We start from the raw sequence: 106,393 nt of genomic DNA, 5'->3' as shown, positions 1-106,393 counted from the left end.
CAGTCTGTTCTCACCACTATGTCCTGTAGCTTCGATGCTATTTATATCTTTAACTGTCAAAGTTTGTCTTTAACCCGTCTGCTCCGTTAAACCTTTTTTTATGTAGGTTGATCGAAATGCATACTCCTGCAACATCATTCCATCTCAGCAATCTACTGGTAGGGTTCTTGGCTTTCCATCAATAAGTCAGTGCTTTGTGTCCGTCTTTAGTATAAACTCTATGCCTAGGGAAAGTGTCTATAGTTCTCGATATCTTTTAATACGGCCAAGAGCTCTAAGTCTGTGTTAGAGTAATTCTTATGTGCTTTCTCTAATCTTTTGCTGAATGCACTTACTAAGTGATCTTCCCATAATTTCCAATCTGTGAGAGGATTGCGCCTATTTTCTGCTCCGACGCATCCGTAGTCAAAATATACGGTTTCTTGAGATCAATCTTATTGTATTGTCTCTTCTGTGAGCAGTCTCTTTAGATGTTCGAATGCCTGTTTCGCTTTTTTACCGAGAGAAATACTCTTAACACTTCGTTTTGACTCTCCTTTAAACAGTTCCTATAAAGGGGTTGCATCGCTTACAAGTTGTGATGAACTCTCTACAGTAATTTATGAGGAAAAAACGACCGTAGTTGAGGAATATTCGTCGGCTCCGTATACTCCTTATGCTTTGACCTTCTCTGGGTCTGGTTTGATCGTCTTGTTTTTACTATATTCCCTAGAATTTTAATTTCTTCCTGTTATGGCGAATCCTGCTGCCTTTAGGCTATTCAATACGATTATAAGTGTTTATGGTGTTCCTAATGATTATCAGAATAGATAATAATGTAATCCAAGTATGGTACGACGAATTTTCTGTTTTCTTTCACAAAGATATTATCATAGTTCCCTGAAAAGTAGCTGGGGCATTACATAGCACAAACGGCATTCTGTAATATTCAAGTCCTTTTTTCAAGCTGAATGCTGTCTTCTTTTGTCTACTTCTTCAAGGGATATTTGATAATATCCTGACGTAGCATCTAATGTCAAAAAGATAGACGCGTCAGCTAGATCGTCCAGAATTGGCAAATATGTGGAAGAGGTATTTATCTTTTACTGCTATCTTGTTGAGCTCTCTGTAATCTAGACAGAGCTGATCGACCCATCAGGTTCTGTTACTGGAACAACTCTACTGTTCCGGGGCTCTTACATTTCTTAATACCCCCAGCTCCATGTTATTCTTGATCTATTGTGTGTTTTCCTCTTCATTTTTGCAAGGGATTTTCCGCTTTTTTAAAATTGCCTTCGCTACTGTTGTCTCGATTTGATTCTTCGCCATGTTACAAAGTGTAAGCTCTGAAATTTTAGTTTTGAGCAAGTTCGTGGTATTTCTCTTTGAAGAGATGGAATTGACTTTGTTAATCAGGGGGAGGCTCCTTTAACAGTATCGGCAATTTAGTGATCAGTTGTTCAAGTAATATGGGGTTCGTCCGTATCGTCATCTCCTAAGATTATAAGTCCGGTGCTCGTTCTGTGACGGTCGGGCCGAAAGTAATTAAAGCGTCTCCTGCCCTAAAATTTTTATCTATACATCTTTCTGTAATCATTAGTGGTGTCCCTGAGGCTGCTCGTATGATCGTTGAAGATCTTGTCAATCTGATATTTGTCCCTTCGAGGACTCTTGCAGGTATCAGGAGGACAATGGCTCCGGTATCGATTAATGCTCGATGTCGTTTACGATTTAATTCTACTTTTATGTAGCAGGGGTTAGTGGAACAGATGTTAATCTTGTAGTTTTCTATGGTGTAGGTATACTTCCCTTCTTCGCCGGTACGACCTTCAAAGCCCTGTTATCTGGAATCTCGTCCGTCTTAGTCTGCTTACTTTTTATAGGGAATGTTATCAAGCAACTTCCTTTGTGCGCCTCAGGAATTCACTCCAATCTTGGCATTGACTAGCAAATTCACAAATAATTGATTTGAGGCCTGAAAGTGATTTCTTGATTATTATGTGGCTGACTGCTTGGTACTCCGTTGTTTGTTACTCTATAAGAGTGTTTTCTTTATTGCAGAAGTCTATGAAAGTCTCTAGGTTACCAAGTTTTTACGTTTTAACAAACTCGTCTAGAGTGACCAGAGTTTTCTGTGAACTGTAAAATCTAAATTTCAGACTAATAGTAACCACTGCCAGATCAAGTTCGGACGCTTATTCAAATGCCATGGCTATCCATGAACGGGCCGGTCCCCGTAGACCCGGGCATACAAGTCTAGCGGTCTGAACTTCTTTCAGTCCCATAACACTAGCCGCAAACGTTCTGTCACGCAAACATGTATTTATTATCACTTCAATTTTCTACTGAAGCAGCCAACAGTTTTTATCGCTGTTGCCATGTCTAATGCTTTATTATTCTAAATTGCACAGGGGTGAATATATATAATATTTATAGGCGGATACGACACCATATATTTGCAATTTTTCTTAAAATACCATGTGATCATATAAAACAGTTTTAAGAAGTAAAAAATTATCGTTTTCTTGAATTATTTTATAATTTATGGATTCTAAAATATTCAACTAAAAACATATATATGTTTTACTTAAGATTGATATGTTCTCGATTTGAATAGAAATATATTAATATGAATATTTTGATCATTTTTATTTTTTGTTGGATTACTTTTTTTTTTTTAATCTCAAAGAAAATTAACAAATAATAAATTCTCTTAAATTAAAAAAATCATTTCATAGGGTTAAATAGATTTTTTTTGTCTTTCGTAATAGTGAAATATTTTTAAATGTGGACTATGATTTGTTAAATATCTGATTTTAATCTTACATTTTTTTACTACTTCTTTAACTTCTTGACCAATTTGGTCAATTTTGTTTATTTTTTTTACAAAATTTGTGACTTTGCTTTTAATTTTTAATTTTTGTTTGTAAGCTCGTAAATTCATTTATTGGGATATTTTTAATTAAGAACAAATCCTTATGTTGTAATTATGAATTTTTATGTTTTTTTTCAGATAATTTATCGTTTCTATTAGAATGTGCTTATATATATGTTATATATTCTTATATTTTAAAAACCCTATTTGAAGAATAAATACATGGGGGCGATACCGAATTGTGAGCTAACAAGTGTTGGCTGAATCAAGAGGCCAGAAGGTTATTAGAAGAGTTTAAGAGGATTGTTTATGGACTAATATTGTCTGATTATGATTTTGAGAAGAATGTAAAGAAGGAGTTTTTTGATCTTGAAACTGATGAGTTGAAAGAATTTATGGTTAAGAATATTAAGATTGGAGATCATTGGAAAGTTATGGAAACCAAATTAGAGGAATTGGTTAAAGTACAGGAGGAAAAGGGTATGAGATTACGGATGATTGAGGAGGTCACAAAGATGGTGGCAGAGGAGATTAGAAATATTAGTAGAGAGGAAAGAATATTTGAAAAGAGAACAATGAGATGTTATAATTGTTCAAGAATGGGACATAATAGTCAGATGTGTTATAATAGATATAGAAATGTTAAGAATAAAGACGAATGAGAGAGTATTAAAGAAGAAGGTAGCAGTAGCTGTGATGAAAGGACTTATAGGAACACATGGGATGCTAAAAGACAAAAGAAACAAGAATGGAAGACAAAAAATAAAAGATGTTATGATGAGGTAGGAAAGAACGGTCTAACATTAGAAGACATGAGAAAGAGGTTTAGGAACGTTGTAGACAACGATGAAGAGAAAATAAGATATTGTAAAATTGAAAAATGCAGAATCAGAACTGAAGAAGGTAAGAAAGTTGTAAGGAAAGGTCAGCAGGTGCCACAAGCGCATAAAGAAGAGCTGAGAAAATATATTCAAAGGTTAGAGACAAGGAATGTCATAAGAAGATCGACGTCGGAATGGAGAAATCCGATTAAAGCTTTAGTTAAGCCAGATGGAAGTATAAGACTGGTTAGCAATCTCATGGCATTAAATGATTTAGTGGAGAAAGACCCTTATGACTTAGTGAACATTAGGGATATCATAAGGAACACGCAAGGATCGAAGTTTTTCAGTGTTATAGACCTTAAGGAGGCTTTTTATGGAATCGAAATAAAAGAGCAAGACAAGGATAAGACTGCATTTAAGTATGATAAGATAGTATATGAGTGGAATTGAATGGTCATGGGGGTTATAAACTCGCCTCAGATCATGCAGAGAATTATGAATAAGATTTAAGATACACATTTGGGTGGTAAAATAGAAGTATACATGGATGATATAGTGATTCATGCAACGACTAGAAAAGAACATGATAAATTTTTGTAGAAGCGATGAAATTGTTAGAATGGAATAATATGCGGATAAATTCAAAGAAAAATCAGTATTGCCAAAAGGAAGTCAAGTTATTGGGAGTTACACTAAACGGGGATGATATGATGCCGTTTAAAATCAAGAAAAACGAAGCACTAGAGTTTCCAACACTGCAGAATGTGTCTGATATAAGAAGTTTCTTAAACTGAAGGAAAGGTTTCAATTATTTATTAAGAATTATGCGGAGAAGACATTATATATGACTGAAAGTTTTAAAGGTAATATTAAAGTATGGAATTGTACTGATGATTTGAAAGAGTATGAAAATATAAAGGAAACGTTATGAAGTATGATAAAGTTGAAAATTGTAAACTAAGACATTGAATTTTTAACGAACTGACGCAAGCAATATAGGAATGGGCGCAGTACTCATCCAGAAGAATGATAAAAAAGAGTGAGTGCCAGTACAATGGGCATCGAAGCAATTCACCCCGACGGAAACTAGATTTGGTATAAGTGAAAAGGAAATGTATGCCATATATTAAGAATAATGAAATTTGAGTATGAGTTAAGAGGACGAAAATTTTAAGTAGAAACTGATCACAAAGCATTGGCGGAAATAAGAAGAAAGCCGTTTTTAATAACTATAGAATTAATCGAAGGATTGAAAAGATCCAAGAATTTGACTTTGAAATAGATTACAGGAAACCAGAACATATGGTCGTGGCGGATGCTTTGAGTAGGATACACGAGGAGGTTGATCCAAGAAAAGAAGCGATAAAAAAAGAAGTGAGCGTCAAATTGAAGGTAAATGGTTGAAGCACGTCAAGACAATAGACGGTAAAGAATACTGGAAATTTGATTCGGGAAGGAAAGCATTGATTCCTAAAATAGAAGAAAGAGATGAGATTATGAGACGTTATCATTAAGAGCATGGGCACAGAGGTCTAGGAAGCATGTATTATGCCATGAAGTTTGATTATTATTCGCCAGGAATAAAAGAAGATATGGTGAAAATGATAAAAAGATGCGAGGAGTGTCAAATTTACAATAGGAAAAAGTCTGCAGGATGTGATTTTGTTGCTACAAGCAGGTTTAAGAAAAAGTAGCGTTAATTTTAATTGATTTTAGAGATAAGAGCAAATATGTATTAGTTGAGATAGATTACCATACGAGGATAGCGTGGGGATGTGTATTATACGAAAAGAAGAGATCCTCTGTGGTTCAGTTTTTTGAGAACTTATGTAGAAATGGCAGGAGGCCGAAGGAAATAATAACGGATAATGGGAAGGAATTTGATAATGTTGACTTTAAGGATTTGTGTAGAAAATTGGATATTACCCATAATAAGGTGAGTGTCGAGTCTCATAGAAGCAATGGTAGAGTTGAAAGAGTTATAGGAACGCTTAGAGAGCTAATATTGAAAATGATTAAAGAGACGGCGAGTTTTGAAGACATAATGATGGAAAGCTTTAAAATGTATAATAATAGTTACCATGAATGTATAAGAAGTACTTCCAATGAAGCGGTAAAAGACAATACGGGAAAAGCGATGATATTAAATGGATTAGAAGGAGACTACAGTAAAAGATTTGTTAGAATATATAGAGAGCGTTTATTGAAGGACAACGAGTAAGGATAGCTAAGAAAGAAAACATCAAAGGATGTAATAAATATGAAAAGGGAAGGTTTTTAGACGAAGGTATTATAATGGTGATATGCCCTGGAGACTCGTATGTTGTGAAGCTATCTAATAAGCGATATGTTAAAAAGAGACATTATGACTTGAAAAAATTGCTTAAGGTCAATGGTGATGTAGGAGACTAACCGTCTTGGAGGGGGAATGTTGTATATTCTAATATTTTTGATCCCCAATTATGATAAATAAATACATATAATAAATACAAATAATTTAAATTTTCGGAGGTGAGGTACCACAGTACCCCACATTTGAGGGTGTTTACTTTATTTTTTCGAACCCCAAAAACGAAGTGCAAAAAAAGGAGGAGCAGGAAGGGGACAAAAATTACTAGGTCTTTATGATAGTAAAAATACATAATTAAATAATAAAATGACTTAAAATTGAATTTCAAACCAAATTTAGTAACTAAATATATGATATAAAAAAAAATTAAGATTTATACAAATTTATTTACTTAATCCTAGTTTTTATTTAATAGCCCTTAAAAATGACAGATCTCTATAAGGATGTCGAGAAAATAATGGAAAAAATGATTCTGAGAACATTAGAAGGCAGATTTTGTCCAGTATGCCTTGGAAATGTACATCGACGTATGGAAATACAAAATCAAATGCGTTGTACCACAAGAGCATGTCGAAAAGAATATATAATAACGAAAAAGAAGCCTTTTTTTAATGCTAAATTGTCTTGGTTAAAAATATGCCAGGTTATATATTTATTGTTTGAAAATACAACATTCAGAATGATAAAAAACCTACTTAATATCCACAAAAAAACAATCTATAGAATTATCAGAAAAAGTAGTAAACATATAACTGGCAATAAAAAAATAGGAGGTCCAGGTATAATTGTAGAGATTAATGAATCTAAATTCGGAAAGAGAAAATACAACAAAGGCCACAAAGTTGACGGTGTGTGGGTAATTAGGATGGTGGAAAGAACAGCCGAAAGAAGTCTAGTGCTTCTAAAAGTAAAAAACAGAAAAGCCGAAACTCTTGAAAGATTAATAAAAAAATATGTAAGTCCCGGAAGTATTATATTTACCGACTGTTGGAAAGGTTATATAAATTTAAATCAATTTGGGTTGTATGAACACTATACTGTTAATTATTCTCTTGGTTTTATAAATCCAGAGAATGGTGTTCATACTAACACGATTGAAGGGACTTGGGCGGGTGTTAAAAGAGTGATTCCTGCCAGACATCGGACTGAAAAGGATATAAATCGTTATCTTAATTTATTTACTTTTAAAAGAAATAATCCTATAAATACGTTCGAAATGTTATTAAAAAAGGCATTTTCTTAATACATCTTATTTTAAAATATAATTCTGTACATAAATATATATTTATTTGTTATTTTTAATGTCGTAAGTGCTTAGTAATTTTTGTCCCCTTCCTGCTCCTCCTTTTTTTGCACTTCGTTTTTGGGGTTCGAAAAAATAAAGTAAACATTCAAATGTGGGGTACTGTGGTATCTTTCACCCAAATTTTCTTATAAATTAAGTTACTATAATTCGGGTATCCAAAGAAATCTTAAGTCATCTTATTTATAAACTCTGGCAATTGTTTCGTTTATAATTCAGTAGCATACCTACATTGTGTAAAAGCAGTTTTCAAGTACATTATTACAACATTTTATCGGTACATGACCGTTTGTAACTCGCTTTGGATAAATGAACCCGCTTTGAAAATTCAAAAAAGAGAAAAATAAAAAAAATTATAAAAAAAGAGACTTAACAATTTATTTTAATAATGAAATAAGCGGATTTATCCGTTGATTTTGGGGGATTTGAGAAGCCAGCAAAATTGTAAAAGGTACTCACGGTATTCGTCCTGGCTTAATTCATATCTGGATCGAATATTTTTTTAAAAAAAATGAGCTAAAACCAACTAAATTATTTAGGATTGTGTCTCAAAATCGCTAGGGTTTACAGCACCGATGAAGTGATTCACAGTCCTGTGCTATATCTCTTTGCTTGTTTAATTTAGCCTCAAATGCTACTCATTGATTAGTGATCATAAAAGAAACAGTTTATACATTATCTTGTATTACCTCAAGAAAATTGCAGTACTATTACTAGTTACAAAAACGAGCAAGGCGCACGCCGATTCAGTATCAAATGTTTCCAACGAAAACCTTTTTTTTTTCCATGTTCAAATTCATTTTATCACTAAAAGGGTATCTGTCTAAAAAAACATTGTTTTTGCCAAATTTGCCATTTTTAGGGGAGTCCTGAAAATTTTCAGAGCGAATTCATTTCCCAATGCGGGGTTCAAACGGTCATGTACTTTTTAATCGAATTTAATACAATTTACAAAACGCAAACTATTAGTTTTTAGTGATTCTTTAACCCCATTTTATTTTCTAAAAAATGATTGATTTTATTCTCATATTCGGATTTTTTTTTCTTATTTTAGTAGAACACAAAAGATGCTAGAATTAGAATTTTAAATGCCTTTTGTTGCGTGCTTCATTTCATAAATTTTTTGATGAGATTTTTATCTTGGTCTTGAGGATCAAATGTATCTAATACAATTAAGTCTAATTCAATTTGTTAGTTATAGTCTTTACATAAATACGCTTTCCTCGTTTCTTTCTTTAAATAATTCAAATCATTTAACTCACTATTTATGCCACAAATATTTTTTTATTTGAAATTGAAATCGCTATTAGTTCTAATTTTCAAAAGCTTCGCATTTGGATTGTTATTAGATTTCATTATGGTCTGCATCTAACATATCATGGAAGGTGTTACAAATGTGTCATTATCGAATTTGAAGAAATTATGTATCTTATGTATTCATTAAAGTTCAAATTAATACAATACACAAAATTTTTTTATTAAAAACATGTTATGAGTGAAAAAATTATCATTTATTTATTAGAAAAATTAATTGCAAAAAAAAGTTGTATTGATAAAGGGTCTTCTTCTAAAATGTTCAACTTCATTATAAGCCTAGTGACATATAAAAATTGATTTTTTTCCTTGCAAGTAAGAGGTAGGGCGAAACCTTACGTAGGAACCAGAGGGATTTGGGTGTGATCCTCATCTATCGGGAACTTTGAGAATCTTACTCAATAAAACTCCCTCCGTACAACTTGCCGGTGCAGCAAGTTCCTTGTATTCATTGGACTTTGGCTTTAGGAGATCACTCCCCATTTATGCCTCAAATCGCGTTTAGAGTGACCTCACAGCGGATATACTTAACGAGCATGGTTATATATAATCCGAGGAGAAACATCATCGTACTGACTCAAAGGTCACTATAATCATCTGTATTGCACACACAGCTCATTACACGACACATCACCAGCTCTGTGTTTTATTGGGCTGCGTTGACCACCATTCTTCCACTAGTTTCTGAAGCGTGTTACAGAATTTGTAGGATAGGAACCACAAGACCTTCTAAGCCCTACTTCGTCTAGTCTCTTAGTTAGCTCTAGGATCCCACTCTAGAGTGCTTATCCATGGGCTCCAATTAGGCCATACTTATTAGATACCTTTATGTATCATTTAGTCCCCTCAAAAGGGATACTGTTTTTTTCGCCTTGTGGTGCGTTTTTACATTAGATGCATGTTCTTTTGTAGCTGGACACACAAATTTCATTAGTTCTACTTAATCAATATCGTAGACATTTATAACATCCAAGTTTTTCATTCTGCATTCAAAGTAAAAACAATATTGATCCCACTGTTAAACGAGCCCAGTAATTGCTCAATGTAAGCATTACCATCAACCAATGGGCTAATCTTTTCATGATTTTTATCCTAATCTTTTGTGTCTTAGCAGCACATGTTTGTTCGTACAAAAAAATTTCTAAACCACAAGTCGATAATCAGACAATTAAGATATTTGTAAAGCCCACAAATGTCAATAAAGACGATTTTTTTGACTTGATCAAGTTATTAAACATTTTTTAAAGTCTTGTTGAAACAATAATTTTATTACTAGAAAATAACGACAAATTAAATTTGAAAAAATTTATATCTTCGATACAAGAATTATTAAAGAATATAATGATGAAGATGTAGATTATGAGAGTAGATTTCTAATTTATTTCTTGTATAGAATAGGAATCAATTTTATTAAAAAAATTACTATTCTAAAGACTGTCTGTGATGATATGATTAAGTCTTCAAAACAGAAAGGGTTTTGAGGAAAAAGATACAAGAAGATGTTTCAATGTGTCAAAATGGTGTAGTGTGTCTTATAATTGCATTTAATGAGAAATATAAAAAAACAAATGCCCTAATGTTTGGACTTAAAAAGATTCCTAAGAGTATTTTAATATTAGACAATATTAAAATTGTATCAGAAGATCTGAAAGAGAGAATTAGACATCTTCTACCTAATACAGTAGTAGATTATGAAGAACAAGATAGAAATTATGACCTTGTGTTTCTTTTAGATTATATTTTCAGATTTAATCTGAAATATTACAAGCCAATAAGCAACGCAGAAATTATCTTCAAGAGGGAATGTTTAGACATGAAGATAGTGACGGAAGGACTGGCGCATTTTAGTAATTGTGAGATAAGAAACGGGGTGTAAAAGACAATAAACATTTATATTTAAAATATGGAGACAAGTATAAATTTTGAAAATCAAATTTTTTAAAGAAAAATAGCTTTGTATTTCAAAATTTGATCATTTTCTTTTATTTTTTTTATAGAAGTTCACAAAATAGCTTATTGAAAAAATTCTATTTATGAAAAATCATCAAATATATTTAGTAAATATTGATCATTGAATCAACAAAATTTCAAATAATGCGCTTCTTGCTTTTCATTGAAAATTGGGGCAAGCAAAAAATGTTTAATATCTCATGAGAGAATGTAGGAGTTTTTAAATATGAGTTGAGGGTTCAAACTTTTGCATTTTATTGTAAATTAATAATCTCTTACTATATTATATTATTTTAAAATTTTACATAATATGATATTCATTCTAGAGAAAACTTTTAAGGAAACAATTTTTTTATTTTGGAAGAAAAATAAACACAAAAATCTGGCCAAATTTCATTACAAATTGGATTCAAATAATTTATAATTTTTAATATACTAAAAACCAACTTCAGAAAACGACATATTAAAGTAATGTTATATAAATTGAAGCCAAATAAAATACTTAAAAAAATTATAATATAATATTATAAGTTTATTGGAAACTTTTGGGTTATTGATTAATACAACCAGTTTATCAAACATACAAATTAATTCCTTTATTGTTACACTCTGTCTTTTTTGGCGCTGTAAAGTCAGGAAAATACGAAAAACAAGTTTTTTGTGTCAAAAAGCCTCATTGATGTTCTAATATTGAAATAATATCTTAATGATTGATTTAGTCTAAAAAATATACTAATGATTGGATATGTTAACAACATAATTTAACGAAATGCATTTTCAATTTTCTGTTAAGTACTATACTTCACTTGAAAAAATTTAAATTCTATTTCAATATTTAAAAATGGAAAAGAGTTTTAATTGCTAAGTAGACTTAATACATAATTCACTTTGTTAATGTTTTTATTTTGAAAATTAATTCAATAAATCGAGAAAAAGTGTTTTATTTGCCATAAATATACAAACAAAATAAAACTTATGTGCAAACATGCAATATATCATTAATAAACTTAATGTTTTAAATAACAAGGTGTATTTAGAACATATAAATAATAGAAACACACTTATATATTATTTGTAGCTTAATTAATGCTATAGATTATTTTCATCATTATTTCTAAGTGTCTGTAATAAGTTCATTTAATTATTTGAATAGTAGATTTCATCCTTAAATTTAAAAAATTATGTAACTTTATTCTATATACACATTATATTCATCATTATTATCATAGATTTATTAGTCTATGTTATAATTCTATCAAAATAAAAACATGACTAAATATCTTTCTGTACCTTTTTCTTGTTACTATGAGCGTATTTTAGGTAAATTACTTTTAATATTCATACAAAAAAAATTCGTGGTCATTTGATTAATTTGCAATAGTCTTATATTATAAAAATTGTATTACAGTTAAAGTAAAATTTTGAATAAAAATACTTTATTATTAATGAATAACCTTGGTGATTATTAATTAATCATTTTTGCTAACTTTAAAAATTTTTAGTAAAGTTGTGAAAAGGTCTCTATGTTAGTGTTCCAAACTAAAAACCAACAAACTCAAACATTTTAACGAACAAACTGTTTATTGTAAACAAATCTGAAAATATGAATTAGCTAAAAATATTTTTTTTTACTTTTTAATTAATTTTTATAAAAAAATTATTGTGTTCATTAAACAAATAAACAATAGAAAAAAACTATAAAAGAAAAATTTTTACTAAGGGTTTAACAAAATGAAGATTGCTCTCTTTATCCTTAGTGTCGTAAGGGCATTCCTCCCTATACTCATAGAAGGAGATGGATGCGACGATCCGTATGAGATATGTAGGAAAAGCTCGGGCATCGGAGTAGTAGCAAATGCGAAGAATGTAGTATTTCTCATGAACATACTGAAAGAAGCAAAAGTCGAGTCTGCATTTGTGTATGGATGGGAGAATAATAAGAAGTTGATGGTTTTAACTTGGAATGGTACATTGTCACCGTACATTAAAAATAGGAATACAAGTAGGTATGCATTCTGTATTGCAGCTTGTCCATGTAAACCAAGGACAGTGCAAGAAAAAACTCATATTGTTATTCCGTCAGCAGAAATTTGCACGAAGCCTGCGCCAATTCATAATACACCAGCCATTACACATCAGTCCGGAGTAACACAAAATCAGCATGTTCAGATACCTGCACAATATGTACCGAAGCCATGTTGTCAATCAAATAATGCACCAACACAATGTAACGAATCGATTTATGGACCAATTCAACACAATCAATCGCATAAAGCTACTTCTCCGTGTTGTGAAACGAATTTTCCTTCTCCGTGTTGTGAAGTAAACGTTCCTACTTCGTGCTGTGAAGCAAATTATCTACCATCACCATGTTATGAATCAAATTACAATAATTCAAATTGTCATAAGTACGCTTATCCAACACATCAACACGAAAAATACAAATGTTGCGATACAAACATTCTTTCATATCTCAAAGAAAAAGTGCTTTGTGAAAGACCGCGTTCTTATCACTGTAACAAGAGATATGATAACCACAATATTCCAAGATGTTTCTTACCATGTGAATCTTCAAGTTCAGAAGATTGTCGATACGTCTGTAACGAATCTAGCAGTCAAGAACATGAATATTTGCATGTAAAATGTAAACCAATTGCGAATCAAAAATGTGAATATGAAAAATGTTATGATAATTACGGTTATCCATATGGATTAAGTAAAAGCAACTCATCTAATTCAAAAGTCTATGAGATCTCGTTCATTGATGAAAATTCATTTAAATTAGTAGAAATAGACAAATTGTATTGCAAGATCGAGACTACATATTCTCTTCATGAAGATGATGAATATAGACCAAATCGTATTCCTGAATTGTTATATCATCCATTAAAATTGTATGATATACAATGCGAATTGAATGCGACATATAATCAAAATGTATGTCTGTATATTACAGACTGTAACGAATTACTAGTGATTATCAGCAAGAAGATCTATCATGTCATATTAGAACATAGTAAGTCCAGGGTTGACTTAGAAAGTGTATCTGAAGAAGAATACGAAGAACTAGTAGAAAGAGGGTTATACAAAGTATCCTTTAGGGATTAATAAACAATTAGTGTGAAATCTATTGTATATTTTTACGTTTAAAATTGAAGAATTTGTGTAATAATATGTTAATTTCAAAACTTATAGTTGTTTTGCGTTTTATTTATTAAGGAACATTATGAATCACTAAAAATTCTGCGAAAAAAATTATTCGTGTATAAACTTTCTTGTGTGTTGTCCTCAAACAAATTAATAAATAAATCTTATGTTATCGATAATCTATCTTTATGAATTTTATATATTTTGGCAATTTTTGATGCTAATTTGTATATTATTTGCAAATAGTATAAAAAATAAGAATATAGTATAAATATTTTTTAATCAGATTTTTTACTACCAAAATACATTCAGTATTATATTTTATTAATAACATTTGTTAATTTGTTATATTTGGTAGTTTATATGTTTTTGATGTAATTTTTAATTTATCAATGCTTCTCTTAAAAATTTTGAAATCTAGCTAAAACAAATATTTTAGAAAAAAACAAACAAAACTAGAAGATTTAAGGTGATATATTTTTTCTCATTATCTTGCTTTGCATTTTATTTTTTAATAACTTGTATTGTATAGTTTATTAAAGAAACTAACATAAAATCTGCTTTTAAATATCTAATTTGATATCATTGTACTATTAATAATATTTATATTATCGAAATACATTTTTACTCTCTACAAAAAAATATTAGAGCTCCTCATACTTAGAAGCACATTCGCTCGAAATAGATATTATTTTAAACTTTCAGAATTAAAGACTATATTGTGTTAATAACAATAAGAACATAGTTTTTATTCTAAAAAAATATAAATTGTAACAGATTTTTATTAAATATGACTTTGCTTTTTAGTAAATATATAAGTTGTAATTTTCATAAATAAAAAAATAATCAAACTTTTAAGATTTTTTTCACTATTCTCTCAAGATGCAGTTTTGTTCGAAGTGTGCGATACAGATATGCTTGAAATCAAAGCTAAATCAAGAAGAAAAAAAAAATAATTCAATTACTACTATATTTGGAAACTTTTGCTGAAACTAATATTTGAATATTATTTAGAAAATTTCGTATGTTATCGCGTGAGATTATATGTTGCTGTTTTTTCTTAAATTATTATTGTGCTTGGCTTAAATAGCCAAATTGATGTCTATATTCAATCCAAAATACATGTATATTTTTAAAGTCAGCAAAAGAAAGTAGTGTGGAATTACTAAGAAAGTAGATTCAGACGAATACAATTATGTCAAAACAATAGTAGCTATAGAATTAATTTACAACATGTTCCCTGTTATTTCTTGTATGAACTAATTTTAGAACAAAAGATACAAATTAAAATTTATATACAAACAATTTAATACTTTAAGATAAACAATGTCTAATTCATAATTTTTAAAAAGGCGTTAAAGATTTATAACTGTTCATGCGATAAATCTTGCAGATTAGCATGTTCATGTTTTTACAAAATATCTGTTTAGAAGAATATTTTATCCAATATAATAATTTATATAATTACAAGAGGTATTTTATTTACATTAATTATACAAATAATGTCAAAAAATCTATAATGACTTTATTATTTAAAATATGACGTCATACAAACAAAACAATAATAAAATGTAAGTATCATTTCTATAATACTATAATAGGAATATTTTATAATTTTACTCTACTAATTAGATGTAATTATATATATATTATAAATAATATTAAGTGTTGTCTTTGTAATAAATTACAGACTAATACAAAAATATAATTGTTCACAGATTTAATATATGAGATAAAAGCATTTTTAATTGTAGAAGTCTTAAAACAAAACTATGTAAAATAAAAGTAATTAATTAAAATCATGCAATTTGTATGCATTGATTAATCGTTAATGAAATAATATAAATATATTTAGAAAATCTAAAATTTTGTTGTTTTTATACAACAACCCCATGTTTTCAATTTACGTATTAATTTTAGAAATTAGTTTTATTACTTCGTCAACCTTTTGTTTGAACACTTCTAGTTGTTTATATGCATCTTATATATATGAATCTAATAAACAGACGCCTGACTTGATATTTAATAGAACTACTGAGAATTTCTTAGAATTAGAATGCATAAAACAAAATTTAAATTTGCTAGGACCAGATGAACTCAGTTTACTTTTTAATGTTATAGATGAACATTTAATCGACAAAAATGATAATCTATATTGTCTCATTGTTGAATTAAGCAAATCTTCAGACGTTTATTGCGAGATAAAAAAAATACAAAATGAATTAAGATACCTACCTACCGCTATGAGAGGTAGACTATCTATATGTCCTAAAGATTTTCACATTATTTCTTCAAATAGAAAGAGAATACAATGCAAAAGTAATAACTTGAAATATTCCACAAAAAAATGTACGAAAATTTTAAAAACCGAATTAAATTGCTTAAATTTATCAAGGAACAAATTAGAATTCTATGTATTTGTTTTTGAATTTGTTGAAAGATGCGTTGATCTGATCACAATGAACACATTTAAATGTCAAGTTAAGTTACATTATCAATATTTACTTGATTATTATAGGATATATTCGAACTATATTAAAATGTTAATAAGTGAGGTTTCATTGCCTAAAATCTTAAATTATGCTGGAAAATGTTTAGTCGAAGAATCAAATATAAATTTTATTCTGTTGTGTAAAATTAGAGATGAGTTGATGTCATTAGATAGAATAATATCAAATTTTTATATAAATTTAGATAATTATTTATCGCACATGGAAATAATTTCAAATTTGATAATAGAAAATATTCAAAAAAATTAAATATAATTTACTAATCTAATATAACCTTGTTTTATTAACGTTGCAATTTTCTTTAAAAAATATTATAGTTTGACAAATATTTATACGAATTATAAGAAATTTGCAATAAAATTACATTGTGCCTATAAAAACCAGGTTCATGATTCACAATGAAGATTAATGTAAAAACTTTAATTTTTTTTATAACAACAATCTTCTTTTAACTCTCGCTCCAAATTTTAAAAAAATTTATAGAAGAAACCTTTTTAATTTTAGTATTATTTTCGAAAATTTATTTTTATATTTTGAGATATTCAACACATCGTAAAATTTAAAAACCAAAATAATGTAATTATTAGATATGTAAATACATGCAACAATAAAATTATTACAAATCGATTTCTTTATACAAAAATTACTGAACTTATGCCCTTTTGTTCTTAGATTGATGCGTATAATTAATTACAAAAAAAAATTTTATGTATTTCGAATTAATACGTCCTTTCATAAATCTACAATTATCATTTTTTTAAAAAATCCCGTATATCGAATACTCTATATTGAGAAAAAACACAGTATACAATATTATATACTATATAAAACTTAGAGTTGCTTTAGGATAAATTATAAATTGACTTTAGTCGCCATGGTCGAAGTAAACCAAGTTTCATATTGTATACCTACTTATAAATATGGCTGTAAATTGACAATATAGGTATTTTTAAGTATTTAGAATGTAATTATATAACAAACGTCATATAATATATAAGGGCAGAAAAATTGAAACCATTTGCAAATTCCAGCAAATTCGAGACTTTATACCATAAAAAACTTTAGTTTACATCTAATTATTTTTAATAGGTCAAATTTAATTAGTATAAAAAAAACATTATCAATCCTAAATACTAATTTACTTAATATTAGACTTAAAAACTAGAGCACCTCTTTGTTCAATAAAAGTCCTATATTTTTTTCTGACGCAAATTAATTAGACTTATGGTAATTTTTTCATGTCAGAATAAAATTTCAAAATTTATTTTGACTATACTTAATTATATTTTTTGTCGAGAGTCCATTGCACAAATTCCAGAAGAAACTCCGAGAACTGTCAAAGAGACTGTAAGCGTATCTTGTAAAAAATAATTATTTCTTGAGTTATAATATTATAACCAAATAAGGTATTGAATATTTCCTGTCAAACTCCGATTTTAATTTATATTATAATAAGGTTAAATTGGATGATTATAATCAATTTTATTTTTTCGACGAAGAAACAAAATAAAGCATCAAAATTGACTTTATCCTTTAATTCCTGTTCTAAGCGATAAATTTAAGTTTTAAAAGTTATTTAACAATCTTATCGATGAGCTTTCTAATGTATATTATATTTTCTGAGATTTATTTATAAATTATACTGCATTGTTTAATGTATAATCTCAAAAATTCTATATAATTTTTCATTTAACTTGACTTGACTTAATTTTTTTTAATTAAAACTATCTTAAATTCCTTTAAATTTGTTTGGAATATACCCATAAAATGCGTATGGCTTCTTTGATGTTTTTTCTAACTCTACTAAATGCAAGTAAGAAAAGGTTTCGAGGAACAGTAAAAAAAGATTTAAGTAGGTTAAAAGATGATTTTCATATAATGTTATTCAATCTATGTAACAGAAAGGGTTCAGTTTACGTGGTTGGTAATGAATATTATAGGAAGCGCGATGTCTTTCCAATGGCACTTATAATATATTGGTTACTTCATGATAATATAGAATCTCCAATAATATATAATAAAGGGACGAAAGAAGAAATAATTCAAGATAAGGAATTTTTGTCTCCATTGAGTTTTATAGATTCAATGATGGGACAAGATGAAGAATCTATTATATGTAAGGAACCAAAACATAAATTTGAATATGTGTTAGGAAAAGCTTTCAAAAAATTTTTTCGAAACCTCGTTTGCTACTATTTTCTTATTCATAAATTTGATATAGAAAATGTAGAACCTGTATTGTCTCGTTTTTTAGATCTAAAAATAGATCAAAAAAGGAACAATGCTATTACGAAAATTTTAAATTTCGATGATTATTTCTTAATTTGTGATAATATATGGAATGATGGATATAAAATTAATGCAACTGAACTTTCTACTGTTAATGCTTTCGCCATAAATAGACAGAGTGATTTCTTTCTTCCTTTAAATTCCACCCATAGGAATCCCTTGCTGCATAATTAATGCGATTAAATGATTATTTTATTATGTTTTTTAATTTTTTTTCATGAATAACATCAAATATTTAGTTGAATTCATAAATGTTGTTTTTTAAAAAACGAATTTTTCTAAATTGCTTATTAAGGCAAGAAATTGATATAGAACTATAGTTGCCATGACCTATAGACAATTTTTTTAATTAAATTTATGTATATTCATAAAAACAAAATAATTCAAACTTTTTAATATAAAGTCAATATTAAAGATAAGAATACGATTATCACCCCAATTACTGAAAAAAAAAATATTTTTTTGTTTACTGATTTTCCAAAAAGACTTACAACTATTAAACATAAAAATATAATTAGACAAGCCCCAGATAATCCGATAGTAAAATAATTGACGTCTTTAATAGGCATAAGAATGGCGGCTTGTGCTGTTGGATTATCGGTGCTCGATACTAGATTTTCTGTAGAAATCCCATTTTTTTCAATTCCCAATATTTCTTTTATTTTATTAAAATTTAGTGTACAATTTCCAGGTACAATAAAATTTTTAGACATACAAAATTTTTCATTTTTACATTCATCTCTTAGTTCATATGCATTACAAATAAGATCAGGCGCATAAGTTAATGTTCTACAACATGCAATAACAGAGTCATTTAACTCTTTAGTCGCTCTTTCAATGTTAAATCCGAATTTATATAATTTTAATGTACCATCGTAAGGCCTTAATGCTTGACGATCACAACTATCAAGGTATGACACGTCAGTATTGACATTTTCAAGATCGAAGATAACGCAAGAAGGATCGTATTTTAAATTTGATATGTTTTTATCAATACAAACCTGATCACATTGGCAGGCTCTTTTAATTAAATATGCACTACATTTTGGAAATTCTCTAATAGATTTAGAATCTAAAGTTTTATCGTCGAATCGAGACTTACAATATATTTCAAATGACAAACGGGTTTGTTGTAACTTTGGAGCAATGAGATCAATATATTTATCTTTAATTTTATGACCACCATTATATAAAACATTGTTAAAATTAAAAATGTTCTTAAAAATTTCATTATCGTTTTTCCAAACATCATCATTACTATTTACATCTAAATCTTCTACAGATTCTTGACTTTTGTAAACGTCGCTTTTAAATTTTAGAAAAGGCAAAATTTTAGTGAACAATTGCTCTGTTGGCTTCATTTATAGGGTTTCTATTTTTTAATTTAGAGTTAAGAAATTTATAAAAAAGCATTTTTGAACGAGCTGCTTATTATGTAATTTATTGTTTTTTATCAAAAAAGCGATGTACAGTTACAGCACAAATTAATTTATCAAAAAAACATTTTTTATACGTTGTTTATTTTGATTTTAATCGAAAATACCGAATAAAATGCTATTGAATATAAATATACGATTAATTGCATATTTATATTTAGCATAAAACCTTTAACTGTATTGTGTGGGGCTTGTAAAATTATATACAATCATCATGAATAAAATTATATTCGAAAAAGCAAGTTCAATGTTATAAATCATCTAAATTTTGCTTTTAAAACTATTGTATTGTAAAAAAAATATCAATAAGTTTTGCATGGTAATAATTATAGACCAAAAAAACAAACTAAAATTTTTTTATTACAAATTTTACAAGTAAACTACACTAGATAAACAAGATAGTACTATAAATCCAAAAATCATATACATTATACCTCTTAAATAGTACATAATAAATTTTAAACATAAAACCAAAGTACAAAATTTTGAATAGACATACAACATAGATGGAAATTATCACTGTGTTTAATTTTGAGCCAGAAAGATCATATATTAAAAAAAATCATTCAATTTATTAATTCTATAATTATTCTTTGCCCAATCTCAACATTTAATAAAATAAAATATGTTTCCAAATAACTTTAGTTTTTTTTTGTCTATGTCCTGAATCTAACACATTATTGCAAGCCGAAAAATGGAAATATCATATCTGTCGTAAATTTCATCAGGTATAAGATCACAATAAACGAACGTACAAGATAAACGATTGTTTTCTCGCCTTAAATGTTATCAACCCGCCTTAAATAACTTGAAAATTTTCTTTATGGTCAAGAGTTATTATTTTAATTTAACAAAAAATAGTTTTTAAGTTATTACAATCATTTTTGCATAATGTTTTAATACTTTAAAAATTGAAAATTTTTAACCTTGTTATATATATATATATATATATATATATTGAAGTTCAATTTTCTGTGGACAAGAGGGACAATGTCCCGATTGTGGATCTCATAGGAAGACCGTGGATCATTTAGCTACTAAGTGTGATCGAATGTTGGGTTTGATTAAATGAAAAGACACAACGAGGTAGTTGAAAGCATTCATCTCTTACTATGTATTAAATATGGGCTTAAGAAGACAAAAAAAATACGTGGACACTCAGTACAAGAATATAGAAAATGATCGTTCATTAATAAGAGTAGAAAAAAGAATATCCACTAATATAAAGGTGACCCATAATATGCCTGATATTCTTGTGTTTTACAAGAAGAAGAAAGAAATTTTAATAGTTGAAGTTGGTATAACCAACCAAATCAACATACTATAGTTGAAAATGAAAAACTAAGAAAATATGACCTTCTTAGAAATGAACTGGGACTAATACATAAATCCCGGACAAGAATATTTTTCTTATGTAATGACATGGGATGGAGTGATGACTAAATATCACAGAAAGTACATCTTGGAGCCGGAAAACAACCCGTACCTTACAGAATATATCTAGTTATTGTGTTCGAAAGGACTCTAGAGTCCATTTTTTAACAACGACGAGGATACGATCAGGAGGATGCAGGAGAAGAAGAAGTGGGAAGAGCTGTAAGCGCACTAGCAAATATGGCGACTGTTGAAGAAATGGTGTCGGCAAATGGTAATAAAGTTGGAAAACATTAATAAATCCACAGAAACCAAAGTCTGTGAAGAGCTGAATCATATGAGCGATACCGGGGAAAGCTGTGCTATAACTATCTAATCTTAATGATAAATTAACTCAATAAATCTTTTATGTTGAAGTTCAAATATAAACTTTAGGCCTTGTTTTCTAGAAAAGGTAAAGACTCAAAGTTAATAACATGTCTTACGTCTCTCGATTTAATAGGAATTATTGGATGGCACAAACATTAAAAACTATGAATAGCATTAGGCTTCAAGAAATATAATTGCTTGCTCTGAAAATCAAATGCTGATTAAATTTCGATAAGCATCATTTAAATCTATATCTTAATTGTTGTAACATCTAAATGATAATATTTGTCATCATGATTCGGTTTAAAGTCATTAAAATGTGTATAATTCTATCATATATGAATTTGTGACCTATTTAAGAACTCTTTTATAGACATTGAATGTATTATTTGCTATTTTAATGTCTTTTAAAATATTTGTTATAATTATGATCGTTTGTATTTTGAGTAAAAATTTCAATCCAACTATAGCGACTATACTAACAGTGTCTAAACCTCATTTTTTATCTAAAATATTCAGTATCAATTTTGTCAACTCTCGTTTATACGAATCGCCAATGTAATTCATCAATGCTGGGCCAGTGATGTGGAACTGTAAAGACACATATGTGAGATATTATCACTATAAGAATTTGCAGTATGTACTCTACTGTCTCCTAAAATTCTTATATGTGTATCGTTAATACTATATCTTGAAACATGATAGCCGATAAGGATATTAAAACAACCATTTTCGTAAAGAAAAAGCTGTATGAAGATGGCAACTTTCAATTCGTAGCCATTCACATGTAAATTATAATGTAAAAAGAATTAGGAAAATTGGATAAATTATGTTCTTAAGTTCTTCTAATATTAATCTTAGTCTAAATCCCATTCACAAGAAATAGTGAAATTGAACTTTTCTTTTTAGATTTTTTTATTTAAACAAAACAATATTAAACATTAAGACTAAAAATACAATGAATTATGATTTTTTTGTTGTTGTAAAAGACCGTTATATTCATTATATTATTTTTCAACATTTAGTTTTTCTTATAAAGCATTTGATTGTGTACTAGAAGTTCAATAAAAACAGAGAAATTCTGCATAATTTAACTGCTTTACGAATTTGCATAAAACATTTAAAAAATATTTTTTAGAGTCAATTTCTCTTTCAAATATCGTCTATAAAAGCTTTCCATGAAAGTAATAAAAAGATAAATGGTGAAAAAAACAACTTACTGATTATTTTTTACAAGATACACCCACTACCTCTTTTCACGATTCCTAGATGTCTTTTTGAAATTCACATATTGGGCTTTTGTGTACCACTTCCTATATAAGTATTTTTCCCATATTGATTACATAGTTAAGCTTTCTAAAGTCATTTTAATATGAAAGTAATGGTTACTAGAAAAATAGCTCCCTTTCAAAAAAATTAATTATATATTTATAAACAACTAAACATTTGTGAAAGTAAAGCAAAGGCACGAGGAAAGTAATATTTAAATCTAATTTGAAAAAATCTCTTACGCTATAAAAATTCTCCTAAAAATTTAGCGATACGATCATGATTTAATCCACTTCTTTTTCTATAATCGTGTTTTAAGTGGGGCCAGAAATTTTTAATGTGATTTGTACGTCCATCTTCGTTGTTTTTAAATCATTTGCATTGGTTTACTATTTCAGGCTGAGGCTCAAATTAGCTACGGCTTTAAGCATGATGAATATCCATCAGTAACAATAATAGTTCCAGAAAGCCAATGTTTTTTTTTAACTCTTATATTAAAGTTTCATATTTCAGTTGTAATTAGTGTTACAAAAAAATTGGAGTCATCTCTTTTTATAACTCCTTTAAGTATCCATGGTATATAGAGGTATCGTAGTGTAAACGATAGAATATCAATCACTAAGACATTACATATAATGGTTTCATCGATTTGAACTCTTATACTTTCTAAACTATCTTTTCTATTACCGAATGAGATTACCTTTAATATCTATTGATATATTTTTAAAATTAATATTTATGACTCGGCTATTTGCAAAAATTAATAGCTTGATAGTTCGTAAGAAAAGACCTATTATTATTCTCACCTTAAATCTTTTCTATTCTATAATAATATATTATAATTCGCACTTTTTTAAGAACAATTCTTTGTATTTTTTTTTACGATACATCTGTACTCTCCACCAATGAAGTCAGAATCTCTAGCAATAGACATGTTTTCCAGGCAAAACTTTGAATCACATTGAATGGTAGGATTTAAAGCACTCGGACTACGAAAAGTTTACTTGCGAGTTCATTATCTTGAAATATAATTCCAAGGACCATGTTCACACACATAAAAAATTCTTGATATTATAAAGGGTAAAAAATGTGAAAGAAAGGGGACCATAGCTTTGACAATTGCCTCCCCTACAAAAAATATATCTAAAAAAGTCAAAAAAGTGATGTTTTTTTTGATACGCTTTGTAAAAGGCTAAGGGCGATTTTCCTAGTAGCCCCAATCTATAAAAGTGTAACACGATTTTAATTAAATTTAATACTAAACAAATATAATATAAGATAATATAGTAGAATACAGATTATTTAAATTAATGCGATGAAGCTAAATTGTTTATGTTTTTATAAATCTTCCAAAATATCTGTAATTTACTAAAACATTGTACATTGGTATAAATACGACTAGAAATACTGAATAATACGAATGAAAATTTAATAAAATGTCCAAGTGTATAATTGGAAGATGCTAAATGTACAAGTTTAAGCAAGAACATTGTAAAATTTCTTTATTTTTTATTGCATAATTTTTAAAAATATTTTGCCTCTTTTTCTAACCTCGTTAAGTTTACTGAGTATTATTGATGATTTAAACTGGTTATTATATTTATAATATATTTTGAGTTTGATTGATTTCCCTATTTAGATTAGATGTGTTATTCAGTAACTGCTTCAAAATCAAAAAAAAAACATTTTATCAAGAAAAATTTAAAATTGAGATGAAAGCAATATGAAAAAAAAATAGTATAAATTTGTAAAATGAAATGTTTAGAATCAAAAAATATACTTAAAGAGTGTTTAGTTAAAAAACAAGTTTACACAGTAAAATATATATTTTTTTAGATTTTTTTGAACTGTATTTTCAAAATATAAACTTTAAAATGTAGAAAAGAATAATAAAAAAACAAAACCAAAAAACTTAAATGAAAAGTGGGATGTTTTAGATTATAAAAATATTATATTCTATGTTGAAGTCTTTATTTTCTATAAATAAAACTCTTTGCCTGTTAATCCCTTCAACACTCTATATATATTTTTTTATAATTTTTTCGGAATTATTACTTTTTTATAATTCATTCTAGCACGTGAAAATTGGTTTGCTTCTATTAAATAAAACATAAATCAAGAGATTTGTAAAATAAAACAACTTTCCACTATATTATTGAAAGGATTTTGCTTCTTTTTTGCACCTCATTTTATCCTTTTGAAATCTCTTAACGAAGTATATAGTCCTTTTATTTACAAAGTAACAATAAATGTAACTTGATAGTTCAATTTGTTTTTTATAGTGTAAATACTCTATGCTAACACATTTTTTCAATAATTACTCAAGAAAACATTGTTAAAAATATACTCAGATCGTTTTAAGTATTTTATTAACTCGAGGTGCCCTTTAGCCAATGGTAAAGATAAAGCTTTCAGATACATTACGAATGCTGATCCCTTTGATACCGTATAATTTCATATTTCTTTGATGCAGTTGACCTCCTATATGATGAAAATATTCTCGAAAATCATTAATTTGATCCAATAAAACTTGTGTGCATCTAGTCATAGGGAGGACAAACATATTTTGAAATGCATTATGCACTAAAAACTTATATTACTTAGAAACTTATCGATACATAAAAGTATTGCTGTATACTTCCAGATTAAACACCATGTCCTTTTCATTTTGGTCGTGATTAAAAGTTAAATAAGAGACCTTACTAAGTAGAGCAATATAAAGTCTTGTAAGCAAAATCATACGAGACTATAACCATGGTGATCCAAATTGTTAGTAGTAAAGGGATCAGCACAGACCAATAAAATACCGGCTGAACAGTGGCAGTGTAAGTTGTTGTGTGTGAAATAAGACGATGAAACACATCTTTGGGTATGACGTAGATGTCTCTCCTCGGGTTATAAATTCTATGCCTGTTTATTGTATTCGTCGTGAATACACTTTGGACGCGATTGAAGGAATAGATGAAAATTAATTCTAACGAAGCCAAAGTCAAATTATTATGACGGAGATAGTTAATCCTACGTTTTTTAAGAATGAATTTAATCGATAAAGATTACACTGTATCAGTTAAATAGAAATCGAAAACAAAACCTCCTTATCCATATGTAGCGGTTCTACCAATCTCACGCAAAGAAAAAAAACAAAACACGACTTATATTGCTCTAATTCTTACGTATCTTAGTTGGCTCAGAAATCCCATATAAAAATGAACCAACTTGTGCTTGAACAGGTTGTACCCAGAATTAATTGCAGTGTAATTTTCCTTTAAAAATTATATTCTATACGGCCTTAAGTGTGTTCTCCTACTAAATGCTTATTCCCTTTTTGCTGTATACAAACAAGTTTAATTGTCAAATTAATAATCACAGTTCTTATTTTTATTATATATTTTGTTCTAACTGCATCATAGAATATAAGCACCTTAGATTATGAAGGTATTTTATTCTACACGCAAAAAAGACGAGCTTTGTCATTGGTCATACGACTACTGCCCCAATATAAATTTTTTCCTGAGCGACTTTAACTCTCTCATTCGGTCTAAAGATGCAACCCCATCTATTTTTTTGTTAACTGCATCAACAATAGGCCATAAAAAATGTATATTTTTTATATAGATATATAATTATATTCAAGATACTAAAGTTATCTTTAATTCAATTTAATCAGTATAAAACAAAATAAAATTTTTTTATTTTATAGATTTTTTAAAAAACAAAATTTCCTTAGTAAGATATCATAAAATTTATTATGAAAGATCTAAATCCTTCGCGATTGATACGAATAATTTGTGGATAGTGTAATCTATTTAGCCTTTAACACAGGAAGAATATAAGAAGGTTATTAGTTATGCAATAACCAAGGAGGCATGGCTATATAATGGTAAGTAAAAAGTAAGAAGAAAGCAGAATGTCATTAATTGCATGTTTGAAGACTTAAAAATGTATTAAAATAAAAAAAAATCATTATCATATATTTATTTTTGCAATGATTATCATTTCGAAACAATATAATCGAAAAGTTTGACGTTACCTCATCTTTTTTTCCCTCTAATAAAAAACATCAACAAAGCCTCAAATCTTGTTATTTTACAAATCTAAACATTTTTTTTCAGGGAGGGGGCAAGAAAATGAAGTAAAGGTATTTTTGACTATTTGATAATTTATGATAGTCTCCTTTTGATTTATCATTAAAACTTAAAATAGGAATTTTTTAACCTTTTAATGTTGAATCTTAAGAAGACTATCTGAAAATGAACTATCTGTGGAAATTTATGCTTTAGAAATAATGAATCAGCGTTTAATTTTTTTAGTTGAAGATCTTCTAAATCGATCGATTGCTTGCAGACATTGTTCGATAATAAAACAGGTTGTTCTTTGAACATCATTAAATGTCTCGGTTACATTGACGATAAAGTTTTTTGTTGTATAAATAAAATGTTTAGTTCAAAGAGCTTCTTAAACATTTCTTAAGCGACAATAAATACGCGTTATATTTTACAAATTCTTAAGCAATCAATTGCGAAGTATTTAATTATGCTACTTACCAAGCAATAGATCTTTGCAAAATATGTGAAAAATCATATTTCAAAATCAAGGATACAATGATGGAAGTCTTTGCTCCTAAAATTGATGCTAGATATGAAATTGACGAAATTTCTGTTTGAGTACAATTTGATAAAACCGCCATATGCAACGAGGTCATTAATCTATTCATTCTTCACTTTAGATTATATGTATGGATATCATTAGATTATAAGCGGCATTATAGAGTAATTGGAGATAATTTGTAAAAAATTGCTTCTTAATCGACAATCTACTAACACTTGGGATCTTTTAGACGCAGAGTAGAACAAGGCTCTATAATTATTAAGGGCTATCTACCTTGTTCTTAGCCTCTAGAAATTTCGAAAGCAAACACTACATACTAAATAACTCGCTTTCGTGTATAAATCCAGAAGAAGACCACACAAATAATATAGAGAATTTGTGGTTCCATTTGAAGAAGATCAGATCGAGCTTGAGCTTAGCAGACACAAAATTAATTTATTTCTTTAAGAATTTGCATAGAAAACAAAAAGAAATATAAATCATTCAAATTATGATGATCCTAATCTACTTTTTTTTAAAATTATAGAACTTTGTAGATCAGATTAAATCATAAATTCTTGCGTTAAAATATTTTTTCTAAGGGGGAGAAAGCAAGAAAATGAATTAGTGCTAAAACATCAGCGTGTAAGAACTAGAAAAAAAATTATGAGGATCTTAAAAGGGATAATACTAACCTTCAAAAACAAAAATATCGAGGAGTAATCAGATCAAAATTTGGTATTGTATGTTGTAAAAGATACATTTGGGGCCTTTTTAGCCTGTAAATATTTTTTTTAAAAAAACACCCTTTTTGGCAAGTCAAAACGGCAAAAAAGAAGAGCAAATAAGTAAAAATATTTGTAATTAAATCGCCTTAAAGTTTCTTGTATCCATAAATCTCATTAATAAGGCAGTAATCAGGAGATTTCTGTGTTTTCTTGAAATTTTATTTTTTACTCCACTTCATTTTCCTTCAATAGTGACAGTATGACAGCTATTGAAATGTTTACAACTTCAAGTGAATAATACCAGTTTTATGCTTAACAAAAAAGTCTTTTAATTTGGTGTAAGACTTAAGCAGTCACTATGTATTATTAATTCACAGTAAACAAAATTTTTAATTAATTCTTCTAGAGTAAAAGTTTTTTTTACTATCGACTGAAATCATTATTTTCTTTAAGTGGTTCTTTCAAACATCTCAAACCCCCCAGACACCATCGACTATAAGTCCTCTTTTTGTTGTTTAACTTTTCCAAAATTGCTTTCGTCCATTTTGGCTATTTTTTCAGTTCCTTCTATTTTAATAGTTAAATTATAAACTTTGTTTTCCCATTTAAAATTGGGTTTTTAATTATATTTGTAAACAATTATGACCAGTACGCAGCAATGCATTAATGGCGGCCTGTTTATCTTTACAAGACCATAGTTTATAGCTAAAAAAATATCTTAAATACTGATTTTTTGGAATGGAACGGAAAAATTTCAATAATAACACTTTGATTCTACAAGTTTTTTCAACACGTATAGCTACAAATTATTTTTTGCTGTTGTGTTACAATCAGCGTCGCATTTTAGACACTTTAAGTCTTATTTTTTATTGTTGTATAAATGTTCATGGGCCCCTCCTCTCGACTTTTCATCTTTGGGACAAAAAAAATGACAAATTTGACTAATTACTCCTTTTGACGACTGTGGTTAATGCCAATTGTATGGAATTATACATACTATAAACATAAAAAAATGAATATATTAAAATTGTACCTTTTGATTTACCTTCTTAAGGACTATAAATAAAGAACCTGAATAGTACATTTTTATAAGTACTTTAATGACCAGATGCTGTATTGAATAATTTAAAAAAACTTGAATTAAGATAGCCTAAACTATAGATTTAACCAGTCTTTTTTTTCCAATAAAAAACATCACGTTGTAATCCATTAAGAAAATTTATGAATAAAATTTTTAAAAATGTTAGTTCCCTTAAAATAAATAAAAAAGTACAAAAGCAGTGAAATGTGTATAGTTTAACAATTTAAACGATGAATAATTTTGGAAAATAAATCAATTTTGCGAATTTTTTTAATATTTTGAAAATAAAATTTTTTTTTTGTTAAAGATTTCCTTAAGAGAGAGCCCTGACTTGGAGACGAATGATTATAATCGTGTATTTTTATTAATAACAACGTAAATATAAAAACTTTTTGAGGATTATGTTGTATAAATCTAACTGGTTGAAAAAACGAAAAGAGTTGATATTTTTTTGCTGTGTGCGAGTTTGTCGGCATTTATAAATAAAATTTTTTATTTTTCTTATCTCTATATCCAAAAATTTACTTTTCAAAAATCATGTGCATATATAAAATAGTTTTTTGAAGACAAAAAAATTATTGTACACGGTGTATTATTTTAAATTTATAAATTTTAAAATTATACAATTAAAGCATATAGATGTTACACTTAAAATTAGATTATCCTCATTCGAATATAAATATACCTATATGAGTATTTATATTGTATATTGGGACGTTTATTTTATAAAATTTACTCAATAAATTAACAAATAAAAAATTTTATTAAATATTTATAAAAAAAATCATTTTAATAGGTTGAGTAGTTTTTTATTCTTTAATATTGGTGAAAATATTTTTAATAAAAGATTATGGATTGTTATAAGATAACACAAAAGATGCTAATAAATCACTGAAAGAAGCGCTTTACAATATAAATAAAATAAGGCAACCATACAAAATTGTCTGAAGCTAGGGAAATGATTTAGTAAGCATCAAGGACTCTTCTGCTGGCTTGTTAAAATAAACAATCAGACTAGATCTGAAGCAATTTACGGCTTCCTAGAAGATAGAAATATGTTCTGTAAACAAGAGGAACATTATCCTCATTGTGGCTCTCATAAGAAAACCGTAGATCATTTAGTTACTATGTGTGTTCGTATATTCGATTTTGATTATATTAAAAGACACAACGAGGTAGTTAGATCATTCATTTCTTACTATGTATTAAATATGGATTTAATAAGTAAAAGAAAATACGTGGACATTAAGTATAAGAGATCATGCAAATGATCTTGCGGAAATAGAATAGATACGAGAATATACAATAATATAAAGTTAACCATAATAAGTCTGATATTCTTATGTTTTACAAAAAGGAAAGAAATTTAATAATTGAAGTTGGTATAACCAACAAGGTTCGTCTGACTATAGTCAAGAATGAAAAACTAAGATAATATGGCCTTTTTGCGTATATATGGGACTAATACACAAATCCCGAACAAGAATAGTCCATATGTAATGACATGTGAGGTATGGTGACCAAAATATCATTAAAAGTACATCTAAGAGCTCTAAATTCCATCCTATCTTGAACATACATCCAGTATTTTGTGCTATAGAAGACTTTGAATCCATCTCTTTGTTACGACGACAAGTATACAAAAGAGAATGCAGAAAGGAAGAATTAGCTAGAGCTGTAGGCACACTAGCAAATATGGCGACTGTTAAAAATGTGGTGTTGGCAAAGAGGAATGAAGCTGATGTTTAGAGTTTAAAACGAAAATAATTTCAAAGATACTATAGTTTCTAGAGGGGTTTCACGAGCGATACCGGGAAAGCTATGCTATAATTATTTATGAGCAATGATTAATTAACTCAATAAATCATTTTATTTATAGATATACAAATTTTATATTCAATGTTGTAATACGGAAACATAAAATGAATATACGTCAATCAGAGCTAAAAATATAGTTCCGACTATATCATAAAACAAAAGTTTTGTTCGTAATGCTTGGATTTTGGAATAAGATAACATATGTTTATTTGCTGATAACATACAATTTCAAAAAGACGCAAATATTTCTTGGCGTAATTGAAGTTATTTATATTTTAAGTGAGCTTTATACTATAAGAAGTAGAACCTAGATTTAGCGAGCAATGAAGTAACATCTTGAAGGACAAAAACTTAGAACGTAGATTTTAGCACATTGATATATGATTTAATCGTTTATTTGGTTTACATAATATACTATCACAAGAAAATTTGATAAATATTAATAAAATTAACATTGACGTCAAACTTATTTTAAAAAATAAAAAATCTGAACTACTAATTAAAAAAAATATTGCTTTTATAGTTAAGTAAAACAATAATTTTACTGGTTTTTATGCTTGATTTAGTATATGTGTTAGCTTAAATTTAATTCTATGGTTTTTTTATACTGCGGATGATAAGGGAGATATTCATGAAAAGTATTAAAAATAAATATTATGAGCATATTGCTAATAATAAAGCAAAACTTATATTACCTATAAAAATAAAAAACAATTATATAAGTTTGCCTCATATGTTAAGAATACAGAGTAATTTTACATTCACATGATACATAAGACAAAAGTATTATAATTTTTGGATATCCTTGTTGTTTTTTTGAAAAAATAAGTTCAACTCTTAGTATAAAGCTTATTGACATTTTGTTGACACATATCTCTTATTATTTATCGGTCCTTTCTTATTTTTTACAAATAAATAAAGACATAAATAAAATTTTGTGTTAAAGGGCCATTGTTTTGTCAAATCATAATATTAAACATACAAATGTATTAAATTTTAAAAATCACCACTTTATTCCGCAAAAACTGTCGCTACATGCAGACACTATTCAAAAAATGTTATGTCATATGGACATTTGAATCGTGTAGTTATAAAAAGTCAACGTATGCTTTTATGTAAAAAACAAAACTTTTAAAGTTTGGTATTATCTCTTGAGCCCCGGGTTATAAGAAAAGTTGGAAAAAAATTCGTAGAAATAACAGTAGATGTATTAATAAGAAAGACATAAACCCGAGATAATATGTACAGAATTAAAAAAATAACAACATATAAATAATTATACTAAATCTTTGTTTCTGTCTATGAAAAATTTTAAGTATAGATATTGTTGAAAAATTGTGTAAGTAGAACGATTTAAAGATAAACTTAAATCAACTCATAAAAGTACAATAAAAAATATTTCTTACATACTTTTTATATTAATATAGTCTTTAAGCCCTTGTGAGGTAAAAGTAAACTCATTTTTGAATGAAGTTAGCGTAAATCTGATCAAAGACTCGCAGACAAAACTTTAAAGACTACGCTGAATTTCATGAAAGGGAAAGAAGAATTAGAAGATTATTCTAGCGAAACACAAAAATCAAAAAAATTCTAAAAAATGTACTAAAGAATGAAAATCATAAGTGAAAGTTTTTTTTATATTTTAAAAAAAAATCATATCTTTCGTATCACTCGTCATAATATTTACCGAGGCAAAAGATGATAGCCATTGTATTTGTAATTAAATTTGCTTAAAATTTTGTTAAAGCTGTTATATGATTCATGTCTGCAGTTTTTTCTATAGTGTAAAGCGATTTAGTAAAAAAATATAGATTTCTTTGTAAATATTTCTTTGTCTTTTTTAGAAAAATACTGAGGTTATAATTTTTCAGTTATAAATCAATTTATTACATTTAAGCAGAAAAAACAAAAAAGAAAATAAACATAAAATTAAAAAGTAATCCTTGCATTTTAGTCACACATAGCCCGAATTTTTATTCAGCATAATATTTATTTGTTGCTATCTACATAAGATCCATATATTTGTTAGTTAAATTGATGATTATCCAAATTATGCTTGACTTAAACTTTTTGTATAATTTTTCAACAGATATTATTCAAAAAAAATCAAGATCTTTTTGGAAAATATTTTTTATTTACCCATAAATGTTTTTAATATTAGATTTTATGTGTTGTGCTCAATTAAATAACGAGAGTACTATAAAGATCTTCTTTTCGAAAACTAATTCAAAAATTTAATAACTACGTCCACTTCTCAATGTATTGTGGAATATAGATCACACGATGAAATTCTGTCGGATGATGCATATATAAAATATCTAGAGAATGAATCTTTCAGTAATTAGTATTATGACAAAAATATGATTAATGATTTTTAAATGGTAATATTATAGCCTAGATGATTTATTTGATGAAATGTGTGCACTAGATTTAGGTACGCACTGTAAGCAGCCTGATGATATTGACAAAAAATACAGTATTTAAGCCAGTCGTCAGAAACAAATATAGAAACAGTTTTCTCACAGAACGTAAATATAAATACGACTTTTGAACTACAACTATCAAATTCTGGTATTTCTTATGATTTTTCGGATTTAAGAAAATCAATATCTGAATTTTGAAATAAAATTAAATAATTTATTGAAAAAAAGAGAAAAGAAATTTTCCAGATAAAAAATATTCACAAAAAGAAAACATGTTAGCACTGAACATTTAAAGAAATGTGCTAATACAATTTTAACTATTTTAAGAAAAGACAAATTTTTAATTTTGAGGCAACTATTACCTAAAATTAAAAAAAAATCTAAAAAGTAGGGACCCCTCGGTATTTGTGATTTAATATTTGATTTTTTTAAAATTATTGAATTTTATTTAATATTTGATTTGAAATTTAATGTATTATATCACAATAAAATATTAAACATTTATAGAATAGACATTGATAATTATAATATGAAACTATTTTCTATATATAAAGAAATACCAAAACTCGAGACATTAGAACATATAAGAGAAAGGTTTTGATCATATGAATTCCTCAGTTATTTTATATGTAATTAGTTGAATCAACCCTTTTTACGTTGGGAAAAAGTATGTTAAAGTTGTCAAAAAAATTCGAACAAATTTTAAAGTTGTATTTAGAGGCCAATCAGATTTGTAATGATCAAAAACAGATTATTCAGAATTTTTTGAAAGATGCTCAATATTGTTCAATCATTAAAGCAAGTTATATACATGAAAAAAACATAATATTTTTAGATCATTGTTTACGTCTTTTTATAGATCATAATAAATAAGTTATAATTGCGTATACTTTCTTCAATAACAAATTTATAAAATAAAAAATTATATTTTTGCGAGTAAAAACTTATGATTTTTAAATATTAAATTAACATCAAAACTGCTCTCTTTCAGAGTTCAATACTAGAAAATAAGACAAAATAAGAGATGAAACAATAGCGCAAACTATTATTTATAGTTTGTAGCAATAAAACCAGTAAACCAAGGTTTAGTAATTTTTCAAAGCAAAATTCATGATTTTTATTTTGATGTTAGGTATTGTATGTTCTTTGTATCATTAATATACCAAAAGACTATATCTAAGGCTTTAATAATCGTATAAAGCACAATAAATATTCAAATTTGTATCAAGATTATTTATGGGCTTATATAATTTTTAAAAACAAATTATTTTAAATGATAAACAATATTAAGTCTAAACAACAATTGAACATAAACAAAGCAAGAAACTATGTTTAAAAATAAATATTAAAATTGCCCCCGTTTAACATGTTTCCAATCTATTTAAACATCAATTCTTTCTGGTTTAGTTTTTTTATAAATCTATATTGGAATATTTTTATATGAGTGATTTTAGCTTGCGATTACTTTTTATTTTTTTTATAATGTTTGAAATAAAAATGTGTATACTCATATGTATGCTATTTTATCGCTTTTATAAAAATTAACATGCAATAATCATCAAAAGGCTTTAATATATATTAAAATTTTCTATAGTTGGTTTTGGAAATGTCGACATTTTTATAATTTTCTTTATATCATATTTAGATTAATTAGTTTTTAATAGAAACCGTAATGGAACTAAATATGATTAGTTGTTGGAAAAAAATCAGATACATTAGACAATATGTACTTAAAAAATTCCGAAGCATACATACATATATAATAATTGTAAAGTAGTATTGATACTATATTCCTTTGACTAAATTTTGCCACTATGCTTAACTTTTATTTATTTGCTCCATCATTATATAAATAAATAAGGATATGATGTTTTTTATCTACAAAATGCTTAAAAAGATCATATAACTACAAAATTAATATTAAATCACAACTTTTTCATAAACAGAATTAAGATTTTTAAAAAGGTGTTTATAAGTAATAAAAATCAAATTATATTTGAGAATGAAATTTTATATTACTTCTTGTAAAGCAGAATAATGTACATGCTGAATGTATACCTGCTAATTTTAAAAACATATAAGAAACTATACTCAGAATAGCATATAAACTGAATTTAGCCGCAATGTTTATTTTTGATTCTAGCGCATGGTATGACACATTGATTTAAAATACATATACTCGATTCTTATTAGTGGCTGAAAATTCATATTAACCATGTAGCTATAAGATATTATTAAAACGACTTAATTAGCTGCTTGATAAGAAATAATTTAAGTTTTTAATATTTAATTTCAAAAAACTTTCAAAGAGATTAAATTTTTTCTTTAATAGCAGTACATTATTATCTAAAACACATTGTTATTGTATTAGTACTTTCAATATTTTAATAGACCGAAATGCACGGTTGCTTTACACTCGACATTGAGCATTGCATTATCATCTCATGTTCAAATAAAACAACCCCATTAAAAAAAAATGAAATAATAAAAAAAATGATTCCTTGAAGTACTTTACATGAAGATGTTAAAATTTTAACAATATATAAAATATATGAAATTGATTAATATAAGCATCATAAAACCAAGATATTTTTGTATTATATATCGAAAATTTAGCACAAAATCCTTGTGATATATAAAAATTTAGAATTGTCGTAAAGAAAAAAAAATAAAATAAGAATAATAAACCAAAAAAGATCTTGCTTTGAAATTATTAGTTCTTATTTTAACTAAATAAAGCAAAAATTCAATCTATATTATAAAAGTATACATGATCTACTTTTGTATATTAGTCCATTATTTGTAAGATGTATAGAAGAATATTTGTATAGATCCTAATTACACTTAGAATTATTTTTAAAATGGGTTCAAAGCTTTCTTTTTGTAAAAGCTAATTTTATTGAATAGTTTCTGCTTAGATGCTTCAAGTTGAGACAAAAACTAGTTTGGATAATGTAAATTCTTTGAGTCAGGACATTACAATGCCAAATTCTAGAGATTATGGAATGGCGAAGCAAATGAAACTGTTAAATTTTTGAACTAATAAAGAGACACGGAATCCCGAATAATATGAAAAGATAAAACTACGTAATGTTTACAATATGAAGCTTCGGCATTTATGCTTTTTATTGCACTACGAACATAAATTTAAACTTGAATTAGATATAAGAAATTTAGGAAAGGAAAACGGCCGATTATAGACCAAATTTGTTCTCGAATATTAAAGTAAGCTGCAGATATTGTCAGAAATGTATTTGTAAAGGAGTTGGCTCATGTTTGATCAATAGGCGCTACATAAAATTTAGTATTCTTAAATATTTATAATATCAAGAGATAAAATATAGAATGTAATAAAAAATTGAAAGGTATATGAACTCGGGGATATAATCGTGCATGGAAATTTGTAAATACACGTTATGTAATAAAGAAAAAAATACTATAAACAAATATCCAATCAACTTAACAAATGCACGTTTGTAAAATAATATATACAGTATTTAGCATCCTTTGAAAATTATGAATGAAGATTGTCAAAGACACATTTAGCTTATAAAAAACAGTACGCAAATGTAAAATCAACGTGACAATTTTTTAACTAATAATAATTTTTTTTTTGAATATTTAAATGAAAAAATAAAACATGAATATGTATGTAGAAATAGCCCTTTATTTAGTCAATGAAAAATTTTTTCCCAGATTTCTATAAAGGTTATGATTGCCTTAAAATGAGAATAACAGATAATAACGGATTTTATATGTTCATATATTTTAGATATGAACAATCATGATTGGTACTTTTAGTTCAATATAATACAAATAAATGAAAAGTTTACAAGATACACAGACATATAGAGCATCAAACACAAGAACAAAAGATTGAATTTTTTGAAAAATGTGACTGGAATATAAATTTAAGAGAGGCGCTTATTCTAACATGTTATTATTTAGTTATGGGCAATGAATTGAATCATTATTCATATAATGAGACACTATATTACCATTTATTTGTTGTAAAAAAAGAGGAGAATTAAGTAATATCATGGCATCTCGTAAAGGAATATTTTACTTGCAAATTCTATATAATTCTAGAATAATAAATCGTATTAAAATATAGGTTTGTAAACGTAGTATTTTACAATCCTTCATATAAAGCTATAAGATAAAGATTGCATAAGAAGATGCGATACGGAATGAAATAAATCTAGATTGTATCTTAAAGTTACAATATAAAACCATGATTGGTGATTATCTATGCATTTATTGGACAAAACTAACGTCACCTTTGACCAAGTGTATTTAATGCATATAATGTGTGTTTTGCTGTAGTTACTTATGATACGATTGCTAAACCTTGAATAAGGCCCAATTTTGCAATAATGTGATCTGGATTGTATCTAAATTTTTAAAGTAATTTTAAAAACATATTCATATATACATCAGAAATTATAAAATGTTTTTTTATTTCTTCTAAGATGTACCAGCGTAAACAATTAAGACATATTTGTAACATGACAGAATGAAGTATCTCAGTAGAATACAATTATACAAACATCGCCACTTTATTATGAAAATGAATGTGCAATAAATATACAATGCAATCTTTAATTTTAATTAAGCCAAGTATGTCTAAAAAATAGCACTTTTAGATAGAAAATACAATAAATTTGAATTGTTGCTATAATTAAAGTTTAAAATTTTCTTGAAAATAAATTAAGATTTTTCAACATGTACTTGAAACTCTGTAACAATAATAGCTTTTCATCAACTTGATCTGTGATTGATATTATCTATAATGTATTTAAATACATTATTTAGAGGTCAACAATTAATGATACTTCCTGATTAATATTTCATGACTACGATAATAAATTAATGAACAAAATCTCTATAATTGTGTTAACATTTATAATTTAATTTTGAGTGTTGATTAATAGTATATAACTATCCAATTTAGAATCTACGTTGAATGATACAGATTTCGTTGATGAGTTCTTCGATTTGTGTAGATAGAGCTTGAAACATTATAAGACTTGATGTCACAATACAATAATAATTGCCTAAATATAATGTAAAGAAAACATTAAAAATATTCATGTGTATTGAATGATACAAAAGAAGGGAAATGTTTGCTAAAGCGATAAGTTCCAGACGACTCAAAATTATCCATTTGAAAACTAAATGATTTTTTTACATGTAAAGCACTAATAAATCATCTAGAGTATGTGAGAAGACATGAAATTTAATATTATAAAAAACAATTGTAATTTACTCTAAAATTTCTAAGATTTTCACCAGATTATTCCCTTCAAGTTTATACGGAATTGAGTACATATTAAATCTAGACTTTTTTATTAATTATAAACAAATACAATATAAAGAAACTTGAAATTTAATTTCATGTCCGGCTTTACACTAGTGGCTCTAAAATTTTGCATATTAAGTTTTATATACCCTTTTTGTCGACCTAGTGTATATTTTCATTGTAAAACTTTTTTTTTCTGTTGAGGTTATCAGATATGTTCATAAAATCTATAATTTAGCTTTTTAATTATATGTCGCTTTATATGGTGGAAAAAATCCCATATACTCAGAGTGTTACAATAAGAAATAAAGACTATTAAATGTGTCAAAATTTTAGATAAAATCATAAATATATTACTGTTTAGATTAATAGATACACAACCCATAAATAGACGTATTACTACATACATTAGTAGTTTTATTAATTTATAACTAATTATAACACAATAATTATGTGTATTCATCTCCGTTTAGATGTTTTTTATTGTAGTGGTTGATATTTCATTAGCCCATTTTTAGGGGCTTAAAATTTATAGTTTTTTAGATTAATTGATAACTGATTGATATATTTGACACGTTTCCTTATACTACAAAAAGACCTCTTTTTCCAATATTATTGATTTTGCAGTTGTAATTTATCTATAATCAATATATAGATATGTTGATTATAGATGCAAGTTCAATTATATCCATATGAATGTTTCTTTTTATAATATTGTTTTTTCCCCTCTATTATGTTTTTCTTCTTTTTTCTCATATCGTGCTCTCAAGATTCTGAAGTTTCCTTCGATCTCCCGCTAGATACGCCTGATCATGAGAAGCAGCAGATTATTAACAAGCTTTTTCATAAGTTAAGTGTCGAGAATGATAAAAAATATATTTTAAATATTAATTCATCAGAATAAACCTCTTAAAAAATTAAATATTAAGACTAAATATTATATTTAGATATGTATTATATATTATAATATTTATGTTTATTATATACATATAGACGCATATATGTTTCTTTTCTTTTTATTTCGCTTCTGTTTTTTTTGTTTACATGCCCCCATCTTTTTGTTTGTTCAGAGTCAAGAATGAGTTGTCTTCTCTCGTCCTCCTGGACGATACTTCATACTCTGTTTCTTATGTTCCTCTACACATTATTTATACTATTAATATGTCTCGTGGTGTCTATAAAGACAAGTCTATAAGTTTTTCTATCTCTTTCCCTTTTGAGTATCCTTTTGTCTCCCCCAAGATTACATGCCTTTCTAAGATCTTCCATCCGTCTATTGACGAGGAAGGGAATACATGCCTGGAGATGTTGAGGCTCAATTGGCGGTGTACTTATGGGATTCAGAATCTGTTTATTAATTTGTACACAATATTAATAGATTTAGAATGCGAGATCCCCTTGAATGAGAAGGCGAGTAAAATGATGAGAGAAGATTATGATTTATTTCTTAAGCGAGCACAAGAATAGAAAAGATATATTAATGTTTTAATTTGTATTACATTTTTATTTTATTTGTTAAATTATTGTTCTTCGGCATGTTGGACATGTTCTCTGTCTAGAAATCCATGGGATGATGCACTTGGAGTGGAAAAAGTGCGCGCATTTTAAACTTATAATCTTAGAATTATAAGTAAAAGGCCCATAGCAGACCAGACATGTGGTGTCTTTTGTGTCTGTTTTTATTGTGTCTTTATAAAATGTGCTTTTATATTTCCTTATATTTTCTATACTAATATTCTCTATTTCTATATTTGGATTTATCTCATTAATTATTTCTATCTCGTCACTCTCTGGGAACTTAGAAATGTTTGTAATTTCAATTTCATTATAAAAAGGCAGTTCTGATTCAAAATTAACATCAATATAATCTTGATCATAATATTCATTACCGTAATAATCATCAATATAATAATCATTACTGTAATAATTATTTATATATTCTCTATAACTATTCATATAATCTTCAATAAAATCAAAATTATCATGATTATTATCATGATTATTTTCAAAATATTCTTCGTCTATAAAGAAGTCTTCTTCATTGAAGTCACTTGATAAATCCATAATAAGGACAAGAAAATAAATAAAAATATATAAAATGTAATAGTTCAACAAAATGAAGATGAAACTCTTCATTTTGGAAATTATTCATTTTTCATTTGTATGATAAATTTTTCCAAAATATTTTGAAAGGGAAAAAAAAATATTCTAAATTTAATATAGAACATAAATTAATTAATATCATAGTATTATGTTATAATATTATAATTTATGGTATGCATAAATTTAATTAATATCATAATATTATGTTATAATATTAGAATTTATTTTATAATTTATGGTATGCATAAATTTTCATAAATAAAATTTTGAAAAACAAACAAATTCATAGATAATTTGTTTGTATGAACAAACAAAGTATTTATTATAAAATATGAAATATTTTATAATTGATCTTCAATAAATTAAAATTACTTTTAAATTTAAAAATATATATATCTTCTAATTCTCCTTTTTTTTCTATATTTTTTTTAATTTAAAAAATCTTTAGCCCTCTTTAATAAATGAATTCTGAAAATTACGACGAAAATGAAAACTATACCAATAGTAACATGGGAAATTATAATTTAGAAAATTATAATACTGATAATTATATTACTAATAGAAATATTAATAATAGAAATATTATTAGTAATAATTATATTACTAATAATACTGATAATTATATCAATAATATTGAAAACTATTCTAATACTAATGGAATAAATAAAAATGAAAATTATATTAATAATATTATTAATAATAATAAAAACTTTAGAGATGATCCATTTTTGATTAAACATAGAAAAAGAACCACTAAGAAACAATTAGAAATTTTAGAAAAGAACTTCGAAATTTGTATAAGACCAGATGCGAAAATGAGGAAGAAACTGGGAGATCAGCTTAATATGACACCTAGAGCTGTACAAATATGGTTTCAGAATAGAAGAGCCAAAATCAAGAAATTAAATGGAGACAATAAGTCTAAAAAGAAGAAATCCAAATCTAAGAAAAGTAATAAAGAAACCACTTCTTATTACAGTGAACAATACACTACTAATAATCAATATGATACATATGATACATATAATAATAATCAGTACGATACATACGATATTAGTGCATATGATAGGCAATATAGTGGAATATACGGGGAATATGAGAATATAAACCAGGAATATTCTTATGATATCAGTAAGATGCCTTATGAAGGGACATATTACCAATCAATGTACGGTATAAATAAAGGATATGATATGAACCAATATGAATCTAGTGATTATTATCAAAATGAAAGATATAAATCAGAAATGTATGGCAGTATGACAAATCCTTATTATTACACTAGTACGACTTATAATTACACTGACGAAGCAGAAAACGGAGAAGATTATTATTATAAAATGCAACCTAATACGGGGTATTATTATTGTGAAGAGAAAAATAAAGAAAAAAGAGAAGACTATGTGGATAGACGAGAGGAATGAAATAGTAAAAAAATTTATTAAATTAAAAATATTTTAATTTAAGACAAATATATATATTATAAATTGTAAAATATATATATTATAAACTGTAAAATATATATATTATAAAATGTAAAATAATATTATTGTAATACAATATTCTAAGAATTGGCAATTATAAAAATTTAATTTAATTTAAATATTATTGATTAAATATTTATTAAAAAATTTATTGATAAATTAAAAAGTCGACAACGACAGAATTTGAACCTGTGCAGGATTAACCTATCAGTTTTCTAGACTGACGCCTTAACCACTCGGCCACATTGCCTTAAAATATATATATTATATAATAATACTATATATTTAATATTGAACATTTATATTCTCATTTTTAATAAAAATTTGATATATTTACTAAACATCAAAAATATTGATTTTGAAATTTTATTTAATTTACATACTAAATAAATATATTAAAAAATAATTTAATTAATAAAGAAAGACTTGTATACGTAGAATTTAAAAAAGAATTATAAGTCAAAGTCACATAAAAAAATATATAGAACTAATATGATTAAGTAAGAGACCTTTTTTGTAATTCTAAAAAAGGGTATTTGACATATTTAAAGAGACAGATTTATTCTAAGACAGTTTAATATGAAAGATATTATAAATTGGGGGAAATTAACTCGCGTTTAAAATGAGATTATAAAATTAGTGAAAATTGGATACAAATTTAACCGGAGGTAACAATAAACTGTGTTAATAGGAAATCAAAAATAAGTAAACGTCCATAAGTTGTACTACAAAAAACAAGTGTAATAGAAAGACAAATATAATATAATAGCATTTTTATAATGATAGACAATATTTAATAAGAAAAAAAATTGCTTTAAGCATATTATTCTAGTAAATAAATTCTTATTTATTAAACAACTATCTCAATAAACACATCAAGAAAAAAACATTTAACATGGTGTCAACATTAAAAATTTTAAGAATTTTACGGCATTCAAAAAAAAGACTTAATTTTAAAAAGCATTACAGTAAACTCTGCAGAATATTTGACGAGAAAAATTTTTACTATTTTATCTAAAAGGTTTGTAGTACTTCATACTCTATTAGTCGTAAGCCGAAAACATTACAATCTAAAATTTATGGTTGTATAAAGAGAAAACTTGCTGTGACGCTCTAAATTAAGATGAATTGTAATACACCTTAACAACAGCTACGGGAGATATTTTTGGATAAATTTTTTTTTGATAATACAAGTGTCGCTACAAACAGCTGGACAATATAAAACATTAATAGACGATTTATTCGAGCAGAAGTCATCTCAGGGATCTCTTTATTATAAACTACGCCTGATTTGCATAACAGAAACATACGAGTACAGCTACTTTCATATTAAAAAATTTCAATGGACAAAAGATACACCACACCAATTAAGCAAGACTGAAAATAATACAAATAAAAGATGATACCGTAAGTATTTTAGAGAAAATGCTGAAAAAACAAGAAAGTATCTTTACTACTGCCTATTTTCTACAACAAAGTAATGTCAGTTCTTTTATCAAACTAATTATAAGATCTATACGTTTTGAAGAAATAAAACATATTGTCCATACTATATCTGATTTGTCTTTTATTAGGCGGAATAGGGACACATTTTTCATCAGAGAACAGAACATATAAAACTATTCTGTGTACAAAGAATCAAAGCGATTAAACTAATTTATTGTAGAAAGGTCTCTATTACATAAGAAAATAATTATATCTGATCACTTTTATGTCAGCGAATTGTTGCTTAAAAAACAAAAAATATCTTTTGAGCTGTTTAAAAAAATTGATCACACGTCGAATATTTAATAAACATGTAAAAAGTCGCATAAAAGAATACTGCGAGAATTCATTGTTTATTTGTGATAAGTATGTAGCCCCTTTGTTCTTATACGCTTCAAATAAGAATTTAATGCATTTCGTCGTATTCTATATGGTAACAGTATTGCTTAACTTCGAAATCTATAAGTTAGTCTGCTTATTGTAAAACCAATTTAATATTTTGTTACTTCATCTAGATTATTGTTACTATAAAGATGTAATAAAAATTTCAGTTTATTCTATAATATCGAGAGCATGTCTTATACATTAGAGGGAATACATTCAATCACTTTATTTTATAATACTAATTTTCTAAAACGACTCTCGAGGTAGAGTCTATTTTAAGTACTAAGGGCCTATCACAAAGGGGCTCAGTACGTTTTAATCCCCTAAATCCCTGAGTCCCATATTATTTATCATTAAAATATTCAATAAATTGAATTATTTATGAAACAATACAATTTGTATGCGCATTCATTGTTAAATATTAATCATATAAACTACAGAACAAAATTAAAATATTTTAAATGAGTTAATGTATAAACTTTTTCCGAAGCCGCTAAATTTCTTGGATAATACTACATTTAAGCTTAAAAGACAATTTTAAAATAGTTAATTACATGCTAGAATTCACAAATATATCTTAATATCTAGTAAAAATTATCTAAGACTGACCAGTCCACTTCTTTCGAATGTAAAACTTAATTTACTGAATCGAAAAGTAGAATTATTTACTATGTCACCTGCTTAAGTTTGTTTGGTATAGAGACTACAACGACAAAAACTAACTTTAGAAAAACTCTCTGCTTCGGCAAGAAAATTGTTGATATAATTTTTATCTAACATGCTCTGTTAATATCGCTTATAATAGTGAAACATAAATTTTTTAACATATTAATTATTGCTATATAATATTGCTTAGCCCGATTCAAGGCGTAAAGAAAAAAGACAGCTATTCTAGAAAAAGAAATTTGAGAAAAACAAAGAGAGAATTGCAAGAACTAAAGAGAAATTAATAATTATTATTAAAGAGGACAATATACTGTTCTAAATTAGTCCTTATTAAATGCACTAGGATCAAACAGGACGGCACGATTTATGATAGACATAATTTGATCGGACACATACGAAATCTATTTCTACAATATTAAAGACTTACTTTTTTGCGATTCGTTTACATCACGAGCAGGGGATCATAGACCTCTAATTTTTATAAACCGACATGGACATATAATATTATTTGTTGGTATCTTTCTAACTAAACCCCATTGAAAAAACTTTCCTATTTAATTATTAATACCAACAACGATATGTTTAACGAATTTTACAAATAACTACTCTGGATAAAAACACAATGGCTTTATATGAAACAAGTCAATATGATAAAATATTTTAGAACATGATATCTGGTTTCAAATAACACTTTAGAACATAGCCAGAGGTATAAGACGGTTCTAGCAACAAAATTACTATGAAACGAAAATTTTGAATTATGAAAGAGGAGTAGAGGTGTCATTTGATGCAAATTTTTATTTCATTTTTAAACAGAGAATATATTAACATTAAAATGATGGTATTACAATGGATTGTAAATAAATTTAGCAATATGATTATAATTGTTACAATACACATGTATAACACGGCTTAAAAATAAAAACATAAAACAAGTAAGAAATTAAAATTTTCACTTCAGCATAAGTGTTATACTTCTAATATAAACATTGACGTGTGGTTTAAAATCATATGAGTCATTAAATCATTTTTGCCAATAACTCAAATTTACATGCACATATTCGTTCTAATTTTTTATCGTTGATAACCTATAATATTAATTTGAATAAATAAACCGTACCATCCATCACACAATTTCAATTTATTTGTGCATATTATATTTTTTAACATTATATATTAAAAAATAATTATTTTATACCCAATGAATTTGATATATTTGCTTAGTATGTTTATAAAAAAAACAATAGGTACAAAACAATCTGTTTTAAACACATCAGAAGATTTGCCCACTACCAAACAAAGTGAAAATATTACTGCTTTTTCTGATGACCAACTAGTGCAAAAGATTAACGAAAAGGGAAAAACACAAGATGAAAAAATTGAACTGGAAAGAAAAGCCTGCTCAGAACTTATTGAAAATGAAAAGAAAATTTTTGAACAAGAACTCATTGATGAACGCAAAGAACACAAAAAAAATATAAAATCTGAATGGGAAGAGTTTGAAATGGTACGCAAAGCTTTGGAATCTTGTGATAAAAACAATAAAGAAGAATATAGTGAACTTCGTGCATTTTTTGCGCTTGCTTTGAATAAATGGCATTATTTTTATAGAGAAGAAGTGAAAAGGTCGAAAGAAAAGGAAATATTATTGAAAAAGATGTTAGAAGCGAAAGTTTCAAATATTATGAAAGAAAGTGATAACCGTATTAGAAATATAAGAAATCAAGAGACTGAATAAAAAGTGATTATTTAATTTTTTTTCGAAAATACATACAATAAAAAAAATTAGTGTATGTTTAATCTTCAAAACTAAGTGTTTGTAAGTATTTAGAAATTGCCATAAACTTTATAAGTTTCGGTATATTAATAGAAAAAAAAATTGTTTAAGTTGTTTTGTGCAGGGAAGATAACACTTACAGGTAAAATTGTATCTACTGTAAACAATATTTTTTATTTTTCAAAATATTAGATGTATATTGTAAGTTGTGCGTTTATCTTTTAAATTTGGGCCTATAAATTTTTAGAAATTAGATTTTATTCCTTTAATTGTATGTAAAACGACAGAAAAGACACGTTGTCTTTTGTGCAAGGTATAAATATACTTAAAGAAAAAAAAATGTCTGTATTTAGCATAAAATCAATACATAGTTTGTCTAAGTGGCCACAGGATGTAAAATAGACTTGTAATGGCATTTTAACGTCGTATAACTAGGCATCTTAATCATCTCTTCCAACTTCTTTGAAGTGTTCATATTAGCAAATATATATAAAAGAATTAGTTCAAAATATATAATTGTAAAAACTCGGAGGATTAGTACAGGCGCTTAAGAAAAATCAATAGCTTAATGTACTTTCTTCTAGAATTATTTAATTTTAAAGTACGTATAACGAAATTGGAATAACTAGTCAAACATCCACAAAGATATAACAATAAAAAGCGGGAAGTACGATTCCCCGCATAATACATTATAATTTTTCATAAAATGTTCCTTTATTTAAGAATATTGAACGAACCGATCAAATTTTACAACAAATGTGTTAAACGATATATAGTTACTAAATCGACCAATGCACCTTACTGAGTACCATAAGATAGTTTTAAAGTATCTTCTTTTGCTTAAACAATGACGCAAAAAAATGATGAAAATCTAAAACATCGTAGATGTAATATAAGGTAATGTATTCTACGGTTGTCACGGGGGTTCGTTAATGACATCTGAAAAGATTTTTAGATCCAAATGCATCATTTTATTATTTTATACACTGATTTTATATTACTGAGAATTTTTTATTATAATGGTACATCGTATTGTAACAGTGTTAATCTCAGAAAACACTTAAAGATTATAAAAATTTCAATATTTGCTTGTTATATAAAGACGCTAATAAATAATTCTGCTGGTTAAATAATGCTAAAACATAAAATTTTATAAATATAAAAAGAAACGATATGGAGTGAATCAGTGCAACTATAAATTAAGTCTTTTTGTTTTGTACTTTAGATATTATTCTAAGAATATAAATAAAAAAGGAACTTATAACTTAGAATTTAATTTATAAATTAATAAATTAATAACTTTGTTATATGAAGATAGCTCTTATATGAAAATTTTCTTATTCTTTTACTTAAAATCTATATAGAATAAAAATTAGAACATAATCAAATAGGATTTTTATTAACTATATATCTAATCAAAATTAGTAGAAATATTAACACAACTTGAACGTATTGCTAGATAATCTAATAAAAATTTTGGTATCTATATATTTTTGATATAAACAATGACGTATCTGTTTATCGATAAAATGAATCAATAAAATAAAAAACATTCTAATCTGAATTTTTAATAAAACTTTTAATATATAACAAAAAAATGAAGTACCTTATGTAATTACTATCGATGTTATAAAAATACTGGTTTAGATAAATACTATCTGAATGACTTATTGATTGCTTGAAGTTGATTTTTAACTTTTAAAAAATTATTAATAAAAAACAACTATTTTATACCCAATGAAAATATTATATCTGGTGAGTATTTTTGTACAAAAAAACAAAAACTGCTCAACACCTTGTATTAAATGAACTTGATAAGTTACTAATGAAAAGGAAATTGAGAAGCCAGACACTGAGCTTTCTGATGAAGAAAGAGTGAAAAAGATTAAAGATGAAAGAAAAACACGAGATATTAAACTTGCAATTGAAAGAAAAAATTGCTACGAATCTGTAAAAGCCGAAAGACAAAACTTCGAAAAAGAGTTATCCAAAGAAAACGATGAATATAAAAAACGCATCAATACTGAATCGGAAAAAATTGAAGTGGCCCGCGGGGCTTTAGAATCTTGTAATAAAACAAAAAAAGAAGAATACTATGAACTCCATGCTCTTTTTGAAATTGCTTTGGATAAATGGCATGTTTTTTATATATCAGAAGTAAGACGGTCTGTTGAAAAAGAAAAGTTATTGAAAAGGATTTTTGAAGAAAACGTTTTAAAGATTGAAAAAGATAGTGAAACCCGGATAAAAATTATTATGAAATTAAGTGAAGAAGAGATATTGAAGATTGAGGATTCTCTAGAAATGAGTTATGAAAATTTCTGCAAATTATACAAGTTTGTATAATAAAAATAATATTAGGTTTAGAAAATATAAGTTATTAATGTTTTTTTAGTTAAAAAGAAAATCATATTAGAAGAGGGATTAACAGAAAACTTATACTTATTAGTTTTTGGCCTTATGAGCTGTATAGCCGTTTTATATTATAGTTTTATGGCATCATAATGTAATACTTTTCATTTTTTATTCTTTAATTTATTCAACTGTAACAAACACTTAAAAATTTATAAAAGAAATCTTCGCAAAATAATTTTTCTATTTAAAAGAAATTTTAACTAAAGGGGTTGTCAGTAGAAGATACGACAGGTTTTTTTGTAAAATCCTTTTATATTTTTATAAAAACAATAACTTTCAACATTCTTCATTCCATAACAATTTGAACATATTTATTCTTTAGTTAAAAAGTCTAGTTGAATGTTTTTTAATCAGATTAACTCATTCTACAGTTAACTTTTTTTTTTCGGTGTTGCCTCAAACAATAACTATTGTATAAATTTTACACAGTCATGATCTCAAGATCCAATTTTTTTTATTGCTTAAAAACTTAGATCGTTTCTCTGGTTTGATTATGGCTATTATGATAATTTTACTATTACATTATCTTTGTCATCACGTAAATGATAATTTAAGTCTTTGGTAAATTAGGCCTAATTTTACTTTACATTTTTAAGACTATTTATATTATGTTATAGTTTCGTCTTCTATACTAAAAACAATTTACAAGATTTGTAAACCACCCTTTTCTTAAATTTGTTGTTGATTTATCAACTATACAATTTAAAATGAGACTTCATCTTATATATAACATTTTTTGTTTTATGATACTTCTTTAGACGGTTTCTTACGTTTGTAAAGTTTTTTTAAGGGCTTTATTATATTTGATTTATATAAAGGTCCGGCGTTGAACTACCAATCTATAAAAGATAATCTGGATTTACATTTAATTTACAGGCTAATTATTTTTTATATTTTTTTATCAGTTTTTTCAGTAAGCAGAAGGAGATAATGTTAATTATTATATACATAATATTGATGCTATATACTAATATTTGTTTTAGGAACTATTTGTTTTTTTGATTTTTTTATAGCATATCAAATATATCAAAAATTTTCTATTTGTAATAATATAATGATTTTTCAGCATGGGTAAATTATAAATCATTATAGTGCATATAATTATTTATACTCTTACTATTATGTTATTATCAGATGACTAAAATAACTGTCATTTTCATTGCATAATGTTACATATGCATCTTTTGGTGGTTTCATATTTTTTATTTTCGTCAAATATGTTCATATATTTTCGTTTGAGAATATGTACAATAGAATTTTGGTCGTTAGATAGAATGATAGTGCATCATTTATAGGAGTCAAATATATTTTGTTGCATTTGTTTCATAATGTTCTTTGGTGTTTATAATTTATATTTTGATTACTAGTAAATATCTACAATAAAAGAATCAAGAAATAGTTACACCAATCAGTGTATAATTCTTCAACATTAATATAAATGAAACTCTATATTTTATGAATACTTATAAAATAAAGTGTTAAATGGGCAAATAAATAAAAGCTCTACATAATAAATGAAAATAAATATTTTAGAAACAGTTTAATAACTAAAAAATATGAAATTGAATGATACACACCAGGCTCTACTACATTATTTTTATATCTACTAGTTCGTTTAAGAATTTTTATTTTTAATTCTTTATTTTTTTTGATTTGCCATAATGCAGAGTATATGAAAGTTTTACGTTGATAAAAAAGTATAGAGTCATATTAAAGAACCCTGTTTTGATTATACTAAATTGTTGGTTCAAATATTTATGTACGTTTCTTCTTAAGTTATATTATTGCTGAAAAACTTGATTTTGCTGATCTTGTTCCTGATCTGTTATATATCATTCGAATTTTTTTTATTGTACTAAAGTTTTTATAGATAGTAATCACATCCTATGTTTGTTCTTATTATTTAAATATTTATAGTTTACCTCTAATTTTTATGAACAGAGATCTTGAAAAAAATGGTGGGGAATATGGGGAATGAGCCCATGATTTCTTATTTGCCAAGCATATGAGAACGGAAATACCCAATATCCTTTGATTTAAGAAGATTAAAAGAGCTTAAGAATAAGTACAGCATATAATAAAAGAATTTCTTAGCATCTTATGGGGACTTGAACATTTCAAATATTTTGTGTATGGAACACCTGTGGATGTAATTATTGATCACAAAGTCTTAGAGATTATTAATAAGGAAGATATTGCATGCTAACGAATTTAAAGATGATGCGATAGGTTAAGCGTCTTTGAAGTTAGCATCAAATATAAAAAAGGAAATGAGATGATAAACGTGGATTGTCTATGTAGAAAACGAACATATATTCGGAAAAGGAGATTGAGAAGAGTAGGTCTTTAGAAGTAAATTACGTGGAAATTAGAAAAGTGAACAAAAAAAAATTTATAAGGAAGATTTATGAAGAATGTCTACAAAGAGATGAAAAGACGATTATACATAACTAGTTTCACAGGTACTAATTAAAAAAATATGAGTAAAATAAAAAAAAGAGATTTCAAATGTGTTATAGTTATATGTAAACAATATAATTCTCAAAAGAAAAAAAATTTGTTTTTGTAACAGCCCAAGAAGTAGGAGAAAAAGTAGCCATAGACATAATAGGACCCGTATAAAATCGATATACAATATCTGGGATCAATTACTTCACAAGAAAAGGTTTTGCCAAGATAATATATGGTAGACAATATAGTAATGTTCTTAATTTCGTGAAAGAACTACATAAAGAATTAATAATCCAAATTCTAATTTTAGATCAGTCTAGATTAAATCTGAGCAATAAAATCAAAGACTTTGCCAGAGAACAGATAATTTATACTGCATTATGCCTCCCCGTTCCTTATCAATCAAATGGACGGGTTAAAAAATTTAACAGAACGTTGGAAGACTTGATATAAAAAAAAGAAAAAGACAGCCTGTTATCAATAAAGGTACTAAAGCGGCAAAGGTAAGTAATGAGTATATCACACTGGTATAGATATGACCACAGAAGAAGCGCAAAAAAAGAAAATCATCGAAAGTTGAGGAATTCAATTAAAGAAAAAAAACAAATTCAATGAGGAAAACTCTAACAAATAAATAGAAAACATTTAAAAAAGATACTATTGTTACAATTAAAAAGTAAATAGGGCCGACTAAAGAACAGCCCAGATTAAAAGCTAGAAAAGTAATTGTTAGTAAAGCAGGTGATAATTCATATGATATTATTATGAGAAATAAGATTAATAAAAGACATGTCTCACAATTTAAATTAATTATAGACGAGCTTTCTTCTTAACCAGTGCGATGTTATTAATATTTTAAAATTATATTTTACCCCCGCTTTTTATGAACAGAGATTTTATAATTGAAAAAGTGGAAATGATTTAAATTTTCCGTGTCTTGTTTCAGTCGATAACGTTATTTACGCTCAATAAAAAAAATAATTACTTATATTATGGCATAAATTTTTTATTTATAGATGCTTATAGCTAATTGGACAGATGCATTGGGGTTATACAAAAAATTTTCTATATATACTAAGAGCATCGTTTATTTTTGAATATATAGTTTGCATCTCCTTAATGATTTTACGTAACCAAAAAATCTTTACGCTGCATGAAAAAATATAAGCATCGAAACACGAGGCGATTTTTTCAATTAAATAAAATATTAAAAACAAAATAATGTTTATAATTCATATATTTCGATTTAAATCGTGTATTCAAGTTATAAAGCCTCGAGTTTTGTATCTACTATATGCGTCTTCTTATTGGCTTTTAGCTAGACGAGGTAAGAAAAGATGTTCATATATACAATTCTGTAACTTTCTGGCCCAGTTATGGATAAGGTTCAACTCGGACCATAAAATGGGCACTGATGATGTAATGCTGTAGAAAAGCTTATGCATAAAGTACTTAGCTCTATACTTCTGTTTTAAAAGGATATATACTTTAATCATTATAATGTGTTCGAACAGTAGTGTCTCTGTAAAAAACCTAAAACGAATATTCTTAGCAATGGTTTATACATAATACAGGCTTTCTGGACTTCCAAACCAAACTAAGAAGTTAATATAAAAATTAAACTCACAATTAGTTGCATAAAAATCAGATTCCGAAGTTGTAAGAAACCCAGACTTTTTTCCCATGTAGGAAAAATATTTTATAAAATGTTTATAATGTTTTTAATGCCTTTGAATAGGTCTTTATCTATAATAAGGTTTTTAAATTGCAACACAACACAAGATTTTAGGGTAAAAAAGATGGGCCATTATTAATATTCTATATATACTTTTTATTATTTGACTAATTTTGAATAGCTTGATTTAGTATATATAATATGCGCTTCACTAATTAGTATTTTGCATACTACTGCCTTATTCAAAATATACAACAACTGAAAGATCAAATTAATAATTGTTAATATCATATAAATGATACATCAATTAACAAATTAGCAATTTGGGACACAAAAAAAATATTTTGTAAGTGTTCTATATCTTCTTTAAACAAAATTTTAAAAAGCTATTTGATATTTACAAAAGACATAAACCTTGTTATAAAAGCAAGATGACGCATAATGTGGTATCAATGAAAGACAAAATAAAAAATTAATTTTTCTTTTTATTAAAAGGTTTGTTTAGTTTTTCTAGGTTAAAAAAAAATACTGAAATGTACATGAAATTTATATCAATTTAATTCAACAAACCAAACTGTAGTTTTTAAATTCGTCGCAGCTTTAATTTTTATCTAAGACGGACATTTACTATCTCATTTTCCATAATTTATACTTCCTTCGTATATTAAATTAAAAGGTATGAATATTTTCAGAAATGAATCTATTTTATTATCTAAGTATGATTGCATCAAACGTTTTCATTGAGTGTGATTTTACATGTAAACAGGACTCGTAATTATATATACAATACAAAACATACAATCGAATCATAAAACTAAGCACGCATATTAAAAATAACTGTATCTTAAAATCAATTATCATTTCGAAAAGAAATTTTCTTTTTATAAATGAAATAGAACACGATACAAGAAGAGTATGATCTTTTTGTAAAAATTCGCCCGAATATAATTAGGTTATGATCATCGTCGAACAGGTTTTATATTTATTAAAAGTATTCGAGAAGATTATAAATATGGATAATAAAGTTTTCTTGTTAAAATTATAAAGGCCACAAATGTATTATCAATTATTACTTAACAATCTATAAAAAAATTTCGGACTACATAGGCCAGATTATATTGGACATAATCGTTTTATGAGTCATGTAAGCATTTATTTTTAACATCATATAAGTGTAATGCGAGAGGTTTGCAAAAAGTGTATGTTTGTTGAAAGCTCATTTATCTTCATACGGAAATGAATGTTAGTATGAATAGATAAATTATCTATAAAGAACTTATCATCGACCCAATTGATATGAGGTATCATTTCGATAGAAACGATGGCCATAGTTGGTTAATACAGTGATAAATCTCGTTTACGTATATGCATTTAATCAATTTTGACATTTTTCAAAACTTAATAAGCGCGCTAACTAAAAATGTATTTATCTGATATGGATACTAAATAAACCCATATAACAATTCTAAACAGTTGAAAAATATCATTTATTACTCGTTCTGCATAAAAAAGAAAACTTTACTTATTTATGGCATACATAGACATCCTCGGATTGAGTTCAATAGATGAAGTACAAAAAACCAGTATTCGATACTTACAAAATTAACTTACATGAATTTGGCATTTATATATTGATAAATATAATTGTTAGTTTGAGGTTAAATTTATTAAATATATATTTTCAACTTCCTACACCTACCACTTGGCTTTCAAGATAAAATGCATTTTTTAAGGTAATTGAGCATGAGCTGCACTCTATTCTTTCGCATCTTACTATCACTGCTTGTATTGGTCTATACGGTACGTCTTTCCCTGTTAAAATACTCAAAGTCTATGGGCATATGGGTTTTCTTTACACATGTCTCCCCAATAATGAAACCGATTTTTATCCGCCTATCTCATTTTTCAAAGACAACACAGTTTCTTTTTGATTTCTTCTTTTTTAAATCTCTCTAGATTTTACACACTAGGAATTCAGCTATCTTGCCACGATAGCTTAAATGTTAATGGTGGAATGTACTACTCCATACATCTGCACATCTCTTATGCTAGATCTTATTACAGTCAATACTGTTTCTTAATAGCTCTTCATTGCACCTTAACATCTTCACCTATTCCGGTCCCTCGACTAGTGCAAGCCATCACCTTCTCTCCTGTTAGACAACCAACCATCTCCATTCTAATCTATGCTGCATTTTTTGTTTATATCTTATGCCTCGACGGAACTTACATCCTCTTCTTTTTGTTTTTTGTTTGGGTTCAGTGTTTTTATTCTCCATCATTTTAAAGATAATTGTAAGTGCAGGTTTAAATTTATTAAATATATATTTTCAACATATACAAAGTGAGGATTGTCACACGATAGCCTTCTTGAATTCTTGAAAGTAAAACAAACTTCTAAACTAAAAACACTCGGCGTTCAAATCTCAATCAGAGCCAATCGGCGGCGTAAACAAATACGTCATCGTCGACAAACAAATGACGAACGAGAAAATGAATGTTTTCACCTAAAATGCCATAATATGAAAAAAACTTTAGAGAACAGTTTTCCCTCCTATTCTTGACAACTTTGACATTAATTAAAAATTCAACATAAAAGAGCGAATTTTCAGCCATTCGTCGAGTTATGAGAAAAGCCAAAACCAATAAAAAGTTTAGTAAAAACTAATATTAAGACACACCTAGAGCCAGAGAGGCAGCCCGTGCCACAAGGATTATTCGTTGGTGTTTTTTTTTTAAAAAATGTGTTGTGCGTTCTATATCTGAAAATTTTATTTTGGTTAAATGTTATTTAACACTTGTATAATCAGAAACGTTGGTTAGAATAAAACAAAATAGATTTACCGAAAAACATTAGTTTGACAATTGTACAAGAAAATATATCTATGGTAGATCGAAATAATAACAAAAAGCGTTAATGCTACTAAAAAAAACCTTATGGGGATAATTTTTTTTGAGAATTTTTTCACAAAAGTATATATTAATTTCTTTCATCAACCTGAATAAGTGAAAATTTCGTCTTTGAACGAAAATTCAAAGCTTGAAAGTTATTAAAAAAAAAACTGTGCTTTTGAATTTGAAATAAAAATATCAAACTGTTTTATTCCACAGTTTTTCATAATTTTTATATAAATTACATTTTATCAAAAATCTCACAAAAATACCGCAGTATTTAATTTCTCAATTCTTTTTAGCAGATAAATCTTTATTGAAAGAAATAAAAAGACCTCTTTAATTTTTTTGAATCCAATCAAATGTTTGACAAGTTTTTGTTAAATAACTGTAATTGATATATTTAACATGCAATAATATCATGAAATTACAACTTTTTTGTTTTTAGACCTACTTAATATTTATATTTATCTTATAAAATATTAATATAAGGCTATACAAAAAGAGAACCTCCAAATTGGGTGTTTGAGATATATTAGGCATAAAATTGATTTTGATAAATAGAACGCTTTTTATTACTAATACAATATTTTTGAAATTGTATCAACTTCTTAACTCATTGAGGAAGGGTCAATTTTTGTAAACTTCGTTCTGGCCCTTGCTACTCATTTGTTTAATAGAATAAATTTGTATTTGAAAAAATATACATATTACTTGCGATAAACCAAATTAAAGTTTTTTTATTCTTAAATAGCTTTTTTTCCTGACATAGTCGTCGACCCCAGATATTGCTGTACTAAAGTTATGAAATTAACAAATAATTGTTCTATTAGTTAAATTTAAATTACGAAAAAAAGCAAAAGAAATATAAATGCAAATTGGGAGACGCTAACCTAAAAAAGTAAATTTTGAACATTTGTAAATAAGGAGACCATTATTAAGAATGTAAAGATGAAAAAAATAATTCTGAAATTTTAAGACAGTTCTTAAATAACTTTATGTGGAAATACAATACAAACAAAATCATATTTTAGTTCAATAATTGTAATTAACTACAAAGTAAATGTTTGAGTCAATAAAATTACAATAAAAAACGTAAAAAGATAAAATTTACGCTTTATATCACAAATACGATAGTTTTATAAATTAAAATCACTTTTTGATAAAAAATAATTTTTTATGCACTTCTTGTGCAAACAACCCATTCGAATATTTTACATATTTTGTTCATGGACAAGAATTTACAACATAAGTTTGTCATACGTTAAAAATAACCGTAAAAACAGAGTAATCTGTCAAACAAACAAATTCTATTATTAATTATAAATTCAGCTTTATATTTTTCAATTTATTAATTTATTTTAAATAATAGTAAAATGGGTATAATAATAGATCAATATTGAACTTAGTGTATTAGTTGATTTGTGTTTTATACATTATTTCAAACAACAAAAATAGACTAAAAAAAATTATTTTAAGATAAGTTATAATTGGAATCTAATAATTGACATCGTAATTTGATTATCTGTAAGTAAAAATAATTTCTATCATCTGTTAAAAATGTTTACACTCTTTTAGGTCTAAAATGATATAATAATTAATCTTATAAATGTAAAAACTAATGATCTATTTTATTTTAGTTCATAAGTGTGAGTCTGATGTTAGGAACTTTACTTAACCATATCATAAACAATGTTAACACTACGCAGATAGAAAGACTAGCTGGAATAATATATAAAAAAGAATTAAGTCTTAAATTAAAAGAAACCAAAGACAGAGCAAACTTGGGGTCTTTCCCGTATTCATTGGGTATTAAATATCCAAAGTATGCAGATTTATTTCTGGTTCTCAGTATTGGAGAGTCTTCTACATAAGTTTCTCTGTTTTTCGATTCATAGCCTTTCATTAGTTCAATAAACTTGAAAAAAATGTCTGATTTTGTATTTCTACGGATAATTCGCATTCTAGTCATTAAGTAAACGTCTAAACAATAATTTGGGAAAAGCAATAGAAATTCCAATAAATAAGGTAATTTGCCCCAGATACGATCCATAGAATCCTTATACCAATTAATTACTAATGTATGCATATTCCATATTCCATATTCCAAGTGTATTACATAAGATCATCAAATTTGATATCTTTTTGCCTAAAGGAATCGAAGATAGCAATAAATTCACTGAGATAGTTAAAAATAATGATAGTATTATAATAAGGTATAACAAATACATAATTTCTTTTGGATAACCAGAATTAAAATCAATAATAAACATAAGTAAATATCCAATTGTAATTAAAATGTAGGAACACAAAAACTTCTGTGAAAAGTTATACAAATAATATGTCATTGCAGAATATTTTTTAGTGAACAATTCCATTTTCAAAATAACTTCATCTTGCATGTTTATACTAAAATATGTAGTCCATAAAGCAATTTGAAACATAAACTCATTTGTAAACAATGCGTACGATAAGGCAAACTTTTCGGAAAAATCTAAATTTGCTTTTCTCAGAAGTTCAAAAACATTAACTATTTTTTCAGGTTTATTCATAAATTTTCTTAAAATAATCCGTACATAAGACAAAAAACTTAGTAAAAAAAATAAAATAAAATTCTTCAATCTATCCGGACTTTTCAGCATTAATTTAAAATTATGTTTTACCAATATTAGAGCATGTCTAAAGTTTATATCAAAAAAAAACATTTTTTTGTTATTACATACTTTGGGTTCTGGCAATTGATTTTTTACTGCATTTCTATAAACGATGTCCTTAACAACACTTTCATGTTTTCTTGCAAATTCAGATTCTTCGGGATCTGAATGTAAAATGAAAAGCACTTCTGAATGTGACATGTTTGATGGTGGAATAATATTATTTGATTCTAAGAATCTATTAATTTCATTAGCTGGTCCAGAATAAAACATTCCACCTCTAGTCAAAAATAATAAATCATCGAATAAACTGAACATACCATCTCCTGGTTGATGCACTGTCATTATAACTATTTTATTATTATCAACTGCATATTTTTTTAGACTCTCAACAATTTTCAATGCACTATGAGAATCAAGACCAGTTGTTGGTTCATCTAATATTAAAATCTCAGGATTGTTTGCCATTGTAATAGCTATCATGGCTCTTTTCCTTTCACCACCAGACAAGGTTTTTATCGGAGCATCTTTTTTGTTAGAAATGCATGCGCTTTCAATAGCTTCGTTTGCTATCTTAACATTTTCCTTATAGGTATTCGAATTAAATGAGAGGTTGTACATAATTGATTCATAAGTGGTCAAATCAGGATAATATATATCATCCTGAGGAAGAAATGCTATCTGTTTAACCCAATTTTTCTCATCTCTTTCTTGTTCGTTGTAGGTTATTTTCCCTGATGTCTTACAGTCAGCTGGTAAATTCCCTATAAGCAATTCAAACAAATGTGTTTTACCACAACCACTGGCTCCCATAACCGCAGTAAGTTTCCCAGATTCTATTGAAGCAGATAATCCATTGATTATAGTAGCGTACTTAGTATGAATTTTTTCATCTTTATTTTTCACTTCATGAATAAGATTTTCATATTTTAAAATGTTTTTGACTGATTTCATGCCCCAAAAATAAATTTTTATTTTGTATATTAAAAAGGAGTTTTTAAATGATATATTGAAACTCATCATAATTAAGGATTATCAGGTAACAAAATTGTCAGGCTACTTTTGATATATAAATTTTATTTGTTAATTTCCTCTCGTTAGTTATAGAAAGTGTTCATTTTAAAGCATTTTAATGTTGTTTTTAATTGTAGAAACTAAATTTGTTCTTTATATTAATAAATCGATTTTTTTCAAATTGATAATGCAAAAAATTTAATACACCTAGGTCAAAATTTTTAGTCTTTGTGCATTGTTTAAACATCGTCTTATATACTTTTGATCTAGCTCCCTTATAAAAAAATAATGCCAAAAATCATATTTTAAATATAAAATTCTAGTGGTTTTAGCCAAGATAAACTTGTTGCCATATATCCATATGATATTTTTGAAAATGGATTTTGTGTCCTTTACTCCTATTACGATAATATATTGTCTACCAACCCTCCTTTTAAATCACTTATAACACACGACGTAACAACAAAATTCCAATAATATTTTTCTACTAAGTTTATCTATTTTTAAACTTAAAAACATAAAAGTAAGTTTATAGTAGAATTCAATTACATTATTATAAACCTTTTGACAATCTATATAAAAAACGATAAACACAAATTTTTTAAAATTACGTATGATTTGAAAGTCAGTATTAACTTTGATTTTTTCCAGATAATTTTGAAGAATCCTCAAAAAGTATTATTTTTTTTTCATCGACCATAATATTTTCTTATAATCTTATTTCTATTATCCATAAACCCATAAGACATTGCCACAGTTCTTTATGGTTTTCTAATTTTCTAAATATTACGTAGAGTGTTGAGAGATGCCGAATATATTAGTAGTTTGTTTAAAAAACCACTATAACGTCTTATATATATATATATACCTAATAAAAGCTTCTGTCCGTGATTCAATATCAGGGAATTAATATATTGCGATCAGTTTTATATTATAGTATCTTGCATTCAAATAAAAAGAATCAAAAATACTGCTTTTTTATATATAAAACAATGGTTTAAAGTATTTACTTCAATTGGCAAACTTACACATTTAGTACACATAAATTTATCTCTGTAGTTAATTTACTTTTATAATGCAATTTGAATATTTGAAATGGATTGCTGTTACATATAACTAATAAAAACTTTAATTATACCATCTCACTTGCTATAATACTTAGAGTAAATTTCCAAGAGTATTTTGTCAATGTAATATATAGAAATAAAATAGATCACGGAAAATTTTACGCTCTTCAATAAATAATTGCGTCAATATAATAAGTTTCTAGACAAAAAAGAATCTTTTTGTGGTAAAAATCGCTATGATTCTATTTTGTAATTTGGTAACAAATACCACAAACCAAAAAGGAACGGAATTTTTTTAGCATAAGACACAAATGATTTATTATGAAAAAAGTCTACAATGCATTTCTTAATATTATAAGAGTCTTAAATGTTTACTCTAGCCAATAAACTATTATTTTAAAAGCTTCTTTTTTGAAAAGTCGAAGCGGAAAAAAGGAATGAATAAAACATCTTCAAATTTTATATCTACGTAAATCTTTTAAAAAAAAGTTTTTAAGGTCTTTGTTTTGGAGCGATCCTGGAGTTTTTTATTCTAACTAACACTTTCCCTCAAAAATATTAACACATAAATTTGTTGATTTTTTAACAAACTCTTAGATTATATAATAGTTTTACGCGTAAGAAAATAGCTTTTATAATAACAAAAAAATTTAAATTAGTTACTATAAAACTCGATTCCATGTAGTATAAAATTTTTTCTAATAATTTCTATAAACTATTTGATTTTCTATTGTCTATAGTGTAGGAAGTGCTACACATGTCAAATATATCGTGTCATTGTTTTGATATATTTGACGCTGTGCTTTTTTAAATATTTTATAATAATTAAACCCATGTTTTCATCCCAAAAATTTGGCGACAACGTCAGGAACTTTCTCATTTTTAGAAATGAAGAGAAGGATGATATACTGCAGTTCTTGGAGGACTTGCAGGATGTGGGGAGGCTGATGGAACACAGTGAGAGTAAACTTACACTTTTGCTCAGAATATCGATAAAGGAAGAGGCGTGGGATTGGTTAATAGCGCAGCCAATTGGTATTTCACTGGAAAGATTGAAATTTCTGTTTCGAGAAAGATTTGTTGGTCCCATGGCGATGAAAGTGAGTATAGATAAACTGTCCGCCCTTCAATATCATGGCGGATCGGCCATCAACTATCTAGACAAGATGGCTGGATTGGCGCGCAGGGATAATGTTCCGGAAGGCGTATTGATCTCCTTTGTGCTAAAAGGAATTCTAAACCAATTAGCAAATTCGATATTAATAAACAAGAAGACATGTTATCTTGAAGTACTTATATAGTCCTCCAGGAATGTTATGGAAGTGGATGATACACGTTATACTGAAATTTCGCATGGAGGTTATGTGGATGTAAAAGCGATTAGCTACAATAACGACTATAGAAAGAATTGGACTTCCAAAAGGAAGAAGGAAAATAGATGTTTTATTTGCGGAAAGAAAGGCCATATAGTAGCACGATGTAAATTTAATAGCTACTGTAGAGATATTAGCAAAGTCAAAAAAAGTCAAGAGTAAGATGAAAATAAAAGGGTGGATGTAGATGAATTTATTTATAATTACCCTTTTGCAAAGTTTAAGGATACTAGGACTACGCTCAAAGAAGCGTCACTAAATGATTCGGAAATATAATTTAAAGTGCTCATAGATACTGGTGCTGATATAAATCTAATAAGACCTTAGCTTTTGCTAAATAAAACCGTTGTTAATCGTTCTAAGCAACAACTTAGGCACCCAATGAATCGAAAATAAGGACCATTGAAGAAACATTAATTAAAATAAAAATTAACGGAATGATATTTGAAGATAAATTTATTATTACTAGGGATATCAACTCCCTGCATTATAGAACAAGGGTTACTCGACATGTATAAGATAAATTTAAAATTTGGAAATAACAAAATGGAAATTAGATCGGGACTTTTGGCAAAGGGAAAGCCAAAGGATATCATAAAATTATCACAAAGGATGATAACTCAATACTATCTAGGTTGTATAAGTAATGGAAGCAAAAGAGGATATTGCGTCTTAAATAGTGAAAAAATATCTGAAACGTGGAATAATTAGATCTAGTGTAAGCTTATAAAGAAGCAACAAAAATTATAGTCCCAAAAATAATGGAGACCACAGATTATGTGTGGATTATCGAAGGTTAATTGATGCGATGATTAGAGACGCATATCCAACGCCTCGAGTAGAAGAATTCATAAATGCATTAGAAGGTGCTACGTTCTTTACAAAATTGAACGCTGAATCGGGATATCATCAAATTGATATGGTGCCATGTAATATAGAAAAAACAGTCTTCGCCTGTAGAGAAGGGTTATTTGAATTTACTAAAATGACATTTGGACTTGAAATGGTCCAGCTACATTTCAGCGGGTGATGAATAACATATTGAGGGAATTTTTGTTTAAGTTTGTGGTAGTATGTATGGATGATATATTAATTTATAGTAAAACACAAGAAGATCACAAGAGAGATGTTAAAATGGTATTAGAAAAGCTCAAGTCGTAGGGCTTAAACTTAATAAGGAGAAATGCAAATTTAATAAGACCGAATTAAAAATTTTAGCTCTTGTTCTAGCAAAAGAGGGAATAAGTGTGGACGAAGAAAGAGTTAGGAGCATTCAACAGTTACCAATTCCTAAAAGTAAGAAGAAATTACAATCTTTGTTGGGGCTGTATAATTATTGTGGCGCGCGAGCGTTGACCCCTAGGATTTCCAGCTTGTGCAAGCATTGATCCTCAATGAAACTTCAATCCCGCCAGGCATTGACCCCTCCTTTAAAAAGCCCTGTCTAAGTTAAATCTTTTTTAAAAAAATAAACGCATTAAACTGGATTCGAACCCGCGGCCCACGTGAAAAAATCAAGCAAGCATACCACTCGACCATGGCATACTAAATTAAAAAAAATAAAAAATACAAAAATACTTACATAATGACAATTGATAAATAAAAAGATTTTTTTTATCCTCTTAAAAATGATTCTTCCTCTTAGAAATGCTAGTGAATACAGTAATTTAAAATTAGTTTTACTAGGCAGGGACAATGACGTTGTTTTAGAAAAGCAACAAAAAAACGGTTGAAACAAAAAGCTGGTAATTACCTTCTTATAGATGGGGCGCTATATTTAAGGGACGAGGCTAATGAGAACCACCTCAAGGTTTTTCATAGTGAACAGCTTGAGGCCATCTAAGTGGAATGTAGAGCCTTCCATCAGCTTCATCACAGGGGCGTTAACCGATTCGAAGCATCATGCAATAAGGTTTTTTTAAAAATTCCTAGGGACATTATAAGAAAAATCGTTTCCGAATGCATCACATGTGGACAATCACAACCGTTAAAAAATTTAGAGCGGCAAGTACATATTACGGCCTCTAAACCGGTGGAACGATTTATGATCGATTTAATCGATATGACACGCTATAAAAGGTTTAACGATGGTATTGTTGGATTTTAACAATAATATATGTGTATTCTAAGTTTGCCTGGGCCTTTCCATTGAAAAGTAAAGCGGGTGACGAGGTTACTAAAAAAAATTAAATTTTTATTTTACAATATGACAGGTCCACCCAAGATCCTTCAAAGCGATAATAGAAAGTAATTCTGCAATTCCCATATAAGGAAACTTTGTTCAGACTTTTTTATTGTTCAAAAACATAGTAGGCCCGTCACCCACAATCAAACGGGCAAATAGAATGGTTTAATCAAACTTTAACGCGAACAATACAAAAACATGTATTTAAATAAAGTTTGTTAGCAGTTGACAATTCTAAAACTGAAGAAGAAAAGGAATGGCTGAAACATCTAAATAAAGTAGCTTACAACTACAATTTGGCCAAACATAGTGCGACAAAGCAGGTTCCTTTTAATTTATTCTTAAAAATACCAGGATTTAATTCTGTTTATACGCAAGATGAGAACGAGTCTTCAGATGATAGCTTAAAAGAATTTGAGTTTATACTAGAGACAGTAAATAAAAGAGATTTGTCGAATAGTGTTTTTAAAGAACAAACTGAAACTGGTTCAGTTGATATAAATTACCTTGCAAGAGTGGATCGTCATTCATTGGTTCATATCTCAAAATATACTTTTAAAATTGGACAAAGTCGCTGTAGGTAAAGATTTTGATAATAATATCAAAACAAAAAAAACTAAAACTATCTTCATTTTTTTCTAAAGAAGTTAAGATTATAGAAATTCTCTCAAACAACAGAGTGAAATGTGAAACTGAAGAAGGAACTCAAATTTTCCCTATGTCAAGGCTTAAAAAACTATAATTAAAATTCAATTTTAAAATTTTTTTGTGTTCTTTTTATTTCTTATTTTTTTTACGTTTTTTAGGGGGTCAACGCTCGCGCGCCACAATAAATATCGTTTAGTATTTTCTTTTTATTTTTTATATGATGTTTTTAGGATATATTCAAACATATCAATTTTAACCTTGGTATTTTTATTTGCTTATCATTTTAATTATAAGAATATTTGTTCGGTCAAAGTATCAAAAAAAAATTTGAATTAAGATTTGGATAGAATCAGTTTAATATATAGGTTTATGCATAAAATACAGCTCTTCCGAAATTATGGAACTAATTATGTTCAACACATTATGTAAATGTGTTTATAATAATTCTTATGGCTAAAAGATATTAAAATTCTTATATGTTATCATTGATAGGACATGATTATAGGACAATATTATCGTTTCATTGTTTTGATGTGATTTACATTAAAATATCCTTTAAATAGATAAACTTATGCTTTTTTTTTTTTAAATAAGATGTTTCTATACTATTTAATCTGTCATTTTGTGTTTGTCATTCAAAACAACTCCATTTCTCTTTAAAATTTCCTTTGAATTCGTTTAAATTACAAAGTATTAATTTTTATTGTATTTTGCTGTTGGTATTTTTTATAGATTTGCTCTTATTGTTCAAATTTATTGATTAAACTTGTCGGACAGAAATGTACCATATTTCATTACTTGATTTTTAGTCTTATTTTCACATCCAAGAGGTTGTAAATGTTCGCAAAAATCGTTATAACGTCTTAAGTCTTAATTATAATTTTATTCTTCAGATTAACAAGAGTACTTTTTTGTTGATGTTAATATTAGCATGTTTTAGAGCTTGTTTATAGTTTTTATCGTGAAAAGATAATTTTAATTTTTTTCGGCCATATCGTTTTTTATGTAAAAAAGTGAGGTCGGCCTTGCATAAAAAGTTTTTTAATACACCTTTTCAACCTTATTTATAAATAACAAATTTTGTCAAATGGTTGGCAGACTTGTCGAACTTAAATTAAAATGTTGATTAGATATAAAAATAGAAATTTAGCAATATTGAAAAATGAGTATGTCTTTGTGTTTGAATTTTAAGAATTGTCTTCTGAATTGGAAGCCGTTTTTTCCTAAAATTTTTGTTTTTTATAAAAAACAATCAAATCAGAAATAAATTTCGTAGGACCTAGGTTTACTACGGGTTCTTTTCTTGTTGAAGTAAAATAAACTTATAAAAGATTTATTTAAAAATTTAGATACATATTTATTAAAAAATACTTTTATGCTTCGTATCATAATATAAAAAATTTATTTTACTAAAAAAATTATTTGAGGAATAATAAAGAACAAATCCGATCTAGTTTTTAATTTCAAAGTTCATATATTGAAGGAAAAGATATTTAAGATAATAAGAAAAGATATTAATATTATTTGACATGTATTAATACTTTTCTATTTATGAAATAAAATCTAAAGTCATATTATATGTTGGGTTTAAACCCAAATGAATTAAGTACTAACATGGCGAACACAAAAGGAGTGGGACGACAAGTGAGACTCGTGGCAGCGAGCCAGAACCTAAAAAAGGGCCAAAAGAATAGGAGTGATGACTAGAATGGAGGAAGAAGTGGAAGGAAAGTCTTTGAAGCAGGGATTCTGACAAGCAAGTATCGAACTGCAGGATCTGTTAAGAAAATAAAAAATGGGAATGAAATTATATAGAAAATCGGAAATATAGTTTAAGAAGAAGATGAGAAAGAATAAATAGGGAAGAAAAGAGTTAAAGAGTCAGTTGGGGGAATGTTAAAAGATCTAATAAATGAAATTAATAGATAACAGGCCATGATGTTAGCAGCTCCGGATAATCATTGTTATAAAAGAAGCGAATAAAAGTAGTATTTTGTATGTGGTAAGATGAGATATGAAGCAAAAAGTTGTATGTATCGAAATGAAATTGTAAAATAAATATGAAACACCGAAATTATAAATAAGAGTAAATTTCGTTTGGATGTTAAAGAAAAACTGTCACAAAAGCGGGTCAGTATTGTATTAAAATTAAGGGTTGAAGAAAAACAAGTGTTTGAAAAAGTTCTACGGGATAAATAAAGACTATATTTCCAGGAATTGCATAGACAGAAAGGATATGAGGAGCAATTTTAATATAACAAAAAAAAAGAAGTTTTATTATGTTAGTAAGATGAATGAACATGTGTTAAAGAGTGTGAAAGATCAAATATAATTTGGAAAGAGAAAATTAGAGCTTACATTTAGAATTAAAGTTGAATAATTTGCAGGTTTTTAAAACCATCGGAGGCAAAGATAATATTTACTAAGGTAAAATGTTTTACAAGAACATCTAAAAGTGCAAAAGATGTAAGAAAATGTCAAATGATTCCTTAAAGTGCTTTATCAGAAGAATAAATATGGATGTGGATGCCTACAATGTGCCTCGAAAAAATCGACACAATAATAGAAGATATGCAATAATGGAAAAGGAGATGTTAGCGGTTGTATGGCGCATAGAAAAGTTTTCATACGAATTGAGAGGAAGGAAATTCTCAAATGACAGACCATAAAGCCGCAGACGAAATCAGGAACAACCCTTCTTAAATATTAACAAAGAAAACAAATAAATTGAAAGTGTGGTATTACAAATACCACAAATTAATTATTTAAAATTAATCAAATTACCCTTTTTGGAAAATAGACCATTCGACCGGTCCATTCCAAAAATCAAATATTTATTTCTTTTTTGCCCTGACCCCTACCGGATGAATAAAAAGAATAACGAACAATTCCCTTGGAACGCAAGACCAAGGAAGGGCTCTAAAGCCAGGGACCAGACTCCCAATGCAGATGCCCAACAAGGCTATAAAACCAATAATAAAACTATTAATTTTTTAGAACATTATTTATCCAGAGGTAGCTCCTCTGGATTACGTCAGAAAGGATCCAGGAGTATGTTTCCAACGTAAGTTAAAAGAAGAATTAATGTCAAATGCGGATGCTTTTAGTAGACAATATCAAGATAACGAAGATAAAAATGAATTTATAATTAAAGAACAAGCTACGCCATAAATGAAAGGGAAAATTGAAAAACATACAGTGATCAGAGATAATAAGGAGTATTTGGAATTTGATAATTGGTTACAAATGGAAATTCAAAAAATGCAAGAGAGATCAAAATTGTAAAGGAATAAATTATGGGTTTAACGACAGGGGGTTAAAAGGAACATTTTATAAGCTAAAGAAATATTATTATTGTCGGCGCAACAGGCGAGCCCGGACCTTCCCTATTTTTACGTACTGAATCCGGGCACAGACCGTAAAGTGGGGAAATGTTTTTACTCTCATATCCCCAAGAATCTAAATTTAACAGAATTGAATAAATTTCATTTGGATTAACAATTTTTGAGCTATAAACTTTTTTGTTTTTTAGATGATTTTTTTCAAAATATTCTACCCTTATGTTATGTCTAGAGCCTCTTGACAGTAGGTCAAAAAACTTCCAAGACCCACATGAGGCAATATGTTGGCTAGGGGATGAAAATCTACTAAAAACACCCATAGAATGTATGTACTTTCCTGGTATAATGGCATTAACTCCGGATGATTTGTACATAGACTGCCACCTTTTTAAGTATAGGAAAAGACAGGATGTGGAACATCAATGGGAGTTTTTGATTAAACTTCATTTTTTAGTCCTCGAATATCTATAAATAATTATTTGTATATTCTGTATTTATTTACTGAAACGCAGTCTACACAGAACTTAAACAAAAATTCCCGTATGACAGCTTTCAGTGTCTTCAAGGCTTAAAAAAATATATACGAAGCATTGAAAATAAAACAACAAGCACTAAAAAATAAAACAACAAGCACTAAAAAAATAGAAGTTGAAGAAGTGACACAAAACGATGAAAAGGTTATAGTAAAAGGGAAATTTGTCAATCCACCATCGGAAAGATATGGCACAGTTAAAAACAGCACACGGTTGATTGGTACAATAGACGAGCGATTGTTAGAATGGAGAATCGAGATAGTGCCTAACTTCACTATCCAGACGATGATTCGGTGTTTTCAAAAAATATAAAAAAAGATACTATTTGTAAAACTAATAGGCACAAATCCTACCCCGAAGCGGTTGAATCCATCAACTCTAATCATCGCGTTTAGTCCACGATGACGGTTTTAAAAAAAGCATCAGAGATCACAAACTCAATAAAGGGAGTCTGGTCACGTCTTAAATGTGATATAATAGCTAGAAAAGAAATCAAAGAAAGACCGACCAAATTTTTTGGAGGAATTTAAATGGAGAAGAAGATGTGCAATATAAAAAAAGATAAAAAGTTGCAGAGACTTTTTCATTGAAATTATCAATTTTTTTTAATTAAAATTAAATGCTTTTATTTTTATTATTTTTCGTTCTCTCTAAGAGTCCCCCTTTATAGAGAAAAAAGTCCGGGCTCAGACCGTTGCGCCTTATTGTCGGCCTGAAATAAAATATCAAGTGAAATGATAAATTAGAGCATGTATGGTGATTATGATGGGCAATAGAAAGAACGAAAGTGGTTTTAAAATCTTACATCGAGTTATAAAGTCGAGAAACTCGTTATTGATTTCATGGAGATTGGCGAACCTATTAAAGTGATTTTGATATAAATTGACTACTTTACTCGGTATTGGTATGTTAGTGATATAAAGATAAAAGTACAAAGATGATTATTGGTAAAATGGAGTATTGGTTTAATACTAGATCTTCATTAATAGATTATAAGCGATAATTTCAAGGTTTTTTTGTGAAGACTTTGAAAATTGTTATTTGATAACCCAGATTTAACATAAGAAGGTTAGTGTGAAGCTCGTAGATGAACGGCCAGTTGAAGGGGCGATAAGAACGATGTGGGAAAGCGTGTTATAGCAGGGGGGAGGACGATGGGGCTGAAGTTAATATTAAGATGTTGATATATTATAGGACGTATCATAATAGACTTCAGTGTACACCTACAGGGCTGTTAACGAAAGGAAAAAATATATTGTAAAGTTGAAAACTAAGTGATGAAGACTATGGAGGTAAATTTATAAAAAGTGCGAAAGAAAAGTTTACAGAAGGTCAGCCAGTAGAATACGAAAAGAGAAGGTTTTGGCAATGTTAGTAAACAGGATAGTAGTATATTCGAAAGAGAAGACTTTATTAAAGAAATTTCTGAAAATGATCTATTGTTAATAGCGGTCAAGGAGGAAAATTATTTCGAAAAGACATTATGATCTCAAAGAAATTAAGAATGCAAGACTAACCATTTTGAGGAGGAGATGTTAGGTTTGGAATCATTGTGTATATTAGTACTTGAATTAAATAGCAAATAATTTGTGGTATTTGTAATACCACAAATTATTTGTTTGTAAAACCTTCTTTACTAGCGGTATAATATGTCTTTATTTATCATAATGGGGGATAGAAATTATACAAATATATCACATCCCCCCTCAAGACGGTTAGTCTCATCTAATTTTCACATCTACCCCAAGCATACCCTTCAGATCATAATGTCTCTTCTTCACAAGCCTACCATTACTAAGTTTTACAATATAAGAATCCTTTCCACACTTTTCAACAATTTTTCCTGTATCCAAAAATCTTCCTTTTTCATACTTATTAACACCTGCCAAATTTTCTCGTTTAGCTATTCTTACCAATTGACCTTTACTAAATTTTTCGATCTTTCCCTTTCCAAACCTATTACAATATTTCCTTATAGGGCTATTTTCAAGCATTACGTCTCCAGTTAAATCTTAGTCGCTTCTAATGGTGTACATTTTATTCCCGTATGATAGCTCTGATTATATATATCGATACTTTTATACACTTTACCTTCAAAAGTTTTCGCATCCGACTTTAAAATACTTTCTCTCAAAGTTCCTATAACACGCTCTACTCTTCCGTTACTTCTATGCGCTTCTATACTTACTTGTCGGTGTATTATATCGAGATCTCTACAAAATTTCCTAAATTCCACGTTAATAAACTCTTTCCCGTTATCTGTAATAATTTCTTCTGGTTTCTTCCCTTGCTCACATAATCTTTTCAAAAATCCAACAACATTATTACTTGACTTGTTATTTATAACTACTCCCCATACTCTACGTGTAAAATAATCGATAGCAACTAAAACATATTTCTTCTCATTTCTAAAGTCTATCAAATCTAATGCAACCTTCTCTAAGTATCTCGACGTATCTACAAATTCACAACCACCCATATTTTTCCTGTTATATATCTGACATTTCTGACACTGTTTTATAACCTCGTTTACTTCTTTCTTTACTCCTGGCCAATAGTATTCTTCTCTCATTGCATAATAAACACTTGTCATGCATCTGTGGCCTACTTTTTCATGATATTCTTGGATTAATTGTCTCCTTATATTCTCAGGTGGTATTTCAACTTTACGTCCTGAGTCAAATTGCCAATATTGCTTTCCATTCTCGGAAGAAACATGTGCTTTCCATTTACCTTCTGTTTGCTTGATTGTTCGCTTTTTTTTTTCATTTCTTTAATATCCTCTTCCATATTTATTCGACTCAACGCATCTGCTACCACCATCTCATCAGGTTTTTTATATTCAACGATAAAATCATATTCCTGTATCTTCTCGATTAAACGATTTATTCTGTTATTATTGAAAAACGGTTTATTTCTTATCTCCACCAGTGCTTTGTGATCCGTTTCTATCTTGAATTTCCTACCTCTTAACTCGTATTTAAATTTATCAATTCCCCAATATATCGCAAGCATTTCCTTTTCTGATATTCCATATCTTATTTCGGTAGGTGTTAGCTTTTTAGATGCCCATTGTATAGCAACCCATTCCCCATTCTCATTCTTCTGAAGTAACACCGCACCCAATCTCAAATTGCTAGCGTCTGTTCTTAGTATGAACTCCTTATTATAGTCCGGTAATCTTAGTCTTCCCATATTTCTTAACACATTTTTCATTTTAGTAAATTCCTCTTTCATCTCTTCCGTAAATTTCCACGAATTGCCATTTTTCTTCAAACTATCTGTCATTTTCAACGTCAGCCCGGCATAATCTTTTATAAATGGTCTGAACCATCCAGTCAATCCTAGAAACCTCCTCAATTCCGTCAAAGTTTTTGGATCCGGATACTCCAAGGCTTCATTTTTCTTTATTTCGTCGGCCGTCATGTCTATTCCATTCAGCGTCACACCTAATAATTTTACTTCCGCTTGTCTAAACTGTATTTTCCCAATATTTAATTTCATTTTATTTTCTTAATTCTTTCTATAACCTCTATTACTAATTCATCGTGTTTACGTTTATTGTTGGCATGTATTACTATATCGTCCATGTATACCTCAACACCATTTCCCCGCAAATCTTCAAAAATCATATTCATCGTTCTCTGTAGTATCTGTGGGGAATTTTTGTATCCCATCACCATACTATTCCATTCGTAAACTTTTTTATTAAATTCAAACGCCGTCTTATGTTTATCTTTTTCTTCAATTTCAAAATGGTAAAATGCTTCTTTGCAATCAACAACAGTAAATATTATCGACCCTTGCGTAGCTCTTATTATTTCTCTCATATTCGTTAGCTCATACGGGTTTTTCTCGACTAAATCATTCAACCCTATAAAATTACTAACTACTCTTACTTCACCACTTGGTTTAAGTATCGCTCTTATTGGGTTTCGCCATTCTGAAGACGATCTTCTTATAATTTTTCTATTTTCTAAATCATTAATATATTCCTCAGTCTGTTTGATCAAAGCCTGTGGGATCGTCTGTCTCTTTCTGACTATCTTCTTACCCTCTGGAGTATCTATCTTACACTTCTCTAATGTACAATAACTTATAACCTCATCTCCTTGTTTAAAAACTTCTTCATATTCCGCTTTGAGATCTTCCAACGTAAATGCCTTCTTCAGTAATCTTCTTTTCGTCTCTTTATTGTTCGCATATATTCTTTCTTTATGTCTTCTATCACTATTATTACATTCCTTCAACTTAACTCGTTTTGTCTTTCCACTTGGTTTATATTCTTTATTATCATTACTGCTACTACAACTTTGGTTTTCGTCTAAATTTAAGTACTTATTAAACTTTTTATTATTTTCCTGATTATTGTTCCTTCCTACATAGCAGTTCCTAGCCATATGGCCAAATTTACCACAATTAAAACAATTCCTATTATTTCTTATTTCTTGTACTGTATTCCTTAAAACTAAATCTTTCTCTTGAATTTCTTTTCTCACAGTTTCTCTAACATTCTCAGCTATGACCTCCATAAGTTCTTTCCTATTTTCTTCTTCTTTTTTAGTTCTTTCTTCTCTACATATTTCCTCCTCTAATTTCTCAATTATTTTATAATATTCGTCCTCTTTACTAATTCTTTCTACCATGAAATTTTTTATTTCTTCACTTCCTTCCATAAATATTCTCTGCTTCCACAAACTGATTTCTATTTCCTCCATCTCCAACCTATACATTATTCTTCTAACTTCTTTTAATAACTTTTTGGCCTCTAGACCACAGTCCACACTTGTAAACTGACGATTCGGTATCGCCCCATGTCTTTATTTATAATAATGGGGGATAGAAATTATACAAATATATCACATAATATGTTTTACGTGTCTTTGAAAATATATGACAGATGATATTTATGATATCTGCCTATTTTATGTAGTCATATACATCACATTTCGTATGCTATTTTCAAATAAAAAAAAGTCCTAAAATGTTTATCATCAAAATTGTATTTTAAGATTGCTTTGTTGTATAATCCAAAACAAAAGAAATTAATAACTTACTGTAACATAAAGTTAACTTTTAGACCTTTTTTCTTTGTATTAGTCAATTAACTTTTCTAATTAAACAAATGAAGAACTGAAATGATTAAAAAAAATTTAAAAAGAACCGCTTTATTTTAGTTCATAAGTTTAGTTCTAATGTTAGGAACTTTTTTTAACTTTATCATAAATAATGTCAACATTACGCAGACAGACAGACTTAAGGGAATAATAAAATATAGTAAAATATTTGGTGTAATATCAAAGGAAATTAACGATAGAGCAAATTTAGGGTCTTTTTTAAGTTCGACCGGCATCTCAAATATATAGTAATTTTCATAATTTCTAGTTCTAATGATTGGAGTGTCTTCTGCGTAAGTTTCTTTAATCATAGAGCCCTCCATCAAAAATTTTTCATACGGCTTTATTACTTCAATTTTATTTTGGAAATCTTTTGATTTAGAATTTCTCATTGTTATACGCATTCTAGTCATAGAATAAATGTCAAAACAATAGTTAGGGAAAATCAATAGCAAATCCAATAAATAAGGTAACTTGTCCCATAGACCACACATTTTTTTTCTGTACCAATCGATTATTATAGAATGCGCATAATATATTCCACATGAATTACTTAAGACAAAGAAATATGAAATCTTCTTGCCCAAAGGAATTGATGTTAGCAATAAATTGCTTGCAACCGTGAAAAATAAAGATATCACGATAATGGGAAATGATAAACATAAAATTTCTTTAGAGTAGCCAATATTAAAATCAATAATAAATAAAAGTAGAAAACTAATACTCAGGAAAATGTAAGAACACAAAAATTTCTGCAAAAAGTTATACAAATAGTACGTCATTGCAGAATATTGTCTTGTAAATAATTCCATTTTCAAAATAACTTCATCTTGCATGTTTATACTAAAAAATGTTGTCCAAAAAGCAACGGAAAGAGCAAATTCACTGGTAAACAACGCGTAAGATAGAGCAAACTTTTCTGAAAAATCAAATTGCCCCGTTTTTCCTAGCATTTCATAAATTGTCTTTAATTCTTTGCGGCTTTTAAGCCAGATTCTAAGAAACGTCAATCCATAGGTAGGCAAACTTAGTAAAAAAAATAAAATAAAATTCTTCAATCTATCCGGACTTTTCAGCATTAATTTAAAATTATGTTTTACCAATATTAGAGCATGTCTAAAGTTAAGATCAAAAAAGAACATTTTTTTGTTATTACATACTTTGGGTTCTGGCAATTGATTTTTTACTGCATTTCTATAAACGATGTCCTTAACAACACTTTCATGTTTTCTTGCAAATTCAGATTCTTCGGGATCTGAATGTAAAATGAAAAGCACTTCTGAATGTGACATGTTTGATGGCGGAATAATATTATTTGATTCTAAGAATCTATTAATTTCATTAGCTGGTCCAGAATAAAACATTCCACCTCTAGTCAAAAATAATAAATCATCGAATAAACTGAACATACCATCTCCTGGTTGATGCACTGTCATTATAACTATTTTATTATTATAAACTGCATATTTTTTTAGACTCTCAACAATTTTCAATGCACTATGAGAATCAAGACCAGTTGTTGGTTCATCTAATATTAAAATCTCAGGATTGTTTGCCATTGTAATAGCTATCATGGCTCTTTTCCTTTCACCACCAGACAAGGTTTTTATCGGAGCATCTTTTTTGTTAGAAATGCATGCGCTTTCAATAGCTTCGTTTGCTATCTTAACATTTTCCTTATAGGTATTCGAATTAAATGAGAGGTTGTACATAATTGATTCATAAGTGGTCAAATCAGGATAATAGATATCATCCTGAGGAAGAAATGCTATCTGTTTAACCCAATTTTTCTCATCTTTTTCTTGTTCGTTGTAGGTTATTTTCCCTGATGTCTTACAGTCAGCAGGTAAATTCCCTATAAGCAATTCAAACAAATGTGTTTTACCACAACCACTGGCCCCCATAACCGCAGTAAGTTTTCCAGATTCTATTGAAGCAGATAATCCATTGATTATAGTAGCGTACTTAGTATGAATTTTTTTATCTTTATTTTTTACTTCATAGATAAGATTTTCATATTTCAGAATGTTTTTGTTGGTTTCCATACCCTAAAGGTAAATTTTTATTTTTATATAAAAAAAGGGATTAACTTTTGACGTGACTTGTGAAAATTTTGACATCTTTCTACTGAGTTTTTATTTCTAAAAACTGTATTTATTGTATTTCGAAAATATTGAAAAAATGAAGTTTATTTTGATGAAAATCTTTACCAACTCCTTTTTGCTTTTGATTCTGATATATAACTATGCAGTGTAAATTATCTTTTATTTGACATTGCTTTAGGAGATTGCCCCCTGGATGGGAATATAAAAAGGAGAAACAAAACAGCCCAACTTTTACTAACACTTTTTATTTAAAAACATACAAAATATATCACTTTTGTATAAAAAACTATTTATACTAGTTTTTATTTGCGTGATCTTATGTAAAAATCCATTTATAAGATTTTTTTTGTAGCTAGAAAACATCGTAGAACCTGTCTTGTGTATAACTGTTTACTATCTCCCCGTCATTCCTCTTTTAACGTTTACTAAGCATTTTCGTCAAAGAAATTAACAAGCTAGTTGCTGGTGTATATTAATAACATTCATCATTTTATGTATTATTTGACAGGACTCATTTGTTTTAAGAGAAAATTTTTAGTAAAAATTCTATCAAAAAACAAAGCAACTTATTTTTACAAACACAAAGTTGAATAAAAAGTAATTGTAAAAAAAATATAATCAAATCTCAATAATATGATACTACATTTATAAATTATATTTATTTTTGTTTTTATTATTCAAAGTGCTTGCTGTTATAAGTATAACATGTCAAATGACATACAATTATTTATCAAATGACATTCGACACAAGATATTTGACATGTGACATTTGGACTATAAATTTAGTAAATAAATAACCCCATGTTTTCTAATAACAGTTTGGCGACAACGGCAAACAAAAAAACTTTTAGAAATAGCAGAGAGGATGATCCCGATGCCTTTTTGGCATACGTAAGGGGATGGACAACGATAGCCAATTGTGGTGAAGAAGGGAAAATCTTTTTCTTTAGAGACCACTTAGCGGGGGAAGCAACAATTTGGACTGAATCAGTGCCATGGAGCTGTGGATTTGAAGAGCTATGTGAGGCATTCTTAAGAAGATTTAAAGGAAGACTAAGCAGCGTCGGACACATAAAAAATCTGGCAAGATGTTTATACACGGAAGGGTCATTCTTACTTTATCTTGATCAAATGAAGCGGCTAGCAATGAAAGCTGCTCTCCCAGACAATGTGTTAATTGCTTTCGTATTGAATGGACTGCCCGAAGATATTGGAGGCATGTTACTCATGAATACTCCGGCGGAAGTCACTTGGAACTATATTTATAATGCATGCGAAGGATTGGATTGCAGCAGTAGGTCGAGATCTTACAGGATGTTACCAGAAAGGCCTCAGGAGAATCAGATGGAAGTTTGCAAAGTGCAAAATAATAAGGAATGCTGGTACTGCGGTAGAAAGGGACATTTTAAGAAAGACTGCCAAAAGCAAAAACGGGAACGAAATAGTAGGATAATTAGGGAAATTGGAAGTCCTCTTGAAGATAATGACGTACTTGACGACAATAAAACTCCTAATTTCTATAATTGTGTTCGATCCCTTGGGGACACGTGTACTAAAGACCTTACAGTCTTAGTTAATATCGGACATTTTAAAATACAAGCACTAGTCGACTCTGGAGCATGTGTAAATTTAATTAAAGGAAATTTTGTAAGGAATAAGGCATTAGAACCGGCAAGAAACCTCATTTCAGCCAATGGTACAGAAATCAAGACTTTAGGTGTGATAAAACAAAAGTTTATGATGGGAGAGAAAGTTTTCGAAGAAAACTTTGTGGTAACGAATGATATAACTTCTAACATGATCATTGGACTTAACTTCCTCAGAAAACACAATGTTAAAATTAATTTTGGTAAAGATTGCCAAATCGAATGAACAGAAGAGAATACGGAAAATAATAAGCTTGGAGAACATAAAATTATCACACAAGACCTTCCTCCAATAACAAGTGCCTGTTACAGACTAGGGCTGGAAGCAGAAAAAGAAGCAAAGAAGATTGTCCAACAGTACTTAAGAGAGGGCATTATAAGGGAATCTAATAGCCCGTGGCGGAGCCCAGTAGTACTTGCAAAGAAAAAAAGTGGTGACTATTGACTATGCGTTGATTACAGAAAACTCAATGAAATTACCATCAAAGACTCTTACCCTATGCCCCGAGTAGATGAAATATTGGATTCCCTGCATGGAGCTACCTTTTTTACTAAACTTGATGCGCTCTCGGGATACCACCAAATCAAAATGAATATAAAGGATATTGAAAAGACTGCGTTTGCATGCGGAGGCGAACTTTATGAATTCTTATACATGCCCTTTGGTCTTGTAAACGCACCGGCAACGTTCCAAAGAACGATGAACAGAATGATGAGACCATATTTAGGAAAATTTGCTATGGCTTATATGGACGATGTTATTATATACAGCAAATCGTTAGAAGAACGCAAGGAACATGTCAGGAAAGTGTTAGAACTAATTAGCTTGGCGGGATTGAAACTTAACGAGAAAAAATGCGAATATGAAAAGAGACAAATTCACATATTAGGCCATGTAGTGGATCACAGAGGAGTAAGGATTGATCCGGAAAGAATAAAGGCTATTTAAGAACTTAAAATCCCCCAGAATAGAAAAGAGTTAGAATCGTTCTTAGGCACAATCAATTATTGCAGTAAATTTATAAAAAACTTATCAAAAGAGACGGCATATCTATATGGGCTTATAAAGAAGAACTCAGACGTTGACTGGAAAAAGATTGTCATCGAAAATAAATACGTAAAAGCTATCGAAGGGTTAAAAGAAAACATTGGACAAACTCAAATACTTGCAATGCCGAATTTAAACGAAAGATTTATTTTAACTACTGATGCTTCAGACCTTGGATCAGGAGCAATATTATCACAGATACAGGAAGGAAAAGAAAGAGTCATAAGTTATTATTCGAAAGTTCATTCAAAGGCAGAAAAAAAACTATTCGACAACCGAGAAAGAGTTACTGGCGGTGATTAAAGCAATCGATCATTATAGACACTATCTCATAGGAAAAAATTTTCTGCTTAAAACAGACCATAGTGCCATAAAGTATCTGTTTAAGAGTACAAACATGAAAACAAAGTTTGCAAGGTGGGCGTTATACTTGCAGGAATACGATATGGAGATCGAGCATATCAAAAGGGAGAATAACCCAAGTGACTGCCTGAGTAGAATGATGGGCGAAACAATTAACAACGTAAAGGAACAAAGGAATGTGACAGAGTTGGTGCAAGAAACGCACGATCGCTTAGCCCACGGATCAAAGAAAGCAATGATGTACGCTTTACGAGGAACGAAAATAAAAAATTTAGATAGGGAAGTGGAAAACGTAATAAGAAGATGTCTCCAATGTCAGCAAATGGGATCATACTATATAAGAAAAAGTATTATTTCAGTTAATTCATCTAAACCAAACGAGATATGGGAGATAGACATAGTAGGTCCACTCCCCCAAGCCAACGGGGATATAGGTATATATTAACGATAATCGACCACTTTTCAAAGGTCGCAAACGTAATTCCGTTACGATCAAAGGATGCAGGCGAAACGCGAAGAAGAATCGAAGAAACCATTTCAAAGTACGGAGTCCCAGAGATTATTATTTCGGATAATGGAAAGGAATTCGTAAATCATAGCATAAAAGAATTATCTATGAAATACAAGATCGAATGGAGGCTAGGAGCTCCTTACTCGCCGACGACTACGGGATTAGTAGAGAGATTCAATAGGACGTACGTAGAGAAGCTGAAAAAAGTATCGAATTTTGGAAGGATAGACTGGGTAAAGTGCATAGGTAAGACTTTGGACGGGTACCTTAACTCATTTCACCGCGGGATAGGCTGCTCACCTCGGGAAATGTGATCAAATAAAAGAATGTCAAAGCAGCAAAGGTATTATATAAAACGTTACAAAACAAGTTATTGTAAAGGTAAAAGGAGTCGGACTCAAGAGGAAATTCAAGTGGGGGATAAAATACTCTATCATCACCCAATCGGGAAAGAACATAAATTGGAAGCGGATTATACTTTTAGCGGAACTGTTATTTCTAAGAAATTTGGATCGGCCGAAATAAAGTTAGCAAATGGAAAAATAATAACCTCGAGTTTAAGAAACTTAAGGAAGTATATTTTTTGAAAGGGGGAAGAGTGTTGAAAGTATAACATGTCAAATGACATACAATTATTTATCAAATGACATTTGACACAAGATATTTGACATGTGACATTTGGACTATAAATTCAGTAAATAAATAACCCCATGTTTTCTAATAACAGTCTTGCGTACAACACTTGCTAATCGAGTTATCCTTTTTGCTTTGCTATCCCCCTGAGAAATAATAAGAAGCTAGAAATAATTGACGGCTGCGTCAAAAAGGGGTTATACCAACATGCTTCAATAATGAATTTTAAATTTCTGTTTATCAATAAAACTTAAAGCAGAACTTAGAAGAATATTTTAATTTTCTTTTTAATAATTTAAAATTTTTTCTAGACTGAAAAAAAGAAGTTAGAAGTTGGCAATTGTGGTGTTACCACCGGGGAGTCGGCCTGTTTGTTTGTGGAATTCTTAGATGCTCCTCCCTGCAATATTATAAAGTATATTTTTATTTAAATTATGTTTATTTAAGTGCCCCGTGGACTTGCATAGTTCCTCTTTTGATGGGGTAGGGTGCTAGATACCCTCCCGTTATCATTGTAGACTCTCTGTTCTCTTCTCATTTAAAGATCGATAAGTAAAAAAAAGAAAGTATTTATAGCGAATATTTTCTAGAAAATTAATTTTGAGATAAATAAATTAATGTGTCAAATAATACCACAGGAATTTCTTTACAACTCCTTTTTGAACTTTTTTTTTAGAGTTGAACTATATTGAACGTCAAGTTCAAAGCCTATCTTGTAGATATTTTGATCCAAATATTTGTCAATTATCTTAATTTCATGGCCAAAGCATATTTATTTTCTTTTTTTGTTGCAAGATCAATGTAAATAGAGTTAAAATATATTGATATTAAATTTGCGACGATTTTTTTCTTAGTTTTAATCCCGTTTTTTAACGTTTATTTAAAGTTTAATAATTAATAATACATACGAAATACTTTGACTCTAAAGTTGATATATCTTTAAATTATAAATGAAATTTTAAAAGGACTAGTAGGAGAGTTGGTTTATACATACAAAAAACTTTTTTTATTTATATTTTTTTAACCGCGAATCATAAAATTAAAATGGTCAGAACGGGTATAAGGAAATAAAAAATTACAAAATACAAAAATAAACTTTTGAGATCTGATTTGAGCATGTGATATAAAAAAATTATAATACCCTCCATAAATTCTTTTCGAAAATTAACATTAAAAAGATATGTATATCTGAAACTATATTTAACTTTACATTCCCGTGACATTATTATTAGTTTTTGTTAATCTTAAACATGTTGAAATTTATACAATGGTGTTTAAAATATTTTACAGAGACATAATATCACTTTTTTATTATATTCTTTAATTTTTCAATATATAATTCATTAGTTTTACATAGACTTATGAAAAAAACAAATTTAATGTTTGTGATCAAACAATAATTATAGTCAGAAATAACATGAAGTCTAAAAAATATATTACACTTATTACATAATATTATTTACTTTGTTGTAATTCACTATAATAAATATTCTCGATAGAAATGAGTCTTGATTTTTCTAGAAGGGTGTATTCAAAAGCTGAAAAAAATGCAAAATATTTTATTGCTTTGAGTTAACCACTATTTTATGTTAACTATTATTTTTTGGTTTTTTCTCCTTTGCTTTTTTCGTTTCAACTCTTTTTAATCAAGGCTAAAAGAAATAAATCTTAATTATGTGTGGAAGGCGGACTTAACAGAAAAGTCTTTTAAGATTTGGCTAAAAAACTCAGATTAACATAAAAGTGAATGTTGCGTAAATCAAGCTAATACCGCTCTAGCCATCAAATTTTTATCTCATTGATTACATAGATAAATTTGGTTTTCTTGCAAGTAAGAGGTAGGGAGAAACCTTACTTAGGGACCAGAGGAATTTGGGTGTGATCCTCATCCAACTGGTACAGTGAGATTCTTACTTACTAAAACTCCCTCCATACAACTTACCGGTGCAGCAAGCTCCGCCGTATCCATTGGACTTTGGCTCCAGGAGAACACTTTCCATTTATACTTCAAATCGCGTCCAGAGTGACCTCACAGCGGATATACTTAACGGGCATGGTTAACTATAACCCAAGAAGAGACATCATCGTACTGACTCAAAGGTCCCTACAATCATCTGTATTGCACACACGGATCCTTATACGACCACATAACTAGCCTGGCGTTTTTATTGGGCTGTATTGACCTGTAGTTTCCCACTAGTTTCGGCTGCCATGTTAAAAATCTTGTAGACTAGGGCCCACATTACCTTCTATTGCCCTATTTTGTCTAGTCTCTTAGTTAGCTCTAGGATCTTACTTTAGAGTGCACCAACCATGGGCTCCAACTGGGCCGTACCCATCGGATACTTTTATGTATCATTAAGTCACCAATGGGCTGTTTTGCTTTTTGGCTTTGAGGTGCGTTTCTACACTAGATGCCAATCCCCTTGTGGCTGGACACACACAAGTTTCATTGAATCAACTTAATGATTATCGTGGACATTTTCTTCATCCGAGTTGTTCCGACTGCATCATAGTAAGTAGAAACAATTTTGGTGCCTCTTGGAATCAAACCCAGCCATTGCTCAATGGAAGCATAGCATTCTACCACTGTGCTAAGGGCACCTCTGTTGAAGCAGCTTATGGGGGAAGAAAACGGAGATTTTAAAAATTTAGTTCTTCATACAGAAGTGAGATGGCTTAGCCGAAACAAAGTTCTTGAACGCTTTATTAAGCTTTTACCCCAAATACAGGAATTTATTGCAATGAGAAATGAAACTTATATAGAATTAGAAAACAAAAATTGACTATTAGATCTTGGATTTTTAGCGGATATCACAATGAAATTTAACGAACTAAATTCAAAATTACAACAAAAGAATTCATATATTGCAGATATGATAAGCTTAATTATTCTTTTGCAAATAAGTTAGAACTTTTAAAAATACATTTAATGAAGAAATCATTATCTCATTTTCAAAATACTAAGTTAATAATTAAAAAAATAAATTTAAGTATCCATGAAATCGATCCTACATCGTACATAGGCGCAATAGATTTATTACTGATTGAGTTTTCTAACAGAATTCATGATTTACGATCATTAGAGGAATTAATTCCATTTTTTGTTGATTATTTTAATGTTTTTGATTCTGATTTACCAGTTAAAATTTTCTATTTTTTTTCATATAGTTAACATGGAAGACTTTGAAATTGAAATTACTAATTTGAAGAATGATATAGTTTAAAAATCTCATTATTTAGACAAGGACTTTTGGAAATTAGTTTCAGATAATAGTTTTCCCATTTTAAGAAATAGTGCAACTCAAAATATTTTCATATTGTGAAACCACATATAATAGTGAAGCTCTTTTCAAATATGACGTATTTAAAATCAAAATTTCGAACAAAACTTACAAACAAACATTTAGATAACTGTTTAAGAGCTGCCAATTCATCTCATATTATTAATTATGATAAATTGCAGATGACATGCAAAATCAAGTTTCTCATTAAAAAATATTGTTTCTTAGTATTTCTATACACGTAGTTAATTTTTGTTATTTATCAGATTTAATCGAAAACAAAATTTAAACCTCTTTTCGTAGTAATTATAAAGAAAGTTGCTACGTATTCTTGTCAAAACAATGTCTATTAAATCTATATAAAACCATTAAATTTATTTTTTATCGATTCTTTAAAAACATTAAGAAAACTCTTGTAAAAAAAAATTTAATAATAATTTTCGTTTTAATATAAAAAATTTATACTTGTTAAAGATGCCTATCTTTGAAAAAATACTGAAAAAAATCATAATCGTATTTTTCGCTACGAAATGTTTTTTTTAAAAAGATTTCCAGAGCATTTTTTTAATTTTCTAAAATATTTATAAGAGCTTAAGCTCGTTTTTCGTTTAAAGATTTTGAAATTGCCCATTTCGAACTTTATTTCAAAAAGGTTGCCGACCCCCGAGTTAAAGGAATAAAAAATTGCTGAGAACATAGAAAGAAAATCTAAAGTATATAATAAAACTCTACATACAGCAATAAAATGTACGCTAATGGAAGCTTAGTTAGATCAAAGTGCTGAAGTTGTAATTGGAAATAATTAAATGGGGAATCTGCTAGCCGAATTAAGAGAAGACACAGAGAGACATTTAGAGAAGGCCAAGAAACAATAATCGCTAGCAGAGAAAATTTAGGTACACGAATGAAAGCAGACGGGGAAGGTTCACAGGCCTCAGAAGGATCGTAGCTTGAAGGAAAAATGATTCATATATTGTGAATTTTTTATATTGTAAAATCTTTAAAAAGGTATTATGATTTGAAAGAGATAAAGAAGAGATGTTTACGATAGAGAGACTATGTGTCTGGAGGGGGAAATAGTTTAGAATCCTCAGTTGATATTGGTTTACATAATCCATCATAACTGTAAACAAAACCGATTTTTATTATTTATGAATTGCCAGTATTTAATGAAATTCTAATTATGTTAGTCTAATTTTTAAAATTATTCTAGTTTTATTTATCATTGAAGTCCATTCATAGAATATACCGTTTAATTCGCATAATTATCTTCAAAGGCAATATTAATTTTTTATTATTGTACGTACATCACAAAACTGTCAAAAATGTTATATGGATGACTTTTGTGTATTTTAATCACTCATTTTAATTTTTCAATTAATAAAATAGTATTGAAAATATGATTTAACTCTATCATACTCTCATTAGTCTTATGTTTCTATTAACAACGTATTTGTTTTTGATCTATTAAATTGACTTATTCAAAAAAATTCTTATACTAAAATGTCATAGCTTTTTATAATTCTTCTTAAATTCGTCATTAAATATGTTTTATTAAGATTCATTTATTCAATATTCTTTATTGTGCAATATTTAATCGACTCTCCTCCCCTATCAAAACCCTACACAATTTCTTATGTATGCTTTAATTAAAACAATATATTTTTTAATAATGCAATAATTTTTTTTTCTAGTAATACAAGTCCTAGTTCGTAGCTATCTCAAGTATTGAAAGACCAAAAAACTGTTCAGTTGAAGTGAGAAGATAAATACACCTTTAATAGGCCATCTTTAATTATTGGTTGAAAAATAGAGCAAACTTTTGATGGGTATATTTTTGTTTTTCTTTTACCTTTGAATTTTTCTAAAAAACAAAAAAAAATTAAAAACAATATTTTCTGCTATACTTATTATCAAGTTATCTCAGATACTTTATACATATTTTTCCATAATAATTAAAAATTAATTTGTTAGCATATTTCAATTTTTTTGAAGTGTAATTTGTTTTTACAATATAAGCTATTGACTCTAATGTTCATAAAGATAAATTCTTGAATTACAATGTTGTTATGTGTAATTTATTGAAATAATCTCACCCTATACTCTATGCAAATTTTTCTACAAGTACTTCTTTATATCATTTCATCTGTAATACTTTGTGCATCTATTCTCACTACATTTTACTAAATTTCATTCAGAGAGAGGTTTAGTTATTCGAAGAATATATTTTTGATATATATAAATTAGTGTTTGCTCCTTAAACATCGGATAAACTTTTCTTTAGTCGTTCTTCGTTCTCACACTCCTCTTCGTCATTTATTAAAAGAATCAATTCTAAATATGTGAGAGTAATAACTCGTCAATTATGTCGTAATAGGTATATCAAACCCCATACAAAATCTTGTTCTTCAGAGTAGAATGTCTTTAAATCCTACAGCCCAAAATAATTTCTTTTCATAAATCTTTTAATGCCTCAAATGTTTTATTAGAAATATATTAGATATTTACTTTTTGTGATCGATTGAATTTTTTCTATCGGTAATCGTAACCATAGACATCTAACTCTTCACTTATGAATGTTGCTCATATTTCTGACATAAATCGATACTACACGATTTACAAAAAGTCTCAACTTCATCATTATGAGGTATATAACAAGAACCCAAGGTCTAGACAGGTTCCAAAGGCATCTTTTACATTGATCTCTGGATGTAACCCGTATTGGTATCGCTCAAAAATTCTGTAAAGAAATCACAATATGCAATAACTATCTAGACCCTTTATGGAAAACGTATATAGTCGTAGATCAATCAAGCTTCAATATATCTTTCCTTTGGTATTTTGCTATAATTTTCCTAAAAAAAGTTTATTTTAGATTTATCTTACATTGATCCGTATCATGACTATTCTTAAATCTTATAAATTTGTATGTCACATTATAGACGTTTTTTTACAAAAAATCTAAAATTATCTGCCTCTTCTTGCATGTTCGTTTCTTTCGTCCTCAATTTTTGCTAATTTTAAACGTTGTTAGTCGTGTTAAAATATAAAATACCTATTTCTGGACCTATTCTAAATATCCCTATGAACTCCGTGGTTCTCTGAATATTTTTATAAATAATGATCAATTTCTTGCTTTGACCTTAGTCACAATAAATGCAAATTTTTGCCTAAAATTTTATAATTAGACCAGTATTAAATCACAAACCCTCCTCATCTTTTAAATGTTATTCATTTTTATATTCATAATCTAAAATTTTATGATTATTTAACATTAAAAAAACAATAAATAACAACTATTTTTTTTTAAATATTTTATTCTTTCTTAAGCAAACATTTTCATATATCGCACCATATTTTGACAATAATTTGAATCGGTTTCTTTTCAAAACTGCGTGCTTCGTCATATATTATTTAACCTCCGCTTGTTTCTGTCGTTCTTGCTAAATTTGTATTTTAGTAATATATATATCTTTTTTAAAAAAATTAAAAGCAAAGAGTGTTTTAATAAAAAAAATTTGTTGGTTTTAAGATATTTTTAGCAGTTCAAATTATAAAAAAACCCGAAATTCTCTTTAATTGCGTAAACTAATATTTTTTCCAAGATTTTAGTTTTATTTAATTACGTTTTTCATTGTTTATTGTAAAAAAAGCAGCTTATCTCCTTTCATAATATTTTTAGAAGAGTAAAATATTTATTTATTATTTGTAGTAAATATTTTAAAGCAGATATATTGGATGAGTATCTACAATAGAATGATTACAGGATAATCTTAGTGCTAGATATCAAACTGTTACATTTCATTGTCGAACTCTTTTTATCTTAAATTTTTTACAATGTGTATTTTTAATTCATATGCGACTCGACCAAAAAATTTTTTTTTTATAGTAAAGATTCTTTTAAATCAACTAAAAATACAAATTTTATAAATGAAAAAAATTCAAGTATTTTTTGGACTCCTAGAATGCAAGAGAATACTATTCTATCTTTTTCCTTCGTTTCATAATTGTGTTTGTGTTAAAATGTACAAATCTTTTTTGACTACATTAATAAAAGGTAATCATGCCCATATTGGTGTGGATAAAATCAACTAATGAATATTCAATGTTTGAGAGCCTTCTTTTACCGATTGGGAATCTTCAGTTTACTATTCTCAAATCTCCTTGAAAGTGTTATGGGCGATCGAACATAGCCATGGTTTACCAAATTATGTTTTTTATCAAAAGTAAAAGAATTTGAAATAAACTAGTTAAATTGAAGCTGACGAAATTAAACTTTATAATCCGTGTAAATTACAATTATGGTTGTATTTTACAATATAAATATATTAAGTATGTAAAAACGGCCTTTATTTCAAGCTGTATTCCTTTTATTTTTTCTTAACCTAATTTTTGATCTATATAACCTGTCCGTTACATATGAATCATTAATTATACTATGTATTTTACACTTAAAATATTTGGTTTTAACTAACACTTACTATTATTTGATAATAGAACGAACTATAACACGAAACGCACCATTCAATAAACTAATAATAAAAATATATATAATAAAGATTTCATGCTCACTAATTCTCCTATTTCATTCCGTATTGCAAAAAATAAGACTATTTTAACAGAATTCAATTTAATGTTTTCTTTAATAATCTCGCAAAAATATTTAGCACTCTATATGTGTCCATAGATTAATTTAGTCACATCATTAAAATAACAATTTCTAATACTCATGCAAAGTAATATTAAAAACAACGTTGAGGACGTATTAGATATCAAATCAAAGTCAAACATCAATAATTATTATAAACATTATAAAAAATAAAACTTCTACAATATTAATATTTTTTGTGCAATGTAGTCAAATTTTTACAATTCTAAAGTTTTATATTGGCATATAAATTCAAATAGTAGAAATCTTAATTGTATAAGAGCGTTTTACTTATTATAATTCAAATTTACAATTATATTTGGTCGTTGCCATATTATGATTAATATCTCAATAATTTCCCTTTATTCATATAATGTTAATAGACTTATAATGATATATGTGAGAAATTAACAGAAAATATCCTCTTTTTAACAAGATAAACGTTTTACAATAAACTCTTTGAAATCATCATAGCTATAAATAACACTTAAATGATAATCATAACATAATACAGCATTATGCATTTTCATAAATTATAAATAAAAATAAATATAAACACCGAAAAATCAATTTGAATAGAATATAATGTTATTGAATTTCAAATCATAGCTAGTATCATATTTTTTTATAAAATATGAGCTATAACATTTTATTTTTCCTTTTTTAGTTATGTTTTTTCATTGATTTATCAGAATGTACAAAAAACATACAATGTATGTCATTAATTGGTTCAAATGAATTTTGTAAATATATTCGCATATTTTATACCCCATGGTTTTAGATCTATTATTTTGTATAATTTTTGCAAATTGTTCATTATATTTTTTTGTAAAGCATGAGGATAATCATACTTGTGATGTATATGTCGGAGTTTCCTCGAAAGCTGATAAAATCGCCAATTACAATTTTTTTATCTTTACAGAAGTTTTAAATACCTGGATTACCAACATAAAAGATGATAATCTAAAAAGTAAATTTGAATGTACAATAAACAAAGGACTTCCTTTGAATTTAATAGACAAAAAAGATTATGAAAAAACAAGGAAATTGGCACTTGAGACTAAAGAAGAAACCTACCGTAGTGATTTTATAAATAGTGTTAGATATTATAAAGCTCAATTTAATATACATGATTTCAAATGCTTTTATTTTGATGTGATTTTTACTGAAAAAGAAAACGCTTCCATATCATGGGCACATTCTCAAATATACTATTGTGAGAATGGAATATTTTTTAAGAAGTTAGATTTTTGGGGGAAAAAAAGTTTAGATGTAAGTGGAAAAATTCTAGATTTGTTTGTTAAATGTCCGAAATTTTTTTTTCAAGAGAATAATATCTACAATTTTGATGATGTTTTATCCGAAACCAGCGAACTAGAAACAAAAATTTTGAAAGATAAAAATTTAAACATTGGATTTATTGAACAAACAACGAACGAAGATTTGAAAGATGCAAGTAGAAAATGCGATTTTAAACTACATAGTAAAAATAATAATACAAGACAACAAAAAAACGATGATAATTTTATTTCAGATAACGTTTTTATTAAACAAGAAACAAATAACGTAATTAACCTTAAAAACGCTAAATCATATCCTTATAGGTATTCTTCGGAATATTTTACGAAATTTACTTCAGAAAGTGTATTAGGGAATTTTTTATATGTAATTGTGTTATTTTATCCCGCATTTCTTTCAGGTTTATATAGTACTGGCATATAAATAAATTGTATTCAATTTAAATCGTTATACAACAATCGTATTGATATGTAGAAGAAGTTTGATATATTAAAATCATTGAATAAAATCTTGAATAATTTATTAAGTTATATTGAATAAAACTTTTATGCCTTTTTGTCTATATATGACATAAACAACGCAACTTTATTAATGCTTATTAAAATATATTACTTTTAAAATTTATGTATTAGGGGTTAATTAATTATTTGCTACCGTTTTCTTCTCTTTTATACATGTCTTGTTGATATTTAATTATTAATAATTTCATTCACAACTTTCTTTGTTTGTAATACGTTAAAAGTTCTTTAATAAAGCGTCAATATTTTAAGAAAAAACATTGCCGTATTTTACTATATTCGTTTACTAGTAAATAATTGAAATCAATCTTCGTAGGAAAGATCATTTAAATTTCTCACGTTGTGATATATTCTCGTTTGCATTAAACATAACAAGAAAAAAATTAGTATGTTGCGAAACATAATTATTATTTTTTAAAAATTTATATTCAAATTCATCTAACGTGTTTAATTTATTTATATTGTATTTTAATGGATTCAAAAATGGAAATGGTTATAGGACTAATGCACTTACTATAAGGCACAGGGAGAATGTAAATGTCTTAAATCGTGATATGTATTACATATAAAAACAAATTACAAGTCCAAATTTAACCATAAGTTTATATAAACCACTTTAAACTATACGTGGATATCAACGAGGAGATTCTATAATTGAAATCGAATAAAATGTAATGTTGCGGCTCGTAAAGTCTGTAAGCAGATAAACTGAGATTTATATTTATGTAATTAAATAGGTATCCTTCGTATTTGCTTTATCATTTTAATGTGGAAATAAAATTATTAATGGATATAGAGATTGTTCAATACGTATTATTTAACGACGACTTATTTAAAAGAATTCAATAATCCATATAAAAACAAGTTTTTTTGAATGTTTATACAACGGGGGAACGTAAAACATAAACACGATTATTTTGAACCATGAAGTTGTAAAAGTGGCAAAGAATATAAGAAATGTAGGTATAAATAATAGCAATCTTCAGCGATGGATTAGAAGATAAAAAAAAATTTAATATGTAATTTACGATAAAATACATATATATGAATCTTAATTTTATATTTCAACACTTTTTTCAATAATTGAAGAAAATATTAGGGTGTGATGATTAAATTCACAAAATACAAAGATGGTCATTTCAAGACCTAAATGCCTTATTATCTTAAGATAAGCATATAAGCATCTTCTTAACCCAAAAAAAATACTAGTGTTTTTAATATGATACATATATATAATTATAATTAGAAAAGTAATTTTTTTTGTGATTTAAATATTAGAATTAATAGTACGTAGAATATTGTAAAATATTAATTATTATGTTGCTTTTTAAACACTAAATGATTTTTTTGTTGAACACAACAGTTTTTCCATTTTCGTCAATTCAGGGTTGTCACAATATAAAAAACCAACTTTTACGTTTGTATTCTTGTAAAAAATTGTAAGTCAATACAACATCAATTTTTAATGTGTTATGTTTCGCTTTCGAAGATATATTTCATTAGTATTATTTTATTGTTTCTTAGAGTTTTTTATTTATATAATTTTTTACTTGTACTAAGATTTTTTATACACATATTGGTTAAGACTTAATTTTATTATACATTTAAATGTATAATAAGGAAAATTATAAAAAACAAAATAAAATTTTGTAGATTACAAATATCAAAAAATTCTAATTTATCGATATTGTTATTTTATTCTAATTATTTTTTTGAGGTTCACTTTTCTTTTATACGCTTTAACTTATAAAATTGTGAAATATAAAAATATTAAACTATTTGTGTGTAGAAGAGTACGAAGCTGAAATTGTAAACGTTGGTAACAAATTAAAATCAGACATTTTTAAAACATTTAATATAATAATTAAGAATTGCTATGTATTTATTCTTAAAATTTAAGAATAAATCAAAAACATAACATAATTAAGAAATTTTTTTATTAAAGACTACAAGTGTGATGCTTTAGATAATATGTCATATTATTCTTATAACAAATTTTATACAAAAAAATAAAAAAATAGCCTATGAATTAGAATTCGATTTGGTATCATGGAGTTGTGCTTCGATGTCTGTTTTTCCGAACTTTTGTTGAATTTCTAAGTTTGAGTCATCATCTTTCAAAAGAATAAACTTGTCGACATTTTCTAAAAATACATCAAAAAATATATCCTTCGTGGCCAAGTTTTTCTTAATTTGCATATCAAGTTTGTCACTAATATTAGCATTACAAAAGAAGAATATTTGCGAATGCTCCCATGAAAGAATAAGATTTCTTTTATCAAACGAAACTATTTCAAAGCAAAAATACTTAAAACCTCGTGTATTAAATTTGTATTTATAATACTTAAAACTATTTATAAAATTGTTGTAGATATTTTGATCCTTAAACGTATTCGCCAATTTTTTTATTTTCTCATGGTCATTCATATCTACTTCCTCTAGTGGCAATAGATTACTAACATTTTTAATACAATTTCTTACCTCATAGGAGGACATCTTAATGGCATATTGATTCTTTATATCACCAGAAAGGAAAATTTTATATTCTGAAAATTTATAATCTTCATCAGAAATACCAATATAAAGATCACAAAATACTTCATTTTCCTTATAATTTAAGGTAATTGTTAATTGACAACATCCGAAAATAAAAAGCAACAATATCTTACAGAACATGAGGGTCAAGAATAAAACAAATATATAATTTTTTATTTATTAAAATATTATGTGAAGCAAACTCTTAAAAGCCTCATTTAATGACATATTTCATTCGTTAGAGAGAGAGAGATTATAAAATAAAAACCAATGATGCTTTAATTATAAAAATTAGTAATAATAGACTAGAAATCTATTTGGGTCTATATCGAAGTTATTCGAAATTACCATTTTGCTCACTAAATGTTTTATTGTTTGTAAGCAAAAGCTGTTCTTTAGAATGATCAGAAAATATAATTTATAAATTCTTTACTTATGACAAACATATTTATATAAGCACATATAAATAACAATGATGTTATACGAATAAAAAAAAATTTCAATTTCGTTTTTAATTCAATGTAAATTATGAATAATTTAAAAATTTCGTTATTATGCGTCATCGATTTGCCCATCGTTAATCATTTCTCCTTATGGTATGAAAAACTATATTATTGTTTAAAAAAGAAAAAAGAGTTAGCTACTATAGCATCATTGCATACTATATACAAAAGATACAATAACAAAACCTATTTTAATATTTTAGGTTATAATATGTATAAACCTATTTCAAGAGCATTAAGAGTTACTTATATTTAACAATACTTTAAAATATAATTTATTGACGAGGTAAATTATTTTTAAATTTTTATCCATTAAATTATGTTTCTTAAAACCGTAAGAGAGTTATGCAATAATATTTCAATATATTTATAAGACAGCTGAGAATTAGTATTGCTTAAGAGGAACAAATGTGATACTTAAATTCAAACATATCTTTATAAAACTTGTAAATAAGTCTTTATGTAAAAGCAAAGTATTATGTTTAAAAATTTATAAATATGCTCTTAACTTAAATAAAAATAGTTGATAATAAAAAATAGGTTGGTTTTGAAGAGTAGATTTTGTGTATTTAACAAAAAGTAAAAGAAACTCAAATCAATCGAAGGTTTTAAAAATATATTGTACGAATAGACTCTATTAAGAAGCTTCTTATTGAAGATATTGTAAAAAACAAATTTATTACTGCTTTTACGAGACCAATTTTGTTTATATGAATAGAAAGTCCATTAAGTTTACCACATAAACAGTATAGAATTATATTAGATGAAAAACCTGAATTTGTACAAAAATTCTAGATTATAGATATAATAAATAGAACCAAAGTTCGTATACATACTTATCTCTTTACAACAATACAAAAGAAATTTTTTAGCTCATATAATTAACAAATATAGATAAATCTTTACACTTTCATACACAAAGATACGAAAAAAATCACAAATATAAGCAGATTTATGTTGTATATTACTAAATTATACTTAATTTAATTAAATTTTTAAATAAAAATAAAAAAAAAATTTACTTATTCCTTCAAGATATGTCGAGCCTTTTCTAATGCATTTAAAAGATTTATTGAGTTAATTTATATTTAACTTAGATATTCATAGCACTTCTTTCCCCGGTATCGCTCATAGGATTCAGCTCTTCACAGACCTTGGTTTCTGTGGAATAATTATTTTTTTTTCCGACTTCGCTTTTTCCGCTTCATTCCCCTTTGCCTTTTCACTTTTTTAACAGTCGCCATATTCGCTAGTGCGCTTACAGCTCTAGTCACTTTTTGCTTATGCAATCTCCTGATCGTATCCTCGTCGTAGTTCCAAAGAGATGGACTCTAGAGTCTTTTTCGACAATAGACTGGATATATGCTTCCAGGTAGAGTTGGATTTTCAGCTTCCTGATATACTATCTGTGATATTTGGTTATCACACCATCCCATGTCATTAAATAAGGAACTATTCTTGTCCGGGTTTTATGTATTAGTCCCAGTTCATTTGCAAGAAGGTCATATTTTCTTAGTTTTTCATTCTCAACTATAGTAAGTCGATCCTGGTTGGTTATACCAACTTCAACTATTAAAATTTCTTCTTCTTCTTGTCAAACACAAGAATATATGGCTTATTATGGGTCACCTTTATATTAGTGGATATTCTCGTATCTATTCTTATTTCTGCAAGATCATTTTCATGATCTCTTGTATTAATGTCCACGTATTTTCTTTGTCTTTTTAAACCCATATTTAATACATAGTAAGAGATGAATGCATCTAACTACCTCGTTGTCTTTTCATATAATCAAAACCCAGCATTCGATAAACACTTAGTAAGCTAAATTATCCACGGTCTTCCTATGTGGCGTGCTGCACAGGGATGCGGCTTGTTCTAAAGTAATATTCTAAAGAACTTAATGTTTGCCCGTCTGTCCCTGGTAGGCTTTTATATTGTTTATTGTAATTATTTTTATTTAGTTGTTTCTCCTTGGATTCCATTTCCTTTTTGTGGGGTTTAAAATAAAATATTTATAAAATAAGAAGGAGGGAAAATAATTAAAATTGTAAAATTAATCCTATAAGAAATAGAGATGTTATGTGGTCATAATACCACACTATGAGATTTACAATGGGGACATTGTACCTCTTGTCCACAGAAAATATTTCTTTTCTGTATGAAGCAGTAAATTGCTTCGGATCTAGCCTGATTGTCCCCTTTAACCAGCCAGGGAAAGAGTGCTAATGCTAACTTTATCATAATTCCTAGCTTTAAACAACATTCCGTGGTTTGTCCTTTTGTCACTTTTGTTGTAAAGCGCTTCTTTTGAGATTCTATTAGCATTTTCTGGGTTATCTCTCCTACAAAGCTATACTTAATCTTAGATACTCGTTTATTGTAAACAATTGGGGTTTGCTCTCTGCTTCTACTTTTGAATTCGCTGCCTGTCTTAGTGAGCTATTTCTAGACCCATCTAATGTTTATAAATATTTAGAAGCATATTTTCGCTTCTATCTTCATTACTTATGAGGCCTCTACCCATTTCAGATCCAGATAGGTACAGTATTTCCTGCAGGTTGGCAGTAGATTTACCTGTTACTTGATAAGTACCTGATGGATATCAAAATCGAGACTTTTGAAATCTATTGGTTCCTATTTTAGAGATCCTACATTATAACTTAATACTGATATTGCATGCTCATTAAAAGCTCGAATCATGTTCTTACCGTTTAATTGGGTCTTGCACAGTTTTTCAACCCTCTGTAGGATCTTACTTCTCTCTTTTTAAAAAGTCATAAAAATAATAACAAAAAATTTTTATTTAAAAGATGCGAGAAGACGCATTAAGTATAATCACAGAAAAATCAATAGAAATGACCTAAAGGATTAATCTTGATTTTAAAAATACGACTTGAATATTAATCAACGAGGAAAAGGAAATAATATAAGAATTTCTGTGATTTTGCATAAGAACAAAATAAAAATTTATCAGTTTGAGTTGTTATTTTTTTTTAAGTTATATTGTACAGTTGAGAAACACTTATTCTATATTTTTTCCTATGTAACGATACTTACAACCTTGATGAAATTTTTATTATATATTTTTCCTAAAAAATCTTCAAAAAATCATTTTAGTATGAATACAGATAAAAATTTAATAGGTAATTTAATATTTTGAATAATACACTTTCTATGAAAATTTTGATATTTTGGCTTACTTATGAGAAAATAGTCTTTAAAATAGTAATAATAATAATATATTCTGTTACTTTATCAAGCTGTTATTTACGTATAATTTCGCTCACGCTATAATTAAACAACTCCATATAATATTAAATTTTTATATTTTCTGGTCGAAAACAATAATGTAAAAATTGCTATGGTGTTTAAACAAGATTTTGCGTTGTCTTAAAATAGCCTAAATCCATTAAATTTCATTTCTTGCAAAGTGTTTCAAAGGGTATTTTTAACTATAAACTAAAACGTTAACGTTAAATCTATAAAATTGAAAATATTCTTATTTAAATTTATCATAAACGTTCTACTCGAAATTATAGCGTTAAATTAAATCCAATTGGGACATTAACATTGTTTACTATTAAAGAAAACATCAGGAGCTAAAATGATATAAAAACTAAAAGAGAATCAAAAGTAAAGCGGAATTTTTTATATTTGTCAGGAGTATATATTACAAGTCATACTTTAAATTTTTACATACGTGAAACAAATTTAAACAGTATTTATATTGGAATTCATTGCTCTAAAAAGTTTATAAAAAAATAAGAAATAAAAAAAGTATAAACACCGCATAATATACAATATCAAATTATTTAATATGGAAAACTTAACATTCAACTTGTTCCATTTCATTTATATATTTAACGATAATTGTATATATAAATATTATTGAGAAGTAAAAAGACTTTAAATGACCATCAAATAATAATGGGAGCTTGTATATAATCAATTGAGTTAAAGGACATCATACATTTCGATTATATTTCGTAGATGATGCATGGTGAATTAAATAACGTAGAAAGCTCTTTATATAATATTTTTTGATACAATTTTATAGCCAATAAAATAAACATAAAATCTCTTTTATTTTTTTTCTGCTTAAAATCAACAGATATTATATATAAAGAAAAATTATATAAGATCTGTGTAATAATTAATAAACTTTACATTCCTTAAGTTATTAAGAAATTACAATTTACTTTTCTTATTTCCTAAAATGCATTGAAAATATAATTAAAATAGAACAATATTAGAATTGAACAAAATATAACCAAAAATATAAATATATAACAATCTAAGCGAGCATTAGAATTATTAATCTCACTGTTATCATGTAAAAAAGTTGTCAAAACATTGGAGTTTTCAATTATGGATTTAGAATTGGCTTTTTTAGAATAATGATTGTCTTTTATTCCATTTCCATTAGTTTCTAAAATTTTATGTTTTTTCGTACTTCTTTTTTTATTGTAGGATTTATACTTTTGGTTTCTTTTTTGAATAATCCTACTAGAAATTTCGTCATTACCTATAAAAGTTTGATCAGGGGATTCCACGAATATCATCCCTTTAGTCTCTATTTCTTTAGTATATTGGTTTGAACGTAAAATTAAATTGTTAAGAAATTGGCCAAAAGTTACATGTATATCTAAACTCTTCGTATCTTCAAAACTTAGTTTTTCAAAAAATTTTTTGCTATCAAAGCGTATAACTCCCGTGCGTGACCATGAAATAGTCGATTTCTCTGTTTCATGATAAATCATTTCGAACAAGAAGAATTCATATTTCTGTAGGCTAAATTTACACTCATAATAATACACACTATTTATAAAGTTTTGATATAAATTGTCGTGTTTCAATGTGTCTGCTAATTTGCGGAGATTGTCGTGATGATTTTTGTGCACAGGTCGTAAAAAAATACCATTATTTAAGGTATATTTTAACATTTCTTCAAGTTTATGCTTAGAAATAATTGTTTTATATAGATAATTTATATTCCTAGTGAGGAAAATATTATAATTATTAATTTTGGCAACATCTGCAGAAACACCAATGTAACAATAAATCTTTTCTTCGTTATATATTGAAAATAATGTCAACTGACAATATTCCATTAGAAAATGAGAGAATATTTTTACAAACATTAAGGGTTAAAATATTATGAATCTACACAGATAGATGACATATAATTCTGCAAAGTTAATATAACCCACGTTCTATAGATTGATTTTCCATTAATAGAAGTTGTATCTTAAATATGTCATTTTGTTATACTTAGTATAAAATGCAGAAAACAAATTCACTAGATTTTATAGAAATTTTTAAGTAAAATTTATAAAACATTATATGCTGTCTCTCCTTGTTTTTATAAAATATGAAATTATCAGTAAAATATTAAAAAAAACATACTATGAAAATGTAACATATAAATAATTTTTGACGCAATAATTAGTTTACAAAAAAACATATTAAGCAGTATTATGTTGTTGCATATTCACTTTTTTGTATAATAAATTCATAAAATACTTCGAAATTTTATTTTTAGACTTTTACTTACAACAACAAAGATTATTTCCTATGAGGTATTAAGCACATTTTCTTACAGTTTACATCAGCGCTCGGGTCTTCGAAACGCTTCATATAATAAGTAAACATCATATAAAAAAAATAAGTATACTTAAAACTAGATATTCGTAAGAATCTTGCAAAACTATCGGTCTATTTTGCTTATAAAATGATTTTCAAATTACGTAATAATGAAATATTGTTTATTAATACGTTGTGATAATACTAATCAAAACAATGTCAAAATAACTGAAAGTAAAATTTATTGTTTTGGATATTGGTTTTTCACATTTTTTAATTTTAAGTTATGAGTTATCAGATTACAGGAAGTAAATTTAATGTATAAAGCAGGATTAAACTTTGCCTGTCTTGTCGCACAATATTATGAAATACTTATTGTTTAAGAGTTTTTTTTTACAGATGGATATAGACCAAAGAAATGATTTTGCCTCTAAACTCTCTCCACTCTTCGGCAAGAAAGGGTATTTATTCTATATAAGCTTTTTAAAATACGCAATAACGTGAATTGTCATTATTTTTTATTATTAGTTTAATGTAAATCTCTTTGGGAATTAGAAATTTGATTAAGCTCCCGTAAAAATATAAAATAATAGTTTTAAAATGATATGTAAAGAAAGTATCAAAAATTCTTGTATATAGTGCTATCTTTAATTCAACGCCAAAAACGTCAAAATTATAAAATCGAAAATATAGCATTCATTTATGCAAAACAATGTTTATTGTGATACCATGAATTCTTTAACGTTTAATCTTGCTATCCATGAAGTTTGTATAATTTTTGAATAAAAATAAACAATGGAATTGCTTTTTATGAAATTAGATTGTATCTTTATTTTAATATAATTTTTTACATAAGCAATATTTTTTGTTCAATAATACGTCTGTTTTAAATATTCACAAACGATAACATTCATGATCTCTCAAATCATTATTACAAAGAAACATATATCAAATACTTTTAGATCCATACGTATTATATATATTTCATTATTAAACCGTGTATTGTAAAACAAGTATATATCTCATTTAATAATTTTTTTGATATATGGAATCTATACCCTACCTCTATGTAGTTTATTAGAAAATACGAACTGATGATGATGCGACCATTTCACTATATATGTACTATCATTGCTTGAGACCAAGTCATATTTCTATAATACTTAATTAAAAATTTCATAGATTTTTGTATTTTTTTAAAAATAGCATTATATATAAAGAAAGAAATCAATGCAATGAACTTTTTAAAAGTTTTATTAAAAAATAAAATTACAATTTGAAAATATAATTTTTTTTTTGAAAACTTATTGAATAAAGACATAAGAATATATAATTATCAAAGAAAATAAAATTTATATAATTAAATACTGTCTAAAATTTGTACTATTTACAATCTATGATTTTTGTAAATTAAAATTCATGTTAAAACGTCTAAAGTCAAAGTTATTGGTTTCAGATATTATTTATAACCCTTGTAAATTGGTATAGAGTAAAAACGAAAAAAAATCCCGTGAAAAATGTTTTTATGCCATGAGATTATTTCTCTCTTTATTTAGGCCTAAAGGCAAAAGAATTATCGTATTTCCTATGAATATGATGCACTACTGCTACTTAAATATTTGTTAAAACACACCAAATAAATTTTTTTGAAAGAAAATGTTGTTACTATACATATTATGTGTAAAAATCTTTTTAAATATTTAAATATTACAAAAAAAAATTGCTTTTCTTCAATCTGTTTTTGAAAAGGAATTATATTTTAAAACAAGAAAACAAAACTAATAAAATTAAGAATTCGTTAGATATAATTCTACTATATTTATTTTAAAAATAAGGCAAGATTCCTTTTTATGTTTTATATTTTAATATAAACTATAAATTATTATATTTTTTAGTATTTTTCGATTACTGTTTTTGTTCATGTGTGACATTTTTTTCATTATATATATTCACATGTAAATATGAATTTTCGTCGTATGAGATCTGAGACAGATTCTATTTCTTTTAAATAAAAACGAGAATTTTCTTGCAAAATAAAATTCATGATATATTTATAGAATCTCAATTTTAGGGCATTTAGTTATCTCTATACACTTCAAATAAAATTTGTGTATTATTCGGTTTTCCAGCTAGGTGCTTGAAACTATTTTGACGATATGCTAAAAACCTAAGTTGGTTCTATATAAAAAGTTAATAGTATTCTATAAAAAAATTAGTTTGTTTATTCTTAAATTTTATATGTTTACTAAGTTAATTTGTAAATAATAATTTTTTTTGATTTACCGAAGAATTTGCGTTTTTTTAAACATCTTTTGAAGACCTATAATAATTAAGGCTTATTCATCTTCACTCTACAACAACTATCCATATTTACAAAAATTTCGTGTCTAGCATTCTATATTATAAAACCTCAAGATTAATTAAGAAACTAGATTTGTGAAGCAAACTGTTTATGAATATTTGTATATAATTTCTTAACACCTTCTTATATAAAAGTATAACTGTAAAATACAGCCCATATTCTACTGTTTGACGTACACTGAGTAGTGTCGTGTTCGAGATTCAGAGATTCACAACCTAATTGCCAAGGTTAAGATTGTATTTCATCAGAATCTACGGGCCTTGACCTGATAATCAAAGAATGTAAACCTTTTTTTGACGTATATCAACATATTTTCTGCAATTTACTATATTTAAAATACAATAGATATACTGTAGATGCTGCGCGCTCAAAAAAATTCAGAAAGTTTAGGTATCGAAATGTATATAATTAAAAAAACGATCGCACTTTTAGTTCTTTGGGATTTGTATTTCAAGATATAACTCTCTTATCTAAATAAAAAAGATATTTAGTTAAGGGTTTATAAATATTTTATATACTATATTTGCTAAGAAATATAATTGACTAAATCATATGAGAAACTACACTTATTATAAATCTGTATGATATATAAATCATATCTTATAATTTAATTAATCGTATTTTTATAGTATACTCGATTAAAATCTTTTAAATTATAAAAAAATTTATATATGTTCATATGTGTCTCTAATTAAATTAATTTTGCAACTTGTGTAAGTCTTTAAAACATTGCACCTTTAAAAATTTTCTCATAATTTATATGCCGATATTACTTTTATAATCATTTAATTGTTTGTTCTAATTTAGGTACTTTTTCTGTAAATTGAGTAGTTTACATTAGATGTATTCTGTAAATATAAATTAATATTATTTATGAAGAAAATTTTTTTCTGTTGCATGGTTATGGTAATTAAGAAAAAGTTTTAGTAGAAATTAACAGAAACATTTGTAATTTTAAGATTCAACCCCTTCTTGTTTACCTTTTTATATCAATAAAGTTTGTTTGTTATTTATTAATTACATTAAACATTTACTTAAATCATAATTTTAGTAATTATGTCCACAAAAAATATTTTTTATAATTTTCTAAAATTCAACATTTACTTGTTTGTACATATTGTTTAATTTTTTTGCTAAGTTATCATGAAAATAGGGTTGATATATTTATTCTTTGTCAAAAACAATTTTTTTATAATAAAACAGAATTTAATTTCATGGATAATAATGTAGTAATTCTTTTGTTCTTTATTAAAGAATTTATTGTTAACAAATGTTTTTTGTAAAAAAAGAAATTAACTGGTACATGATCGTTTAAACCCGCTTTGATAAATTCAAAAAAAGGGAAAATGAAAAAAATTATAAAAAAGGGACTTAACGATTTATTTTAAATAAGGAGAGAAGACAATTTTTCCGGTTATTAATAGGAATTTGAAAAGCCCAGAGGACCTGTAAAAGGTACATATAGTGTTCGTCTTTGTTTATGTCTAGATCGAATATTCCTTATAGAAATGACCCAAAACCTTACAAATTTTTTTGTATTGTGACTCGGAATCGCTAGTGGTTACAGCATCGATGGAGTGATTCATAGTACTGTATTCCATCCCTTTTGTCTAATGTGTCCTCATATGCTACCCATTGATTAGAGATCACAGTAGAAACAGGTTATACATTATCTTGTATTACCTCAAGGAAAAGCAGTATTTCTACTAGTTACTGAAATGTGCAAGGCGCACGTTGATTCAGCATCAAATGTTTCCAAAATAAACTTTTCTTGGTATTCGTTGTTTAAATACATTTCATTACTAAAATGCTCATCTGCCTCTACAAAGATTGTTTTTGTTAATTTTGCCATTTTTTTAAAGGGGTCCTTTAAAATTTAAAAGCGAGTTCCTTATGGTCATGTACCTAAACTTGACAAGTTAAAGTCTATAATTTAAATTTATTAGTTCTTTAGTTCGTGATAAACTAATTTTTAGATTTGTTTCATTAAAAATTGAAAATTGATTTTGCAGAAAGACTTTATATTGTCTTTTTATGCATCTTTATTTATTTATATTTATTTTTTGATTGTTAATATTTTAATGATATTTAAAGGGGTTATTTACAATTTTTGTAGTCTTTTTTGTATTCGTTACGATTTTTCAAAAAAGGTCTTATTTATTCATAAAAACCATGTTTAGTCTAGATTTAATTTTTAAATTGAGAATATAAATCCTGTAATTTAATCAATTAAAATTTTATATTGTTGCTTTTAAAGAATGGTATAAACACCAATGTATATTGTTTTATTGGTAAAACAAAATTATTTTTTGATGTCTATAAAAAGCGAACAAAAGTGTGTTGTAAATTTGTTTTTTACAACTAATAAAAAAAATTTGTAGGAACAGCTGTAATATATTTGTATATATCATCAGAAAATCTCCCATAGCCCCTTAAAATTTTATAGGAAGGTTATTAAAGGTATGAATGACTTTAATTTTTATATCCGACAGTTTTAACTAAATTATAACCTTTTTTATGTAAGATCGAATAACAAGTCGATATTTTGTGTGTTGTTTTTTCTCCAAATGCTTAGAACATTATTTACATCTAATAGTGTAATTCCTGGTAGATATAGTTTTATACAGCGTGCATGTGCTAAATTGAATTTAGATAGTATAAATACTCTACAACAGAAATATCATTTTAAATATATAAAAAAAAATTTAAGCTTCAATTGACAAAAGAACAAAACTTTAGCGGCAATTGATATGTTGCTTTAATTTTACATGATTTAACAAGAATTAGACGTAATTTTTTTTCCTAATAGTTGAAAATAAAAAAAACATGATATAATGGTTATAAAAGACTTAATTATAAGTATATATCCGTACTTATTATTTTTGGTTTAAAAAAAAGAATGAACTTCAATGTTAGAGTATAAAACTTATTTCATTTATTAAATTTAAGTATTTGAAAGTTACATGTAGTTTTTGTTTCGTTTCTGCCTCATGATTTCGTGTAATGAGAATGTAAAATATTAGATTCATATGATGCACAAATATAAGAAAAGTTTAATACAAACTAATTACGTTTTTGTTGGGTATGAGATATAGATCAACTATACTATTCTAGCTAAAACACTTATTTTTATTCAAAAGATAAATTTCGACGAACAGCCATTGTAATATTGTACTAAAAAAATTTGAATAGAGTAAAGATGTTTGCATGTAGATCTGCTGTTTGAATTTATAAGAGAGTATATAGACATGATAAATTATTACAACCTTTAAATCTAAGAAAAAGTAAAACCATAACTGTTTGAAAACTAATTCTATTATATACAAAAAAAATATAGAATAAATCTGCAAAAAAATCTATTTTATATTGTGTTATTAAAAATTCTAGCATTCAAATTGTTAGAAAAAAATATAGATTAACAACAAAAAAACAAAGAAACACCAATTATTTATGTTTTATCTTATAAACTATCGTGAAATATGTTATTACATAAAATATAAGAAATTTTTATTCTAGGATTCATATCCAACATTATAATTACTGTAGTATAAAAATTTTCCTAATTCGAGACACAACTGTTATGTATATCAAATCATTAAATTTAAGATAAATAAAAGTACATTATAAAAAATATTTTATTATTTATGTAGAATCTATTTAAAAATGTTATTTTTTTTTTTAAATTTGCAAAGATGCTTACAATGTCTCATTATATTATTTTGTCTTTAAACTTCACATTGCATGCTTGTTTTTACAGTTAATTAATTCAAAGTCTGAGTGCGTAATGGCATGCTTTTTGATAAGATGAAATTTATCAAACATAGTTTTACAATTGTTTTTAGGACAGCAATAGATCGTTTTATTGTCTTTCAATAGTATAGGAAAAGTTCATCGTCATAAAAATTATATCTTTTAATAACTATATTAAATACAGAATTGTTCACTTTTTTGATTAATTTTTTATTTTTTTTTGTGTTTAATTATTTTTAGGTGTAAATACTGTGATTCTAATCACCAAATTTCCACTTTGAGAATCTAAAATGTTTTCTTGTATTCTTTTGATCCTAATCTTTAGATTTTTTGGTTATTTGACATTTGATTTCGAAGCTAAGTTTTAATTTTTTATTGGGCTTCGTTTTCTGATAATCATCATCATTAAGTCAGCTTCTAATAAATATTGAACCTTATTTTTTTTTCTTGTATTGCTGAGATGACTTCATTTTTGGCACATTAACTTAAATATTTATTAGCCAACTTTTCATTATTCTTCTTAGAACTACGAAAAGTACTATCTTTATACATGTCATATTTGTCTTTATCTTTATAATTTTTTGCAGTAATTTTTTTTTCGTTCATTTTCATGACCAGTTTATACGTAACATCTAATTTTTTACTAGGTTCCGAATAATTTTTTCTTTTGAAACTAGAATAAGTTCGTAGATGAAATGAAATTTTTTTATAATTAGTACCTGAATTTTTATCTCCATTTTTTTCTTTTTTTGTTGATATCGTTGGTTTTAATTGATTTGATTTATCATTTCTTACTGACATATTTACAGAGTTTAATTTCGCATTTATATTTTAAAGGAAAAAAGGAATATCTCCTTAAATATTAGTAATTTATGATATGAACATGTAATTTGTTATATAATACATAAATTTAACAATGAATTTACGAAATTTTTATTTTCTTACATTTTAAAAATTAAACCCAAATAAACTGTACATTTATTATTTAAAGTACGCTTTGAGTTAGAGAAAACTTTATGTAGAAAAATCATTTTAAATGATATAAAAACTTTCATAATAAAATATATGATGATATTTTTATATTGATGTTGTCAATAACTTTATTAGAATTTTCCATGCCCTCTTTTCTTAATGTTTTTAAATACTTTTTGTAGCCAATCAAATCTGTCCATTTGTACGAATATGATTGGTCAGTATTTGATCGGCTACGACACCCCCTCAATTAGTCTTTGACGTATCCTTTTTAATATGACTTTTATTGACTCTCAGTTCCCCCAAAGTATTTGTTCGTTTTACTAGAATTGCATCTTCGCTTAAAATTTTGATTATGATGTAGCCTGGTATCCATTTAGCTTCCAATTTACCACCCCCTGGATAATCTCTATATATTAAAACATTTTCGCCAACCTT

The 106,393-nt window shown here is 27.3% G+C and overlaps 18 protein-coding genes and 1 non-coding gene across 19 annotated transcripts; 9 read left to right on the top strand and 10 right to left on the bottom strand.

Moving 5' to 3' along the window:
- Positions 1-1,480: 1,480 nt before the first annotated feature.
- Positions 1,481-2,923, bottom strand: VNE69_09064 (uncharacterized protein; the record flags this gene model as incomplete). Its single annotated transcript, XM_065474582.1, has 3 exons — positions 1,481-1,816; positions 1,881-1,990; positions 2,773-2,923. 3 exons carry the CDS (start codon positions 2,921-2,923, stop codon positions 1,481-1,483), a joined length of 597 nt encoding a protein of 198 aa, XP_065330654.1.
- A 7,298-nt stretch (positions 2,924-10,221) lies between these two features.
- On the top strand, positions 10,222-10,521 carry VNE69_09063 (uncharacterized protein; the record flags this gene model as incomplete). Its single annotated transcript, XM_065474581.1, has 1 exon — positions 10,222-10,521. The coding sequence occupies one exon, from the start codon at positions 10,222-10,224 to the stop codon at positions 10,519-10,521; it is 300 nt and encodes a 99-aa protein (XP_065330653.1).
- A 1,805-nt stretch (positions 10,522-12,326) lies between these two features.
- On the top strand, positions 12,327-13,703 carry VNE69_09062 (spore wall and anchoring disk complex protein 1; the record flags this gene model as incomplete). Its single annotated transcript, XM_065474580.1, has 1 exon — positions 12,327-13,703. The coding sequence occupies one exon, from the start codon at positions 12,327-12,329 to the stop codon at positions 13,701-13,703; it is 1,377 nt and encodes a 458-aa protein (XP_065330652.1).
- Positions 13,704-15,634: 1,931 nt separating this feature from the next.
- Positions 15,635-16,501, top strand: VNE69_09061 (putative SP-containing protein; the record flags this gene model as incomplete). The annotated part of the gene is made up of 1 exon (XM_065474579.1): positions 15,635-16,501. One exon carries the CDS (start codon positions 15,635-15,637, stop codon positions 16,499-16,501), a length of 867 nt encoding a protein of 288 aa, XP_065330651.1.
- Positions 16,502-18,019: 1,518 nt separating this feature from the next.
- Positions 18,020-18,715, top strand: VNE69_09060 (uncharacterized protein; the record flags this gene model as incomplete). Its single annotated transcript, XM_065474578.1, has 1 exon — positions 18,020-18,715. The coding sequence occupies one exon, from the start codon at positions 18,020-18,022 to the stop codon at positions 18,713-18,715; it is 696 nt and encodes a 231-aa protein (XP_065330650.1).
- A 218-nt stretch (positions 18,716-18,933) lies between these two features.
- Positions 18,934-19,902, bottom strand: VNE69_09059 (putative SP-containing membrane protein; the record flags this gene model as incomplete). The annotated part of the gene is made up of 1 exon (XM_065474577.1): positions 18,934-19,902. The coding sequence occupies one exon, from the start codon at positions 19,900-19,902 to the stop codon at positions 18,934-18,936; it is 969 nt and encodes a 322-aa protein (XP_065330649.1).
- Positions 19,903-39,972: 20,070 nt separating this feature from the next.
- Positions 39,973-40,395, top strand: VNE69_09058 (NEDD8-conjugating enzyme UBC12; the record flags this gene model as incomplete). The annotated part of the gene is made up of 1 exon (XM_065474576.1): positions 39,973-40,395. One exon carries the CDS (start codon positions 39,973-39,975, stop codon positions 40,393-40,395), a length of 423 nt encoding a protein of 140 aa, XP_065330648.1.
- A 48-nt stretch (positions 40,396-40,443) lies between these two features.
- Positions 40,444-40,992, bottom strand: VNE69_09057 (putative E3 ubiquitin-protein ligase; the record flags this gene model as incomplete). The annotated part of the gene is made up of 1 exon (XM_065474575.1): positions 40,444-40,992. The coding sequence occupies one exon, from the start codon at positions 40,990-40,992 to the stop codon at positions 40,444-40,446; it is 549 nt and encodes a 182-aa protein (XP_065330647.1).
- Positions 40,993-41,492: 500 nt separating this feature from the next.
- Positions 41,493-42,455, top strand: VNE69_09056 (homeobox domain-containing protein 4; the record flags this gene model as incomplete). Its single annotated transcript, XM_065474574.1, has 1 exon — positions 41,493-42,455. The coding sequence occupies one exon, from the start codon at positions 41,493-41,495 to the stop codon at positions 42,453-42,455; it is 963 nt and encodes a 320-aa protein (XP_065330646.1).
- Positions 42,456-42,683: 228 nt separating this feature from the next.
- On the bottom strand, positions 42,684-42,765 carry VNE69_09901. The gene has a single exon. It is a non-coding gene; the product is annotated as a tRNA-Ser (tRNA).
- Positions 42,766-46,251: 3,486 nt separating this feature from the next.
- VNE69_09055 (uncharacterized protein) lies at positions 46,252-46,788 on the top strand (the record flags this gene model as incomplete). The annotated part of the gene is made up of 1 exon (XM_065474573.1): positions 46,252-46,788. One exon carries the CDS (start codon positions 46,252-46,254, stop codon positions 46,786-46,788), a length of 537 nt encoding a protein of 178 aa, XP_065330645.1.
- A 1,776-nt stretch (positions 46,789-48,564) lies between these two features.
- VNE69_09054 (uncharacterized protein) lies at positions 48,565-49,173 on the top strand (the record flags this gene model as incomplete). The annotated part of the gene is made up of 2 exons (XM_065474572.1): positions 48,565-48,586; positions 48,647-49,173. The coding sequence occupies 2 exons, from the start codon at positions 48,565-48,567 to the stop codon at positions 49,171-49,173; spliced, it is 549 nt and encodes a 182-aa protein (XP_065330644.1).
- An 8,723-nt stretch (positions 49,174-57,896) lies between these two features.
- VNE69_09053 (uncharacterized protein) lies at positions 57,897-58,313 on the bottom strand (the record flags this gene model as incomplete). Its single annotated transcript, XM_065474571.1, has 1 exon — positions 57,897-58,313. One exon carries the CDS (start codon positions 58,311-58,313, stop codon positions 57,897-57,899), a length of 417 nt encoding a protein of 138 aa, XP_065330643.1.
- Positions 58,314-58,329: 16 nt separating this feature from the next.
- On the bottom strand, positions 58,330-59,868 carry VNE69_09052 (ABC transporter; the record flags this gene model as incomplete). The annotated part of the gene is made up of 1 exon (XM_065474570.1): positions 58,330-59,868. The coding sequence occupies one exon, from the start codon at positions 59,866-59,868 to the stop codon at positions 58,330-58,332; it is 1,539 nt and encodes a 512-aa protein (XP_065330642.1).
- A 14,380-nt stretch (positions 59,869-74,248) lies between these two features.
- VNE69_09051 (ABC transporter) lies at positions 74,249-76,237 on the bottom strand (the record flags this gene model as incomplete). Its single annotated transcript, XM_065474569.1, has 1 exon — positions 74,249-76,237. One exon carries the CDS (start codon positions 76,235-76,237, stop codon positions 74,249-74,251), a length of 1,989 nt encoding a protein of 662 aa, XP_065330641.1.
- Positions 76,238-89,201: 12,964 nt separating this feature from the next.
- On the top strand, positions 89,202-90,152 carry VNE69_09050 (putative SP-containing protein; the record flags this gene model as incomplete). The annotated part of the gene is made up of 1 exon (XM_065474568.1): positions 89,202-90,152. The coding sequence occupies one exon, from the start codon at positions 89,202-89,204 to the stop codon at positions 90,150-90,152; it is 951 nt and encodes a 316-aa protein (XP_065330640.1).
- Positions 90,153-92,269: 2,117 nt separating this feature from the next.
- VNE69_09049 (putative SP-containing protein) lies at positions 92,270-92,923 on the bottom strand (the record flags this gene model as incomplete). Its single annotated transcript, XM_065474567.1, has 1 exon — positions 92,270-92,923. One exon carries the CDS (start codon positions 92,921-92,923, stop codon positions 92,270-92,272), a length of 654 nt encoding a protein of 217 aa, XP_065330639.1.
- A 4,576-nt stretch (positions 92,924-97,499) lies between these two features.
- On the bottom strand, positions 97,500-98,429 carry VNE69_09048 (uncharacterized protein; the record flags this gene model as incomplete). Its single annotated transcript, XM_065474566.1, has 1 exon — positions 97,500-98,429. One exon carries the CDS (start codon positions 98,427-98,429, stop codon positions 97,500-97,502), a length of 930 nt encoding a protein of 309 aa, XP_065330638.1.
- Positions 98,430-105,463: 7,034 nt separating this feature from the next.
- On the bottom strand, positions 105,464-105,784 carry VNE69_09047 (uncharacterized protein; the record flags this gene model as incomplete). The annotated part of the gene is made up of 1 exon (XM_065474565.1): positions 105,464-105,784. The coding sequence occupies one exon, from the start codon at positions 105,782-105,784 to the stop codon at positions 105,464-105,466; it is 321 nt and encodes a 106-aa protein (XP_065330637.1).
- Positions 105,785-106,393: the final 609 nt, after the last annotated feature.

This window comes from Vairimorpha necatrix, chromosome 9 (assembly GCF_036630325.1).
Source record: "Vairimorpha necatrix chromosome 9, complete sequence".
Taxonomy (NCBI): Eukaryota; Fungi; Microsporidia; family Nosematidae; genus Vairimorpha; species Vairimorpha necatrix.
Note: the sequence above shows the minus strand (reverse complement) of the source record. Positions and strands in the feature narration are given on the sequence as shown.